The following is a 144,179-nucleotide window of genomic DNA, read 5'->3' as shown; positions in this document are numbered from 1 at the left end:
TATGTCCAAAACTAGTCGCTTTATAGTCTATCCCTATCAGCCATCAACAAAACTAGCCAGAAGTCAACCTGCTTTCCCCATATCTGTTATTGTTCAAGTTATCTTTCTAATTCAGCAAAATAAATAAGTACAATTACAGGATATATTGAAGAACAAATGAGTAATGCTATGTGACGATACAAGGGAAGGTTATATAATAGGAAAACTTCTTTCTTTCTTTTTTTTTTTTAACAGAGTTTCCCTCTGTCACCCAGGCTAGAGTGCAGTGGCGTGATCTCGACTTGCTGCAGCTTCCACTCCCCGGGTTCAAACGATTCTCCTGCCTCCCAAGTAGCTGAGATTACAGGCGCCCACGACTGCACCTGGCTAATTTTTGTGTTTTTGGTGGAGATAGGGTTTCACCATGTTGGCCAGGCTGGTCTCGAACTCCTGACCTCAAGTAATCCGCCTGCCTCGGCCCCCCAAAATGCTGGGATTACAGGTGTGAGCCACCACGCCGAGCCTATAATGGAATAACTTCTGATCTGGGTTTTGAAGAATAAGGAGGGTAGGACAGCCAGGAGAGCAAAAATATCAGACCAATGGCCAAAACCACAGGCTCTAGAGTCAGATTGCCTGGATTCAAATATCAGCTATACTGATATTACAAAAGTTTCTTAGCCTCTCATTGCCTCAATTTCATCATCTGTAAAAATGGTAATAATAATTCTTATGAGGACTAAATGAGTTAACGGAAGTAAAGCTTTCAGATCAACAGTTCCAGGCATATAATTACTAAGTAAGTCTTTGTTCTAATGATGACAATCAAAGACACATATGAAAATGAGAAAATGACTTATAGTTTCTGTCCCTAGTGATAAGCAGAAAAGGGAGATGAGGAAGGGACTTTACTGACCCAAGCAGAAATAGAAACTAAGAACCCATGACTGTATTGTCTACCTTGGACACTAAAATGGACAGTTCAGAGCATTTTCAAGAGTTCGCTATTGCTAATGTGAAAAGTGAGCAATGACAGTGACTGAGAGACAAGCAAGATTCAGTTCAAAAAGGGCTTTAAATGCAGGGTGGGGGCCTTGGTGATGAAGACCCATTTAGAAATTTGTAAAAGAAGTGAAAGTCAGTGAGAGCAGATTTTGACTTCCAGACAAAGGAAATATTCAATGTGAATTTTATAATTGTTTTTTCTAATTCTGTGAAAAATGACATTGGTAAAAAACAATAAATGTTGGTGAGGTACAGTGAAAAGGAAAGGCTTATACGTTGTGGGAACATAAATTAGTACAATTTATGTACTATTTATATACAATTTATGTTTCCTCTATGGAAAACAGTATGGGAGATTTCTCAAAGAACTAAAAGAGATCTAACATTCTATCTAGCAATCCCCCTACTGGGTGTCTACTTAAAGGAAAATAAGTTATTACATCCGAAAGACACCTACATTTGCAGGTTTATCACAGCCCAGTTCACAATTGCAAAGATATGGAATCTACATAAGTTTCCATCAACTGAAGAGTGGATAAAGAAAATCAGGGGTGTCCAAGGTAGACAATACAGTCATGGGTTCTTAGTTTCTGTTTCTGCTTGGGCCAGTAAAGCCCCTTCCTCATCTCCCTTTTCTACTTATCACTAGGGACAGAAACTAAAAGTCATGGCTTCAGGCTTCTAAAGTCTAAAACAAAACAAAACAGAACAAGAACAATAAAGTTAGGCAGGACAAGCTTGAAGACTAAATAGTAGTATTTATGGCAGGATACTACTCAGCCATAAAAATGAATGAAACATCTTTGGCAGCCAATAGGATGGAACTGGAGGTAATTATCCTAAGTGAAGTAACTCAGGAATAGAAAAACAGATACCACATGTTCTCCCTTACAAGTGGGAGCTAAGCCATGGGTATGCAAAGGCATAAAGAGTGCTATAATGGACACTGGAGATTCAGAAGTAGGGAGGGGGAGAGGGAGATGAGGAATAAAACATCACCTATTGGGTACAATGTACACCATTCATCACTACATCACTACACTAAAAGCTCAGACTTCATCACTATACAATTCACCCACGCATCGACAAAAAAAAACTTGTACCACTAAAGCAATGGAAATAATAAATAAATTAAATAAATAAATAAGAAGCAATTGCTGAAAACAAGAAGACAAAAGAAACAGAAATCAGGGACAAAGTTTAGGAAGCTACTGGGAAAACACAAGCAATGATGAGACATAAGCCTTGAATATCTTCTTTCTTTCTACCCCGTGAAAGCAAGTCCATTCTTCAGGATTCGGAGACAGCTTCTTTGTTTATTACTGGAAAAGAATTTTTTCTCCTATGAATCTCTGTGGGATTCATTCAAAAGTGCCAGGGTTTGGACATGTACCCAAATACTCAAACCCAAACACTTTTGAGAGTGAAAGAGGACAATATTAATAACTGTGCTAAAACAGGCACAATCCAGGACTCTTACAGGCACATCAGGACAGAGGGTTACCAATCCACCATTATGTGTATTTTGGAATGTAAATTTCTCCCTTTTATCACCCTTACTTCTACTCTGTCACAAGAAAATGCATACCATCTGCCTGATAGGCAGAAATGAACTTCTATAGTGCTTGGCATACATAAAATGATTAGTAAGTATTTAGTAAATGAGCAATTGAATTAAATTTTAGTAGTGCTTTAAATGATTATTTTAAAAAATTTTTACCCCTCTGAAATCTGTTTTCTTATGCAGAATATCAGAGGGCTTCCGTTATATATAAGATGCATAAAATCATAAGATATCACAAAACTTACAAATGAAAATTGACCTTGGTATATTACAGTAATATTGAATATATATGACTCATATTTCAAAGAGCATGTGTTACATGCATAAGAGTGCATATCATACCTCTTATCTATAAAGAGACATAGATATAGATAAGTATAGATATGTTTACATATAAATATTTTCAAGACATGAGTACATAAATTGATTTTAAACTCTTTAGAATTTAAGGGTTATATAGTACTCACCTCATTTTTTGTTAGGGTAAAATTATTGAGCTTGCCATTTTAAATTTGTTTATTCTTATCTTCTAAAAGGAAGTAGTGCTACTGGACCTTGTTTTCTCTTCAACATTACTTGGCCTGATTTCTATCTGCATTATTAATGTTCATCTTTCATCAAGGATGGTGAAGAAATGTCTTGTTCAGCAGTATTTCTTGCAGTCATGGAAAACAAAAATTTTTAAAGGCAAACAAATTGTGCCTTTGATCAGCCTTAGTCATAAGTGCAGCCATTTGCCCTACCTAAGGGAAACGTCTATTGAGTTATACTGATTGATAACCTGAGGCAGGTGAAATGCTAGAGCAAAATGTAGGAACCATAAGATTGTGAATGTATAAATATGTAAGAAGGTGGATAATAGGATTTATGGGGAATGGTTAAAGTATCTACGAATATTTCTCTCAAAGAAGAGAATGAGGAATGACATTATTACAGCAGAACTTCTTCTATTTATTATATGTTATGATTTTCTAAAATAAAATTCATTAGACATTAATAGTATTAAATTTAGTATGAAACTAGTCAGCTATGTCTTAGAATTTTATGGCATTCCCCTTTCACAGTAATGTAGACTTTTTTGTAGCATGCACCTTAAAACTCTTCCAGTCTCCTCCACCCCATTACCCAGTTCCAACACCGCTTCCACATTTTTAGGTATTTATTATACCAGCACTCCCACTTTTTGGTATCAATTTCTGCCTTAGTTCATGCAGATTGTTATGAAAAATACCATAGACTGGGTGGCTTAAAAACAACAGAAATTTATTTCTCAAAGTTCTGGAGGCTGGAAGTACGTGATCAAGGCCACAGAAGATTTGATGTCTCGTGAAGGACTATTTCCTTGTTCGAAGACAAGGGTCTTCTTACTGAGTCCGCACATGACAGAAGGAGAGAGGGAGATGTTTGGGCACTTTTATAAGGACACTAATCTTAATCATGAGGGCTCTGCTATCATACCTAAACACCTCCCTAAGATCCACCCTCAGATACCATCATGTGGGAGGTTAGGATTTCAATATATGAGTTTGGGGGAGATATAAACATTCAGTCTATAGAATATGGCAAATGCTATTAGCAATAAACATTCAGCCTATAGCATATGGCAAATACTATTAGCACATTTGATGTTACTCAATTCTTTCTTATCATTTGAATTAATAAAAAACATTAATTATCTGTGAACAATTATAGTTACAATAAGTTAATCTTAGCAGTAGAGGTTTTATTTTAAAACATTCAAAGAGATTGCAAAAGATACTTCTGAAACAGAAATTAGTCTTGATTGTTGTAACAAAACAAGACTATGATATTTACATAGTAGGAAATGAGAAGCCAAAACATAAACACTAGTAAAACTTAGTTCATATTTTTTCATGAGTTGTAAGTATATGTAAAAGTAGATCAAAAACATTTACTGGCCAGGCGCAGTGGCTCATGCCTGTAATCCCAGCACTTTGGGAGGCCGAGGTGGGTGGATCACGAGGTCAGGAGATCGAGACCATCCTGGCTAACACGGTGAAATCCCGTCTCTACTAAAAATACCAAAAAAAAAAAAAAAAAAAAAAAAAAATTAGCCGGGCGCCTGTAGTCCCAACTACTCGGGAGGCTGAGGCAGGAGAATGGCGTGAACCCAGGAGGCGGAGCTTGCAGTGAGCCGAAATCACGTCACTGCACTCCAGCCTGGGCGACTGAGCAAGACTCCGTCTCAGAAAAAAAAAAAAAAATTTACTTACTTTTTCAAACTTTCTAAGCTACTGTTTCTCAATCACTCTTTCAGAAAACCAGAAATACTGTTCATCTAGTAAAATTGCTAACACCTTGAGCTAATTATTTAACTTTGCTGAACATTGAATTCTCATTTACAAAATGAAGGATTTGAAAGATAAAATCTTTCAAGGTTCATTTTCGTTTCAAAACATTATTTTTCAGAGAGTAAAAACTATTTCTAGTAGCATAAAACAATTATCATAATTAACCTAGTGAATCAAGTAAACTTCACATTAATTTTATAGATTTTTAAGACAATATACAAAGGGTTTCTCCTGACAAGGTATAACTTCCGTCTATACAGTGATTTTGGTATAATAACTATGAGACGAAAAAGGATACCAATATTATAGAAGAGATCCAATTCTTAGGAATTTGTGGAAGATGATAGAAATCTGCGAAAGGTGATTTTCCTCTACTCTGCCCTTCAAGGCTGTGCGTTTGTCATCGGGAAGCTCACGTTTCAGCCTCTAATTAAACTCTAAAATAGGACCTAACTCTAGATTATCCTGACAAATATAGACTCTTTGATACTGTCTGAATAACAATTTGGAAATAAATTACTGAATTTTAAGGCCTGCCATATTCAGATGCACATCTTTTTTCTTTATACATAATAGCTGTAACTATTTTAGTCATATATGTAACAATTTGCTACACTTACATAACCAAATCAGGATAACTGAGATATCTATCATCTTAAATGTTTACCTTTCTTTATTCTAGGGCATTCAAATTATTTCTTTTTAGCTATTTTGAAATATGCATCCTATTAATGTTAACTATAGTCAACCTACTGATCTATCGAACACCAGGTCTTATTTCTTCTATCTAATTGTACATATGTACTCATGAATCAACCTCTCTTCATGCCCTACTTCCCCCTACCCTTCTAGCATCTGGTAACCACCAATCTACTCTCAACCCCCATGAGACCCACTTTTTCAGCTCCCACATATGAGTAAGAACATGCAATATTTCTTTCTGTTCTTTACTTATTTCACTTAATATGATGATCTCCAGATCCATTTTCTTTACCCATTCATCTGTTGATAGACAATTAGGTTGATTCCATATTTTGGCTATTGTAAATAGTGTTGAAATAAACAGGGTGGGAGACATTTTTTGATATATTTATTTCCTTTCTTTTGGATATATACTCAATGGCGGCATCACTGAATCATATGGTAGTTCCATTTGTAGTTTCTTCAAGAACTTCCATCCTGTTTTCCATAATAGGTATACTGATTTACATTCCCACCAATGGTATAAAAGGTTCTTTCTCCACATCTCGTTAGCATCTATTATTCCCTTTTTTATAAAAGCCATTCTAACAGGCATGTGCTGTGGTGGTTTGCTGCACCCATCGACCCGTCATCTAGGTTTTAAGCCCCGCATGCCTTAGGTATTTGTCCTAATGCTCTCCCTCCCCTTGTCCCCAACCTCCCAACAGGCCCAGGGTGTGACATTCCCCTCCCTGTGTCCACATGTTCTCATTGTTCAACTCCCACTTATCAGTGAGAACATGTAGTGTTTGGTCTTCTGTTCCTGTGTTGGTTTGCTGAGAATGATGGTTTCCAGCTTCATTCATGTCCCTGCAAAGGACATGAACTCATTCTTTTTTATGGCTGCATAGTATTTCATGGAGTATATTTGCTATATTTTCTTTATGCAGTCTATCATCAATGGACATTTGGGTTGGTTCCAAGTATTAGCTATTGTGAATAGTGCTGCAATAAACATGTGCGTGCATGTGTCTTTATAGTAGAATGATTTATAATCCTTTCGGTATACACCCAGTAATGGGATTTTTGGGTCAAATGCTATTTCTGGTTCTAGATCCTTGAGAAAACACCACACTGTCTTCCACGATGATTGAACCAATTTACACTCCCACTGACAGTGTAAAAACATTCCTATTTCTCCATATCCTCTCCAGCAACTGTTGTTTCCTGACTTTTTAATGATCACATTTCTAATTGGTGTGAGATGGCATCTCATTGTGGTTTTGATTTGCATTTCTCTAATGACCAGTGAGGATGAGATTTTTTTTACGTTTGTTGGCTGCACAAATGTCTTCTTTTGAAATGTGTCTATTCATATACTTTGCCCGCTTTTTGATGGGGTTATTTTTTTCTTGTAAATTTGTTTAAGTTCTTAGTAGATTCTGGATATCAGACCTTTGTCAGATGTATAGATTGCAAAAATTTTCTCCCATTCTGTAGGTTGCTTGTTCACTCTAATGACAGTTTCTTTTGCTGTGCAGAAGCTCTTTAGTTTAATTAGATCCCATTTGTTAATTTTGGCTTTTGTTGTCATTGCTTTTGGTGTTTTAGTCATGAAGTCTTTGCCCATGCTCATGTCCTGAATGGTATTGCCTAGGTTTTCTTCTAGGGTTTTTATGGTTTTAGGTTTTATGTTGAAGTCTCTAATCCATCTCTAGTTAATTTTTGTACAAGGTGTAAGGAAGGGGTCCAGTTTCAGTTTTCTGCATATGGCTAGCCAGTTTTCCCAGCATCATTTATTATATAGGGAATCCTTTTTCCATTGCTGGTTTTTGTCAGGTGTGTCAAAGATCATATGGTTGTAGATGTGTGGTGTTATTTCTGAGGCTTCTGTTCTGTTCCATTGGTCTATATATCTGTTTTGGTATCAGTACCATGCTGTATTGGTTACTGTAACCTTGTAGTATAGTTTGAAGTCAGGTAGCATGATGCCTCCAGCTTTGTTCTTTTTGCCTAGGATTGTCTTGGCTATACAGGCTCTTTTTTGGTTCCATGTGAAATTTAAAGTAGTTTTTTCTAGTTCTGTGAAGAAAGTCATTGGTAGCTTGATGGGAATAGCATTGAATCTATAAATTACTTGGGGCAGTATGGTCACTTCATATTGAGTCTTCCCATCCATAAGTATAAAATGTGTTTCCAACTTTTTGGTGTCCTCTCTTATTTCCTTGAGCAGTGGTTTGTAGTTCTCCTTGAAGAGGTTCTTCATGTCCCTCATAAGTTGTATTCCTAGGTATTTTATTTTCTTTGTAGCAATTGTGAATGGGAGTTCACTCATGATTTGGCTGTCTGTCTGTTATTGACGTATAGGAATGCTTGTGATTTTTGCACATTGATTTTGTGTCCCGAGACTTTGCTGAAGTTGTTTATCAGCTTAAGGAGTCCTTCAGCTGAGAAGATGGGGTTTTCTAAATATACAATCATGTCATCTGCAAACAGAGACAATTTGACTTCCTCTCTTCCTATTTGAATATCCTTTATTTCTTTCTCTTGCCTGATTGCTCTGGCCAGAAATTCAATACTATGGCGAATAGGAGTGGTAAGAGAGGGCATCCTTGTCTTGTGCTGGTTTTCAAAGGGAATGCTTTCAGCTTTTGCCCATTCAATATAATATTGGCTATGAAGGTTTTTCATAAATAGCTCTTATTATTTTGAGATATGTTCCATCAATACCTAGTTTATTGAGTGTTTTTAGCATGAAGTGGTGTTGAATTTTATCAAATACCTTTTCTGCATCTATTGAGATAATCATGTGGTTTCTGTCATTGATTCTGTTTATGTGATGGATTACGTTTATTGATTTGCCTATGTTGAACCAGCGTTGTACTCCAGAGATGAAGCCAACTTGACTGTGGCAGATAAGCTTTTTGATGTGCTGTTGGATTCGGTTTGCCAGTATTTTACCAAGGATTTTCACATTGATGTTCATCAGGGATATTGGCCTGAAAGTTTCTTTTTTTGTTGTGTCTTTGCCAGGTTGGTATCAGGATGATGCTGGCCTCATAATATAAGTTAGGGCTTTTTCTATTGTTTGGAATACTTTCAGAAGGAATGGTAACCAGCTTCTCTTTGTACCTCTGGTAGAATTTGGCTGGGAATCCATCTGGTCCTCGGCTTTGGGTTTTGTTTGTTTGTTTGTTTGGTTGGTTGGTTGGTTGGTTGGTAGGCTGTTAATTACTGCCTCAATTTCAGAACTTGTTATTGGTCTGTTCAGGGATTCGACATCTTCCTGGTTTAGTCTTGGGAGGGTGTATGTGTCCAGGAACTTATCCATTTCTTCCAGATTTTCTAGTTTATTTGCATAGAGGTGTTTATAGTATACTCCGATGGTAGTTTGTGTTTCTGTGGAATCAGTGGTGATATCCCCTTTATCATTTTTTATTGTGTCTATTCGATTCTTCTCTCTTTTATTCTTTATTAGTCTGACTAGTGGCCTATTTTGGTAATCTTTTCAAAAAACCACCTCCTGGATTCATTGATTTTTTGAAGTGTTTTTTGTGTCTCTATCTCCTTCAGTTATGCTCTGATCTTAGTTATTTCTTGTCTTCTGCTAGCTTTTTGATTTGTTTGGTCTTGCTTCTCTAGTTATTTTAATTGTGATGTTGGGGTGTCGATTTTAGATCTTTCCCACTTTCTGATACACTGTAAATTTAGTGCTCTCTCTATATATAATATTATATATATATATACACTTATATATTTAATGTGCTATAAATTTCACTCTTAACACTATTTTAGTTGTGTCCCAGAGATTCTGGTACATTGTGTCTTTGTTTTCATTGGTTACAAAGAATTTATTTCTGCTTTAATTTTGTGATTTACCCAGTAGTCATTCAGTAGCAAGTTGTTCAGTTTCCATGTAGTTGTGCGGTTTTGAGTGAGTTTCTTAATCCTGACGTCTAATTTGATTGCACTGTGGTCTGAAAGACAGTTTGTTATGATTTCTGTTTTTTGCGTTTGCTGAGGAGTGTTTTACTTCCAGTTATGTAGTCTATTTTAGAATAAGTGCCATGTGGTGCTGGGAAGAATGTATAATCCATTGATTTGGGGTGGAAAGTTTTGTATATGTCTATTAGGTCCACTTGCTCCAGAGCTGAGTTCAAGTCCTGAATACAGTTGTTAATTTCCTGTCTCGTTGATCTGTCTAATATTGATAGTGGGTTGTTAAAGTCTCTCACTATTATTGTTTGGGGTCTAAGTCTCTTTGTAGGTCTCTAAGAACTTGTTTTATGAATCTGGGTGCTTCTGTATTGGGTGAATATACATTTAGGATAGTTAGCTCTTTTTGTTGCATTGATCTCTTTACCATTATGTAATGCCCTTCTTTGTCTTTTTTGACCTTTGCTGATCTAAAGTCTGTTTTGTCAGAGCCTAAGATTGCAACCCCTGCTTTTCTTTTTCTTTCCATTTGTTTGGTAAATATTCCTCCATCCGTTTATTTTGAGCCTATGTGTGTCTTTGCACGTGAGATGGGTCTCCTGATTCACGTGAGATGGGTCAAGACAGATGGGTCTTGACTCTTTATCCAAATTGCCCATCTGTGTCATTTAATTGTGCCATTTAGCCCATTTATATTTAAGGTTAATACTGTTGTGTGTAATTTAATCCTGTCATCATGATGCTATGTTTATTTTGCATATTTTTTCGTGCAGTTTCTTCATAGTGTCATTGGTCTTTATATTTTGGTATGTTTTTGCAGTGGCTGGTACGGGTTTTCCCTTTCCATATTTAGTGCTTCCTTCAGGAGTTCTTGTAAGGTAGGCCTGGCGGTGACAAAATCTCTCAGCATTTGCTTGTCTGTCAGTGATTTTATTTCTCCTTCACTTATGAAGCTTAGTTTGGCTGGATATAAAATTATGGGTTGAAAATTCTTTAAGAATGTTGAATATTGGCCCCCACTCTCTTCTGGCTTATAGGGTTTCTGCAGAGAGATTTGCTGTTAGTCTGATGGGCTTCCCTTTGGAGGTAACCTGACCTTTTTCTCTGGCTGCCCTTAGCATTATTTCCTTTATTTCAATCTTGGAGAATCTGACAATTATGCATCTTGGGGTTTCTCTTCTTGAGGAGTATCTTAGTGGTGTTCTCTGTATTTCCTGAATTTGAATGTTGGCCTGTCTTGTTGGGTTGGGGACATTCTCCTGGATAATATCTTGAAGTGTGTTTTCCAACTTGGTTCCATTCTCCCCGTCACTTTCAGGTACACTAATCAATCATAGGTTTGGTCTTTTCACATAGTCCCATAGTCCTTGGAGGCTTCGTTCATTTCTTTTCATTGTTTTTTCTCTAATCTTGTCTTCATGCTTTATTTCACAAAGTTGATCTTCCATCTCTGATATCCTTTCTCCCACTTGATCAATTTGGCTATTGATACTTGTGAATGCTTCATGAAGTTCTTTGTGCTGTGTTTTTCAACTCCATCAGGTCAGTTGTGTTCTTCTCTAAATTGGTTATTCTAGTTAGCAGTTCCTGTAACCTTTTATCAAGGTTCTTAGCTTCCTTGCATTGGGTTAGAACATGCTCCTTTAGCTCCGAGTAGTTTCTTATTACCCATCTTCTGAAGCCTACTTCTGTCAATTTGTCAAATTCATTCTCCATCCAGTTTTGTGTCCTTGCTGGAGAAGAGGTGCGATCATTTGGAGAAGAAGAGGTGTTCTGGTTTTTGGAATTTCCAGCATTTGGAGGTTGGATTTTCCTCAACTTTGTGGATTTATCTACCTTTGATCTTTCATGCTGATGGCCTTTGGATGGAGTTTTTGTGTGAGCGTTTTTTTTTTTTTTTATGTTGATGTTATTGCTTTTGGATTGTTAGTTTTCCTTTTAACAGTCAGGCCCGTCCTCTACAGCTCTGCTAGAGTTTGCTGGAGGTCCACTCCAGACCCTGTTTACCTGGGTATCACTGGCAGAGGCTGTAGAACAGCAAAGATTGCTGCCTGCTCCTTCTTCTGGAAGCTTCGTCCCAGAGGGGCCCCTGCCTGATGCCAATAGGAGCTCTCCTGTATAAAGTGTCTGTCAACCCCTCCTGGGAGGTCTTTCCCAGTCAGGAGCCACAGGGATCAGGGACCCACTTGAGGAGGCAGTCTGTCCCTTAGAAGAGCTTGAGCACTGTGCTGAGAGATCCATTGTTCTCTTCAGAGCCAGCAGGCAGGAACGTTTAAGTCTGCTGAAGCTGTGCCTACAGCTGTTCCTTCCCCTGGGTGCCCTATCCCAGGGAGATAGGGGTTTTACCTATAAGCTCCTGACTGAGGCTGCTGCCTTTCTTTCAGAGATGCCCTGCCCAGTGAGGAGGAATCTAGAGAGGCAATCTGGCCCCAGGCACTTTGCCATGCTGTGCTGTTTCATACAATCTGAACTTCCCACAGTCTGAACTTCCCAGTGGCTTCCTTAACACTGTGAGGGGAAAACTGCCTACTCAAGCCTCAGGAATAACAGACGCCCCTGCCCCCACCAAGGTCTATCATCCCAGGTCAACTACAGACTGCTGTGCTGGCAGTGAAAGCTAGGCACTGTGGGAGTGGGACCTGCTGAGTGAGACCACGTGGCTCCCTAGCTTCAGTTCCCTTTCCAGGGGAGTGAACAGTCCGATCTCGCTGGGGTTCCAGGTGCCACTGGGGTATGAAAAAAAAAAAAAAAACTCCTACAGCTAGCTTGGTGTCTGCCCAAACAGCTGCCCAGTTTTGTGCTTGAAACTCCAGGCCCTGGTGGTATAGGCACACAAGGGAATGTCCTGGTCTGTGGGTTGCAAAAAACTATGGGAAAAGCATAGTATCTGGGCTGGATAGCACAGTCCCTCAGGGCTTCCCTTGGCTACTGGAAGGAGTTCCCCAGCCCCTTGCACTTCCCAGGTGAGGCGATGCCCCACCCTGCTTCTGCTCACCCTCCGTGGGCTGCACCCACTGTTTAACCAGTCCCAGTGAGATGAACTGGGTACCTCGGTTGTAAACGCAGAAATCACCCTCCTTCTGTGTTGGTCTCACTGGGAGCTGCAGACTGGAGCTGTTCCTATTCAGCCATCATGCCAGCTCCCCTGTGTAGTATTCTCTATCTTGCTTTTCATTCTTTTTTTCCTCTGTGATTTCATATAGCCTGTCTTTTAGTTCACTCATTCTTTTCTCTGCTTAATCCATTCAGTTGTCGAGAGCCTCCAATGAATTTTTCAACTCACAGATATATTTCTCAGTTCTAAGATTTTCTGTTAGCTTATTTTTTTTTCTATTTCAACCTCCGTGTTTCTCTGATAAATTTCTGAGTTCCTTTTCTGTGTTATCTTAGATATCAGTGAGTTTCCTTAAAACTATTATTTTTAAGTCTTGGTCAGGTATTTGATGTATTGCCATCTCATTAGGGTCAATCACTGGTTCTTTACATTGTCCATTTGTGTTTTTCATGTTTCCTGTTGTTTCTTGTGGATGTATATTTATGTCTTTGCATTAAAGAATTATTTCAGTCTTCTCTGTCTGGCTTGTTTTGGTTTTAATTGGGGATGGGATGTTAACTTAGCAATTCTTCTTAAATTACCTGTTCAGTATCTTATACTTTTTCTCACTTAGTCACTTCCTCCTTTCAGGACTAGATGGCACCTTAAGCTCAGGTTTGCCTTTGCAAACAATCAGAGCACTAGCAAACAATCAGAGCACCGCCCATCTATACTGGGAAATTTGAAAGTGGATACCCTGGTCGTATAAAAAGGCTGGCTGGGGATGTGTGCTCAGGGGACCTGTGACTCGTACCTCCTACAGCATGATGCTGGTGAACAGCCACTGTAATTTGGCATCTCCTTTGGCCTAAGTACAGAGTAGGGTTTCTAGCACTAAGAATGGTAGTTTCACCCTCTCCTCTTGTCTCTGGCTGTTCTCTCCTTCCAGACACTCACAATACTTACTGTGGATTGAGGCATGAATAGGTCTCCTGCCAGGGAACCCAAGATGGTAGGAAAGCTGTTGTTCATCTTGATCTCACCGTACCCAGTGCAGAAACTGTGAATCAGGTGACATTTTCTGCAAATTGGTGCTGGGCAGATATTAGGGAGGGGCATTTCACATATGGGAATTTGATTCTCTTACCATCTGCTCAGAATTTTTGTAACTTCTCTGTGTCCCCAGGATCTGATTTATTCTCATATTTGAATTTTTGGAATTTGCTGGTGAAATTTCAGGGCTGCATATTCATTTTGGTTTGTCGGGGAGGGGGAATGAAGAGTGAAGGAAACCTGTGTCTACACAAACATTTTGGAACAGGAAGTCTCCCAGGTACACACCTTGAGATGTTTTCCTATACCAATATATTGGGGACCAGGCTCTGTCTACACCTAAGCTAATTTAGTCTCAGAAGCGGTTCTATTTTTTGATCTTGCACATCATTGCTGTGCCCCATCCACTGTACACCTTCTCTTTAACTATATAGAAACTATAACCTTCTATAGGGCTCCATAGTACTATTGCCATCTAAAAATAGTATAATTGCACACATTTTTCTTATGCCAGATAAAGGTCACCTTTCAGTACATCCAGATTGTTTTTTGTGTTCATTATAATATTCTCATGGTGAAGTAAGTTTGATCAATACATAGTCTTAATACTATATTTTAAAATTTTTAGTAAAGTAGTGGCTTTCAAGTGTGGTCCCCAGACCAACAGCAACAGCATCACATGGGAACATGTTAAAAATTTATATTTTTGTCTCCTTCCCAGCATCTCCACTGAATCAGAACCTCTAGAGGTAGAGGTCCAGCAGTCTGTGTTTTAACAAGCCTTTCAAGTGATTTTTTTAAATGTTCATTATCTTTCTTATTTTATTTAATTTTTAACTTGACATATAAAATTATGTGTATTTGCCATGTATGACATCTTGTTTTCAAGTATATATACATTGTGGAATAAATCTAGTTATTAACATATGCATTACCTCACATACTTTTCATTTTGTGGTGAGAATAATTTATTGTACAACAAGGTGACTGTAGTTAACAATATATCATAGTCTTGAAAAATGCTAAGAGAGCAGATGAAATGTCCTCAGATGTATGCTCAAGTTTGAGAACCACTGCTTCAAAATCTTCTTTGTCTTTTGTATGAGGGAACAATGTCCCCCAGTGGTGACAAATATGTACATTATCTTTTTATGTAAATATGTTTGTACACTGTGTTTAAAATAATTTCCAAAGATAATTTTTTATTATGTTTTTAAGTGGGATTGAAACTCAGTTGTCAAATTTCTTCTCTTTATTCATAATTAAATCCCAAACTGACACTAGACTGGCTAGAAACTAATTCTTACTCAGTATCATGATATCTTTCTCTCTAGAAATCAACCATATCCACAGGCTTACTTGGTGTATTAGTTCATTTTCACACAGCTGATAAAGAAATACCTGTACCCGAAACTGGGAACAAAAAGAGGTTTGATTGGTCTTATAGTTTCACATGGTTGAGGCCTCAGAATCACGGTGGGAGGTGAAAGGCACATCTTACATGGTGGCAGAAAGAGAAAAATGAGGAAGAAGCAAAAGCAAAGCCCCCTGATAAACCCATCAGATCTTGTGAGACTTATTCACTATCATGAGAAAAGCACAGGAAATACTGGCCCCCATGATTCAATTACCTCCCCATGGGTCCCTCCCAAAACATGAGAGAATTCTGCAAGATACAATTCAAGTTGAGATTTGGGTGACACAGCCAAACCATATCTTTCCACCCCTCCCCCCTCTAAATCTCATGTCCTCACATTTCAAAACCAATCATGCCTTCCCAACAATCCCCCAAAGTCTTAACTCATTTCAGCATTAACTCAAAAGTCCATAATCAAAAAGTCTCATCTGAGACAAGGCAAATCCCTTCCGCCTATGAGCCTGTAAAATCAAAAGCAAGTTAGTTACCTCCTAGATATGATGGGAGTACAGGTATTGGGTAAATACAGCCATTCCAAATGGGAGAGATTGGTCAAAAGAAGGGGGTTACAGGGCCCAAGCAAGTCTGAAATCCAACAGGGCGTCAAATTTTAAAACTCCAAAATGATGTCCTTTGACTCCAGGTCTCACATCCAGGTCATGCTGATGCAAGAGGTGGGTTCCCATGGCCTTGGGTAGCTCTGTCCCTGTGGCTTTGCAGGGTACAGCCTCCCTCCCGGCTGCTTTCACGGGCTGGTGTTGAGTGTCTGTGGCTTTTCCAGGTGCTCGGTGCAAGCTGTCAGTGGATCTAACACTTCAGGGTCTGGAGGACAGTGGCCCTCTTCTCACACCTTCACTAGGCAGTGCCCCAGTAGGGACTCTTTGTGGGGCCTATGACCCCACATTTCCCTTCTGCATTGCTCTGGCAATGGTTCTCCATGAGAGCCCCGCCCCTGCAGCAAACTTTTGCCTGGGCATCCAGGCATTTCCATACATCTTCTGAAATCCAGCAGAGGTTCCCAAATCTCAATTCTTGAGTTCTGTGTACCCACAGACTCAACACCACATGGAAGCTGTAGCCACAGCCTGAGCTCTACATTGGCCCCTTTCAGACATGGCTGGAATAGTTGGGACACAGGCCTCCAAGTCCCTAGGCTGCACACTTATGGTGACCCTGGGCCCGGCCCACAAAACCTCCTGGGCCTCCAGGCCTCTGATGGGAGGGGCTGCTGTGAAGGTCTCTGCTATGGCCTGGAGATATGTTCCCCATGGTCTTGGGGATTAACATTAGGCTCCTGGCTACTAATGCAAATTTCTGCAGCTGGCTTGAATTTCTCCTCAGAAAATGGGTTTTTCTTTTCTATTGCATTCATCAGGCTGCAACTTTTATGCTCTGTTTCCCTTTTAAAATGAAATGCTTTTAACAGCACTCACGTCACCTTTTGAATGCTTTGCTGCTTAGAAGTTTCTTCTGCCAGATACCCGAAATCATCTCTCTCAAGTTCAAAGTTCCACAAATCTCTACGATAGGGGCAAAATGCCACCAATGTCTTTGCTGAAACATAACAAGAGTCACCTTTGCTTCAGTTCCCAAGAAGTTTCTCATCTCCATCTGAGACTACCCCTGGACCTTATTGTCCATGTTGCCATCAGGCTTTTGGTCAATGTCATTCAACAAGTCTCTAGGGAGTTCCAAACTTTCCCACATTTTCCTGTCTTCTTCTGAGCCCTCCAAACTGTTCCAACCTCTGCCTGTTACCCAGTTCCAAAGTCACTTCCACATTTTTCGGTGTCTTTTCAGCAGCACCCCACTCTACTGGTACCAGTTTACTGTCTTAGTCCATTTTCACACTGCTGATAAAGACATACCCAAAACTGGGAACAAAAAGAGATTTAATTGGACTTACAGTTCCACATGGCTGGGGAGGCCTCAGAATCATGGCAGGAGGTGAAAGGTACTTCTTCCACGGTGGCAGCAAGAGAAAAATGAGGAAGAAGCAGAAGCAGAAATCCCTGATGAATCCATCAGATCTTCTGAGACTTATTCACTATCACGAGAATAGTATGGGAAAGACTGGCCTCCGTGATTCAATTATCTCACCCTGGGTCCCTCTCACAATATAGGGGAATTCTGGGAGATACAATTTAAGTTGAGATTTGAGTGGGGACACAGCCAAACCATATCACTCGGTGCTCAGAAAATGGGATAAATTTCTTGACCTTTCCATCTATTAGAGCCTCTGGTGGACTCCCCACTGCCAAATTAAAGTGGACCCTTGAGGTTTGTGTCCTAGAATCAGCTCTCCTGGGCATACCATGCAACCATTTATCTGAAATTTTGTCTCCTCTGGGTGCACTGCTACAGATCAACAGCTGGATCCCTAAAAATTACAGAACCTATTGGCTTTTCTCCCTTTCCCAGTTCCTGGAAACTGCTCCTCCCTCTCTTGCTTCAGAGATACTTCTCTATCTCTTCCTGCCCTTCAAGAAAAGGAGATTTATTTCTTTAACAAATTGAGTCTTTTACAAAAGACCTAAATGTCTTTTAAAGTGGTGTCCAGTAGAACTTCCTAAGAGGATAAAAATGCTCCATACCTATATTGTCCAGTTCAGGAGCCACTAGCCACATGTACCCACTGAGCATTTAAAATGTGGGTAGTGCAACAAATCAGTTTTTAATTACATCTAATTTTAATGAAAATTTAAACAGCCTCATGTGGCCAGTGGCTACCTTATGAGGCAGCACAGTTTTAAAGCACAGCAGGCTTTTTCTTTTATCCTGCTGTAAAAATACAAATAGCCTCGCTATCTACTTGAAACAGAGAATGAAAAATATAGAAAGCAATACAAAATAGCGCTTCTAAAATGTTCTCCAGTGATGAGCTTCAGGCATTCATTATACTTTGCTTCAATTTTTCTGTATGTTTGAATATCCTCAAAATAAACATTTGGGGAAAGAAACATCCTGCCACAAATTAAAGCACAGTTATAAATAAGTTTCTGAAGAGGGATCCTGTGGCCTGAGCTCCAGCTGTTTTCATTTTGCTAATTCCGACAAGTGGATGGACTGATTAGGAAGACCCAGTGCATGAGAAAGCAAGAGTTGGATAAAAAGCAAGAGCCTGGGCCGGGCGTGGTGGCTCACACCTGTAATGCCAGCACTCTGGGAGGCCGAGGCGGGCATATCCCGAGGTCAGCAGATCAAGACCACCATGGCTAACACGCTGAAACTCCGTCTCTACTAAAAATACAAAAAATTAGCCGGGTGTGGTGGTGGGCGCCTGTGGTCCCAGCTACTTGGGAGGCTGAGGCAGGAAATGGTGTGAATCTGGGAGGCGGAGCTTGCAGTGAGCCCAGATCGCGCCACTGCACTCCAGCCTGGGTGACAAAACGAGACTCCATCTTACCAAAAAAAAAAAAAAAAAAAAAGCAAGAGCCTGGACACCATGGAGGTGGGCGGGGGGCAACAAAAACCTTCTCAGTGGTAGGGGGAAGCATAACCTCTGCTTCCAAGCATTACTCTGAACGGAAGGCACTCTCTTCCTGAGGGAGATCGAGTCTGGATGCTGTCATGAGGACAGAGGAATGCTGCGTCAGTGTGAAGTGATACGTGGATGAGCTTCTGGCCTCATACAGATAGATGTCTAACTGGCAGAAGAAGAAGTATCTAGGGCAAGCGAGTTGAAACAACAAGCTGATCAGAGGCAGGAAGGGTGGCACACTGTGCCACCCCAAAATATGCCACTTTGGCATAGTATTATTACTGAGCTAAAGACATTTGAAAAGCAGTAGATGCAAAAGGGCATGGTAGTCTCCAATTTTCTTCCTGAAAACAGGAGATTAAAAACTTTCATGTGAACGATGTCCTCGTTGTACGCAGAGAAAAGCAGCATTCTTCAACAGGGAGTGATAGCCAAGAGAATTCAGTATAAACAGACCTTTGAAAAATAGTTCTTATCTTCCATTTAGCCTCTCCACATAAGTTAATTACTCTTCTATAATTGTCTCTCTTTGTTAAACCTCATATAAAAGCATTTAGCTTTTGCTACTTCTTGGGGTCTTCATTTGCTTATGAAGGCTCCCATGTCACATAAAACTTATATTAAACAGTTTGCATGCTTCTCTCTTGTTAATGTTTTACACTAAATTCATTCTCAGGATCAGCCAAAGAACCTAAGAGGGTAGAGGTAAAGTTTTTACTCTCCTACAGTTAATTCAGTGAAGCAGCAGCATTATATATTGGCTACTAATACACATGCTGAAATGGATGCAGGGAAGAGAGAAACCAAAGAGAAAGTCAGGGAAAGGAAGATCAGTCAGAAAAATCAGATACAATGTACCCAAAGAAGATCACATTAGAGCATAACAGAAATCACAACCTCAGTTCTACTGAAGTCTCTATCTACTCCTTTATTTTTGCAGAGGAAACATTTGGCATCAGCATATGTTTCCTCTAAAGAGTTTGATGACTACTTGGAAACACTGCTATAAACAAAGTTACCAAGAATCAGGTATCAATGCCGCATTTTTTCTCAAACTTAAGACAAAAATGAGAATGGAGCACTGGTTTTCTCACAGTCAAAAGGAATATGTTGTGAATTTGACATTGGGTAAGATTTTTCAGATGTGAACTCGGACTTAAGACAGTAAAATCTAAAATATTGTACTGTGTATCTGAATGTCACTCCAGGCAGAGGGAGGAGTTATCACTATTTCTTATTCAATCAATTAGAAAAAATGATTATTTAAAGAAGTAGAAGGAAAAACAGATGGCATCTTGTCTGAAGACATCTTGTATATCACAGTTGTAAACACTTAAATAATTCATTATTCTATTTCAAAAGAACAAACTCTTAAATGTATCTTTCTGCGTCTTCCCTCTCCTACTTTTGCATAGACAAAATGTCAAGATCTAGCTAAGAAAATTAAGAAAGAAAATAACTCTCCTGGTAAGCTACTGTCATATTTGAGTAGAAACATTCCGAACATCTGATAATTCAGGTAAGGAGGAAATAAATGTATGGCTATCAGAAGTTCTTAGTCATCAGGTATGTGAGCTGCTGGAGTATTTTTAAAGACAAACAAAGTATCATACAATAGTCTAAAAGAAGTCAATTGAAGAAATTCAGTCAAAGAATTTCCTGGACTATAACAAGTGATGTGAATGTCACTTAAACCCTAAAGCTTGGCAGAGACCACACACTTTAGGCTCTTGATTGTAGCTCTGAAAACAGTTATTAAGGCTGTCATAACTTGTAATTTATAATAATTTACTCATTCCCTTTTGTGAAGATCTGTTTAATGCTTGTTTACCTTTATTAGACTTTAAGCTCCAGGAGGGTAGGTACAAAAAATTTGTTCTCTGCCATAGGAACTCATTATAATGTTTACTGAATAAATGAACAAATGATTTAACAATACATTGTTAGAACTCAGACTACATCCTCAACTTTCATCATAGTGAGTGCCATTTATCAAAGGAACTGTAAACAGCAAATGACTGACCATTATCTTCTTCTCCATAATCTAAATGAACAAATTTAAAGAATGTTAAAGTGATAGATTATGACAAATATCTTATTTTTTGCATTAGCAGCTACTATACTTCTATTACACTATTCAAAAGTGTAATACATCTGTACTATTTCATTTGGAAAAGAAAAGAGCCATAAACGGTATATGCTAGGATCCCAACCTCAGAGTGGTCAGATGGCTTGTCCCATACTTAAATAGCTGGTTAAGAAGCTTTCCTATGTCTGTGCTATGAAGCTTTCCTGTAAATGTGCTGTGAACTTTTACACAGGGCTTTTCAATGTTTGAAATACTTTCATATAATATCATTTAGTCTAAACATTGACAAAACACATATTAAAATTCCTATGTCCAATTATCCATTACACATATATAAACTAAAGCAGAGAAAAGTTAATGACTTGATTTCCAGTAATTAAATGGTGGCACAGAAGCAAGCTGGCTTTAGTCACCCTTCTATCACAGAAAATAAAAAACAAACATACAGTGCCCAGAATTCAAATATGAAGATGAGACAGTTCCTGGAGCCACCAAGAAGTGAAAAACATATAGAAGGTAACAAAATCAGACTTCCACATCTGTGATGCTCCTCCCTCCATTCTGCCCAGTACCAAACAGAAATATTTTCCCCAACTCAGTTTCTACACTAGAAAAAGTGAGATTGAGATACACAACCAGTTCTCCACCATATTGGGTTCACAGGCAAGAGACTTGTCCCTGCCTTAACCAATGGGAAGCATCCCAAGTGCCTGAAGGGAGAAATATCCCCAAGGATGGGTAGAGACAAAGGGGAGGCAGGACTACCATCTCAGCCCCGGAAACACTGCTCTGTAATGCAAAGGAAACACCAAATCAAAGTAGCCGCTCAGCAGGACCACAGTATAGGAGGTTTGTTCCACAGATCTCCTGGGCACAAAGCCCTATCCAGCCTACCCATACTGCTAGGATATCCTCTTTGGTGCCTCCTCTATTTGGAAAGGGAAGCACTGAGATTGTTTAGTTGAGTCAAGGCAAACCTGGGCTTAATGTGCCAAAGGCAGCTGAAAAGGAGGCAGCAGCCTAGTGGTAAAGAACCTTTAAGTAAATATATCCAATAAAAACCAAAATAGGCCAGACAAAGAGGACTGAAATAAACAATAAATCACTCAATGCAAAGAAGTAGATGTACATCCACAAAAAACAACAGCAAAGAGGGAACCTGATTTCCCCAAAGTAAGGACCCTAACAACATAGTGATATGTGAGCTCTCTAACCAGCAGTTTAAAATAGCAGCTTTAAGGAAGTTCAATGCTCTCCCAGTTAACACAGAAAAGGAGCTCAGAAATTTATCACATAAATTAAACACAGAGATTAAAATAATTTTTAAAAAATAAAACAGAAATATTGAAACTGCGAAATGTATTTGCTGAATATCAAATTTCATTAGAGGCTGTCCACAGCAGAATGGATCAAGTAGGGGAAAGAATCTGTAATCTTGAAGACAGTCTGCTGGATAATGCACAGTCAGAAGAATAAAAAGAAAAAAGAATGAGAAGCAATGAAGAACACTTACAAGCTATAGAATATTACCTTAAAAAACAAAATCTAAGAATTATTGGTGTTCAAGAGTGAATGGAGCAAGAGCAAGAAATAGAAAGCTTATTTAAAGAAATAACAGTTAACTTTCCAAAACTTCAAAAAGAAACATTCGGTTATAGGAATGTCAGAGAACACCAAACAGATCTAACACTACCCCAAGGAATATAATAATTAGATTCTCAAAGGTCAAGGACAAAGTGAAAATTCTAAAAGCAGCAAGAGAAAAGAAGTAAATAACATATAAAGAATCCCCAATTCCTTTGGCAACAATTTTTTTTTTCAATGGAAATTACACAGGAAAGGAAAGAGTGCATCAACATTTTCAGAATGTTGAAAGAAAAAAAACTGGCATTCGAGAACACTTTAATTAGCAAAGTTATCTTTCAAATATGAAGGAGAGGTAAAGTCTTCCCCAAACAAGAGCTGAGAGAATTGACCACCACCAGACCCATTTTTAAAGAAATGTTACAGGGAGTTCCTTAATCTGCAAGGAAAACAACAACAAGAAATTGAAGATATAAAAACTACCAGTAAAATGAAGTAAATAGACAAACCCAGATTACTGTAATACTGCATGGGGTGCAATTCACTGATTCCTCTAATACAAAACCCAAAAGAAAAATCTATCAAAAGCAGTAATAGCTACAGCTACTTGTTAAGAGAGAGATAATATAAAAATATGTAAATTGAGATGATTAAAAGTCAAAAAGTGTGGGAATAGGGTTAAAGTGCAGATTTTTTAGTTTTTTTTTCTTTCTTTCTATCCTATTCTTTGTGATATAAGTAAGGTAAGTTGTCATCTCTTTAAAATAACTTATATCTATGTTTTTTGCAAGTCTCATGATGACCACAGTGCAAAAACCAATAATTCACTAAATATGAAAAGCAATGAATTAAAGCATTCTACCAGAGAAAAATTACTTAACCACAAAGGAAGAAAGTAAGAAGGAAAGGAAGGACGTATGAAACAACCAGAAAACAAGCAACAAAATGGCAGTAGTCTTTACTTAATAGCATTCAATGTAAATGGACTCAATTCTCTAATTAAAAGGCATAAAGTGGCTGAAGAGCCGAACTATGTGCTGCCTATAGAAAAAAAACACTTCACCTATAAATATACAGCCTGAAAGTGAAGAGATGGAAAAAGATATTATATGCAATTGGAAACTAAAAAAAAAAAAAAAAAAAAGCAGGAGTAGCTACACTTATATGAGATAAATAGCCTACATATCAAAGACTGTAAAAGGAGACAAAAGGTCACTATATAACGATAAAGGAGTCAATTCAGAAAGAAAATATAACAATTATAAATATCTGTGCACCAAACACTGGAACATCCAAGTATATTCAGCAAACGTTAATATATCTAAAGGGAGAGATAGATTGTAATACAATAATAGTAGGGGACTTTATCACCCCACTCTTAAAATGAAGAGATCATTAAGAGAGAAAATAAAAAAGGAAATAATGGAGATAAACTACATACTGATAGGCCTAACTAACATTCACAGAACATTTCATCCAACTGCTACAGAATAACATTCTTTCTTTTCATTAATACTGGAACATTCACCAGAATAAATGATATCTTAAGTCACAAAACAGCTTCCAACCAATTCGAAATGTAGAAACAACTACGCGTGATATCTTGGGGGCTGTAGTCCTAGCTGCTTAGGAGGCCAAAGCAGAAGAAGGGAACTAGTTGAGCCCAGGAATTCGAGGTTACAGTGAACTATGATTGTACTCCATCATTGTACATCGTTATACTCCAGCGTGGGTGGCAGAGTGAGACCTTGTCTCCAAAATAAATAAATAAATAAAATAAAACAAAATGTAGAAATTCTATGAAGTATCTTTTCTGACCGCAGTAGAATAAACGTAGAAATCAATTAGAGAAACCTCAGAAGCTTCAATGTAATTACACAGCATGGAAATTAAACAGCATGCTCCAGAAAAAACAATGGGTAAATGTAGAAATTAAGAAGAAAATTAGAAAATTTATTGAAATAAATGAAAATGGAAATATAACATACCAAAATCTAGACAATACAGCAAAAGCAATTCTAAGAGGGAAATTTACAGCAATAAATGTCTACATCGGAAAAGGAGAGAGACTTCAAATAAAGAACCTAATGATGCATCACAAGAAACAAGGAAAGCAAGAACAAATCAAACCCAAAATTAGTTGACAAAGAAATAATAAGGACTAGAGCAGGAAAAAATACAATTCAGACTATAAAAACAAAAAAGAAGATCAACAAAATGAAAAGTTGTTTTTTTTTAAGATAAAAATCCAACAAACCTTTAGCTAGACCAGAAAAAAAAGAGAAAAGCCTAAATAAATAAAATAAAAAATGAAAAAAGGAACATAACAACCGAAACCACAGAAATACAAGGAATCATTACAGATTGTCATGAAGAACTATATGCCAAACTATTGGAAAATTTAAAAGAAACAGATAAATTCCCGGACACATACAGCCTAGTAAGATTAAACTATGAAGAAATACAAAACTTCAACAAACTAGTATCTAGTAAGAAAACGTCTCTCATCAAAGAAAAACCTAGGGCCTGATGGCTTCACTGCTGAATTCTACCAAACATTTAAAGAAAATGTAGTAACAATTTTACTAAAACTCTCCAAAAAAAAAAAAAATTGAGTAAGAGGGAATGCTGTTGAACTCATTCTACAAGGCCAGCATTATACTGCTACCAAAAGCAGAGAAGAATACAACAAAAGAAGAAAAACACAGGATAATATCACTGATGAACAAAGAGGCAAACATCCTCAGCAGTATACTAGTAAACTGAATTTAACCACACATTAAAAGTACCATTCACCATAATCAACTAGGATTTGCCCCAGGGATCCAAGTATGATTCAATATATGCAAACATGATACCTCCCATTAACTCCATCAACAACAAAATCCATATGATCACTTCAACAGATGAAAAAAAAAGGCATTGGAGTAAAAATAGAAAAAATTAGCTGGGCGTGGTGGCGGGCGCCTGTAATCCTAGCTACTCAGGAGGCTGAGACAGGAGAATCGCTTGAATCCAGGAAGCAGAGGTTGCAGTGAGCCAAGATTGCGCCAGTGCACTCCATCCTGGGTGACGGAGACTCTGCCTCAGAAAAACAAAACACACAAAAAAACCAAAAAACAAAAAAACCCCACTTCTCTTTATGATAAAAACCCTCAACAAATCGGGTATGGAAGGAACATTCCTCACCACATACGACAAATCCATGACTAACATTGCTCTGAAAAGGGAAAAATTGAGGGCCTTTCCTCTAAAATTTAAAATAAGACAAGGGTGTCCGGAATTGGTGGGTTCTTGGTCTCACTGACTTCAAGAATGCAGTCTCAGACCCTCGCAGTGAGTGTTACAGTTCTTAAAGATGTTGTGTCCAGAATTTGTTCTTTCAGATGTTCAGATATGTCCGGAGTTTTCGCCTTCTGGTGGGTTCGTGGTCTTGCTCTCAGGAGTGAAGCTACAGACCTTTGTGGTGAGTGTTACAGCTCATAAAGGCAGTGCGGCCCCAAAGAGTGAGCAGCAGCAAGATTTAGTGCAAGGAGCAAAAGAACAAAGCTCCCACAACGTGAAAAGAGACCTCAGCGGGTTGCTGCTGGCTGGCTCCTGGCAGCCTGCTTTTATTCCCTAATCTGGCCCCACCCACATCCTGCTAATTGGTCCATTTTACAGAGAACTGATTGGGCTACTTTACAGAGAGTTGATTGGTCCTTTTTGACAGTGTGCTGATTGGTGCATTTGCAATCCTCTAGCTAGACACAAAAGTTCTCCAAGTCCCCACTAGGGTAACTAGATACAGAGTACTGATTGCTGTATTCATAAACCTTGAGCTAGAGGCAGAGTACTGATTGGTGTATTTACAAACCCTGAGCTAGACACAGAGTGCTGACTGGTGCATTTACAATCCTTTAGCTAGACACACAGTACTAGACGGGAAAGTTCTCCAAGTCCCCACTAGGTTAGCTAGACACAGAGTGCTGATTGGTGTATCTACAATCCCTCAGCCAGACATGAAAGCTCTCCAAGTCCCAACCAGACTCAGGAGGCCAGCTGGCTTCACCCAGTGGATCCCGCACCAGGACTGCGGGTGGAGCTACCCGCCAGTTCCCTGCCCTGCACCCTCACTCCTCAGCCCTGGGCAGTCCATGGGACCCAGATCACAGAGCAGGGGGCGGCGCTCTTTGGGGAGGCCTGGGCGGCGCGGGAGTCCACCGCAGAGGGAGAGTTCCGGCATGGCGGGCTGCAGGTCCCAAGCCCTGCCCCGCGGGGAGGCAGCTTAGCGCGGAGGAGAACTCGAGCTCAGGGCAGGTGAGCTGATGGGGTTTCACCATGTTGGCCATGCTGGTCTTGAACTCGTGACCTCAAGTGATCTGCCCACCTCACCCTCCCAAAGTGCTGAGATTACAGGCATGAGTCACTGCATCCAGCCTAAAATAAATAATTTCTTTTTAAAAAGTTTATGACTTACCCAAAGTTGCAAACTTATTGAGGAATAAACTCAAACTTATTGCTGTATACCAAGTGCGGATTAATCCGCAGCTTTGAAAATCAGACAAACGGATATCAACAGTTGTTCATCACCACAGACATTTAGCTGGACTACGAATATTGGAAAGGAAAAAAAATGCTCATGAAAATATGTGGTGAATTCCTTTAAAAAGAAACCAGTGAGAAATAGTGCTTCACCTTAAAGCCTAGGATAGTAGCTACCTTTTTTTCTCAAGACTGTCCTTACATAACCTATTGGCATGGGGGAAAAGTCAGTTTATAAACTCCTTAAGAAACTTACAATCTGAAAAAGACAACTACGTATCATGTCAACTAAAGTAAGATAATTAACACTAGGATCAAAATTTGGAATCCACGTGAAAGATTCTGCGAAGATCACTTAAATCTCAGACCTTAAGCACTATTTTAAATATTTATTTAAGCAGAAATAGAAAATGTCTTAGTCTATTATATTTCCATTTAATTTTCTGGACTTAAGAAATCTATGTGTAACTGATCGAGTTGCCTACTGGGTGCAAACATAAAAAATTTGTATTGGGATTCATTTTATTCTCAGTTTAAAATCAACAGTATCATTTAAAACACAGACACTAATTTTCTGGAAGTTTAACTTATTTGTCCCTCTTATTATCGGGGCTGGTAAAAACGGGCTAACTGAACATGCATTCTAACAAAGATTGCAGCAACGCCTGCAAAGAGGGGCCCAAGCTCACCGCATTTCTGTTAAAAACGGGTATTTTTCTGCGCCACCTTGTGGCCATAAAACAACTTGCCCACGTGAAAGTTGACCGCTTTTTCCCGCGCCGGCAGAGCCTTGCCGAGAGCCGCACTGCGGGAATCGGCCTCCAGACAAACGTACAGAAAATGGTGTCTTCCTTTACAACCAGTGACACGAAACAGACTTCCCCTTCTTCCTACTCAGTTTCCTTTATTCCTTAATTCAATTTCCTCGGCCCGTCCACCCACTGTCCTCAGACAGCCGTTTCCCAGTGTGACCTCCTTTTCCAGCTGCACTACCCGACGGAGGCCCTTTTCCCAGCCCCAATCCTCCCGGGTCGCCCTCGCAGCTCTCCCTCCCGGTCCCCGCCCCGCCTTCTCCACTACAGCACGATCCCCACCACACAGGCCCGCCCCTCCCTCCGACAGCCAATGGCGGCGCGACCCCGCCCCTCCCGCCGTTCCCTGGGAGTTAGCTGGCTGCGGGAGGCGGGGGACACCGAATTCTTTGTGCATCTTCTTTTGGGCTGCGGCGATACAACGCCCCCCATCCCCGCGGCCCAGCCTCGGGGCAGCCATGGACTCGCAGGAATTGAAGGTGACCGGGCGGGCGGGCGGAGTTCCTTTGCGGCCTGTTGGCCCAGGGGCGCGGAGGGAGCTCGGGTGGCTTCCCTAGGCCGCTGTTTCTCTGCGATGCCCCGGCCGCTCGGGTTGCAGGGTGGGCCTGCAGCCTCTGCCTACGGCGGGTCTCCGCGGGCCCTGCTGGGGAAGCCCAGGTCTGGGCAGCCCGCCCACGCGCTGTTTCTGAATTGCTGCTAGTCCCCATGCTGTTGGTTGTGTTTACTTTTGCATCATATTTACTAGAAAAGCTTGGGTTACCTATGACACTGCGCCTCCAGGTACGATTTTTAAGGTCTTAAGGCAAACTAGTGTCAGCTCCCACACTGGACAGTAAAAAGAGCCCAGAAAGATATATTATAGGAAACCCATTAAAGACGTGAGACTTAAAAGTGGAGGAGTCGTTATTTTAGGGTGATGGTCTAATCTGTTTATCACTGACTCATCCATTCAGCAATGACGGTCAACTTAAGAAAGGCTGATATAAAACAGTTAAAGACACGAGGCTTGAAAATAAAATAACTTTTCGGATGTTGGTCTTCCCTATTCATTTGTTCACTGAATCACTCGTTCAGCAAATATTTATGAAGGGTTTACTGTATGTCCATTAGAAGCTGGAGATGGCAGTGAGCGAAACTGAACAGTTTCTGCCTTCTCAGATTTTACAGGCTAATTAATGCTGGGGAAAAACCCGAATTCAGTTGACTCAACAAGTATCTGTCGAATGCCTCCTATGTATCTAGCACTGTTCTACGCACTGAAATAATAAAACCAAGAAAAACTCTTCCAATCTTGGAGCTTACATTTGAGTAGGAGGAGTCAGACAACAAATAGGTAAATAAGATGTGTATCCTGTGAGATGGTGATAAGTGGATGGAGGACAATTTGGCGGTGCGGGAGGTTAGGGAATGCTGAAAGGTCTTGTTTTTCTGCCTGAAGTTTTACATTATCCTCTGTTCTAGCTATCCCCCTATATCCTTAAATTTTTTCATTCCCTTAAATGTATTCTTTGCACTGCCACCCAAATGAACTTTCTAATAAAAACACTTTAATGTAAAAATGGGGTTCCTCATTGCTTAGACTTGAGGATCAAGCCCAAGTACTTAATGTGAGGCTCTTCACCCCACCTTCCTCTCCAACCTCATCATCCAATACTCTCTGTCTGAAGCCTCAGAGCAGGGAATGGCAAACTTTCTCAACAAAGGACCAAATAGTACACATTTTAGACTTTATGTACCGTATGGTCTATCATATCTATTTGGGCATTGTCATTCAAAACAGCCATAGACAATACTTAAATGAGCATGGCTGTGTTTCAATAAAACTTTATTTATGAACACTGAAATTTGACTTTCATGAATTTTCACGTTATGAAATATTTTTCTTTTTTTTTTTTTCTTGACAGCTGGAAAATATAAAAACCATTCTTAGTTCACTGGCTGTACAACCAGCCAGCCAGATATGGCCCACAGACTGTGGTTTGCCAAACCCTGCTCTAGAGTATGGAGTGGCTTTTACTCATCTTCATCACCACTACCATCCCAATGTACCACTGATGATTTCTTATCTGTGTTATTGCAGTTCCTCTTCCTAACTCCTATACCTTCCTCAAGAATCATGAAAAGGAAATAGAGTGTGTATGTGTGTGGAGGGAGAGTGAGGGGTTTGCAATTCAAGAGTCAGCTCTGAAATCCTCCCCAATAATCTTTCCCTTGATTTTAGTCATCCATCCTCCCCTCACACCACATTCAGTTTTCAAAGCTGTCCAAATGTTACTATCCCACATGCTCAAAGCAGTTTATAAGCTCTTTTCTTACATTTACTACATTGTATTTCAGTTAGTCTTCAGATTACAGTCTCATCTGAAAAATATAAGTTTTTTGGGGGGACAGGAACCGTGTCTTACTCATCTTTCTATTCATAGTACCTAGCCCAGTGCCTGGGTACCAGTAGGCAGTCAGTAAATGTTTTGGATTGAACAATCTAACCTGAACCAAGGCAGTGGCACTAGGTATGTTTAGTGGGAGTTAGACTAGAGAAATAGAAGAACCTACTGAGTGGTTCGACTTAGAGAGACTGGGCAAATAGGAAGGGAGGATTCATGAGTAACAGAGTACCTGACTTGGGTAGCAGGTGGAAAATGGAAATACGAATCTAGAACATAGACAAGAGGTCTTGGCAGGACACTTTTTTTTTTATTCTATTAACATATGGGATCAGAGGAACTTATTTTTTTCAGAATAGAACTCTTATACTATGATATCTTAATTAATTCTCACAGTGACCCATATATTTGCATTACTAACAACATTTTATAAATGAGCAGACTGAGGCATTGTAAGAAGGACTAGAGATTTGAAGCCGGGTCTTTTTGCCTTTAAATTCCTGTCCTTTTTATGGTTCTATGCCACTGCCTTTCAGGAGGATTATAGATACTTAGTGATAGTGTGCAGAAGTCAAGTAACGTATTAAATGTGTCCTTAGTTGTGGCAAAGTAAGAGGTCATTTTGCAACTTTAGGGAATGGAGCATTGAAGGAAAACTGCGCTTCACTGAAGTGTGTTGTGGGGGTCTGGAGATGGGGTGTGGATCACACTTTTAAGAAACGTGGCTAAAAAGGAGAGTAGGGAGCAGTGATCACAAGGAGGGAGGCAGAGTAAAATTACAGAGAACAGTCGCCTAACTGATCTAGAGAAGTACATGGACTATAGCCCTCCAAAAGCAAGAGACGATATACAACAGAGCTGTCGGACCGGCGTGGTGGCTCACGCCTGTAATCTCAGCACTTTGGGAGGCCCAGGTGGGCGGATCACTTGTGGTCAGGAGTTCAAGACCAGTCTGGCCAACATGGGGAGCCCCATCTCTACTTAAAAATACAAAAATTAGCCAGGCGTGGTGGTGCGTGCCTGTAGTCCCAGCTCAGGAGGCTGAGGCAGGAGAATCGCTTAAACCTAGGAGGCAGAGATTGCAGTGAGCAGAGATTGCGCCACTCCAGCCTGAGTAACAGAATCTCAAACAAAACAAAACAAACAAACAAAAAAACCAGAGCTGTCTAGACACCCTTAGATTTTAGTCATGTCACTTAGTTACTGTATTTCTCACTGCTACTGAACAAGCTGTAGAGTACAGGTAGGTAGGAGGTATGGGGTGGCCCAAACTGCTTTCTGGTGAATCAGGTGTATCGTAGTGATGGCGGGAAAGTGTGGTTTCTGTCTTTGATTAGGTTAGCAACCAAGCCTTAGACATAATCCTAAGAAAAATGGTAGACAACACAGGCCCATTTTTATTCAGAAGTTAGTAGGTCCTGATGGTTTTGTCTTGTATATGGAAATAATATAATTTTGGAAAAAGCTTAAAGACAACCATTTTCATTGAAAAATAGTTTATTTATTTTTAACTGACAATTTATTTGTCACAGAACTCAAAGCCAAGTAAGATAACATTTGATGATACGTTGAAGAATTTAATTTGTCATTACTTTGTAATGCTGTAATAAAATACTGGATATTTTGAAAAGGAGGTTTTTTTTTTTTTTTTAAAGAAACCTATGGTCTGGCAATGGAAGCCTTTTGTCTTTTTTTTTAATTTTAATTTTAATTTTTATTTTTTTAGTTCCTGTTTATTGTCTGCCTTTCTGTTTTCTAAAACATTCAAGAAAATGTGGGCAAAGGAAAAATGGCGAAAGCAGCCTCATTTCGATGCTGTTAACAAAAACTTTAGGAAAAAGGATTTAAATTATTAGAAAACATTGAATTATTTCAGTAATTTTATGATCATTCAGTTCTGCAATTCTTAGCATTGAGTTCTAGCCATTAACAGTATTTTAAGAAACTTGGAAGAAAAAAGTCACATTGCCTAAATTTTACATTATTCTAGATGTTAGATTAATATCTGCTTCTTAAGAGTATTTCAGAGCACCAGAATTCCTTTATAACATTTTTTCATTATTTCCATTTAGACTTTGATTAATTACTATTGTCAAGAGAGATATTTCCATCACGTGTTACTGGTTGCCAGTGAAGGAATTAAGAGGTATGGAAGTGATCCAGTCTTCAGGTTTTATCATGCCTATGGCACATTAATGGAAGGTACGTGTTAATCATTAAACATGTTCCATCAGTTTTGAATTCTTGCTTTGTACTAAGAACAGTTTTTCATATCATAATCTTGATTTTCAGGTAAAACTCAAGAAGCTCTTCGAGAATTTGAGGCTATTAAAAATAAACAAGATGTATCACTTTGTTCTCTAATTGCACTGATATATGCCCATAAAATGAGTCCTAATCCAGGTATGGTATTTAAATACAATGCTTAGGACAATTTTTCCTATTCAGTTTATTTTGATTTTTCTCAGTTATCAAGTCATTCAGTCTGATCACACTATATTATGTATTTCCTATAGATACAATTTATACATATATTTATCTTCCTGATAAGGGTATAAATTCATCAGGCACAAGAAATGTGTCTTCTACTACTTTCGTGTTCTTTATATCCTATGGCAGAGATTTCATTAGTACATAGGGATTTTTTTTAGACAACTTAAAGGGGAATGTATATTAGTAATTGTTATACCAAAAAACAGGTACTGTATATGCATAAATTGCTCTGCAGCAGCCAAGTTTACAACTTATGTGCAAATATACAGCCAATGCAGTTTATTTCTGTATATTAAGCTTCTTGAGAGCCTTAAAACCCTTTATGAGGGCTATATCTTGAGAGATACTCAGCAAATTTTTATGCAATAGTAGGTTGACTAGATTAGAGAAGGAAATTTATACATAAACCAGCAATTAAAGTTGTGTAAACTGCCAGGCTAAGTGGCTCAAACCAGTAATCCCAGGAACTCGGAAGGCTGAGGTGAAGGATTACTTAAGCCCAGGAGTTCGAGGCCAGCCTGGGCAACATAGTTAGACCCCCATCTCTATAAAAACAGAAAATAAAAAATAAAGTTATGTGAACTGTCTTAATGTATAGTTAACTTAATGGCAAAGGCAGAAGAGTTTCCCAATTATATGTAATAAAGAAGAAGTAGTGTTATATTCTTCCATATATATCCAGTAACAGCTAATAGGATTGTAAATATAGATTGTGTTTCAAAAAATTAGATAATAAACAAAAGTCGTAGACTGGTTCCTTGAATATTAGATGAGACTTTTTTCTAAAGTCAAGTATGGCATACCTCCTTCACACATACGCAAATCAATACAAAGTTATTTAAAACATGTAAACATGTGCTTAATTTATCCAAGAAACTATGCCTAATACAGTGAGAAGCTACAAAAGAATTGTAATAATTGGTTCATGCCATCAAGTTGGTAATCTAGTGGAAAAAACAAAATGTAAAAACCACAAAGATTAAATTCCAGTGTTTCTATTAAATAATACAAAATGAAACAAATGAGTTTATAATTAATTGAAGTTGATATGCACTATTAATTTGGAAGAGTAGGCTGAGAAGGCTTTTGAAAGTTTGCACCTTAATCTGATCTTTGAAGGACTGGTAGAATTTGAATATGAAGAGTATTGGGCAGAGAGGAGAAATGGATGGGCAAATACGTGGAAGTGGTTCAGGTTTAGGCTCTTCTGTGGATCCCCTTTCTCCATACTCCAGTGGGAGTGTGTTTAGCTAGAGCAGAGAATTTTCATGGGAGAGCTGTAGTCAGTATAAATAAATTAGTAAAAAAATAATTTCTTTTTAGAATCAAGTTTTTATTTAATTGGTTATTCTTACCAGTGTTGATTCTGTTGGAAACTGATTTGCAGGACACTGAAACGATGGAATCAGAAATAACTGTTTAGAGGAACCTGAGTGCTAACTCTACTTTGCACCAAGGATGACACTGAATGGACTTGAAGTCTAGTAGGGGCCCAGATGTCTGTAAATACCACCTAGGAAAGTCCTAGATTGTTAGTATACATTGTTCCAGGATGCCTATGTAAACCCTGCTTATAAAAAAGCTGAGATGTGGCAACAGCTTTGTGCAGACAGTGTTAGAGCTAATTGATACCTCATTAAGGATGTGATGGAAAGCTGAGTAGGAAAGATTTCCTGTACAATGCCTGCTCCTGCCTGGTGAGGTTTTTTTGTTTTGTTTTGTTTTTGTTTTTGTTCTCTTTTTCCATTTCTGTATCATGGCTGTTTAATGAACGCTTCTGAAGGGGTTGTAGGGATGGGGAGTGGGGAGAGGAGAAAAGGGTCTTCTTGCTAAGCAATCTGTAGACTTACAGAAACAGTTTTGTTTCCTTAACTTGTTATATTGTACCTTGTTAATTTCACATTTAAATTTGTATCATTAGAGTTGAAAGGAAGAGTCACATACCTTTCTCCTTGGTAGCCATTCCTGGAAGATAGAACTGTTGGAATCACGGGCCTCAACTTACATTTCTTCTTCCTCATTGCATGGCTGATTCAGATTCTGATTCCATCCAGGGTTTGGGTATAATTGACTTCTGTGTCCTAAGCAGATACTTTTTTATATATATATATGTATGTGTGTGTGTGTGTGTGTGTGTATATATGTGTGTATATATATATGTATATATATAGAGAGAGAGAGAGAAAGCAGGAGAGAGAGAGAGTATATAGATTTAATGTAAGTGAATAGAGTTATCTATTTAAGGGAGCAGTCAGTATTAAACTACATCAGCAATTACGACATCTTTTTACTGACCCATAACAGTAACTGGCATGTTTATATGTTTTAGAATTGTATTTAAGAAGTATTAATACTTTGAGTACCAGTAGTGGACCTGTTCCTAATAATTGTGATTAGAACCATTATACATTTTTACAAGTCTTATTATTAAAAAATATTAGCCTATACAGCCTTTCTATTTTGGAAATGATGTAAACTCTATAGCTGTATTGTGCATTGCAGTGATCCTTGACCATATACCTCCTCTGTTGCCCAGACTGGAGTGCAGTGGTGCGATCTAGGCTCACTGCAACCTCCGCCCCCGAGGTTCAAGCAATTCTCCCTGTCTCAGCCTCCCAAGTAGCTGGGATTACAGGCACCCACCACCACACCCACCTATTTTTTTTTTTTCTTTTTTCAGTTGGGATTTCACCATGTTGGCCAGGCTGGTCTCAAACTTGTGACCTCAGGTGATCCACCCACCTCGGCCTCCCAAAGTGCTGGGATTACAGGTGTGAGCCACCATGCCCGGCCATATACAGCTTTTTTAGTAAGTTTGAGGAACTGAATTTAAAATTTGATTTAATTCTAATTAATTTACTTTTTAAATTTAAAAATGATACTTGATTCAGTTATTAGAAAACTTATTTCGCAATAACTTGAGTCTAAAAATCTGCTTTTCAGCCATAAGTTTTATGAAAACTACAAATCAAGTATTTTTGAATAAAATGTAGCCTTTTTTTTTTTTTTTTTTTGAGTCAGAGTCTTGCTCTGTCACCCAGGCTGGAGTGCAGTGGCGTGGTCTCGGCTCACTGCAAGCTCTCTGCCTCCCAGATTCATGCCATTCTCCTGCCTCAGCCTCCCCAGCAGCTGGGACTACAGGTGTATGCCACTGCACCTGGCTAATTTTTTTTTTTGCATTTTTAGTAGAGACAGGGTTTCACCGTGTTAGCCAGGATGGTCTCGATCTCCTGACCTCGTGATCCACTTGCCTCAGCCTCCCAAAGTGCTAGGATTACAGGCATGAGCCACCGCACCCAGCCAAAATTTAGCATCTTAATTGTGATGTGCTGTTAGTATGAAATACCACATTTCACAGGTAGTAAGAAAAAAGCATGCAAAATATCTCATTAATTTTTCTATCGATGATGCATTGAAATTATATCTTAGATATATTAGCTTAAATAAAACATTAAGATTAATTTTAATTGTTTCCTTCTATTTCTTTGATAGGGCTACTAGAAAATTTTAAGTTATATATATATGGCTTGCATTTTATTTCTATTAGACAGTACCACTATAGAGAGAAGTAAATTTTTTGCCTTGTTAATTATCTGACCTTTTATAAATACTTGATCCAGAATTTAATTTTTATTTAATATCATTTTCCCCTCCCAGATAGAGAAGCTATTCTGGAATCAGATGCCAGAGTGAAGGAACAACGTAAAGGAGCTGGAGAGAAAGCCTTATACCATGCAGGCTTATTTTTATGGCACATTGGTCGCCATGATAAAGCAAGAGAATATATTGACAGAATGATCAAAATGTCAGATGGTAGTAAACAGGTAGCTATTTTTCTGATTTTAAAATAATAACATTAAAAATCCTTACGTTATTGATCTATCCAGTAGTATCTGTGGTTTAGTTCTTTATTATTGTCCACTCTATTGCCACTTTGTAAATGACAGCTTTATTTTAACCCATTTATGGTTATCGATATGGTTAATAGTGTATTATAGAATAGGGATTCTCTAAGGTTAGTTTTATGCTACTAACTCTTAAATGATCCCTGCCTGGTTCCTTCCCTCTGTTTTTCTCTTTCTTTTTTTCTCCCTTTTTTTTCCTTCCCTCCATATTTTGTTCTTTCCTTTTCTCCCTCTCTCCTTATTGAACAGCTGTAGATACAAGGCACCATTATTTGTAGTGTTAATAATGTAAAGGAAAATAATACATAAACTTCACTTTCATGAATGAATAATCCAGTAGTGGCATAGAGCACATCCCCAGCTAATATTGTGAGAAAAATGATAGATGATATGAGAGATATGTGATTAAAGTATGCAAGAAAATAATAGCTAACATATATTGCTTGCTTAGTTTGTGCTAGGCACTGTTTTAAATTAAGGAGAGATCGCATGCATAAGTGTTAAGAGAATGTGAAAGAATTTTTTTGAAGGAACTAGCATTTGAACTAAAACCTGAAAGAAGGATACAATTTCAACAGGCAAAGATTATGGAAAAGGGAAGTAGATACTCCCAAGGTGAGAAATAATAGATGGAAATGAGACATGTTACTTCAGTGTACACTGAGATACTCATATTTGATGGAACATAGGATACGTTGGTAATGAGCAGGGAAGAAAAGCTTGGAGAAGTAGACTGAGACAAATTGAAGGATCTTGACTGCTAGTTAGAAATATTTGTGTCTGATTTGACATTCTTTGAGAGGCTACTGAAGACTTTTAATTATGGTAGTGATTTTATTAGAGTGCAAATCCAGAAGATTAATTTAGCAATGGTTTCTTGGATGAAGTGGCTTGAGGATAAACTGAAATGCAGCAAAAATAAAAAAGATAGTCTTTCTTGCAGAAGTTTTTGAGGCATGACACTAAAATATTGTACAGTGAGTACAAAGTTCAGAATTTTTAAATTACCCACAGGACCTGTGAACTGATGATAAATAGTTGGGAAAGATAACAAGTTGTCATGTATTAGGATGTCTTTGAGGCTTTCAGCCTAAATAAATTAGAGACCAGTTAGCATAAATAGAAAATACATTGGTGTAAGAAACTAATCTTAAAGGGAAGTGATCTGACTTAAGACATGCTGTATTTCTGGTTCTGGCAGAACAGTAAGATGGAGATAACAGATGAATTTCTGGAAAAATAAAAATTTAGAAGAGGTTTTGGGCTAGAAATATAGGTTGGGAATCATCTACACAGAGACAATAGTTAAAACCATTCAAATAATGGCACTGATTTAGTGCATAGCATTGGTTAAGGTTCTGATCTGTATTTTCAGGTGAAATACAGGGAGGTGAATATAGTCTTGGTTAAACATTTATAAATTTGTCAGTTAACCTAGATTTTTTAAATAGAAGAGCATATTTCACAGTTTTTTATTTGACCTTAAACAGAAAAATAACCAGTTTTTGTCTTCTTTTCAATCTTGTGTGTCTTACAACCCATTGGCCCACTGACTTGTGTAAAGATAAATATCCATGAGTTCTTCAGTTTCTAATGTTTCAGGCCGTTCACCTGTCATTTGAAATTCAATGGACTAATCAAAGAAGTTAAGAAGATAGTTGCCAGATCATCTGAATGTTTAGGATATGTGAAGCAAGACATCTTCTGTTATTTCATCTTAGTTCATTTAGACTCTTTGCTCAAAAAGAGACAACAAATTCTCATCTATATATTGAATTACATGTTTAAGTGTTATTATTCATCAATTACTAGCAAAGTCTCAGAGAAAATAATGGTTTTAACACTAATAGAATATTTGATAAGCTTCTTAATTTTAATATTGAGCTCAATAGTAATGTTAAAGGCTGAAATTTGTAATATAGTTCCCAAGACACTAGGCTGGCAAGGGTTCAAAAGTGATTTCACTAACAGAATTTTATTGTTCATAACATATTTGTTAGAGTCCTTTTTGTTATTAATTGCCAGAAAAATGACAGTAGGCTCTTTCATTAACATTTATTTCTTTTCATTTCTAAAGAAGTAAAAATAGAATTATTCATTTTACAGGGACACGTTTTGAAAGCATGGCTTGATATTACAAGAGGAAAAGACCCTTACACTAAAAAAGCACTGAAGTATTTTGAAGAGGGACTCCAAGATGGGAATGATACTTTTGCTCTGCTGGGTAAGGTGAGTTGGAGTTAGGGTAAATAAATCATGTTTCAAAATGTATTCATAATATATTTGAAACCTGACAAAACCAAGTAGCTCAAAAAAGTTGATAATTTTCATGATGCTGTTGTCAGCTCACAGCTGTAAGGTGGACTGGCATTTGTATAAGACGATGAGCAATACACTAGAGAAATGTATTCCCTGCCAAAGTTCCTGAATCCTGGATCAGCTGTAACTGTTATTGTTGTTGTTATTTTGGTTCAGACATTCTTTCCTCAGCATTTATCATGTGTCTTATGTATGTGAGGCGTCCCTTTAGATACTAGAAACCCTGAGCAAGAGAAAACCTGTTTTTATGGAGCTTGTATTCTACTGATGGAGGCAGACAATAAACAAAATAATTAAGTAAGTTATATAATATATTAGAAGGTGGTAAGTACAATGGAAAATACAGCTGGAAAAGCTGGGGCATGAACTTCCAATTTTACATGAAGTGGTCAGAGAAAGTGACATTTGAGCAAAGACATTTAAGGAGGTGAGGGTTAAAGCCCTCCAAGCATCTTGGGGAAAGTATTTCAAATAGAGGAGATGATGAGTTCAGGTACCTTAAGGCGTATTCAGGGTTAGCAAGGAGGCCAAAGTGGATTGAATAAAGAGAACAGAAGTGAAGGCCTGAGGAAGAAAGGTGGGATGGGGATGAGGAGGAGTGGTGGGCCTGTTCTGTGAGGCCTTTGGCTTCTACCTTCAATTAGAGAGACAGGCAGCCAATACAAAGTTTTGAACAGAGAAATAACATGATTGGACATACATTTTGAGGGATGAGTCGTTAGAACTCATTGATGGGTGGAAATATGTAATTAGGACCCTTTCTTCCATCCCCATTGATGCTTTCTAAATGCCTTAATTTTTTTTTTGACTCAGCAAAAAGAAATTATGAGTTGGGAACAACAGTCTGTTAGATAAGCAGTAATTTGGAGGGATAAAAAAGAAAGGGGAGAGGATTCATGTGTTGACTTTTGTTGATGTCTCTACATCACTTTTCCTGTCACTTTGTGTGGACAGTAAGCCCGTTGGACATCTTGTTCAGGCCTCAAGTTTTACCTAATGGCACTGCTGTAGAAATTGGCCATACACTTGTCTTGATCATTTTTCTTCTCTTAAAGAAAAGCTGTTGGATAAAAATTTGCCTCATCATCTCTTTTTAATGTACTAACTATATTTATAGCTTTATTTTTTCTGACTATGAAAGTAATAAATGAACATAGTAAAACTTTTTTTAGAAAATACAGTAACATCTGAATGACAAAATGAACATCACCATTGGAAATAACCAGTTAAACTATTATATATAATATCTCTTCATGTCAGTAAATATACATCTAAAAATTTAGGTCATCATTTTTAATGATTACTTAACATTTTATTAAATAGATATACTATAATTTTCTCCTCTAGGTACATTTGGGATTATTTTATACATAAACAATTCTGCCATAAATATCATCTATATACTTCCTTGTGATCTTTTCCAGTTATTTCCTTCAGATAATTCATAGAAGTGAAAATGTTGAAGTAGAGGGATTTATTTGAACTTTATTTTGCTTTTTCTTTAAAATCGTATGTTCTTTAACCTGAAAATAATTTCTTAAAAAGATGCAAAATTTCTAAAATTTCTTAAAATTTTAGATACTACTTGAACATTTCCTGGAAACATTTTAATCTAAAAAGACAATTTTCCTGTTCTAAATGGAAACATTATTTTATGGTATTTCCAAGAACATTTTTAAAAATTTTATCCTTTAATCATGTTTTTCAGCCATTTAAAAGTAAATTTTAAAACATAATAGTTTATATAATGTATTTGTATTATTCTGTGATGTTTTAAAATTTTGTTTTGACAAAAACTTACTGTTTCTCTCATTAAAAGTGATAACTGCTCCTCACAGAAAAGTCAGTAAGTATTAAATGCTCATACTCTGCCTGCTCTGCACCTTTTTTTCTCTTCCATTAGGCACAATGCCTTGAGATGCGCCAGAATTATTCAGGTGCCCTGGAGACTGTGAACCAGATAATCGTGAACTTTCCAAGCTTCCTTCCCTCTTTTGTTAAGAAAATGAAATTACAACTAGCCTTGCAGGATTGGGACCAAACGGTTGAGACAGCACAATGGTTAAGTAATAAAAGTTGACACAAGTCTCTTTGGATTTGGTTATAATTTTGAGAAAAAGCGAAATCTATGTGAATTTTTTTCATAAGAGTTTTTAAATTTGATTGTTTTCAAACAGTGTGGAACCAAGAAAATACTTAAAGTCACACTGCTTTTAAACATTGAATTTATTGATTTACATAAATATTTGATTCCTGTTTTAAGACAGATACTCTCTTTAGGCAAACAGACCAATATCCCTGTGGTCATGAAGCTTATATTCAAGCGAGAGGAACCATATACTAAGCGTACCAAATAAGTATATTCTGTAGTATGTGTTAGAAAGTATAAGTGCTACGGGGGAAGGATAAACCAAGAAAGAGATGGGGAGTGTTGAGGAGTTCGGTCTTATGGGATGGTCATGGACGGCTGAGACCTTTGAGCCATCTTCTAAAGAAGGTAAGGGAGTAAGCCATGCAGATGTTTGAGGGAAGACTTTGCAGAAAGAAGGAAAAGCAAATGCGGAGTCCCTGAGGTGGGAGCACATGTCATATGTTTGAGGAGTGGGAAGGAGTAAGAGAGGTGAGTATGGTGTGAGGTCTGAGACAAAGGGTGGGAGTGAGCCCGTGCTAGATGATGAAGGGTCTTGTCAGCCATATAAGGATTTGAGGTTTTCTTCTGAAGCATGAGGTTACTGGAGGGTTTTGAGTAGAGGAATGCCATCATCTAAATTCTGTTTTAAAAGAATCACTCTGCCATGTGCAAAACAGACTGGGCGAGCAGGCAAAGGCAGAAGCAGGGAGAACCTTTTGAAAGCTGTTGCCATCATTGAGAAATGGTGGGGGCTGGCCCAGTATAGTTGTGGAAGTGCTTTGAGAAGTGATTGGAATCTGGGCCTGTAGCAATTTTGTTTAGGAGTAAGAGAAAGAATAGTTTAAGGTGATTCCAAGGTTTGTGGCCTGAACTACCAGAATAACAACAACAATGATGATAATGAACTGTTGTAAAGTGTTCAGAGTGCCTGGCTCATAGGAAGTGCTATCTATTTATTCCCAGGGTAACCCTAAGAGGAAGGTACTATTAGTATTTCTGTTTTACAACTGAATAGACTAAGGTACAAAGAGGTTGAGAAGATTCTCCAAAGCCACACAGTTACTTAGTGGTGGAGTCAGGATTCAAATCCAGAGCACTCTAGTCCCAGACTCTGTGCTCTTACCCACTGCTTGTACTAGAGGATGCAGTTTGCTTCAGCTGCACAGGATGATTATGGAAAAAGAAGGTTTCAGGGCAGGGAAGGAGTTTAGCCTTCAACATTGTAATTTCGAAATGCCTATGAGAAGTCAAAGTAGAGATGGATGTATGGGCAGGCAGCTGTATGTCTGAATCTGGAGTTCTCGAGAGAGGCCTAGGCTATAGCTAATATTTTGGAGTCACTGACACATAGATGTGATTTAAAGGCATGAGATCAAGAATAAATGTATTTGAGGCACAAATCAATACTTTCTAATGGATGAATTCATGTCACTTAATACTGAAATCACAGAAAAGTAAATTTCATAGGTAATACAAATATACCTTTAAAATCAGAATGTCTTAATAGAACTTCTCATGCAAACAATAGGCAAGATCCTTTCAAGATACAAATGAAGTATAAATTGCATAGAAAGTCACCTTTACTTCAGTGTGGATCAAGGTTTATAGTCTTAGAATCTTCAGAATAAGTGACTTGCAAGCATGTCTAACTTTCATCCATATCTGACAAAATATTAATGGCTATCTCAGGACCGAACATCTTGGTAACATCTTTGCCAAGATCATCTATCATTTATTATGAAGAATTTCAGATTTATGTAAAAGCAGACAGAATAGCATCATGAGGTACTCTTATCTGTTTCCTGCCCCCAGCTACCATCACCACATGACTAAACCCCCGTTTGCTTCCTGGGTGTAATTTTCAGTTTGAAGCAAATTCAAAACTCTGCATCATTTCATTTGTAAATATCACAAGATGCATTGAAAAAATAGGATAATTCTTTTCCCTCTACAACATGACAATGTCATTATCACATATAAAAAATTAAAAATAGTTTTTTAATATCAAATATCCAGTGTTCAAATTACCAATAGTCTCAAATATTATGTTTTTTAAATAAATTACTTTTTAATCAGGATCCAAATAAGTCTACATATTGTGATTGGTTTATATCTTTAAAGTCTCTAGGCTCTCTCCCAGTCTCTGTAAGTTCTTTCTCACTCTTTCTTTCTCTCTCCCTTCCTATCTCTCTCCTTCCCCTCTTCCCTCTCCCTCCCTCCTTCTTCCTGCCTTCCTATTTCCCTGTTTCCCTTCTCTTTTTCTTCTTGCCTTCTTTTTAAGGTAAAGAAACCAGTGTTTTGTCCTGTAGCGTTTTCCATGATCTGGATTTTGTTGTTTGTCTGCCATGGTGTAGTACAACTTGTTGCTTTATCCTCTGTAGTTGGTGGTTGCATCTGGAGGTTTGGTTAAATTCACATTAAGTTTTGTTGTTTTGGCAATTACTTCATGAGTGGTACTGTTGTGTTTCATCACAGTGACAGAATGTCTGCTTGTCTCTCTCTTTTTGTGGTATCAGCAGTTATTCATGCTCAATACCTAAGTGCTTGATTCTTAGGGATTATAGTAGGATTACATTTGAATTCTATCATTCTTTCTTTGTTTCTTAGCTAGAATACCTATAAAGAAAAACTTCTCATCTCCTGGTTAGTTACTGAGTGGTGTAGTTCATATAAGAAAAATAGGATAAGGTGCTTAAGTCTTTTCCTTTATTTCCAGGTTTAAAAAAAAAAATGCCAAGAATTCCTTAGCATCCTTCATTGGTAATTGATTAGTGCCCTAGGTTTGTTTGTTTTACATGCCATGGATTTAGATGAGTGCTTCTGGACATTTCAGTCATTATAATTGTACAGTCTTATCTCTGACTATTAGGAGCTTCTTCAAATTGTTCTTAAGTCCTTTTGACGTGATCCTAGTAGTCTTTGATAGTTACTTTGCTATTTGGTATGACAAGCTGTCCAGGCTCATTTTGTGTATTACTTCCCCAAGTAGGTATCAGTCATTTGTCCAGGGCAATCTAATCTCTTTTAGTGTGAAATGATATTTGAAGGCCACAATTTGGGCACTAGTAATTTTTTGATGTATGTATCTGTCAAGATTTTTTTTTCTAGGCGCTGTGTGTGTGTGTGTGTGTGTGTGGTTTCTATATATTTTAAAAATATGTTTATATTTTGAGGGTGTTTTAAAAGTAAGAAATAGACTCATAATGTACTTTTAAACTTGTTTTTCTCTTTAAGAGAGTGTTCCATAGATATCATTTTATACCTATTCACATAGATACACCAAATTGTTTTTTAATAAACAGTATTTTTAGGGTACTTTTATACTCACAGCAAAATTAAACAGAAGGTACAGAGATTTCCCATACATTCCTGCCTCCACACATAGATAGTCTGCCTAATTATCAACATCTCCCACCAGAGTGGTACATTTGTTACAGTGGATGAACTTACATCATAGTCACCTAAAGTCCCATCATTTATATTACAGTTCACTTTTGGTGTTGTACATTCTAGTGGTTTGGACAAATGTGTAATCACATGTATCCACCATTATAGTATGATACAGAATATTTCTACTTCCCTAAAAATTATCTTTATTGTGTATCCACTGTATATCCCTCCATCTCCCCAACTCCTTGCAATCACTGCTCTTTTTACTGCCTTTATAGTTTTGCCTCTTCCAGAGTGTCTATAATATAGAATAATGCAATATGTAGCCTTTTCAGATTGGCTTCTTTCATTTAGTATTATGCATTTAACTTTCTTCCATGTCTTTTCATGACTTGATAACTCATTTCTTTTTAGTGCTGAATAATATTTCATTGTTTAGATGTACCATAGTTTATCCATTGAAGGACATCCTGATTGCTTCCAAATTGTGGCATTTATGAATAAAGCTACTATAACCTTGTGCAGGTTTTTGTATGGACATCAGTTTTCAACTCCTTTGGATCAAATACCAAGGAACATAATTGCTGAATCATATGGTAGGAGCATATTTAGTTTTGTAAGAAACTGCCAAACTATCTTCCAAAGATGTTATACCATATTATATTCCCACCAGCAATGAATGAGAGTTTCTCTTGCTTTAAAACATCTGCATCAGCATTTGATGTTGCCAGTGTTCTGGATTTTGGCCATTCTAATGGGTTTCTAGAGGTATCTCATTGTTATTTTAATTTTAATTTGCATTTCCCTGGTGATATGACGTGGAGCATTTTTAAATATGCTTATTTGCAGTCTGTATATCTTGTTTGGTTAGGTGTCTATTAAGGTCTTTGGCCCATCTTTTAATTGGTTGTTTGTTTTCTTATTCTTTGGATTGAAGAGTTCTCTGTATATTTTGGAAAACCATCCTTTATCAGGTATATCTTTATCTGATAAATATTTTCTCCCAGTCTGTGGCTTGTCTTTCACAGAGCAGAAATTTTTAATTTTAATGAAGTGCAGCTTATCACCTCTTTCTTTCATGAACTATGCCTTTTGTGTTGTATCTAAAATGCCATCATCAAACCATAGGCCATCAGATTTTCTCCTGTTTTATCTTCTAGGAATTTTATAGTTTTATGTTTTACATTTAGCTCTGTGATCTATTTCAGATGGATTTTTGTGAAGAAGGTGAGGTCTGTATCTATATTCCTTTTTTCCATGTGGATGTCCAGTTTTTCCAGTGCCATTTATTGAAAAGAGTGTCTTTTCTCCATTGCATTGTCCTTGCTCTTTTGTCAAAGATCAGTTTACTATCTATGTGGGTCTATTTCTGTGATTTCTACCCTGTTCCATTGACCTGTTTGTTCTTTCACCAATACCACACTACTGTCTTGATTACTGAAGCTTTATAGTAAGTTTTGAGGTCAACTAATGTCAGACTTCTAAATTTGCTCTTTTCTTTCAATAGTATGTTGTTGTTCTGGGTTTTTTCCCACTCTGTATAAACTTTAGGATCAGTTTGTCAATATCCACAAAATAACTTCCTGGGATTTTGATTGGGATTGCATTGAATGAGTTTATAGATCAAATTGGGAAGAACTAACATCTTATATTGTCTTTGCATCCATGACATGGAATATCTCTCTCTTTATTTGGTTTTTCTTTGATTTCTTTTGTCAGAATTTTAAAATTTTCCTCATAGACATCTTGCACATATTTTGTTAGATTTATATGTACCTAAGTATTTTACTTTAAGGAGTGCTAATGTAAATGTTACTGTGTTTTTAATTTCATATACCGTTTGTTCATTGCTAGCACATAGGAAAGCAGTTGATGTTATGTATTAACCTTATAGCCTACAATCTTGCTATAATCACTTGTTGATTCCAGGTGTTTTTTAAATTGATTCTTTTAGATTTTCTACATAGATGTTCCTGTCATCTGTGAACATCTATGTATTTCTTCCTTTCCCTAATCATTTTAAAACTGAGTAGCAATCTGTGAATTGAAAACACAAATAATTTATTTAATCTCTCCCCATTGGTATACACCTAAGCTGTTTCCAATTTTTCAGTGTTCAGTATAGTGCAGTGTGCACACACGCATACACACATACCTCTTTGAACACAGGTAGGACTATATATGCAGAGAAGTTTCCCAAAGGAGAGATTGTTGAATCCAAGATACTGTATTTGTTAGGGTGGGCTAAGCTGCTACAAAAGTAGATCTAAACATATAATGATTCAGTATAATAGAAGAATGTTTTCCCATATGTAACTGTTTTAGGTAAATGTTAGAAGTGATCAGGCAGCTTTGCTCCACACTGTTTTTAACAGACCTAGACTCTTTCCATCTTGCAATCCTGCCATCTCCTAAGACCTCATAACAGCTGGCAGAAAGGGAAAGATAATGTAGAGAAGTCATTCCACTTTTTATAAAAGCCCAGGCCCAAAAATTGAATGTATTATTTTATTTCACGTTGACCACCTCTAAATGCAAAGATGTCTGGGAAGTGTTGACTAGCCACATGCCCAAGCAAATAAGGAGAGAATGGATTTAAGGAGACAAATTGTAGTCTCTGCCTCAAGTATATAAATTTAAAATTTTGATAGGCACTGCCACATTGCTCTAAGAAATCATACTAATTTACACTCCTACCAGTAGTCGATTGAATGTTCCCTTACCTTATCCTCACCAATTCTGGCCATTTTCAGTGTGTGTGTGTGTGTTTGTTTGTTTTTTGTTTTTTTTTCTAAGCCATCTGAAACAGAGGTGTCTTATTTTTATTTTCATTTATTTTATTGTATTGAGATTGAGCAACTTTTCATATGCTAAAAGCTCTTTTCTTTGGTATATAACTGGTTCTAAATATGCTTTTTTTTTTTTTTTAAGTGAGCCTACTCTCTCCTTTTTGATGGACTCTGATAATTTTTATCGCAAGTTCTCCATCATGGTTTTTTGTTTTTTGTTTTTGTTTTTTTGAGACAGAATCTTGCTCTGTTGCCCAGACTGGAGTGCAATGGCATTATCTTGGCTCACTGCAAGCTCGGCCTTCTGGGTTCAAGTGATTCTTATGCCTCAGCCTCCCGAGTATCTGGGATTACAGCCATCCATCGCCACGCCCTGCTAATTTTTTTGTATTTTTAGTAGAGACAGAGTTTCGCCATGTTTCTCTTATAACAGTTTTGTTGGCTCTTTTTTTTTGTTCTTGACTGTTATAATCAATTTACAAAATAATAAAAAAGAAACTGTAGAAGATTTTGGTTTGAATTACATTAAATTTGTAGTCATTTGTGGGAAAAAAATTTTTCTTAACCAAAAATGAGCATTATTATATCAGGCCGCTATTGGTGTATAGCAAACAACCACAAATGTCAGGACATATAATAATAAGTATTCTTTCCTCACATTTTTGTGGGTCATCAAGGGTCTGCTGATCTCAGGCAGGGCTTGGCTGGGGCCCTGCTTCAGTTCAGATCCAGCTGGGTGAGTGTGGCACATCATTGCAGTTTGGACTCTTGTCACCTCCAAGAGTGTTTTCCCCTGGACTCACAACAAGTGGCAGCCGCTACTCAGAGGGAATTCTTCTTATACTGATAGCAGGTGCAAGAGAACAAGCAGAAGTATGCAGTGCCTCTACAATTTTGGCTGGTACACTGCTATTCCTGCCCACATTCAATTGGCCAATATAAGAAAAATGTCCAAGTCCCTAGTCAAGAAGCAGTAGGGTACACTCCAACTTTTGTAGTTAGTTACATGGCAGAAGGCACGTACTCAGGGAGGGTTAAAAAACTGGAACCAGTAATTGTGATATGTACCACATCATCCATGATAAGAGAAGTCTAGGGCGTTACCTTTTTGGTTCAGTTCTTTTGAAAAATGTCCCTGAGTACGGTTTCATAGGAATTTTATAGCTTTTGCATGTTTCTTAAGTTTATGCTTGTTATTTTTTTCTTTTTTCTTTTTGTTCCATTTATTAATAGGATTTTTAATGTAATATTTTCTCATTTGTTTTTATCACATAGGAATCTGTTGTTGTGAATAACAGTAGTTATTGTAATGTTTGACCCAGCTTTGCATTCCTGGAATTCCTGTAATAAATCAGCCTGGTTAAAGTGAATTATTCTTTTACTATGCTGTTGTATATAGTTAGCTAATACTTCATTTAGGATTGCCACAAGATTTAATGAGACTAGTATAATCTATTCATATCTCTTAAAAACATATTACAAATTAAATTCCAGAGACTTTTATTTGTTTAAATAATAAAGTTGATAAGTTTCACAAAGCAGATATCATTTTACTAATGAAAATTACTTATTTTGATCAGTGGAATAGTGAGGCAAGCAAACCAACTTTTCATGCCCTCAAATAAAAGAAAATATATAAATTTATTTTGACATTAACTAAATTGTTTTCCTGCAGGTTGCTGCTCCAAGATAGCCAAAATGTGGAAGCACTGAGAATGCAGGCACTCTACTATGTGTGTAGGGAGGGGGATATAGAGAAGGTAAGTGGCATTGTATTATTTTAGTTTCCTATATTAAAAAATATATTTCATTACACATACACACCCACATACACACACACACGTGTGTGCATGTGCATATACATTAAAGCCTTGAAGTTCTCTTTTAGACTATATGTCATGGTAGTTTTTAGTTGATTATGAGACTATACCTTAACAAAGAAGTCAGCTTCTAAAATCTATTAGTAAAGCAAAAATATTATACGATTAACATTACCCTTGAAAATCCCTTAAATCATTAATTATAGTATATATGGCTTTCTGTATGAAACTCCTGTGTATGATTAATGTAACCAGTGATACTAGATATGAAAAAATATGTATGCAAAATGTAATTTATAGTATATTTACAATTTAACTGAATTTGCAAAAATTAAATGGGCTTAGGATAAAATCCCATTGTACCTTATAATAAAGTATATCTGTTTCTGTAGTAGTGAACACATTGACTATAGATTGGATCATGGAGTGCCAAACTCTAATCTGAAGAAAATAGTATTAGTATAACATGTAGTAGATTTGCATTGTGTTTAGTGTGGTTAAATTGGTTAATGTGACAGTGCCTGATAGATACTTCAGTAAATACTAGGAGTATCTTAGTAGGGGTAAATTTTCCAGGCATTGAAATTACTTGTACTAAGTACCGTAATAATTTTTTCTATTCTAGAAAATATTTTGATTATAAACCAGTCTATAGAGGCAGTTGAAGGGCTGATCTCATATAATTTGTAAATACATTATCATTTGTATTTCATTTGTGTCATGAATTAACTGTTGGAGGGGGAGCTGGGCATGTACAGTTAATGAAATATTATGGGTGTCTTTGCCTATCCAAAGGTTTCCATTCAATAACAAGTATTAAAGAAACACATTCTAAAACACATTTATAATTACTGAGTTTGTTAGAACCTTAAATATGTTTTATAACATATAATCATCCATTGGAGGAGGAGGAATATATAAAAGCAAAGGTCTTTTAAAATACTAGTCGGGTTATGCTTTGTTAGCATATATGTGCATGTATTATGTTGTTTTTACTTAGTGTATTTTAAAGTTATTACCAGTTGCTTTTGTTTTAGGCTTCCACCAAGCTGGAAAACTTGGGAAATGCATTGGATGCCATGGAACCACAGAATGCTCAACTTTTCTATAACATTACACTCGCCTTCAGCAGAACTGTGAGAGTGCCTACCATGTACCAGAGCTCTGTTATCTATAGTAGAGGGCATAAAATAAGTGGAAAAGGTGGAAGCAGGGAAGAGCATATGGCCTAGAGTGCAAATATGTATTTAAATATATGACATACTCCTAAGAAAGGCAGTGTAGAGGAGATGTGGTTTCCAGCTATAAGAAGCCCTGATGGAGGCTTCGTGGAGGAAATGCCACTTATTGATCTTTTAAGCATAGCCAAGTGCCTTCCAGGCAAAGGAAATAGAAGGTGGTTTATTTTCATCAGAGCATAGATTTATGACCAGGATTGCTCTTAGCTTTTGTTTTTTAAAACTATTTTTAAAAGTTTTAAAGTGTATAAAAGACCATTTTGGTGGAGGAAATGGTTGGTAGCTTATTTTTTTAAAAACAATAGGAAAGAAATGTTTTTATTATAAGCTCCCAGTAAAAAGAAGGTAATCAAGAATGAAATAGAAATATACAGTAGAATCTCGAAATCAATACAAGGAATGACAATATTGAAAAGTTCATTAAACTAAGAAGGTTAAAATAATTAGCAAGCATAAAGTTGAAAGAAAAAAATAAAGGATATTAATTGTTAAATGACATGACTATACTTAATTTTCTTATTTAAAAACAAAGATATCAGATTGTGTAAACTTTAGAGGAAGAAAACTCCGTGCTATAACGAAACTTTGAATTAAGGAGGTATTTACCTTTTTCGCTTACCATAGTCCTAGACACATTATTTCAATTACTTTTTTACTAAGCTTATAAAAATTATATAAGTTGGTTCAAACATTTGAATAAGTATTTTACTATTAAAGATTGTTGTCTTGAAAAGTTATGTACTTATTCTAACAACACTGCTATTTCTTGAAATTTTTTTCAAGAAGATTCTAAGGCATGATCTTTTAAAATATTCTCACTGGTGGCATAGCTAGTGTTTAGGGGGAAAACAGATCCTAGTCCTAGTTTTTTATTCAATAAGAAAAAACATACGTATATTATACACATATACACACACACATATACACATGTAACCATAAAATAATGGTTTTCTTGTTTATAAAACAGTCATGAGACAGCTTGGAAAAGGAGTTCAAAAAAATATGTTTATGTAATGACATCATTAGAAGTGTACTTTTCATACTAGTTATTTTGTAAAAGCATTATGTTCATTAGGATGTATAAGTTCTGATAGAATATAAACTCTTGATGCATTGTGTAGATAATAGGAAAGTTTTATTTTTCCTTAATTATTATTTTTTTTCTTTTTCATCACTGCTGTGAAGTACAAATAATATATATATTTAGAAAAAATAATCCTTCAGTCTTGGTAGAAATGTTTGACTTTGAAATCTTACATAATCTTTTTTTCTTTTTAGTGTGGACGTAGTCAACTCATTCTTCAAAAAATTCAAACGTTACTTGAGAAAGCTTTTAGTTTAAACCCTCAGCAATCAGAATTTGCTACAGAACTTGGATACCAAATGATTTTACAAGGAAGAGTTAAAGAGGCACTGAAGTGGTATAAGACCGCCATGACACTTGATGAGACTAGTGTGTCTGCCCTAGTTGGTATGACAACTGTTTTCATAAATATTTATAATACAGATACAAGTAGCAATTGCTTTTAACTTGCCATTAGAGAAGAACACAAGTATTTTATGGTTTTCTAAACTTAAATTGTTCTCTACTGCCCAGATTCGAAAAAGTCATGTCTTTAAAAATAAAATTTTTAATTCACAAATAATATCTTGAGAGAACAGATTTATATAAGGTGGTTCCTATAAATTATGAATTCTTCAGTAAATGATTTTATAAGGTCCAAGGCTACCCATTTTATTTTTTTTTCACTGTTTTCATTTTCTTTCTTTCTGTTGTTTTTAATCTAAAATGTTAAAGTATTGTGATGGGGGAAAATGTGTTTTATTAATGTTGTCATGTTAGCTTGAAGAGTGCATGCCTGAATTGGTGTGGACTTTGACTGTCTTTCTCCTGTTTGATTTTAGGATTTATCCAATGTCAGCTGATAGAAGGGCAATTACAGGATGCAGATCAGCAGCTAGAATTTTTAAATGAAATTCAGCAGTCCATTGGAAAATCTGCGGTACAGTATTTTATTTTATCAGATGGTCGATGCTAGCTGTTTATAAAATATGAAATTATAAATCAGTCTTATTGTTTTGTAATGGCTGGAAAGCACTAGTGTACACTAATTTTAATATGTAATTGAATTTATTAATTTACCTCAATGCAAAATGAAACTTTATTCTTCTGAATGATTCTAAAAGTCTATTCAAGCTAATACTTGAGTTTGAACAAATAATTGCGTATCAGTAGCACATTATATGCATTTGAAATCTGAGTAGAAATAAATAGCTTTATAGCTAAATGGAATAATTTATGAAAACTACTTATTTTCTAGGAATTAATCTATTTACATGCAGTTCTTGCCATGAAGAAAAATAAACGACAAGAAGAAGTTATTAATTTGTTAAATGATGTCCTGGACACTCATTTTTCACAAATTGAAGGTTTGCCTCTTGGCATACAGTATTTTGAAAAGCTAAATCCTGATTTCTTGTTGGAAATTGTTACGGAATATCTGAGCTTCTGTCCAATGCAGGTAAGTAATTATGGGACTTACTTTCAAGGATGCATTTACATGATGTTTTATGAAAGAACTTAAAAGTTTTCTTTAATGCATTAGACTATATCGGCATCTTAAAATGGTAGTATTTGTATCTATGTTAGTTGAAATTGCTTTTAATCAGACTGTTTTTAGTAATGACTGCTGTCAACTACTGAAAGTATTGGTTTGCAGATATTCATTTGTATTTCATAAAATCTTAAAATCTTCAGTTTAAAGAAATATTAAAAGTCATCTAATTCAGACACCTACATTATATTTGCATCCAGTCTGTAACATCACTGTCAAGTGCCTATCCCACATCTGGACATACTTAGAAATGAAGTTCTTATCATATAACTATGATTGTTAGCCTGTATTTCCTGTGTTAAGTCAAACTCTGCTTTTGGTTTAAAAAAAAAAAAAAAAAAAGGACCATTTACTGGTCCTCCTTCTGCTCCTTGGATTGACATAGAGCAAGTCCAGTTGCTTAGAGCAAGGATCATTCCTCATTCATACACAGACCTTCAGATATTGGCAATTAGTTTTCATGTTCCACTAAACAACTCCAGGTTTCCAGCCATTTATTTTTTATATGAAATAGTTTTGAGAATTCTGTTTGTGAATCTGATGATATTCTTTATTTTGTCTGTTCCTCTCATTAAGCTCACTATTCCAGATGTGGATTTGACCTGCAAGAACTAGAATAGACCTTTTCCTCCCTTATTCCGGAAGTCCATCCAACTTTCTTTTTATAAATCACATTACATTAATTACCTCTATTGAATCAACAGTTAATTAAAAACTTTCAGTCTCTTGTTGTACCTTTGGACTCAAATGTAGGACTCTACATTTATTCTATGAAATTTTATCTTTTCAGATTCATCTCATGAAATGAATTCAGATTCATTCCATGTTATCATATCCATTCCATGTTATCATATCCATTCCATGTTATCATATTCCTTGTGGATCATGATTGTCACCTATTTTAAATGGATCTTTATTGTCATCTGTCATCTGCTTTATCCAGCTCTGCGATAACTGTTACTATAATGTTCTCTTCCAAGTTTTGAGTAGACCTGAAGATAAAACCCTATGTTGTACTACCAGAGAGTTCTTTCCAAATTGATGTGGATTTATTAGTCAGCACTCTTATTACAGATAGTAAGCAGATACAGACGTCCTAACTTTACTGTATTCAGCTCACATTCAACACAGGGATATCAGGGCAGGCACTATCAAGCATTCTATTGCTGAAAGCAAACTTCTTAGCATTCTCCCTGATCTACAGCTTTGGTAACTGTGTTAACATGGGGAATAAGGAAAATGACCTTCCCTTAGGGAACCCATACAGCCTTTTCGATTATCGTGTCCTTTTCTAGGCTTTCATTGCTATTTATTTTTTAAACTTAAACCCTCAGAGAATTGTACCTGGGATTGACCTCAGACTCCCCAGTCATAATCCATTTCACTTGCTTGGAAGTTGGAATACGTTTTTTTCGGTATTAATCTAGTATTCAGGATTCATTCTATGAATGTTTATAGAGTACCTAGCACTCTACTTGGAGCTGGGGAAATACCCATGTAAAACAAACTACATTCCTTTCCCCTGAGGCATGTATTCCAGCGGGAGGAGACAGATAATATAATGAAGTCAATTGTATACTATGTTTAGAAAATGACAGGAGAAAATAATAGAGCATGGTGGGGTGATGGTGATTTTAGATACAGTGGTCAGGATAGGCCTCATGAAGAGGGTAAGATCTGAACAAAGACTTAAAAATAGGGTGTGTGTGTGTGTGTGTATATATATATATAAAACTAATATATATATATAAAATGAATAGTGTATATAACTAATAGTATGTGTGTGTATATATATGGGAGTTTATATATATACTCCTTATATACATATGGGAGTTTATTAAGGAGTATTAACTCACACGATCACATTGTCCCACAGTAGGCTGTCTGTAAGCTGGGGAGCAAAGAAGCCAGTCCTAGTCCCAAAGCTGAAGAACCTGGAGTCTGATGTTCAAGGGCAGGAAGCATCCAGCATGAGAGAAAGATGTAGACTTGGAGGCTAAGCCTGTCTAGTCTTTTCATGTTTTTCTCCCTGCTTTATATTCTGGCCATGCTGGCAGCTGATTAGACAGTGCCCACCCAAATGAGGGTGGGTCTGCCTTTCTCAGCCTATTGGCTCAAATGTTAATCTCCTTTGGCAACATCCTCACAGACACACCCAGAATCAACACTTTGCGTCCTGCAGTAAAATCAAGTTGACAGTATTAACCATCACAGAACATGTGAAAATATGGTAGAGTGTTTCGGACAATGGGAGCAGCTGGTACAGAAGCCCAAAGGGACTCGAGGAGACAAATGTGGCTAGGGCAGGGTGAGGAGGAGGAGAGTAGTCAGAGATGAGGTTATCCCAAGGAGACGAGCCCAGGTAGGGCCATAGCAGTTCTTATAACTCCTTTGGCTTTAATTCTGAGTACAATGGGATACAATGGGGAGTCACCAAAAGGCTTCCAGCATGATGCAAGTCAACACTTTAACCCAGTGTTTTAATGGATTTCTCTATCAGATGTGCTGAGAATAAACTGTAATAGAACAAGAAATAATGCATTAAGTGGTAGTTGGGTCTCTAGTTCAACTAGACATCCTATTTTCCTTTACCAGGAAATTCTGTTTTCCTTTACCAGCATGATAGAAAGTAATCAGCGTATGTGATTCTATTTTCATAGGGAAATATGAGAAAGGCAGAATTGTCTCTTTAGCTCTGTTCCTACTTCTTTGACCCTTTTATAGACATAGTTTTGTTTAGAATTTTAGTTGAACAAATGATATCTTAAAGATTGTCTGCATAACTATTTTTTCTATGATTGCACATTGAAATTGTTTGCAGTAAAATGATGGTTCTCAATAACTCATTCTTAGCAGGTGACAAAGAACATTATCAGAACCTCACCATCACTTACACTTTCACTATTTTTACTTAGGCTGAAAAAAATACATATTTTTAAACTATTTGCTGTGTATCTATTATTGTGCAAAGAAGCATAAAAATCTTATCTTCAAGACACATAAAAACCCTTAGGCCTATAAAAGAAGCAAAACTAAATAAGAAACTACCAGTAGAACTGTATAGGTATTATAGAGTGTTAAATTTTATTATATAGATTATATGTGAAGAATTTAAAGAAATTGAAGTATTCTAGGCAATAGTAGTCATATTCTGATTATCTTTTTGAGCGATACATTGTGTGTGTGTAAGTTGTAGCACTTTCTTGTTAGTAATAATGGCTCGTTATAGGAGTGATTTTCCATAAGAAGGCACAGTCCAGTTAAAGATCTTTATGTGTCAGGGGGCGTGGGGTGGAGAGGATCAGCCTCATATAAAGAAACAGCCGTAGTAAGGCAAAGCAGGAGGGATGAACATTTTATATTTAAATTCTGATATCACAGTACTAAACTTGTGATTGGATGACCATTGGATAAAGGTTGGTTGGGTAGACAGCCATTATAAGAATAAGAAACAGTGAAAAGAATTAAGCAGTGTTCTAGTATCACTTTAATTATCATACTCATTATTAATTGAAAGGAAAACTTTGAGGGTCTAAAACATGCCAGGCTGAAGAGCGGGGAATGTAAAGGTATGAGACATTTAGTTTAATATAGTGAGCGTTCTACCTTCTGTTTACCAGTGGGGGAAATCTGAATTCTTTAAAAACTGGCTTCACAGTACTCTAGGGGATAATGAGAGTAATTGAATTGAGCAAATCACAAGGCATATCTAGAATTTGAACACTTACTGCCTTGACTGTGTCAATTCTAGCAAGAAACTCTACCTCTCAGTTATCTTTCCTTTAACAGATATATTTATCTGATAAAAGTTTTGAACAGATATACTCACTTGATATGTTATCCATTTAGTAATTGTATAATAGTTTCATAATTATTTTGCTGAATAAGAGCCATTATTTGTATTGTGTGTTCATAGATCCCAGGGAAATAAATTAGTATTAGTTAAGTCATAGTAAAGATATTAGGAAATAAGTGAAATCAAAGAAATTTTAGAAAAATATGTATAGTTTGGTTAGTTATACTAAAATTAATATATGTTTATTTTTAGCTAAATATTATTTTACACTTATAAAATGATCTGCTGATTTGTTTTGTTTAGCCTGCAAGTCCTGGGCAACCTCTTTGTCCACTTCTCAGGCGTTGTGTCTCAGTCCTGGAGACCGTAGTAAGAACTGTTCCAGGTCTTCTACAAACTGTCTTCCTAATAGCAAAAGTGAAATATTTGTCAGGTAGAGTATACCTTAAAAACTTTTAACCTTTTTATTCTGATGTTGATAAAAACAAGTGTGATTAAATTAAGCACTCTGTATATAAGAGAATAGTCACATAACATGTACATTTTGTATATGCATAGATAAGTAATTTTAATCCAAAATAGAATTGCATAACTTACTATTTAATCCTTTAAAAATTACTATAAACTTGTGTGGCTTAAGTGAATTGCTGGGAAAATGCAGTTGTACCACTTTAAAAAAAGTCTGTCAGAAATTACTGGAAACTAGCAATAAGATTTTACAGTCGTTAATCCATGGTTGTGTTTTTACTGGTATAACCAAATGCAACATTTGCCAGATTTCAGGCCCTAATGAAAAGTACTGAGTAATTCTTGTTTAGTTTCTGTGAATAGTTATGGATAGCTTAAAATAAAAATGACTCAGTTACACCTTAGTTTTCTAAGGCACAGACAAATACATGACTTTACACATAGAAATAGACCATCATGGCAGGGCACGGTGGCTCACACCTGTAATCCCAGCACTTTGGGAGGCCAAAGCGAGCAGATTACTTGAGCCTGGGAGTTCAAGACCAGCCTGGGCAACATGGTGACACCTCATCTCTACAAAAAAATACAAAAATTAGCTGGGCTTGGCAGCACGTGCCTGTAGTCCCAGCTACTCAGAAGGCTGAAGTGGGAGGATCACCTGAGCCCAGAGAGGTTGAGGCTGCAGTGAGCCAGGATCACGCCACTGCACTTCAGTGTGGGTGAGGGGAGTGAGACCCTGTCTCCAAAAAAAAAAAAGACTGAGCCTGGCGCCGTGGCTCACGCCTGTAATCCCAGCACTTTGGGAGGCAGAGGTGGGCAAATCACGAGGACGAGGTCAGGAGATCGAGACCATCTGGCTAACATGGTGAAACCCCGTCTCTACTGAAAATACAAAAAATTAGCGAGGCATACTGGCGGGCGCCTGTAGTTCCAGCTGCTCGGGAGGCTGAGGCAGGAGAATGGCGTGAACCCGGGAGGCGGAGCTTGCAGTGAGCCGAGATCGCGCCACTGCACTCCAGCCTGGGCGACAGAACAAGACTCCGTCTCAAAAAAATAAAAATAAAATAAAAATTTAAAAAGGCCATCATATCATGCTTGTCTATATGTACCTTTGCCAACCGAATGCTATAAAAGTAAATAAAGTTTGTAAAACTGTAAGAGCAGAAACCAGCTTAAAAGGTTTTTTCATAAAGTTATTTCCTGTTATATAATGGAGTGATGAGATTGCCTTTACTGTTTCTTTGGACCTCTGTTTTCTTTATTTTTTAATTTTTTATTTCAATTTTTTATTTGTGTTGGGTACAAATAGTTTTTGGTTACATGGATGAATTGTATAGTGCTGAAGTCTGGAATTTTAGTGCACCCATCACGTGAGTACTGTACATTGTACCCAATATGAAGCTTTCTATCTCACACCCTCTTCCCATCCTGCCTCTTCTAAGTCTCCAGCGTCCACTATATCATTCTGTTTGCCTTTATACCCATAGCTTAGCTACTACTTATAAGTGAGAACATAACAGTATTTGGTTTTCCATTCCTCAGTTACTTTATTTAGAGTAATGGCCTCCAGTTCCATCCAGGTTGCTATAAAACACATTTTTTTTTTTTTTTTTTTTTTTTTAACGCAGCTAAGTAGTATTCTATGGTGTATATATACCACATTTTCTTTATCCACTCATCGGTTGATGGGCACTTATGTTGGTTCTATATCTTTGCAGTTATGAATTGTACTGCAATAAACATACACGTGCAGGTGACTTTTTGATATGATGACTTCTTTTCCTTTGGATAGATATCCAGTAGTGGGATTGCTGGATTGAATGGTAAATCTACTTTCTACTACTTTGAGAAATCTTCATACTATTCTCCAAAGAGGTTGTACTAATTTACATTCCCACCAGCAATGTATAAGTGTTCCCTTTGACCACATCCATGCCGTCTTTTTTTTTTTTTTGCCTTTGTAATAGTGGCTGTTCTGGCTGTGGTAAGGTGGTCCCTAACTATAGTTTTAATTTACATTTCCCTGATGATCAGCAATGTTGAGCATTTTTTTAAATGTTTGTTGGCCATCTGTGTATCTTCTTTTGGGAAATGTCTATTCATGTCATTTGCCCACTTTTTAATGGGATTATTTTTTTCTTGATGATTTGTTTGGATTCCTTATAGATTGTGGAAATTACAGACTTCTGTTTTAGCTATTAAAAACATTTAGATGATGTCAGAGGGTGGTTTTACCTCTAAAATATTTCAGTTGTAAGAAGTAATACTAATACCTTCTGATTGAATTGTACCATTAAACCACAGGATATTTCAGCTTTTCTCCTAATTGGAAGGGGTATCACCCACTATATAATTAGACTGGGACTTTGATTCCTATAATTTATTAAGTGTTTATTTTATATTGTGAAAATTTATATGAGTAAGTCACAATCTAGTAATACTTAATCGTTAAAGTCTCTAGTCATGAAAATTTCTTATATTAATCCCATTTTTAAGAAGAACAGTCTTACATAAGAATGATACAATGGACTTTGGGGACTTAGGGGAAAGGGCAGGAAGAGAGGGAGGGAGGGATAAAAGACTGTATACATTGAATACAGTGACTGGGTGATGAGTGCACCAGAATTTCAGAAATCACCACCAAATAACTTATTCATGTAACCAAATACCGCCTGTTCCCCAAAAACCTATTGAAATGAAAAATACAATTTCTAGTAACCAAAAGTTAAAAAAAGGAAGAGCACCCTTAAATCATGTGAAATACTGCTAGCATGTGTCTAAATAGTAGCATTTTTGCTAAATTGCCAACTGAAATGACTTCTGACACCAACTAGTTGGAGTTGGGCCAAACATCACAGGTTAAGGGCACAGTCTTCCATAAAATTGCCCTCACTTCAGACACCAGCCACAGATTTGGGCATTCCTAGAGCCTCCTGTGCTTTTGACTAGCTGCAAATGTGGAGGTCCCTCAGTTTCATTCATTTACTAGAATGAATTACAGAACTCAAGAAAGCACTAGGCTTAAAATTACAGTTTTATTATAGCAACAGGATACTAACCCAAATCAGCAACAGGAAAAGATGCACAGGGTGAGGTCTGATAGGTTCCCAAATGTAAAGCTTCTGTTGTCCTCTCCCCATGGAGTCAGGAGATACCACTTCCTGACATGTCGATGTGTGATAATCAGAGTATTAGCATCCAGGGAAGCTCACCAAGGTTTGGTGTCCATAGCTTTTATTGGGATTTCATTAAGTAGACATGGATTAAATCATTGGCCATATGATTGAATTCAATCTCCAGTCCCCACCGACTGATAATGTGGCTCTAAGCTCCAACCCACTAATCACAGGGTTGGTCTTTCTGGCACAGCCAGCCCCCATTTCAAGTCTTATCTTTGGCATAAACTATCTAGGGGCGTACCATAAGTCTCCTCATTAGGATAAACTATCAGGGTCCATAAAGAGTAATACAGACATCCCTAACATGAGGGAAATTCCAAGAGTTAGAGACTCCTTCCGGGAACCCAAGACAAATGCCAGCCAAATGCTTTATTACACAGAACTCTGACAAAGACAGATACACAGGACTGAAATGTCTTTCAGTTTCACTCAAGGGAAATTGCACTGCTCTTAGAAAGAGTTGGTGTTGATCTCTGGTGACGTGGTCTATTTTCCTCAACAGTAATGACCCACTTCTCATTTTTAAATATTTAGTATCCTTCTAAATATTTTAAATATTTCAAAATATTTTAAATATTTAGTTTCCTACCCTACATATCCATCTCCTCACCCTTAAAAGAAACAAAGATTCTCATTTCTGTTACTCATACAGTACTCATTTTCTTCAGTCTCTTACTTGCAAATCTTAATTCTCTATGCACTTTGTCCTGTTAGTACAACCTCTTTCTTCAAATTATCGCCTTAAGCCTTCTCCTTCCTAAGATAATTTTCACACAAATTTATTATGCCTAACTTTTCCTTTTTTTACCTGTGCAGTTTTGAGTGTTGGATTGTATCACAATAAATCAAGAATCTAGCATCGTTAATTATGCTTGACGTTTGATTGCTAAACTTTGATGCTATGTTTAGTAAGTTATTATGCTCTCTCAGCCAGTTAGTTTTCTGTTAATCCTCCGTCTCTGAGAAGAACATTTTCAGTCTCAGTGCATTTCTATTACCAGTAAGTTCAGCCTTATTTTGCTGACATCAGGTGAGGTTGAGGGGCATAATTCAACAGAAAATCATTTAGGCTGTCTTCTTCCCCCATTCTCCTAGCAAGGTTGAATGGGGAGTTGTTCTACTTACATCTTCTTAAGGCCCATTTATGAGGTGACTAAGTGCAGATCAGTGTGGGTTACATCATGAGAAACTTCTAAGACTTAGAATCAATGCAATGTTTTCCTCTGAAGAGCCTCTTCTTACCACATCTATCAGCCCAAGGTCAATTCCTCGATTCCTGTCACTTTAATCTTGATTATTTCCTTCTATTTTAAGACTCCCAGATATATAACTGGCATTATTTCAGTTGGTATTTAAAGGTATTTTAAATCTATAACTCATATTTCTGAATCTCTGAAGTATATCCATAGGCCTTTTTTGTTATTTTATGTGTAGTAGTAATAGAATTTTTGACCAAGAATGATTACTAGACTAATATGCTCTTTGTTAACGTGACACTACAAAATTCTAGCTATTTAAATGAAATGTCTTTGTTATGCATTATTTATTTTAATGAAATTATAAATAAAACCTTTTTTTTTTGGACAAGGAAAATAAAGGTCGGTTTATTGGCCTCTCAGTAACGCCAGTGCTTGGCTCTCATCCTTTCCTGCTTTCCCTGGCTTGCTCATTAGGATCAAGGGCTTGCCTGACTTGCAGGTGTATTCATTCATGTGGACTAGAAGGAAGCTAACTAGTGCAGATGGAATTAAACCATGGCCTATGAACAGCAAACTTTAAGTTTACAAACACTAGGGCTCTCCGTAAACTAAACAGTCTTCTTCCTCTTGCCTCTCAGATCTCCATTTCTTAATCATTTGAATTATAACAATGCATTGTTTTTCTTATTAGGTGATATTGAAGCAGCTTTTAATAACCTTCAGCATTGCTTAGAACACAATCCCTCTTATGCCGATGCTCATCTGCTGCTAGCTCAGGTTTACTTGTCTCAAGAAAAAGTCAAATTGTGTTCTCAGTCTCTTGAACTTTGTCTGAGCTATGATTTTAAGGTAAGTATTCCAGACTGAAGTGGATAAGACATGTCACCCTCCTTGAAAGCTTACATATTCAAGTATTTTGTGTTTTAGCCTGTAGTATTTTGCTAACAGTTGCATGCTTAATGGAAAAAAAAATTGAGCTCACAAGCAGTAGGAGGAAAAATTGAGGCAACACAGGTATGAATAAAAAACTATGTGGACTTGGTGACAAACATCCTGAGGTTAATATCTGGTCTTTCACTTCTCTCTGAGCCTCAGTTTTCTTTTCTGTAAAACTCACTTACTAATACTTTGCTGTTACAATGAGAATTAAATGCAATAATGAAGGTATATAAAAATAATGATAAACTCTAGATCCTTATGTCAAATATTTTTATGTATAAAGATAATAATTGTTTATTTCTTGGGCCTTAGTTTTTAATAACTTCTTTTTGGATTCATTGTGAAAGAACATCTTGTCATTTTGAAAGTAATCTTGTGGTTTGAGGATATAAACACAGTACATTTCTATCCAAGATATTATGTGTTACATCCAGTATCCCCTCAACGTTAGGGAAAATCCTAGGTTCAGTTGCTTCCTGTATTACCTCGAGTCATGGAGGAGCTCTTATCACTTTTGCTTTGCTTCACAGGGTCATGAACCCTGTTAAGGGAGAACCCTTCAGTGAATTAGAGAATCCTAATTAAGATTTGCAGAAAATATCACTTGCTTCTTAGGATAGTGGTTTTCAAGACTAGTGGTATGTCAGAGACCCAGTGCTGGTGCCACACCTCTACTGAGTCAAATGAGTGTGAGTCTCACATGAAGCTCTGTAAGCAAATGTCCAGGCTGCCTAAGGTTGAGAACTTCAGCATCAGAAGGACTATAGACTTCCTAATCGCTAGGTGACTGCCATGTCACCTCATTCTGGGTCCTGTCCTTCCCTTTTACTTCTTTTTCCTAACTCATTTTATCATTGTCTTATGTTTTCTGTATATACTGTTTATAGCCGACGTAAAGATGGAAGCTTTAGAACTGCATATTTAGGAGTAGTGTCAAAGGGGAAGGTCAATGCTTCATTAAAATGTCCTGAAACTTTTAATCTTCAAATTTAAAAAAGGGGAAAAACAGTGTTTCTAGAAATCTAGTAACTTTGTATCAGTCCTAGAAGTGCCAGATAAAGAAATTCCTTTCCTGAAAATTCAAATAATCTCTTAGAATGTAGTTGCTAGCCTTATAAACCTTGTTTACACTTTCTCTTCTGTCACAGGAGAAATATGTAATCAACCTCTTTGTCATCTCAAAGGATGCAGGGAGAAGCAATTTTCCTAAATCCAATTTAATATGATAAATAATCAGAGGGTTAATAAGAGGGCAGAGATAGACTTCATGCATACAATCAAAGATGGATTGTTCTCAGTGATCTCATTATTTTAATGTTTGATGGATTGTAAATTATGTGTTGATGTTGTAGGCACTCCAAGGAAATGTTATTAAATATTATTTTTCAGGTGAGAGAATATCCTTTATATCATTTGATAAAAGCTCAGTCACAAAAGAAAATGGGAGAAATAGCAGATGCAATTAAAACACTGCATATGGCAATGAGTTTACCAGGAATGAAAAGAATTGGAGCCTCCACAAAATCAAAAGACAGAAAAACTGAAGTTGATACAAGCCATCGTTTATCGATCTTTCTTGAATTGATAGAGCTTCACCGCTTAAATGGAGAGCAGGTAGGTCAAGTTTTAATTTAAGGGCTCAGATGTGAACTTTCTTATTCTAACATATATATTAGTAGAAAATGAAAAGCTGGCTGGGCACGGTGGCTCACACCTGTAGTCCCAGCACTTTGGAAGGCCGAGTCGGATGGATCATCTGAGGTCAGGAGTTTGAGACCAGCCTGGCCAATATGGTGAAACCCTGTCTCTACTAAAAATACACAAAAATTAGCTGGACATGGTAGTACGTGCCTGTAGTTCTAGCTGCTCAGGAGGCTGAGTGAGGCAGGAGAATCGCTTGAACCTAGGAGGTGGAGGTTGCAGTGAGCCGAGATCACGCTATTGCACTCCAGCCTGGGTGACAGAATGAGACTCCATCTCAAAAAAAAAAAAAAAAAAAAAAGAAATAAAAAGCTAAATGTATTTCCTTGACCAAGTGGTAAACTTTAGAAAAATTTATTTCTCATTGCCTTGTACTAAAACATAAACTTCCTGTAAGCTCCTGAAAGTTAAACATAATTTGCTCCTGGGTGACCTAAAGTATCAGTGTGCTCATGTTGACTACAATGGAACATAATAACATGATGTACAACTCTCTTGGTTACTGTGAATGTAATAATATAATGCAGTTATAATCCTATGAATCCCTAAAAAGACTTACACACATATACACAAACACACATTTATGCACACTCTAGAACTACTGAAATAAAAAGAAAGTACCAACCTGAAATTCTAGTAGATGAGGAAACAAAATAAATGAATGAATACTCATAGGAATATTATAAAGTCAGATATTTTAAAAAATAATAATATATACAGATAAGATAGAAAGTAATTCTGGGAGAATTAAACTTTGTAGAAAATGAGGAACTCAAAGTCATTTGTATCAGTTGTTTTAGGTTGCAGCACTTGCTAATCACTTATTTTTCATATTTTAATGAAAATTAAGAAGGCTGTATTTCTAAATATTTGCCAAATCACAAAGAATTTCCATTTATTTATTGTATTTTTTAGTGATAAGGTCTCACTCTGTCTCCTCGCTGGCATGCAGTGATACAATCATAGCTCACTGCAACCTCCTGGGCCCAAGGGATTTTCCCATCTCAGCCTTTCAAGTAGCTGGGCCATGCCCAGCTAGTTTTTAAAATATTTTGTAGAGGGTCTCCCTACGTTATGCAGGATGGTCTCAAACTCCTGGGCTCAAGTGATCCACCCAGCTCGGCCTCCCAAAGTGCTGGAATTACAGGTGTGAGAGAATTTCTGTTTTACTAATTAACTTAAAGTACATTTAACAAGAAAGGCCAATTATACCCTATATAGTTGATTCTAAGATACACTTAAATTACATTTTAACATTTCTGGAATTCTTGTAATCTATGAAGTTGAGACGACTCTTAAATGACATTTTCGATTCATCAAGGTACACATTTGGAAATAAGGTAGAATATTCACCTAAAGTGTAGCAACAATGTTGTTCTGGTGGAGGGAATAAAGTAATCTGCCACTTAATGAAGACCCAGTGTGTACAGCTCTTCATTATACAATGCTGGGTGCTAAGTAAGTGCTCATTAATATAGTAGCAGTGACCCTCTGTAGCAGCTGCTGTTGTCCTAGATGTGAAAACATTTATCTAGCTAACAGTATTTACAGCCTCATCTGATTTTGGTCATGGGTTTAGTTTTAAATTTTTGAAGTTTCAGAAAATTCTATTAATTTATTTCATAAATATTATAAATGTACTAGCATTTATTCTGCGTTATGAGAAAATCTCTCTTTCTAGTGTTATTTGTTCACTATTTTGGAAGAATGATATTTTAATTTCATCTTTACAGCATGAGGCAGCCAAAGTTTTACAAGATGCTATCCATGAATTTTCTGGAACATCTGAAGAAGTGCGGGTTGCCATTGCTAATGCAGACCTAGCTGTAGCCCAAGGAGATATTGAACGGGCTTTAAGCATCCTTCAGAATGTTACAGCCGAACAGCCTTATTTTATAGAGGCCAGAGAAAAAATGGCAAATATTTATCTGAAGCACAGAAAAGATAAAATGTTATATATCACTTGTTTTAGGTAAGTAATTGTCTCAACCCATTATATTTTGACACATTTAGCCACTAATATTGATTCCCCATTTTTTTTTTTTTTTACTTTCTTCAACTGCTTTGCAAATACTTTACAGATCGTTTTCTGAATGTGGTCTTGATTCCTTCTACCACCAACCACAATCACTGTAACCAAGTTGTTTGCTCTCCCTAAAACATAATTATGATTCCTTCAAATTGGCTTACTGTAGTTTCTCAGCTCTCCTTATCAAATATTATTTTCGGACCCTAGATCTTCCTGTTTGAGAAGGGAAAGTGTACCCTGTATTCTAATAACTTAACAGCATCATGTAATGTAACAGTAATCCAGGGGACAGGCAGGCATATTTATTATAGTAGTTATAGAAAAAAAATTATTTTAGTATGTACCATGCTAAGATGTGGGTTACAGATATTTCTTGGTGAAAGAACATGATCTTAAAAGTATGTCACACTGATGCCCTTGTGAGTTATAGGGATACACAACACACACACACATACACACACACACACACACGGAGAAAGAGAGAGATTGCTCTTCCTCTTCTCCCCAAACAGAAGGGTAAACATAGAAGCATACACTCTATGTAAGGGAAAATTAACGTTTTTAGCTCTTGAGATCATAGTAAACTGTTGATGAAGTAATTCAGTATTGGTTCACCTATATTATATCAAACTCAAAAAGTTGCTCAGATTCTTTTAAGTGCTGAGTGATTCAAAGAAACTGAGCAGCACTGCATGTTTAGATGGATGGACCGGAGTTCCTAGATTGTATTTTCTAAGGTATTTCCAAAAGATCATCACTGTCATCTCTAATGATATGAAAATAATTCGAAATAGGGTTGACTTATTTTTGATGTAGCATAATGTAATAGTTAAAAGCACAGATTTTGTTTCAGGAAGATCTGACACATCAGCTGCAACTCTTAACATCATCTATAAAACCGAGATAATTCTCAAGAATTTTTGGACCAATTAGATGAAATAGTCTATGTTAAAGACTTAACACCACATTGTTATTTCAATAACTTTGGTAATATGACCTTTAGTAGTCTGCGTTTTCAGGTCAAATGTAAGCAACAAATACTGAAATAAAAGACTTTGTATTTTCTTAAGGTAACTTATTTCAGTATATAATTTATGCCATGAGTATCAGCACTCAAGATGCATAGGAGGACAGTAAAATTTTATTCTCCCATCGTTTTTTTGGTACCTTCACTCCCACATCATTTCAGAAGTAAACATAGCAAAATGTATAGGTCCAGACAAGGAGAACTTAGATATTTACTATCTACCTGTACTCGGTTACCTGCATTTCAGAAAATGGAAAGATTCAGTGACAGAAATAACTGATTTAGCATATACAATTTGGTTGTGGGTATGCATGAGGTTTTTATAATATTACACTGTTGGATATATAGAGATATTCTGAAGGCTACTGGCTAACTGAAATAAATGAGCTTATTTTTTATTTTATTTTATTTTACTTTATTTTTGGAAGAAGATACCTGTATTCAATATACTAAGTAGTGTTGGTCTGATTTCCAGAGAAATTGCTGAAAGAATGGCTAACCCTCGGTCTTTTCTTCTCCTTGGTGATGCATACATGAATATTCTAGAGGTAAAATTTCTGATGTTACTGAACTGCAATTTTTAAAAAATTATTTGTGATGAGTACAACTTCCTATTAAAAGGATGTTTTTTAAAATAATATTTAATATTTGAAGATCCAGTCATTACAATAAAAGGGAAATATCCATTACAATTTTAAAAAATTGATTTTTCTCTTTTGAGTTGATGCAGAAATTCAGCACTATTGTTATTTGAAATAGAGATGAGACTGGGTGCGGTGGCTCATGCCTGTAATCCCAGCACTTTGGGAGGCCAAGGCGGGCGTATCACTTGAGGTCAGGAGTTCAAGACCAGCTGGCCAACATGGTGAAACCCCATCTCTACTAAAAATACAAAAAATTAGCCGTGCCTGTAGTCCCAGCTATTGAGAAGGCTGAGGCAGGAGAATTGCTTGAACCTGGGAAGTGGAGGTTGCCGTGAGCCAAGATTGCGCCATGCACTCCATCCTGGGCGACAGAGCAAAACTCCATCTCAAAAAAAAAAAAAGTAGAGGTGATACCAGAAGTATGTTAGGAATCTTCTTCTTTTTACCAAAGGATAAAGGGAGCTACAGACTAAGATGGTGTTTTCTTCAAAGGGAACCAATCCTCCAGACCTCTATAACTGGCAGTTATAATGACTTCTGGAAATGAAAAGTCAACATGGTGTCTCTTAGTTCACATACTGTTATTTATATAGACAAGAGCACAATTAATATGGGTAGAATTATACTAATAAATTATACCTACCCATACCTGCTCTTCTCATTTATCACCTTTTTGAAATTGTTAAAGTTCCTGTGCTTTAATATATGCTTAGTCCTAGGTAATCTTCCAAATGTAGAGCTTAATTATAGAAATGTTGCCCTTTAATGGGACCCAGTTATGCTATTTTTTATTGCTTATTTTTTGTGTCTGGCAATATTAGCCTGAAGAAGCCATAGTAGCATACGAGCAAGCATTAAATCAGAACCCGAAAGATGGGACATTGGCAAGTAAAATGGGCAAAGCACTTATCAAAACTCATAACTACTCAATGGTAAGTACTTTACTGTTTGAAATGTGTCTGTTGCATCAAATTTATCAAACCCTATTCTCGAGAAGCTTCAGCAAGCACCATTTGCATCTTTAATGGTTGTGAACTCCAAATTTGTATTTATGAACTGGGATTTGTGTTAAAGTATCTCAGATTCTTCATTGCTTCATTTTGTGATGATTATTTGGACCCTAGAGCTTGCTTCATCTTGCAGCTAGAATCCTTGCTATCAAATCAATTACTGTAAAGTTGCTATTCTTCTATCTCTTTTATTATGTAACAAAACATGATAAATGTTCTTTCTGTTGCACCAGTTTTTGCAAGCTATGTGTTTTGAGTTCATTTTTTTTTTCCAGTAGGGGAAACAGATTTTTCTTTAACTGTTATATTCTTGCCCTATTCCTGGTAATTGTTGACCATATGTACAATAGCTAGCAAAATGTATGCCTTTGATAAGGTTCCCTGGCCTCATAAAACCTGTAACAAAATTATTTGCCAAGTACCGTTCTTTAGTTACTTATCGTAAGAAATGTTAGTTGTTGGCCAGGTGTGGTGGCTCACGCCTATAATCCTAACACTTTGGAAGGTCAAGACGGGTGGATCACTTGAGTTCAGGCACTTGAAGCCAGCCTTGCCAACATGGTGAAACCCCATCTCTACAAAAAAAAAATACAAAAAAAAAAAACAAAAAACAAAAAACTGGGCATGGTGGTGAGCTCCTGTAATCCCAGCTACTTGGGAGGCTGAGGGGAGAATTGCTTGAACTTGGGAGGCAGAGGTTGCAGTGAGCTGAGATTGCGCCACTGCACTCTAGCCTGGGTGACAGAGTGAGACTCTGTCTCAAAAAAAAAAAAAAAAAAAAGTAAAAGAAAAAGAAATGTTAGTTGTTTCATGTGATGATCTATTCTCTGAGAAGAATGGCATACTTAATTGACAGGCAGGCATATGCCTACAATTCTTCCTGGTTATTTCTAGTTATACCTATGCTTTAAGTCTGTAATGTGTTAAATAGCTGTGCTTGAATGCCATTCTCATTGTCTTGTTCCCTTAAATGAAATGAATTTTGTTTAGGCAATCACTTACTATGAAACTGCTCTGAAAAGTGGACAAAAGAATTATCTTTGCTATGACCTGGCTGAGCTCTTATTAAAATTGAAATGGTATGACAAAGCAGAAAAAGTTCTTCAACATGCTCTGGCTCATGAACCTGGTATGAAAGTCTTTCTGGTTTGAAAAAAGTCTGATAAGTCTGATCCATTTTATTTTTATATTGCATAAATATGTATTTGTATTCTCAATATTTTATATGTGGTTGGTTATATAAATACATGCGTATTTTTTCTTTTATCAGAATGCCACTCTACTAAAATGTGATATTTTAAAACCTAGTAGCAGATTTATGAAACAGTTAATTGTGTTATAGAAATATAGCTTACTTCCCAAAATAATATAAAGTAAGTTATCTTTAAATTACAACTACCTCATATTTAACCACATTAACATTTTTGTAATCTTTACTTTTTACAAAAGTAGCATGTTTCTTTTTTAAAATTCAAGCTCTATAAAAGAATATAATGCATAAGTCATCTGTTTCTCCTATGAATTCCATTTGCCTTGTTCTCAAATTACCTCCCTAGTAGCTTATAATTTAATATTCTATATATGTTTGTGTATATATAAATGTAATGTGATTTTCCTGCGCAAAACTTATTCTTGCTTTTCTGCAATTTTTTCCACATACATGTCCCAGATAGTTTGATGTCAGTACATCATGCATTTAATTTGCATTTCTTTGATGGGTGATAAAGTTAGGTATTATTTTGTTTATGTGTCTTATTTTCTTCTAGGAATTTTTATTCATATTATTCTATCTACAGGCATCATAATGTTCCATAATGCCAATAAATTACTTAATTTTCTTGAAATTATTGGATGTTTAGTTTGTTTTCCATTATTTTGATATTATAATCTGTGTTACAACAAATATCATTGTATCATTCCTTAGTGTACATTTGCATGTATTTTTTAGAGTAGGGTGCTGAGTTGAAGATTTTGTACATTTAAAATTTGTTTGGATACTATCAAGTTACCTTCTTTCAAGTTTGTGAAAATTTGCTTTTTAAAGATCTTTATTTTTCAATAAAAGTGATTACCCATTGCGAGAATTTAAAGATTACAGAAGTGAGTAAAAGTTGTGTCCTCTCCCACTCTCCAGAGAAAACCATATTTAACAACTTGTATATCATGATAATCAGTCTCCCTGCCCCCATCTTTACCTGTCTCATATATACACAATTATTATACCTACCACTTTTTTCTTTCTAAATAGATTACAGTGCACCTATAATTCTGCAGTATGCATTTTTCATTTAATAACTCCTTTCCTTGTTAGAAATATAGTTCTTCTTTATTTTTTAGCATATGTAGAGTATTCCACTGTATGTTAATATCATAATTGACTTGATGAGTCTCATATTGGAATACACATTTAGCTTGGGGAATAGTTGGAAGCAGTACTGAGATAAAATCCTTCTTTATATACATATACCTCTCTGTACTTTCTAGAATTGAATCTGGCCCCATTGTTCTTTCTTAAGGCTAAAAACTTCCTGACACTATGTCATATTAGTCATGAAAAATAAACTTATTTTAATTTGCATTTCTTTGATGAGTGATAAGGTTAGGTATTTTATGTATCTTATTTTCTTCTAGGAATTTTTAATTATATTCTTTGTCTTTAATCTTTTACCTAATATTCATGTTGTAGATACTTCCTCCCAGGCTGTCTTTTCTTTATCAGATTTGTTTATTGTATCTTTGATCAAGTAGAATATTTAATGATCATATATCTGCTTTTCATGTCTTTTTTTTGTTTCTGAATTTCTTGTCATTCTCTAAAATTTCTTGTCGTTCTTCCCTAATCCTAACATTATGAAAGTACTTCCATATATTTTTGTCATTTATATTGTTTTAATTTTTATATTGAGAACTTTAATCCATGTACTTTATTCCATATACAAGTTTTAGTATATAGTTTCCAAAGTGTATAGCCAATTTTATTTTCATGCCATTTATGGAACTGCCACCTTTATTTTATAATAAACTCCTTCATATACATTACTCTGATGATAGGAATCTTTATTTTATTCCATTGTGTATGTTCCTTTTCTTTTGCCAACAACATGTTTAGTGTAGCTTTAAAATACATTTGAATACATGATGAGAGAAGCCGATTGTAAGTTTTCTGATACTTTCAAAATGATCTTTTAGTTTAGCTTTGATGACATTGGTGCTTAAATTCTTCTAATTATAAACGTATTTATTGTATGAAGTATTATTAGTTCCATAAAAATATATGCATGGATTTATCAGATCTTCTTTTGAAACACTTGAAAGGCCTAAATGTGGATATACATTTTGAAAAGTTTGTACGGGGAGAGAGATTCAAGTATCATCTGTTTTAGTTACAGTGGGTATATTATATTCATGTAACATAAAATCTTTCATTTAATATTTGCTGAGCATGCCCATGACATACGCAGATGCCTTCATATACATTTCATACATTATCTCCTCAGGACTCGTATTCATCTTTGAGGCAGATATAATCATACCCATTTTAAATTTAGCAATCTGAAACTCAGTTTTATTGATACGTTCAAAACTACCTAGTTGGCAAAATGGCATGGCGTGTCATGAACTGTGCACTTGACAGATGGTGGAGGAAACATTTTTGTTAATTATCTAGGGTTTTTTTTTATATAACCCTATTTTTTATAAAATTTTTTATAAAGTATTTGGCATTAACCAAATATTTAAAAAGCACTTACCATGTACCAGAGTTTGTTTTCATTACTTTGCATATTTTAACTTATTTAGTAACTTATTAGCTTTTAAAATCTTACATCCACCCTGTGAGGTAAGTGCTATCATTTTTCCTATTTTACAGATGAGAGGGAATTACAGAATGGTTAAGTACCATGCTCAAAATTAAAGGGCTAGTAAGTGGTAAAGCCTAGATTTGAAACCAGACTGTTCAACATCAAAGTCAGTGCTCTTAATAACTGTACTTTATTGCTTATCAAGTATCTTTGATTTTTAAAAGAGCAGTAATCTTCTTAACTGCATATAGCAACTACCGTATCTTCTTTTAATGACTTCTGTAAACAAATTTTTATACACTTAAGGGTAAAACTGGAAATTATTGTGGTGTTAAATTGTTATCTCTTAATATATGTCTAAGAAAAGCCTCTAGTTGTTAACCAGTTCTTTAACTTTTCATCCAGCCAGTTTTTATCTTAAATCTTTTCTTTTCTTTTTTTTTTTTTAATTTAACCATTCTTCAGGTAACTGAGAAAATTTTAACTGTATTCAGTATTTTTCAAAATCATTTTTTCTAGAGCCCAGTTTTTAAAATTCTGGAAAAATGTAAATATTTATTTAAGATGAATAATTTTTTCCATTACATTCCATTCTTTCATAGTAAATGAACTATCAGCTCTCATGGAGGATGGACGTTGTCAAGTTCTTCTAGCAAAAGTTTATAGTAAAATGGAAAGACCTGGTGATGCGATCACTGCATTACAACAGGTAAACGCATTTGTCTGTGAGTGTGGTCATGAGGTAGGAGGAGATGGATGCAGAAGGAAATATGCCATGTATAAGAGGAAAGCAATCTCTTTTGGCCAAACAGCTGCAGAAAATATGTCAAAATCAAAATACCTATTGAATACTTATGGATTATACATTTTAAATATATTATTACTACTATTATAGCAATTAGGAAAGATTGGAATTTTTAAATCCTGTTTTATAGCTGAGGAGACTTGGTTGAATAACTTGTGTGAAGTCATATGACTAGTGTCATCATCAGGATTTGCACTTAGTGCTTTCTTCCTCCATTTATTTAATTGTTCTTTTTTCTCTTAATATTTTGTGGTTCTCAACATAGAGGTTTTACACAGATTTCCTTAGGTATGTTCCCAAGTGGTTGATTTTTTTTTTGTGATGATTCAGTTTCTGGTTTGCTAACAACTTCTTTATAAGTCACTTAAATTATTATCAAATATACTCTCTGCATCTGTCAAGATGATCATATGTCTTTCCTCCCATTTTTCTTTTCAAATGTGGTATATTAAATTGATTTATTTTCAAATGTTAAACCACACTTATATCACTGAAATAAATGTTACTTTGATACAATTTTTAAAAAGATTTGCTGGAATGTAAAGATGTTTTACAGTATTTTGTTCAGGATTTCTACATCTGTGTGTTCAACAAATTGATGCTAATTCTTTTTTTCTTTTTTCTTTTTTTGTTTTGTTTTGTTTTTGAGACGGAGTTTCACTCTTGTTGCCCAGGCTGGAGTATAATGGCGTGATCTCAGCTCACTGCAACCTCTGCCTCCCAGGTTGAAGCAATTCTATTGCCTCAGCCTCCCGAGTTGCTGGGATTATAGACGCTTACCACCATGCCCAACTAATTTTTGTAGTTTTCGTATTTTTAGCAGAGACGGGGTTTCACCATGTTGGTTGGGCTGGTCTCAAACTCCTGACCTCAGGTGATCCACCTGCCTTGGCCTTCCAAAGTGCTGGGATTACAGGTGTGAGCCACCGCACCTGGCTGCTAATTCTTTGATGTTTGGAACAATTCAGTGTTCCAGACCTTGAGACCCAACTCTTTGAAGGAAAGGTTTTAATAGACTTCAGACTGATCATTTTCAAATTGCTTCTTATATCAATTTGGATTTTTTTAAGTAGTCAGTTTATCGTTAAATGTATTAACATAAATTTATTTATTGTATCTTTTCTTTTGAATGTCTACAAATGCAATGAAAAAGATCCCCTTTTACAAACCTGATATTAGTAATTTTATTTTTCTTCTTTGATAATCAATTATGCTAGGGGTTCATTATCTTATTAATATTTTCGAAGGGTCAACGTTTGCCTTTTCTGGCTTCATGAAATGTTTTCTTTCAACCTCATAATTTCTTCTACACTCTTTGGGTTTGGTTTACTAATTTTTATTTTATTTTAGTTTTTAGCCTCTTGAAATAGTATGTTAGGTAATGGATTTCAAGCTTTTGTTCTTTTCTTATTCATTTTAAGCAATAAATTTCTCCCTCAACACTGGTTTATCAGCATTCCACAAGTTTATTATTATTTTATTATTATTATTATATTTATTATTATAATTATTATAAAACATTTCCTTATTTTCACTTTGACTGGTTCTTTGACCAGTGGGTTATTTAAAAGTGTAGCATTCAATTTTTATGGAGGTCTGATTTGCTTGTTATCTTTTTGATACTGATTTCTAGTACACTTCTGCTGTGCCAAGGCATACTTTGAATGATTCAATCCTTTGCAATTTGTTGAAGCTTGCTTTACATCCCACGTTATAATCAATTTTGGTAAAGGTTCTTTGTGAACTTGAAATAATGTGTTTCTAGCATTGCTGTAACCATAATTATTTTTGCACCAACCTAATAAATACTTAGTTCAACCGTATGTCAATTAGGTCAGATTTATTGATTGATTTCTCTACATCTTCCCTGTTCTTAGGGTTTGGTTGTTATTTGTTTGCTTGGTTTTGGTCTGTTTGTATGAGAGGGATGTTAAAGTCTTTCAGTATGATTGTGGATTTCTCTTTTTCCATTTAGTTGTATGTATTTTTGCTTCATTTATTTAGAAGATACATCATTGAATGATCCAGATTTAGAATTACAATATCTTCCTGGTGAATTAAGTTCTTTAAAATAATAAAATGGCCTTCTTCATTTCTAGTAATGCTTCTTGCTTTAAAATCTCCTTTGTTTTGTGTTTATATGGCTAAGTCCAGCTTCCTTTTAGCATGGTATATCTCCTGCATTCTTTTACTTTCAATTTTCCGTGTCCTTTTATTGAAGATCTGTCAGCATATAATTTTTTTCTTGACAATCTTAATCTATTATAATTTTTTAACATTTAATATAATTATGAATTATATTTGGATTTGGATTTGCCATCTTATAATTTATTTTTTTCTGAATTTTCTTGACTTTTATGAGTTAAATTATTCTTATTCCACTTTCCCCTCTATTATTGTGTTATTTATACCTCCTTTTATTATTTTTCAGTGTTAGCTACATTACAACACATATTTCTTCTTATTCAAATTCTGTTATTCTACTTTTGCCTTTTCCATTATTGTTGTCAGGCATTTTAAATTAGTTGTTTGAAACTTTGTTTATAGGGAACACAATGTGATATATTTTATTTCAGTATCAGATACTGGAAGATTTTTAAGTAAATCTTCTAGGTTCTCCATCTCATTTAAGCGATTTTGCCTATCTGCTCTATCTATTATGTCTTGATTTTGCAGCTTACTTCTGAGAGGGATAATCTTACTTCCCAAGTTCCCTGAGGGCACTTTACCGTTCCCCAGATAGGATCCATAATATTGGTTTGTTTTGCAGTTGTCTAGTTGTGAAATCATCACTTGCCTTCTTCATACTTGATTTTTTTTAAAAAGACCATTTTAATCTCATTCTATTTATCCTGTGTCTGTGAGCTCCCGTGATATGTTGGAAGCAACAGGTCTCTGAGGTAAGCAAGCAGTTTATGTATTACTCTGCTCATTTTCCCACAGAGAGTATCTGTCCAAGATTATACAGCTGGTTACTAGAAGAGTTTGAAGTGGAATGCAGATGCCTCAGTCCTAACCCTTTGTGCTTTCCAGGATACTGTACTAGTCACCTTTTGACTTGATTCCCGTGTACCCAGAAGAGTTCTGCATTCTGCAAATAATTTATAGTGTTTTGGTTTTGAGATTTAACCGATGGGGCGTGTATATGTGTGTGTGCACGTGTGTGTGCATGAGTGTGGGTGCTTACCCAAGTTTCAGTAGAAAGTCCCAAAATTTTTTTGTCCTAGCTGTGAATGAATTGAGCTAGGATTATTAGATTCTGTGATATCCATCTAAGTTTATGATATCATTAAAGTATGTAATCTTAAACAATGTTAATGTCTTATCCTTAATGGTTGGTACATTTTAGCTCTTATTTTCTGAATCACATGATAGAGAAATGCACCCAGCAATAGGTTAGCTATCAGAAGCTAGAAGGAAAGTGTAATATTTGGTAAATGTAGACTTTTAAAACATTTTAGAAATAAATTTAGCTCAGTTCACTCCTTTATTAATATCATTAGTCCCAGTCACCATAGTTGTATGAGGCCCTGTGTTATAAAAGCAGACATATGAAGCAATATCAAAAAACAGCATGCCATGGCTAGGCAATACCAGCACCCCAAACTGTTGAGTTTATATGTTAGAGCCCAGGGATTATTCATCTTTGATAAGGTTTGAGGAACTGTAACATTCTTCCCAATGATGACAATGCTGTATATTCTGAATGACAAAGAGACAAATCTGAAGATGCAATTCAAACAGAAACCTGTAAGTGGAGTCAAAGTTTTTGATATTTTCTGTTCATTTATTCAGCGACCATTTATTGAGCTTAATTTTTCACATGATGTAACTTAGGGGTTCTGTCATAGTGTTTTTGCAAAGTTGCTAAACATTTTTGGCAGTGACAGAAATGGTAAATTTAGGGAAATCTCAAGTCTTTGGAATTTTGCTTCCTAAACATTTCAGACTTTTCCAATAACTCTGCATTTCTGTAGCCCTCTCTGTCATCTTTTAGCCGACTCCATCGTTATTTCTTGCTTACAGTCCTGAAGTATCCTCCTGATTGATCCCATCCTCTTCCAGTCTCGTTTCCCTCTAGTCAGTTCTTCACAGTGCCACCAGGGTGATGGTTCCCAAAGGCAACCTGATCCTGTCATGCCAATGCTTATAAACATGGCGTAGTAGCTTCCCATGGCCTCTAGGATAAAATGTAGATTATTTAACAGGCTTACCTGTTGTATATTCTGTGTATCTTTTCAGCCATTTTTTCTTCTAATTATTTTATCAAACAGTGTATCCCTTATTCTCTTTCCTTCACATGTGATTCCTAATGCCTATGAACCATTCCATCTCTTCATGCCATCTCTTTTTCCCCAACTCACCAGGGTGTAACTACTAGCCATTCTTTTAATTCTCACCTGACTTCCAAGACTGAGTTAGGTTTTCTATTATGTACTCCCATGACAACAGCATTTTCCGCTTATCTTGTTGGAAAAGGGACAACTGTCCTCTGGGGGCAGTTTGCCAGGGGCCTCTGTCACCAATATTTGTTCCACTTTCTCTTTAATTTTCACTTTCTTTCTTACACTTGCAATTCAGAGTCCAGATGTAAAACAGTAGAGGGCCATAAGTGATGGGACATCTCTAACAAAATTCTTGGAGGCTGCTACCTGGAAACTTGTGTCCTTGGGATGGTACCCTTACCCCTGAGGTGCTAGGAATGGGCCCCGGGGTCTTTCCCTGCTTTCTGCTTTCCTATTGGCTAAGTGATGTCAGAGGAGGACATCTTGATATGTAGAGGTACAAGAATTCAGGGATGCAAGGATGCCTTCCTGCAAGACAGAGATCGTCCTATCTAAACCAATTGTTTTCAGGTTTTTTACTAGGAGCACATGCATGAGTGTGTGTATATGTGTGTAGCTATGTAAAAACATGAACAGATGTATGCATATGTATAATCCAAAACACACGAAGGTACATATACTGACATACTTAAACACATATTAATATAACCAAAATAAAAATTTCATGAAACAGTTGTAATGTTAACCACATGCTATATACACTTATATTTTTATTTCATTTGCAAAAGAATGCTGTTATGACTCTCTAAACCTCTGGCTTGAGAGGATAAAAAAAAAGAAAACCTGTTTCAAAGCAATTGTTTGCTAACATTTTGACAAGACTCCCAAGAAGGGTGCCCTGTGTGTAGCATAATATATTGCATGTGGTAGGCATTTACTATTTGTTAAATGAATGCATTCATTAGTGAATCATTATGTATAGCTGAAACGTGAATTTTATTTTTGAAGACCTAAAACATGGGAGTTCTTACCATTTATCGAAGGAACATCTCAATGTTCCAGAAACCAGATGGATGGGTGGAAAGGCTGATATTCTTCCAATTTAACAATCTACTCTACATTCTTACCCTGAGGAAGGCCCCACGTCTTTGTATTTGTTTCAAGGTTGTATTTCCTCCTTAGTGAACTTCCTATACACATGCTTGTAACAGTGGGAAAAGACTCGGTAATTCCGTAAGTGTTTTGTTGGAAAGATACATGCATGCTGGCTCATTTGCAAAGAAGTACATGCTTGAGATCTCAAGAATACATTTTCTTTGGATCAGGATTTGTTAGATCAAGGGTTCATAATGTTTAAATATATCTGTAAAATTATGCTGTGTGTGAGTTATAGAGAATTTAATTTCCTTTCTTTATTTTTTTATTCCTTTTATCCTGATTTTTTCTAGGCTCGAGAATTACAAGCTCGGGTACTAAAACGTGTTCAGATGGAACAGCCAGATGCAGTTCCTGCACAGAAACATTTAGCAGCTGAAATTTGTGCAGAGATTGCAAAACATTCTGTTGCTCAGCGAGACTATGAAAAAGCAATTAAGTTTTATAGAGAGGCTCTGGTTCACTATGAAACAGATAATAAGGTCAGTACCTTTATAAAATTTTAAGTACCTTTTATTCCAGATGTCCTCTAATTTCCTCAGATGTAAAATTTTTACCAGCTTGTTTTAAAAGAAGATGTAGGCAGGGTGCAGTGGCTCTTGCCTGTAATCCTAGCACTTTGGGAGTCCGAGGCGTGTGGATCATCTGAGGTTAGGAGTTTGAGACCAGCCTGACCAACATAGGGAAACCTTGTCTGTACTGAAAATACAAAAATTAGCCAGCATGGTTGGCGGGGGGGGGTGGCTCCTGTAATCCCAGCTACTTGGGAGGCTGAGGCAGAAGAATCACTTGAACCTGGGAGGTGGAGGTTGCAGTGACCCAAGATCACACCACTGCACTCCAGCCTGGGCAATAGAGCGAGACTCTATCTGAAAAAATAAAATAGAGAAAAAGAAGAAGATTTACAAAGAAATAACAAAAATTCAAGTTAAAAGATTAATATTATTCCTCAAAAACTTTCAAAATCTTATATGATGCCTTACATTAAGAATATTAAAGTTTAAGGCCGGATGCAGTGGCTCATGCCTATAATCCCAGCACTTTGAGAGGCCAAGGCAGGCGGATCACTTGAGTCCAGGAGTTCAAGACCAGCCTAGGCAGCATGGCTAAACCCCCATCTACTAAAAAGTACAAAAATTATCCAGACGTGGTGGCATGTACCTGTAGTCCCAGCTCCTCAGGGTGCTGAGGCAGGAGGATCACCTGAGCCCAGAAGGTCAAGGCTGCAGTTAACTATGATAATGCCACTGTACTACAGCCTGGGTAACAAAGCAATACCCTGTAAAAAAAAAAAAAAAAGCAGAACATTACAGTTTAAAAACTGTAATGGAACAAGTAATATAAAGCAACTTGCAAATTGTTTTAATATTTGTGTTTTTAATTATCAAAATAACTTAAATAATTTTCAAATTAATTTATTTTATCAATTTAATTTATCAAAATAATTGAAATAATTTTAAAATAATTTAAATAATTTCTCAATCACAAATATCTGGATTTAGATAATTCAGTTCCTTTTACTAAACAGCTGTTGTACACTCTGTATTTCAATTGGTGTTTAGTACTAAGGATGCAAAAATGGCTAGGCTGAATCTATGGCCTCATATGGCACAGTGGGAGAATAAATGTAAAGATAATTTTGGTGTAGTACACTTACATACATGACTGGTTATATAAAAACTAAAATGTTTTAACTCTGTCAAGATCTGAGAAGATCTGGAGAGATTATTAATTTTTGAAAATAATTAATGGCTAAACACTTAAGTAAGTGATCATGTACAAAAGACAACTATCCTCTAGAATTTAATGACTAGTTTGGACATTTTTATTAATATAGTTTTTTCAGATAAAGGGCAAAAACAACCTTTAGCAAGGCATAACCAAACAGATACCTTTTTCAGTGGTGGCTAAAGGAGTTGGAATCCTACTTTTAAATCTGAGGCATACCTTAGAGATTATCTCTTGAAGCTTTTTATTTTACAAATGAGAAAGCAGATTAAGAGAGGTAGAAGGGACCTGACTTGGCCCTGTCATGGAGGACCTGGGACTAGAATCCAATCTCCTGGTTTTAAGACCAGTGTTCTTTTCACAATGCATTATGTCACTCTACTTTTGAAGCGAGTTACTACCTATTTCTCTGTTTTTTGTTTGTTTGCTTTGTTTTTTTCTCTAGTGTAAGAGAAAATAGAGATGGTATACATACAGTTTTTTGTGGGTTTTTTTTTTGTCTATTATACTTGGCATTTTTATTGCAATGACTTTTGGTCAACTAAAGTTTAATCTGTGTCCACATATTTTCCTCATTCACTTTTTATTCTGTACAGTGTCTGATGAATCTAGCCCTTTGCTTTACAGATGATGTTGGAACTGGCACGATTATACCTGGCACAAGATGACCCTGATTCCTGCCTGCGGCAGTGTGCTTTACTGCTTCAGAGTGACCAGGATAATGAAGCTGCTACCATGGTCAGTCCAAGGAACTTTGGTACAATAAAAGCAGTTGTGTTTTATAAGTTTTAAATTTTACCCCATGGAACTACTACTAGATGATGAGACATGGCTCATGTTGGCTTTTGGAAGAAATAACATTTTTCTTACTTTACTACATTTTACCAATAAAGACCCAGAATCATTAGGATTTTATTTATAAGAAAGATAAACCTAGGTCAGGTTTTTACATGCCCTTTTGGGTCTAGTTACTTTTTTATTTATGCCTAAGGGGATGCTTGGTTAGGTGGAGTTCATGTGGTAACACTAATTTGCTAAGAACTAACTTTTAAGTACTTAGGAATGGTGGACACATTTAAGAGTTTGGGTGGAATTTTTGGAGTTACAGGGGAAAAAAACAACTTCATGTATCAGTCTAAGATGTTCTATTTTGAATAGAATTTTGGTTGTTTTTTTTTCTTATTTTTATGTGGACTAAAATATTTGTTAGCTGTGCAGACAGCTACGTGGATGACATTTTGTGAGGTTTATTTAAAGTTATTGTGGTTAAAAAGAAATATATGAAATCTGCATTTTAAAGCACATAATAAGAAAAATCTCAGTAGGTCTTGCTCATTTTTAATTTTTCAAAATAGTTATGATTTAAATTTTGTTTTGTTTTTGAATCTTCTCATTGTTATTTTAGTCAGGTTCAGTGAGTTATCTTTTCTACAATAGCACATACAGTGTGCAATTCCTTTCAAATTTCTGTTTTTAAAACAACTGCTAGGAACATATTTTTTGCTAAAAATACAATTTTGCAAGCAGAGCAATCTGTTTCACGTCCTTGATTATCTTCTGTTACACTGATCTCCAAGTTATTCTGCTCAAGGTGGGCTTGAACCTTAAATTCCTCCTTTTTATAAAATGCTACCCCCTCCTCATGTTTATCATCTATATTTTTCTAGTGTTAAATCTTGATTGGAAGAAGATGTTGTGTAAAATACATGGCAATATTTTTAGAACCAACTTTTATCTTTATAGATGATGGCTGATCTCATGTTCAGAAAACAAGACTATGAACAAGCGGTGTTTCATTTACAGCAGCTTTTAGAACGTAAGCCAGGTAAATACCCACTGATAGTATTTTTTGAGTTCAGTCACCCCTCCCTTACTCCTTTTTCTTCTGTTTAGTGGTTTTGCCCTTGGGCAAACTCCATCCCTAGTTGAATCAGACTGTCTACTTGTTCCACACATGGGCTTGAATAGCTGAAATGGCCATAAGGAAAATGCAACACTGTTGACTGGTCTCACTTTAAATTATGAGCACAAACCTGGCAATCCTACTGTATTCCAAGAATGAATTCATTGATTCTAACTATTTTTTCCCACTTTCTCTTGTCTCCTGAAAACTATAGGGGGAACCAGCCCCCGATATTTCAACATACATTCTTTTCTATTTTCCCTACGTGTCAGCTGGTCTAAGAAATAAAGAGAAAGAGTACAAAAGAGAGCAATTTTACAACTGGGCCTCCGGGGGTGACATCACCTGTTGGTAGGTTCCATGATGCTCATTGAGTCGCAAAACCAGCAAGTTTTTATTAGGGATTTCAAAAGGGGAGAGGGATATGAACAGGGAGTAAGTCACAAAGATCACATGCTTCAAAGGGCAATAAAAGATCACAAGGGCAGAGAGGCAGAGCAAGATCAGAAGGCCAGGGTGAAATTAGAATTACTGATGAGGTTCCATGTCCTGCTGGGCACGCATTGTTGTTGATAAACATCTTAACAGGAAACAGCGTTTGAGAGCAGACAACTAGTCTGACTAGGATTCACCAGGCTGGAATTTCCTAATCCTAGCAAGCCTGAGGGCACTGCCGGAGACCAGAGCGTATTTCATCCCTTATCTTTAATCGCATAAGACAGACACTCCCAGAGCAGCCGTCCATAGACCCACCCCTGGGAATGCATTCCTTTCCCAGGGTTATTCCTTACTGGGAAAAGAATTCAGCGATATTTCTCCTATTTGCTTTCTGCAAGAAGAGAAATATGACTCTGTTCTGCCCGGCCCTGCAGGCAGTCAGACCTTATGGTATCTCCCTTGTTCCCTGAAAATCACTGTTATCCTGTTCCTTTTCAGGGTGCCCAGATTTCATATTGTTCAAACACACGTGTTTTACAAACAATTTATACAGATAATGCAATCATCACAGGGTCCTGAGGTGACCTACATCCTCAGCTTATGAAGATGACCGGATTAAGAGATTAAAGACAGGCATAGGAAATTATAAGAGTATTGATTGAGGAAGTGATAAATGTCCATGAAATCTTCACAGTTTATGTTCAGAGATTGCAGTAAAGACAGGCATAAGAAATTATAAAAGTGTTAATTTGGGGAACTAATAAAAGGCCATGAAATCTTCGCAGTTTATGTTTTTCTGCCGTGGCTTCAGCCAGTCCCTGTGTTTGGGATCCCTGACTTCCTGCAACACAAACCTCCAATACCCTTGCCCCATTTCTTGCCCACAGTTAAAAGCCTTGCCACCTACTTCACTAAGAGAATACTTGCACCTGGAAGAGAACTTCTCCATTCTTTGTCACTAAATTTACCCACTCCTCAGCCTTTGTCCTCCCCAGGCCTGTGATCCCGCCTGTGTCCAGCTTCTCACCTACCAAAGGGCTTTACTCTTACAGTTCTCTCTCTTGAATTATCAATTTTTGCTAATCAACATATAACTGTGCTGTGACATCTTCCTGCTCTAAATAAATCAGTCAATAAAAATCAACTCTTAACTCTTATCCCCTCCCAATTACTGTGCCCTTCTTCAGTTCTTCTTGACAACAAATTTTTCTCTGAAGGATTTTCAAACATGCTGTGTTCACTTTGTCTCATCCACTGCTGCACTCCAGGGAAGTCGCTTCTGCAATGTGGTTGGTGACCCCCATACTGCCAGATCAGATTCAGTTCTCAGTTCTCTGCTGACTTGACCTGTCATCGTATTTGGCACAGTTTATCCCCCTCCACAATGAAAGACTTTCTTCATTTGTCTCTGAGATCCTAAACTCACTTGGTTCTTCTTTTGCCCCATTGCCCGCTGTTTCATTCTCCTTTGTTGGAGTTCTCTTCTCTGTATGACCTTTAAATATCAGAACACTCTTAGCTTCAGTTCCTGAACCTCCTTTCTTTTTATATATTCACCCCCTAGGTGACTTTGTCCAGCTGCATGGCTTTATATCCCATGTATGTACTGATGTGTCCTAAACATTTATCTGCAGCCCTTACTTATATACACCTCTGCCTCTTTGCATTCCCACTCAGATGTCTAGGAGTATCTCAAGCTTAACATGTCCGAAATAGAACACCTGATCTTTCCCTCCCCTCTAAGTTTGCTCCACCCCCACCTCTCACCTCAGTGAGTGGCATCACTGCTCCCTGTTATGCCAGCCCAGACCTCACAGTTAATCTTTGTCTCATCTTTCTCTCATATATCACCTCCAGTCTATCAGCAAATCCTTGTTAGTGCTATATTCAAAGTATACCTAGAATGCCATCCCTTTTTACTACCTCTGTTACTGCCACCCTGGTCTAAACCATTGCCATCTTCCACATAGATTATTGCAACATCGTCATAACTCATCTCTATTTCCATCCCTAGCCTATGAAGACTTTAGAAATGCTTTCATCGAAAATGGCAGAGATGCCCCTGAAAATTCTAGGCTAAAAAAGCACGGCTTTTAATTTTCTGTCTGTAAAAGAAATCTAAAAGTACACTGTGTAGGGGTTGGTATGGCAGTTCCACGGTGTCTTCAGGAAACCAGAGCCTTCTCCCTTTTTGTTCTACATTGTTACTCTGACTTGCCTGAGCATCACCTCATGGTTCAAGATGACCACTGCAGTACTGGGCATTGATGTTCCAGGGCCCAGATGGGGAAGGTGGGTGCAGAGCTGGACAAAAGGGCTTCCCAACCAGCAAAAAAATAAAACCCAACCCTTAGTAGTGTCAACTCCATGGCTGCAAAAGAAGGTGGGAAACGTTATCTTTTAGCTGCATCTAATACCCTGTAGAATAAAATCAGAATTCTGATAGTAAAGAAGAAAGGGATAACAGAAACTAGGTAGGCAAAAGCCCAAGCCAGTTACAGCCTTGAGCCTTTTTGTTTGCTGTTTCTGCTTCCCAGAATGTGCTCCTCCCAAAGGTCCATCTGGCTGCTGCCTCATTTTCTTTTGGGCCTTTGCTCTGGTGCTGCTTCTTCCTTAGAATGCCTTTCCCTCACTGGCCTACATCAAGTAGCACCACTTCTTGCTCTCCATCCCTTTATCCTGTTTTCTGTTCAGTTGGGTTTTTGGGGTTTGGCTTTTTTTTTTGTTTTTTTTTTTTTAAGGATTTTTGGGTTTTGTGTAGCTCTTGTGAAACAAAACCAAAAAAACTATAAATCATAGAACAGAAGCATCAAGTGACCAGAAACGTTGCCCTTCACTGCTGTGTTTCCAGAATTGAGAAGGATACCTGGCCTAGTTAGTACTCGACAAATACTGGATGGGAAGAAGAGTGAGGGAGAAAAGGAGGAAAGGGAAGCAGGAACGGAGGGAGGAGAGGAAAGAGGAAAAGAAGAAAGAGAGGTGGGAACTGTTTGACTAATAGATGACTGTGTGTTACTACCTGTGTTACTAAAAAGAGTTTGAAATGGCAGAGAAAGTCCTACAGCTGTGTTTCAGTTCTTCTAAACCCCGGTCAGAGCTGCCTGGTTAGAGCCGCAGAGACACAGAGGTGGCAATCCTTCAAGCAGGGCAACTCAAAGAACTAGATATGCTCTACAGGCTACCTCTACTAATGCTTTTAATAAAAAGACGTTTGAATTTAGAGAACATCAGTTCATACTTAGAAATAAAATATCCCCAGTTGGCACAAAAATTGAAAGGAAAAAATATGGTCTATTTTTTACAGTAGTATCAACACTTTCTCTTTATTATTTTTACTATTTAATTTTTTTTCCACCTTGGGACTACCAGAGGCCATTTCATTTGTTTTTTGCCTTGTCTTTTCCAGAGTATACTTAGATGTTACTTAAAAGAATGCTGTGAATTACTTGACCACTTCACCTCTTCCACTCACCCTGGGTCCAAAATATGGGCTCATCTTGCCACCCACATTGCCCAAACCTACTTTTATTTTCTTCAGGCTTGTGTCGTTTTTTTTCCCTGCCATTTCTACCTTGTGTTCCACACTGTTTTCTCTTATTCCTCTTCTCTAAACTACCATTTGAAAGTAATATACATAATATTTTCATTCTATCTCAAGCGGTTCCCATTTCACAGTCTTTCCCTTTGAGACAATGATCTAACTTTATTTCTTAAAAAAGCAGACTTCTTCTGTTGTGAATATTTTTAAGGCATTAAAAGTATTACCGTTTTCTAAGATTTGAAGAATCTCACACATTATAGTTTTCTAAGATTTGAAGAAGCCTTCATGTGTCTTGTGGGTTTTGTTTCACTTAAGTTTCTGTTAGTTGGCAGCAGCCTTTTCCCCCAAAAAATTGGCTGAATAGACTGACTGCTTTGGACTGTTGGTAAACAATATAAAAGCAATTTTTTATAAATGCAATATAAGGATCTTGTATTCCAGCAACACCAAATGACATGCAACCACGCTTCCAAGTCTTTGCTTGGGTTTTTTCCTTTTGCCTAAAATGAACTTTAGCTTCCTTATCTCTTTTCTCTTTCCAAACACATAATCTAAAATATATCCCTCTTGGGAGAAAATACAAAAGTAAATCTGCATCCCACTACCACCACGTACATTAAAAAAATGTCTTAGGTGATGCTGGGTAGCATGAGCCGCCATCCTAGATTTGCCTCAGAGTGAAGGGTTTTCCTGAATGCGGGGCTTCCCATGCTAACAGAAAGTCCCAGGCAAACTGGGATGAGTTGCTAACCCTAATCCTCAGTTACTTTGTCCATGCATATTTATTACTTAAAGTATTTTACTAAAAATATTTATGTGCATATTTGTGTTGTTTATTAGACTGTAGACTCCTCAAGTTCAGGGAACTCACCATATTTATCTTATATTCCCAATATCAGACAAAATGCCACGCACATGGATGTGGCAACATAGATGTTTATTGGTTGAATGGATCAGTGAATGACTGTAAAACACCAAGTCAATTAAAAATACAGCAGGAGAATCGCTTGAACCTGGGAGGCGGAGGTTGCAGTGAGCCAAGATCACGCCACTGCACTCCAGCCTTGATGACAGAGTGAGATCTCAAAAACAACCACAAAATTTTCAGTACATTTTTATTGTCTATGTGATATTTTTAATCATAAGAGTTTTTAATCTTGTGTTGTATGCCTTGTTCTTACTAGTACCTTACACACTTATCCACAGATCTATTTTGTTGGAATTACTCTAAAACATATGTATCTACATTCATTTTATGTGTACATTATTGTTTATCCTCAGTAACTCATCTTGTACTTTAGATTAAGGCTATATTTTAGCTTATTTCAGAAATGTACCATACAAATTTGACTTAATTTAAGTAGTTGAAAAATTCCTCTTCTAGATCTAATTACTGCTGTCATGACAGATTGCCCCTTTTCTCTGTCAGAATCTCCAGATCGCCTTGAGCTTTCCCCTTCCTTCATAGTAATCGGTTAAGGTGTCTCCTCAGTTCTGTTTGCTTGATAGCTAGCCAACACATCCAGTCTGTCTAGTAAGATCTTCCTCCTATCCTTGAGGCTGCTCAAAGGTCAACTCCTATGTAAAATTTCCCAACTCCTCCAGGCAAAGTTCGGAATCCTGTGCTTTGTAATACCATACCATAGCATTGTATGCTTGCCACATCTCATCACCCTATAACTATTTTGATATCTTCTTACTATCCATCAATAAAGATGGACCAGCTAAGTTTTTTAGAGGGTAATACACATTTTAGTTTTTAATGGATTTCTTAAGTGCAGAAATTTGCAAATGTCATGGTTAACCAAAAGACAAGTGAATGTAATTTAATCTGTCACTGGTAATTATAACTTGAACTAATAATGAATACATTTCAATAGTATATAAGAAATATTCTAGAAATTGCCTTCCCAATGTTGACAATACTAGCAGTATCATGCAAAAAAAATTTCACCAGAAATTTTAACCTTTAGTTCTTGCTTAATCCAGTACAGCTTCCAGATGCTGTGGCTTTATTATGGGGTATTCTATTTCTTATCAAAATTTTTGAAGTATAAATATTATTAATAACATTTGTAATTTATAAATATTTTTCGTGGCTTTATTTATATAGCAGCACTCCTACAGTCAATATTATGATGCTATTTTAAGAAAATAAGTGGATTGGACTCAAAGAATTTGAGAAATTTGTTTGAATTCACATAGCTAAACGACAAGACCAGTATTTGAGTTGTCTTTTTCTGAAACCATATTCTTATTGTGCCCTTTTTAGTGATGCTAAAAAGTGTGATGAACAAAATCTCTGGACTCAAGATTGTGTGTCAAGGGGACAAACGATACTATCAACCTGCATTAGTTTAACATCCTGTAATTGAGTAGATACAGTGTTTCCAGAAGTTCTTTTTTTAAAGAATATTTTGTATTGTGGTGAAACATATATAACACGAAATTCATCATCTTAACCATTTTTAAGTGTATCGTTCAGTGGCATGAAATGCATTCACATTGTTTTGTAAGTCATCACCGTTACCCATCTCCAAAACTTTTTTACCATTCCAAACTAAGTCGGTACACCAGTTCCTCATTCTTCTTCCCGGAGCCCCTAGCAACCATCATTATACTTTCTGTGTTTATGAATTTAACTATTCTAGGCACCTCATGTAAGCTGTATCACACAGCATTTGTCCTTTTGTGTCTGGCTTATTTCACTTGGTATAATGTCTTCACAATTCATCCATGTTGAAGTGTATGTCAAAATTTTCTTATTTTTTATGGCTGACATACAATATACAATATTCCTTTATATATACGTGCTACATTTTGATTATCTATTCAACTGCAAAGGACATTTGGGCTCTTTCCACTTTTTCTGTCTATTATGAAGGTTGTTGCTGTGAACATTGGTGTACAAATACCTGTTTGAGTCTCTGCTTTTAATCTTTTGGATATATACTCAGGAAAATTGCTGGATTTACATGATGTCATCTCTTTTCAAATAGCAAAATAGAGTCAAGGATAAATAGCTTTAAAACAAGCTTTTTTGTTTTTGTGTTTTAATTCTAGAAATTCAACCTAAGAACATGTTGAGAATAGCCTAAGGGTTTTTGCAATTCCCCTACGTATCCCTAGTCCTGTGCTAACTGAAACTTGAGCACCCAAACATCTAAAAGATACCACTATAAAGAAATAAATAATGTGAATCATCAGTAAGTAGGCCCTTATGCAACCATTAAAAATCATGTTTTGGAAGATTCTTTAATGACAATTGGGAAATGTTTACTGTTGAATGTTCATCAAAATCAACATTAAAACTAATCAAAACCAATCAAAATCAAAACCCCAAATGTGACTCCAGTTTTGTATATATGTAAATAAACATCGATTTTGTATGAATGTAAACAAAGAAATAACGTATCTTTGCTTACATTTATATATCGGTTGGTTTTCAAATATATGAAAGAAAGCACACCAAAATGTGCTAATCTCTAGCTGGAAATATGTTGATTTTTTTTCTTTGTACTTTTTATATTTTTTCCTTATTTTCTGTAGTGTCTATACATTATTTTTACAATCCTAAAAAAGATTTATTAAATTATTCTGTAACTTAGTTTGTTAGTGATAAGAGAGAATTAGATAGAATTGGGAGAAGGCTTTCTAGGAACCTGCCAGGAAATTATACCTGAGATCAAAGGAATGAATGAATGAATTAATTTTTTTAGAAGAAGGTGAAACAGGATTAAAATATGGGAACTAATATGCTAAGGTTCTAGTATGGTAAGTTAGCATATGGTATGTTAGCTATATGTACATATCAAAGAGAGACTGGAGAAAAATTTCTTATTGCCCACCCCATACATTATTTGTCAATTGTACTGTTCCCACGTCCTTCCTAGCAAGAGTAAGTAGGAGAGGGGTTCTCAGAGACCTACAGTGAACTTGCCCTGTCCAATTAAATCGGTATCCCTGAACTACACAGTTGAAAGTCTAGATTACCTAGGTAGAGGCTGTTTCTCTAAGGTTGTCGTCCCCCAAACAGTAGAAAAGTTACAAGAAATATTCATTTTTCCAGATTTGCCTATGTAGATGTGACCAACTCAGCCCAAACTATGTCATTTAGTAGATCATCTAGTTGGCCATACAGCATCTTTAGGGACTTATTCCCTGAGGCATTTTTTACTTATATTTAAAATGTACATTTTATAAGTAAATTATACACTAATGAAGTAGAATTATAACCAACAAAAGAAACAATATAAAATGTTGCCCATATCTGAAGTATTATTTGTTTCCAGATAATTATATGACATTATCTCGTTTGATTGATCTCCTAAGAAGATGTGGAAAACTCGAGGATGTCCCAAGATTTTTCTCAATGGCTGAGAAACGTAACTCCAGAGCAAAGTTGGAGCCAGGATTTCAGTATTGTAAAGGACTATATCTTTGGTAAATCTATTGACAAATAAATGCTACATAATTTTTTTTTTTCTCATTGTAAATCAAGTAGAATAAGCTTTTCTTTGTAGTAAAAAAAATGTACGTTTCAAAATAGTTCATCAGTTTTATTTACCAGACAGATTATAAACTAATATAAGTTTTGTAGTCAGTGATTGAAATAAATAATTCTTTTAAACATCTAACAAGGTACACTGGAGAACCAAATGATGCCCTTCGACATTTTAATAAAGCTCGGAAAGATCGTGACTGGGGCCAAAATGCCCTTTATAATATGATAGAAATCTGTTTGAATCCAGATAATGAAACTATTGGAGGTGAAGTATTTGAAAACCTGGATGGAGACCTGGGGTGAGTTATTTGACATATTATCCTTTTTTAAAAAACATTTGTTGGAGATAATAAACAGGATACTATACAAAAGAACTAAATTCTAGGATAGCAATAATGAAAGGGCAGATGAATAAAATAAATAGGCATTTCATTGCCTGTTTCAGAGAATAGTTATTTTAGCAAATTGAATAGTTATTCAATAGATTAGTTATTGCTAACATAACTATTCTCTGAAACAGGCATAAAATGTTTTTAGGTTTCCTAAATAATAATAGACATGTTATGAAGGCACTCCCCTAATTGTAGAATTTGACAACTATAGCAAAAATTATCCACACAATAATAGTAACTACTTAACAAATGGTAGGTATTTTCCAGACCCTGTCCTCTATATTTTCTATGCACTATCTCATTTGTTTTCTACAATAGTATTGCAAAATAAGCTGAGTCAACTTGTTTAATGTGATAGTAATGATAGAGGCAAGATTAAGACTGAGTCCTGACTGCTGCTAGTGTGGTATACTGCTAGTCAATGGTTATTTATCAACCTGCATTAGTAGCCTGTCCTCTCTTTAGACTCGGGCAAGGCATGTGGGGAATGTATTAGGACATAAAGAGAATATGAGGTAGTTCCTGCCTTCAGGAGTGTGTAATTTACTTAAGAGGCAAGACAATACCTGAAACCTTTCAATCTGCAACTAAACATAAATGGATTTACATGGATATTAAGTATTGTCAGAGTTCATAGGAATCATAGCAGTGCATGAGGTATTCAGGGGAAGATGCATGGAGGAGCAGGAAAAAATTAATACTAGATTGCCAAGAGATTTCAATGACAGATTTTAATGCTTGGATTACAGAGATCAATTAGAGCTAGGAAGTGGCATGTTTATGGTTGTTATAGGAAGGTTGAGGTAACATTGCTGTTACGGAACTATAAGCTATCCAAGTGGAAATCTTCTGCAGGCAATTCAAAATACAAAACTAAAACTCTGAAGAGAGGTCACAGCTAGGGATAGAGATTTGGGAGACATCTGCAGAGTGCATAGTTGGAACTCCATGAATGGCCTCTTTGAAAGTGGTAGAATGAAGTAACAAAAATCTGAGAACTAAATGTTAAGTTTGTTAACATTTAAGGGATCTGGAGGAGGAAGGAAGGTCAGAAAAGGGCAATCAACATGGTAGAAAGAGAACTAAAGCCATGTAGTGTTACAGAAGCCAAGGAAGAAGAACTTTGAAAATGGTAGTCAACAGCGTGACATGTTTTAGGTAAGATAAGCCTAAGGTCTGAGAAGAAGACCAGTGGCTTTAGTGATTGGACTTTGAGTGTTTAATTTCCTTTTATTAATTGATTTGTGTATATGTGTGTGTGTGTGTGTGTATAAAACAAGAAAATTGCTATTAAATATTCAACTTGCACTTGAAATTACCTTTTGACACACATAATTTCTGAGAGTCTGATAGGCAATGTGGTGAGGAGAACAGAGTAGATTTTATATGTCTGATAAACTTAGATTCAGGTCCTAGGTTTACCACTTATTAGCTGCATGACCTTTAGCAAATTACCTGTTTGAGCCTCAGTTTTCCTGTGTGTAAAATGGATTAAACATAGAATGAAATAATACAGTATTTGTCACTTTTTCCTCCTCCTTTTCTTTCCTTTCACTTTTTGAATAGATATATGTTAATTTTATTGTTCTACTTATAGTTTTATATTTGCTGGAATGCACACATTTACAACATGTAGATATTGTCCAACTTTTGTCTTCATTCTAGAGGAAATTAATGCTTAATGGTGTTTTATTGAGTCCCTATTAATTTTGTTTAAAATGCATTGTAACTGTGCTTCAGTTTGTATTAGAAGAGAATGAGTGACATTCTTCACAAAAGATTACTTTTAAATGAATGACAAAAAGTATAAAAGAATGCCCAGAGCTTTTTTGTACAAAAGCCAATTCTAATCTCAATGAATTGTATCATGAGTAAGAGACATAAGTGATTTATTTTTAATTATATACAGTAATTCAACTGAGAAGCAAGAATCTGTGCAATTGGCAGTAAGAACAGCAGAAAAACTTCTTAAGGAACTAAAACCTCAGACTGTTCAGGGTCACGTACAGCTTCGCATAATGGAAAACTATTGCTTAATGGCTACCAAACAGAAATCTAACGTTGAACAAGCATTAAATACCTTCACTGAAATAGCAGCATCTGAGGTTAGTGGATTTTCTTTTTCAGCTTCATATGTTATCTTTATTTGGTAGTATAGAAACATGTATTTTGATTAGTTGTTTATTTTCTGAAGAAACATTGACTTAATTTCCTGTTTTGTTTTGTTTTGCTTTGTTTTGTTTGTTTGTTTGAGACAGAGTCTTGCTCTGTCGCCCAGGCTGGAGTGCAGTGGTGTGATCTTGGCTCACTGCAAGCTCTGCCTCCCAGGTTCATGCCATTCTCCTGCCTCAGCCTCCCGAGTAGCTGGGACTACAGGCGCCCACCACCACACCTGGCTAATTTTTTGTATTTTTTAGTAGAGACGTGGTTACACTGTGTTAGCCAGGATGGTCTTGATCTCCTGACCTCATGATCCACCCACCTTGGCCTCCCAAAGGGCTGGGATTACATGAGCCACCGTGCCCGGCTTAACTTTTATTAAAAATTAGGTATATAGTTGGGCATATACAATGTCCCCTTCTTTGCAGAAGAGACGATGTTACTGTTTTGATGTGTTGTTGATGTATTTCTCTCTACTGGAATGTTAAATTCCAGACAAAGGGAATTCTTCAAAAGTACATAAGTTAATTCTCAAGGGAGCCGCTTTATCCTCTGGAGAATTTCTGTGTTGTAGATGTAGCCAAGATTAACTTACTAAGTGGAAGTAAACACCTGGCTGCCCTGATGTCTTACCTCTTCACTTACATGAACTTGGAATTTTTCCAGCTATATAGCTACATGAGAGCAATACTGGCAGCTTCTAACTTAGTCATACAAATAATTATATAATTTTTTATTTTTTTTATTTTTTTGACACGGAGTCTCACTCTGTCGCCCAGGCTGGAGTGCAGTGGCGCAATCTCAGCTCACTGCAAGCTCCGCCTCCCGGGTTCACGCCATTCTTCTGCCTCAGCCTCCTGAGTAGCTGGGACTACACGCACCCACCACCACGTCCGGCTGATCTTTTGTATTTTTAGTAGAGATGGGGTTTCACCGTGTTAGCCAGGATGGTCTTGATCTCCTGACCTCGTGATCCACCCGCCTCAGCCTCCCAAAGTGCTAGGATTACAGGCGTGAGCCACCGCGCCCGGCCACAAATAATGATATTCTTTGGCAACACTGAAATAACCTCCTGCAATCTTTTCAGATTTGTTATTTTCATAGTATTATTCTTACAAAATCAGAGGCTTTCTTCTCTTCGCTGTGCTTGAATCCACCTTTTTTCCTTTTCTTTGAAACGGAGTTTTGCTGTTGTCGCCCAGGCTGGAGTGCAATGGCGCGGTCTCAGCTCACTGCAACCTCCGCCTCCCAGGTTCAGGCAATTCTCCTGTCTCAGCCTCCCAAGTAACTGGGATTATAGGTGCCTGCCACCATGCCCGGCTGTTTTTTGTATTTTTAGTAGAGAGGGGTTTCGCCATGTTGGCCTGGCTGGTCTGGAACTCCTGACCTCAGGTGATCCACCTACCTCGGCCTCCTCCACCTTTTTTCTTACTCTGTAGATACTGTTTTTCCTTCCCTCACACAGCACTTTATTTCTTCAATTACTTGATATTAAGAAAGGAATTCTAGATACCCTCCCATCAGCAGTTGGTAAGTTACTTTTAAGCATATTCATTGGATTTCATGTTTATTCTTCCATTCAGTGATGCTGTAGGCCACTGGAAGCTCATTTTGTGTCTCTCAGAGGACACACAGAATTTTGCTGTGATTTCTTATGGTTCAGTGGTCACAGTGGCAACAATAAACTACCCAAAGCCCTGTACAGTGATCTCTTTCCCCTCACCTTCCAGGGCCCTGGAGGAGATTGAGATGTCAGGGGTTTGGGAGACCTGCAACTCATGTTGTGGCTTGGGTACAAGTATCCTAGATGGCAGCTTTATTACCACACTTGGAACAAAAGAGCAGGGCAGCACGTCAGCAGCAACCCTCCAAAGCAAGGCCCTTCTGCACACATTGAAGTAATGTGCTCAGGGGTCATGCTCTGTTGAATTGGCTTTGTGGAACAGATGGATGACAGCTGCTGAATGAAGACAGAGCAGAAGTAGAGCAATCATGTACATCTAAGAGAATCTCTAGGAACATGAGGAAGCACAGTCTCATGTCAAGTGCCATAGCTACTGAATGCTGTGATGTGCTATTCTATCTCATAACAATGAGAAAGTTTATTTTGACTAAATCCATTATCCCTACTGTGAAGTTTAAGAGAGGAAAAAAAGCCAAAAGCAGTGAATGATATTACAGCTATTTCCTAGAAAGACTATGCCTGCTTTCTGTTGATGAGACTGCGTTATTTTTTTAATCATCCTTACGTATGTGGTTAGTAAAATGCTATCTTCAGATATGTTTACTAACCATATTATTCAAAAGATAATGATACATGAGCTGAAGTTTCATAAGCATCAAATTTTATCTCACATTTTTTTCTTTTAACTCATAGGCTGCATATATTCAATATAATGAATATTCATTAAGCAGCCAGCAAGTGCTAAGCATAGTGGGAAACACAAAGATAAATAATGTATGGTCCCTTTTTTCAAGTTTCTCATAGTCTATGGAAGACAAGGCAAGCATACTGACTATGATGACTTAATACAAAGCAAAATGTGTTACATTCCTTACTAGAATTGCAAATAAAAATGTTGTAGGAGACAGTATAAGGAGAGTTGGGGGACCCTTTTGTAAAGAAGGTATGATTTAAGAAAAAATAGGATTTAAGAAGCAGGTATGATTGAAGAACCAGGATAAATTGCATTTTAACAGGCAGAAATGAAGACAGTGTGTTCCAGAGGAAGAGGAAAATGTGAACGAAGTCAGGGAGGCAGAAAAACATAGGGTATGTTCACAATCCTGTGTGTCATTCAGAGGGACTGAAAAAGAGGTATGTGACAGGAAATCATGGAGGACATGCTGGAAGATACATTAAACCCAAGCTAAAGTGTTTCCACTTGCTTTCATTGCATCACCTCACACCATAAAGATGAGGTGTTTGTAATACAGCTGTATTGTCCACATCCGAGTCTTGTCCTTGGCAATCTAAAATTACTGCAATTTAGAGTTATTGAGAGACAGAGAGAGAAGCTGGCTCTAGGTCTTAGGATGTCTGCACCAGAAAGAAATACCTAATGCAGGGATTAGAATTCAGGTTTGCTTTTAGAAACTGTTCTTCAGTTCACTCAGGAGTGATCAAGTTGTGAAGAACTGGTAGATTCTAATCAAACTCAAAGTGTAAGTCAGAGAGGTTATTTTTAATTGTGTAGTATAGGGGGAATGTGGGACCTTTTAATAGGACCCTCTTCCTCTTAGGCTGTCCTAGGACCTTGCTGACAAATACATAGCAGGCCTCTATTTTCTCTCCTCTTCTGGCCCACCTGAGGTGGGCTGGGTTGGGGAGAGGGTGAGGCTCTGTTATTGGTAACATCCTACACGTCTTTGTAATCTACAACCAATTGGTTGGATTTAACACTCAAGCCATTTTGCCACCCCTTACCTAGAGGAACAGATTACATCTTGGAAGTTTATTGATAGACATAGAATTTGAGGTAAGGAAGTTTTTATATTTCTAAAAGCTGTTTTTATAAAACCCTAATGTACTGCCCTTCTCTATTCCAGAGTTATTTCTTACTTCCAACCATAATCAGTTGGACATTGAACATTTTACCACTCTCCTTTTACAGTATTCCTTATCAGTTACCCAAATTTGCTATCTTATAGTATACTTCTATTATAGTAATGATATCATCAGTCCTCAGTCACAATTTCTTACCCTTTGTTTTTGTTTTTATTTTGAGACAGAGTCTCATTCTGTCTTCCATGCTGGAGTGCACTGGCATGATCCTAACTCACTGTGGCCTTGAACTCCGAGGCTCAAGAGATCCTCCCACTCCAGCCTCCTGAGTAGCTGGGACTACAGGGGCCAGCCACCACACTCAGCTAGTTTTTCTTTGTTATTTTTAGTAGAGGTGAGGTCTCGTTATGTACTAGCCTCAGCCTCCCAAAGTGCTTCGATTACAGATGTGAGCTGTCCACCTGGCCCCTTTATTTGTATGTCAAGCTGAGGCTTCTTTCTTTATAAATGCATCGTAATCCCTCTGCTGAAATTTAAGAAGCATCCTACCTTAATCAAGAACATACACATTATTGCTTATGAAAGTTAGTTGTCTGGATAGATCACTAATGGCCTCCATTTTATGTGAATTCTCATTAACCTATTGGTTTCATAGAGTGGCATTCTCTGACTGAATTCAAACTCTATCCAAAAGAATATCATATAGATTGTTTTAGGAAGCTGCAGACTCCAAATCTAAAAGCATAATTTAAGGCATTAGTTTATTTCATGTACTTTCTAAGTGGTGAATTAATTATGTGCCTTATTTTTAACATTTCGTTGTTCAAACTTTATTGGGAGAAGAAGTTTTTGGATAAAAGGAGAAGGGAGGGGAATAAAGCAATAGAAGTCATAATGGGTAAGGACCATCATCAGGTAAATTATTGTTACTCGTCTTTGACAGGTGAAAGAAGTAAGGAGCCTAAATGTTAAATCTGAAATACAAACTGCTCAATAAGGATTTTACTGAAACAGTTTTATTTTTTCTGTTTCTATACAAAACTAAAACATGACTATTTGAACCCCATTAAAGATAAAGTCTCACTAATTATTGTAATTGTGTGCATGTGGCATCTGAATAGTTGTCATTATCTTGAATTATCTTGACCACACAGTGCTTGACCAAGTTTCTTCATAGCAGCTTGAGGGTACTTGATGTGTTAAATAATGATCTGTAATCACAGTTATCTGTAATGGAGCTAGAAATGGAATCCACAAACTAGTTCTCATGTAGCATTTTCTGCTTTCTGTATGTTTTTGAGACATTTATGTGTGTGCATCTTGTGGTCTAAAAGTTTATTTTCTTATAGAAGGATCATATCCCAGCACTCTTGGGAATGGCAACGGCTTATATGATCTTGAAACAGACTCCACGAGCCAGAAACCAGCTGAAACGTATTGCGAAAATGAATTGGAATGCTATTGATGCCGAAGAGTTTGAGAAGAGTTGGCTGCTACTTGCTGATATTTACATTCAATCAGCAAAATATGACATGGCAGAAGAACTATTAAAACGGTGCCTGCGTCATAATAGAGTAGGTGATTGAAGAGTAGAAAATAATTATTGACCTTTGCTGCATAAGCTTTCCATATAGATATCATTGAGTGTTAGTCCATTTCCAAGGATTCCTGTGTGATTTTTGAAAATTAAATGTTTATTCTTACCACAATCAGAAAACAAGCATTAATAATAAGAAAAAAGCCATTTGTCCTTTAAAGTTAAAAAAAAAAAAAAAGATTTGTGCAATTTCAAGTTTCAGCTCTAGTGATGCCCTACTTAACGGAAAGTGTTTTTGGAATGTCAAACATTTGCCTGTGATTATCCATCTCATCCCAGAACTAATGAAAATTGCAGAAGAACATTAATTGCGGACGTCTGTCCCTCCCATTAAGAAATACTCTTGAATTTACTGCAGCTGCATGTCATTTTCTCATTATTAGAATCTATTATGCATAATATATTTTGTGGGAGAAAGTCTTCAGCTTTTAATTTCATTTGTTTAATAAAAATTCCTTATCTTTAGGTATAAAATTGAATATTATAAAGTCCTTAGAATTTAAGACTTTTTACTAACATTTTGATGTTTAATTACAAAAGATGTCATTATAGCAGTTCTTTAAAGTTAAGATTTATTTTTTTGTTGAGAAATAATTGCACACAACTTAGAAATGATACTTATCTTCATATATTCATATGAATTACTTCAAAACCTTAATCACAGTAAATCTGTTTTATTCTCCTTGAGTGAATTAGATTACAAATGGACCATTTATTTTTTAAAGAGGAATTGTGATTATCTAGTACTATTAAGATTCTTTCCTAGGAACTTAACCTGAATGATCCAAGCATTTATCAATTTATAAACTATTCTAGATGATTAGTTACATAAATTTTATATTAAATTGGCTTTGAAAAGCAGAATGCTCGTTAATAGGCTTTGAAAATCTAAATTGCTGAATAGTTTACCCTTTCATATCTAGTCTAGGATTAACCAAGATTGCATGGGAATTTCAGTGCACACAGAATTTCAGTTTGCCAGAACGCTGATAACAATACATTGCATGGTTGAACATGATGGCTGCTTTAGAAGCTTCATTCAGCCCTGCTGGTTGAATATGTTGATATTGAAAGCATGACATTTAAGAACTAAAGCTTAGGAACCTTGAATTACATAATTTAAAAAATGGAAGTCATCCATATCTGGGGCAGGAAATGTACAAGATGACACTAGACTGTCTTGCTGTACCAGATGATGAAGGAAGCTATCCATGATGATTAGAGTTTGTGTCAGAGATCTAGAGGCCAACTTGAAGACACCTCCAGCACGCGAAGTTGGGATATTTTAAGTATCGATAAGAATGCTAACTGCAATATATTGAAACACATAAAATATGTTTAAATCCATGACTTCTCAAAGATCCAAAATAGAAAAAACAAAACAAACAAAAAACCTAATTGGCGACCACTACAGTATGCTAGTGAACTGACTGCTATTTCTAAAGCTTGCAAATAAATATCCTGCCTTTTCTATACAGAATTGGTTAACCAAATAGTCAATGAGACGTTTCTCATCATAGACATTTTCCAGCTAACAAATGAAGAAAGACTGATAGACTATCCCCATTTTTCAACCCTGATAAATTTATATATGGATATAACATCACAAAAAGATGGAGAATCAGACATTTTGTGCTTCCCAATAGAAGAACATACATCAATGGCAGGGCTAGGGTTGGGATGAGACAAGGGAAACACTCAGTAATCAAGATAAATAATAATTTAATGCAGCTGTGCTGAACTTTATTGGAGCCTGAGTCAAAAGGGAATATGTGCATTCCTATATTCATATTTTTATGTTTTTTAAAAAATAGGTAATTGGTAATGGTTTTAATGAAAATATTGCTGGTGAGATTTCTTCCATTAAAGTGAGAAAAGTAAAATGATAAGAAATTAAGTTTAGGTATAAATAAAATGTTCAGTCTTAAATGTAGTGATTTTTAATATATACTTTCAGATTCTTCAGTATTTTTAAACTCATATTCTGGAAAAAAAATACAATTAAGAAATATACAAAAACACACATCCATGTTTTTATGCCTCAGGCTCCAGTGTGGCTTATCATGGCACTGATGTTAGAAGTAGATTCACCCCTCCCCTCCAGAATCAAAATGGAATCCCAACCTCTAATTACAGTTTTCAGAAAATGTCAGTGACATAGGAATATGTTACATAAACACCACAAAGATGTAGTCAACTAAACTTGCGTTGTGAGAAATTTGGGGATAAATATTCATTTCTATTGCATTTCATTTCAAGAAAAGAGACACAGAGAGACAGACAGACATACTAAAGGGAAACCTCTAGATCAAAAAAGACTAGATCAAAACATTGACCACTTACAATGTTTGATCCTTATTCAGTCCTCATTCTAACAAAAACAAATTATATTGAGACAATAAAAATTTGGACAGTACTGGATATTTGGTGCTATTAAGGAGTTGTAAACATTTTAGGTGTGATAAAATTGTTTCTGTTTAAATAACATCTTTAGAGATGCACACTAACACATTTAGACTTAGTTGATATGATATCTGAGGATTTTTTTCTGTTAATACAGAAGGGTAGGTTTGTGAGATAGAGGTGAAACAGTATTAGTCACGAAATAATTGTTGAAGATAAGGGTTCATGGAGTTCATTATGCTCTTATCTCCATTTTTGTATGTGTTGAAATTACTCATAATAGTGTACATGTGCTTGTGTAAAATACAAATGCCCTGTTGTGTATTTCTGATTCTGTAAAGAAAACCCTGATTCTGCAGATTTGTAATGGAGACTTGCCATCAGAATCATTTATTAAGTTCAGTAAAAAATTTGATTGCCTAGCCAAGGTTGAAAACCATTATTTGATTTGTCATTTAAATGGGTTAATATGATTGACCTCTATAGTCACGAACATCCCATAAAATCTTAGTGATATCAGGTTTAATCTATTGATGTCGCCCATTTTTCTTCAGTCTTGCTGCAAAGCTTATGAATACATGGGATACATTATGGAAAAAGAGCAAGCGTATACAGATGCTGCCTTGAACTATGAGATGGCATGGAAATACAGCAATCGGACAAATCCAGCAGTAGGTGAGTTTGGCAATCACCTAGATTTTTCACAGAAAAATTATGTTTTATTTATTACTTTTCATTTAAATGCATTTGATTGTTTTCAAAACAATAAACATTGAGTCAATTTTCATCGTCAACCTTTCTGAAAGGAGAATACATTTTATATTTATAATATATTATTAGCTACTAATAGTTCAATTTCCTGAGTTCCAAACTTGTCCTCAGTCACCTCAGTGTACATCTAGTCTAATTCTGCCCCCTTCTCTTCCTTCTAAAAGGAGGTGCTATTTTGAAATTAGGAATGCCATGGAAAAAGATGTTTCCATTGCCAAGTAGGTTAGGAAAATATTGCATTAAATTTAATTACACAGGTTTCTTTACTTCTCAAAGCTGTTAAACACTAATGTATATTGCGATGGATATCACAGAGGGGCCATGTTTCCCACAATTATTTGACCATGGGCCATTTTTTTTTCTCCTGATCATCTAGAAACATCATCCACTGCCAGTGTTTTATAGGCTGTTTGTTTGAGTAATGCTAGTCTACAGTGTCCCTAACAGAGGTGGCATCAGAATATATGTCATGACTAACCTCTCCCCTCATGCCAGGGAGCTCATCCTCATGTTTGTGTACCCTTTCTTTGTGTTGGGTTGAAATATGCCTCCTTGAAACTGCCCAAGTCTGTTTTCCAGAGCAACCTACAGAATGCCTCCCTCTTACAGATCATGACCCTTTAAACTGCAATCTTCTGTCCTGTGTCCTAGGGCTTCTTTTCAAGCCATCTGCAGTTACTTGTCCATTCTTCCTAAGATTGAATTCTGTCTGAGTCTCTCATCTTCCTTGTTGCTGTCTCCTGGAAGCTCTAAAATAGTGTTTCCTAAACTGTGCTTTGGAGCACTTGGGGAGATTTTAATAATTATTATTATTTTTAACTAAAAAGAATGGAGTATGAAGGTGGTAGATGCCATGGCCATGTAAGTTTGGAAAGTGCTGCTTTATTTTTCCATGCCCCTCTGACCTGTTGTACCATAAATGAAAAACCTCTTAACTATGGTTTGGCTAGTTATAATTAAGCTATTTTTTTCTTTTGATTAGGCATTTTGTCATCGTTAATTCAGCCTAAGATGGCATCAGTCTTTTCAGCAGCCATGTCACAGTGTGAATTCAATTTTGATTTGCAGTCAAATGAGTCACCCTCACACTAACTGCTGTCAGCTTAGGTCTTCCCTCATCTTTTAGTTTCCTGGAATCTGTTCTTATACTATACTAGACTTGTACAAAGCACAAGAACTAATGATTTTATAGTATTTTTTATTCTAAGGTGTGACATATCTTTCAGAATAAAGTCACCTCATAAAATAAAAAGTCCTTAAATGTCCTTAAAATATTAATTTTGACACTTTATTCCACAGAAGGAATGTACATAGAAGTTAAATTATTTATATATTCCATTCCTTGGAAGACCTCAACAAATAAAGAGATTCCAAATGACTAGTTCTTTCATTGTGTCATCATTGTATTTCATAGATTATTTTATCAGTTCCTCCAACTTTGCTTTGGTAAACATTTCTTTCTAAGGCTCTCCATTAATTCCTCAATTTCATCCTTAAGATTGTCATTGCATCTCACTTCCTCAACCTGCCTGCCAAATAAACAATGCATTTCACTTTTTCAGTTGTCAGAAAACCCTTAAAATCATGCTCATGGCCAGGCGCGGTGGCTCACGCCTGTAATTCGAACACTTTGGGAGGCCAAGGTGGGCGAATCACGTGAGGTCAGGAGTTCGAGACCAGCCTGGCCAATATGGTGAAACACCGTCTCTACTAAAAATACAAAAATTAACGGGGCATGGTGGTGGCCACCTGTAATCCCAGCAACTCGGGAGGCTGAGGCAGGAGAATTGCTTGAACCCGGGAGGCAGAGTTCGCAGTGAACCGAGATCACACCACTGCACTGCAGCTTGGTTGACAGAGTGAAACTCTGTCTCAAAAAAAAAAAAAAAAAAATCATGCTCATGCTCTTTCCATAGATTTCAGGATTGAATATTATTATGAGAGGCACCAAGATGAATGATGAATGGATAATTTGCTTGACTGCAGTAAACTGCAAAAATTTATTTATAAATAAATATATATACACACACATATGTATATATACACACACCCACATCATTTTGTACACCTTAAATATATACGAGGAAAGAAAGAAACACACTAGGAACAACTGAGATCCAATGAGAGAAGAAACTGTTCATGTTGCCCCCTCCATACCCATTCTCAGGTTACGTGACAGTCATTAGACTGTGTACAATGTTTGCGTTCTCTCTGTCTCTCCTGGTTGCATGTGGTTGAGTTCTAGTAAGTGTGGCAGGTACAGTGCAGCTGCAGTGCACATTTTCTTTCCCCTTTTGAGCTCTTTATTTCCTCTGAAATTTTTGTACTAGGTCATGTATCAAGTTTCTTCCAGTGTTAAAATTCTGTGATGATAATATATTGAATGTTTACATATAAAAAAATGCTAATATTTTGTGGTATTCTAAGGTTTTAAAAACCATTTCACAAGTATTTTATGTGATTTTTAAAATTATACTAAGAGTTAGAGGGAGGAGTTGTTATTCCTGGTTTAGCAATGAGGAAACCTGAAAATGACAGCTCAAGCCACTTGCGTAACATCCCAAAGCTAGTCAGGAAGCCACAAACCAAAACTGACATCTTGACTAGTTTCCATGTAAGTATGTTTGGCATGACATCTTAAAAATTGCTTTTCTTTTTGAATGTCACAAACCATTTTAGTTCATTTTAGAATTTGTTGGTAATGACATCAAATTTACCTCTCTGGAACATTGTATTTTTGTCTAAAATCTGAGCTGTGAGTTTCTGTCATAGGCCCTGCGCACGTGTGCCTGTGTGCGTGTGTGTGTGTGTAGATATGTATATATACAGTCATGTGTTGCTTAACAGTGGAAATATTCTGAGATATGCATCGTTAAACAATTTCATTATTGTGTGAACATCTTAAGAGTATACTTACACAAACCTGGGTGCTAGATCCTACTACACACCTGGGCTATCTGGTATAGCCTATTGCTCCTAGGCTGCACGCCTGTACAGCATGTTACTATCCTGAATGCTATAAGCAGTGTGTGTATGTAAACGTATAAAAGGTACAGCAAAAATACAGTATTAAAATCTTTGGGACCACCATGATGTATGTGATCTGTTGTTAATGAAACATCATCATGCAGTGCCCGACTATATAAAATAGTATGAATTTTAGATCATTTCTGTTTCTTTCTTTTTACTACCATCTGATAATGTTCTTTTCAAACACTTAAAATTTTAAACATTTGTTTTGGTACTTTTATTAGAGCCCAAGAGCACTATTCACATTTCTTATTTCATATTTTGAAGAGGTAGAGTGAGATATTTATTATTACACATTATTTTACATTGCATTATATCGTGTTTACTGAGTGCACAGCTGCTGTTACCTTTCTTGTCTTCTTTTCTCATTTTTATAGCATGTTACAGGAGAACAACATCCATTAAAAGGAATGTCTTAAACATTCTTCTAATTGTTGGTAGTAGAAATGTGGCATTTCACTATCAGTAATTGTGATAATTCTTACGAGTCATTGATGACTAATCTGCCTTCCTCTGTGTCGCCCTCCTACGTGCTTTGTCTTTTCGCCATACTCCAAGTTCATCAACTCCCTATGTGTCCTACCACTGGCCTTAATCCACACAGTTTCCTCTGTCTGAGAGTGTCCTTGATTCCCACCTTAGGCTAGTTTATGCCTCATTCTTCAGATTTTGGACATCTCTTGATACTCTCTTCTTCCCCGATTCAGGTTCTTTATGGTAACTCACTTGGCCTGGATCTTTCTTTCATAGCATTTATCTCAGTTTTGAAATTATTCATTTACTCAAGAAACTATTTTAAAATGTATTTTTTCTCCTAATAGAATGCAAACCTCATAACTGTAGGCATCAGTTTGCCTGTGTAAGTGCTAAATAAATCTGTACTGTATAAACGAATGGCTGTGTTGTCATTTACTGCCTTATGATGAGTTTTTACTATAACCTGAAATAAATGAGACTTTTCTAGTAAGTTATAGAAACCACAGTTGTGGGATGGCAGCTTTCTGACTGATCAGTGTACTCACCGTGATCCTTTTTTCCAACTCCACTTTCTTTTCTTCTTACACTTCCTTTGTGTCACTCTGCCTTCTGTTATCACACAACTTCTCTGTATAGTGTAGTTTAGTTGTTCATTCACCAGCCTCCCTTACAGATTCTCTAGTGAGTAAGCAAAAAGAGGAGGAGGCAAGGAAAAGTAATAGTAGCAGTGTACTCCATCATTCTGTTTTATGGTTTTTGTCTTAACAGGATACAAACTGGCATTTAATTACTTAAAAGCAAAAAGATATGTGGATTCAATTGACATATGTCACCAGGTAAACACTTAAATTTAGATTCCTTAAAATTTTTCAGATGCACAATTTCCTACTTTTTAAAATCTCCAGATGTATATGAATAGAAGTAGAGGATATATAATTTTAGTTAAATAATTTATCAAATATGTTTAGGAAGATTATCCATGTTCAAAATTTAGAAAGTGATGTTCACCTAAATAAAAAACATGTTTTTACTTTGAGATCAAATAATAAAATGTTTATGTCAATTTAAAGACAAAGACCACTGAAGGGTACATATTAAACAATAAACCATAGAATATTTACATGTATGGAAAGGAGTAGGATTAAAGAAGTGGAGTAAAAGAGACTTTTACTTTAAAAATAAATAAATAAATAAAAAGGATCAGTGGCAGAAACATGTTAAATAAAATTTAGTCTTTAAGTTAGCAGATATTTGAAGATAATATAGATTCTCCAGATCATTGTTCTGATTAGAAGTTCTTATGAATGTGTCTGAATCTGGTTATTAGAGAATTCAGATTGATCAATTAGAGATAAAAAGGAATTCTATTAGAAGTCATTCAATTACATTCTGTAATTCATCCCCTACGAAATGATCACCTACTTAAATGACAAATATTTAAATTATGGTTTTAGAATTTACAGTCTCTTTATATATACATTGTCTCATTGATGTTCCATGTAAGACATTCTATTAAACATTGTGAGGACCTCCAAGAGAAGTTCCTTAGAAAAGAATTTTGTAATGCCCCTTATCTAACCACAGAGCTATCTGTTAGCATCATTACAGTAAATACTTGGCCTTAGTAATTGCGGTTAGTTACTGAGTCTCTGTAAAGCAGTATTTCAGTCAGGTTAGGGTTGTATGCTAATGTAAGGCTATATATTAGGATCATTTTTGGAGTTATTTAAAAAAAAACAAGTATCTCCCCACTCTTAGACTCAGTAGATCTAGAAATATGTATATCTCAAGATCATTTCAGGTAAAGCTAATGTGTGCTGCTGTATAAAAGTCACTTTCTAAGGGTTTATCAAATATTATGAATGAAAAGCTAAATTATAAAACTATTCTAAATCATTGATACATAATTGTTTTATACAACTAATCTATTAGCTAAGCAATTATATTTGTTATATTTTCTACATTTGATATTCACATTCTATTGTTCTCATCTAACTACCGTTAATAGAAAGGAATCATCATGTTACATTTAAAATGCCACCATTAAAAAGTGTTATAGCCGTTGTAGTATTAGTACAAGGAAATCTTAACTGTAATGCTCATTTCTAGTAAGTTTTTTAGCTCCGTAGTTTTTGATCATTAGTTACAAGTTTTTGTGGGTTCTTTATTTGTTTTGCAGGTTCTTGAAGCACATCCAACTTATCCAAAAATCAGAAAGGATATACTTGATAAGGCCCGTGCATCTTTAAGACCTTGAAAATAATTTTAACTTAGGTGTTGGTTTAACAGGAATTGAAAGAAATCTGACTTTCAGTTCTTCCTGTTCCAAACAGGTTTGAGCTCAGTGCTTTGTTAATAGAAGTAGCCCCTTTTTTGTCCAGCAGAGGTTGCTGCTGTACATCAAGAAAAGTACTGTGGTACTATGTGAAACTGGTGTTTCCTAATGGAGTTGAATGAGAGCTGCTCTATTTGACTCTGTTTTGATTAGGTACAGATTTGGTGACTCTGTGGTAAAGACTATAATTATTTCTATAAAAAATATTTTGTTAAAATCTAGGCAATTAAATACCCTGTATCTTTTCTAAGGAATATTGTTTATTTCAGGAAATATATTTAAAATGCATTGTTCTCTTTTAAAGTGGTTTTGTTATATTCTTTTTTTTTTTTTTTTTTTTTTTTTTTTTTTTTTTTTTTTTTTTTAAAGACGGAGTCTTGATCTGCTACCCAGGCTGGAGTGCAGTGGCACGATCTTGGCTCGCTGCAACCTCTGCCTCCTGGGTTCACGCGATTCTCCTGCCTCAGCCTCGCGAGTAGCTGGAACTAAAGGCATGTGCCATCACGCCCAGCTAATTTTTTGTATTTTTAGTAGAGACGGGATTTCACCATGTTAACCAGGATGGTCTTGATCTCCTGACCTCGTGATCTGCCTGCCTCGGCCTCCCAAAGTGCTGGGATTATAGGCGCGAGCCCATGCTCCCAGCCTGTTTTTGTTGTATTCTGTGTTGTTTCAAAGATTGGAATAAATCTGCCTGCAAATAACTCATGAAAAAGACAATACATATATTTTAAAGATATATTTTAATAAAGGTTTTATAAATGTATGGTTTATATTCCTCTTGGAACTCAAAAGACGTGGTAAGTTTTGCAAAATCAGGGTAAGCTCCCCCTGCATTCTGTAATGTTAATGGGTGGTGCTGTATTGCAGAAAATGTAACTTTCATTAAAAAATCTTTTTTGGAAGAGGATAAAGAGTGTGTGTTTCCCTTTCCTTTCTTGAGCTCATTCTTCCTGCTTTCAAGGCTGCTGTGGTCTTAAGAAATAACCAGGACCTGAAATCTCAATTTAAATAGGTCCCTTATTAGGGATATTTAACCCTAGCCTAGAAAACTTAGTCTGCAGGTGTAATTTCAGACACTGTAACATTTGATGGTAAAGGCTGACCAAATACTTTTGGTCAGCAGGGAGTCACAAAGCACACCATGTGAAAGCAACAGTTTCCCCAGCTCTGTCTAATAGCACCCTGGCATAGAAGCTTTCACTCTTACACTAAATTTAACCTAATCTAGACTTAATCCTTAGCATTATTTTTAATTTCTCATCTACATCTTTTCAATTTTCCTTAAAATTGTAGTAAACACAGTCCTCAATTTTTTTTGCATTTACAATAAACAGTATTTATAAGTCATTTGCTGCTTTTTATTAAATGTCCTGTGTTTGTTTTGAACGACATTCTCTTGTTTCTGATCATTTCTCCCATTTTTCAAAATCCTTTTCATTTCAATTATGTTATAAAATTCCAAATATTCCTCTTTTCACTTAGCAAAACAGTTGTGTGTGTGTGTGTGTGTGTGTGTTTTGTTTATTTTGTTTTTTTGTTTTTTTTTGAGAAAGAGTCTCACTGTCACCCAGGCTGGAGTGCAGTGGTGCTATCTTCCCCACTGCAACCTCTACCTCCTGGATGCAAGCAATTCTTCTGCCTCAGCTTCCTGAGTAGCTGGGACCACAGGTGCACGCCTGACTAATTTTTGTATTTTTAGTAAAGATGGGGTTTCACCATATTGGCCAGGCTGGTCTCGAACTTCTGGCCTCAAGTGATCTGGCCGCCTTGTCACCTAGCTTTTGTTTATGGCATTTCATAGAAATGTTTAATAACAAGAGCATTTATGAGGCACTTCATATATGTTAAAATGCTTTTATATTTCTTACATTTGATCTTCGCAAACCTATAATGCCAGAATTATTATCCCTGTTTTACAAATCTGGAATCATGAAACATTACCTCTTTTTCTTAATTCAGGTGGAGGAATATCTTTCGGCCTGAGTGGACTTTTTTTTTTTTTTGAGACGGAGTCTTGCTCTGTCCCCCAGGCTGGAGTGCAGTGGCGCTATCTCACTGCACTGTCTCCCAGGCTGGAGTGCAGTGAGTGGCACTCACTGCAACCTCCGTCTCCTGGGTTCACACCATTCTCCTGCCTCTGCCTCCCAAGTAGCTGGAATTACAGGTGCCCGCCACCATGCCTGGCTAATTTTTGTATTTGTAGTAGAGACGGGGTTTCACCGTGTTAGCCAGGATGGTCTCAATCTCCTGACCTTGTGATCCGCCCACCTCGGCCTCCCAAAGTGCTGGGATTACAGGCGTGAGCCACCACGCCCGGCCTCTGAGTGGACATTTTTAAGGACAATGCTATGGACTGAATGTTTGTGTCCCCGCAAACTTCATATGTTGACATCCTAATCTTTAATGTGATAGTATTGGGAGGTGAAGCTTTAGGAAATAATTATGTCATAAGGCTGAAGCCCTTGTGAGTGGGATTAGTGCCCTTATAAAGGGGACCCCAGAGAGTACTCTAGCTATCTTTCTACCATGTGAGGACACAATAAGAAGTCAACTATTTGCAACCAAAAGAGGGTCCTCACGAGAACCTGGTGGTGCTGGAACCGTGATCTCAGACTTCCAGCCTCCAGAACTGTGAGAAATAGATTTGTTTTCTTGATAAGCCCACCGGTTTGTGATATTATTGCAGCCGGAGCTGACTTGGGCAGAAATCACATAACAGAATGCCTTTAGTAGTTCCAATGAACTTGCATCATGGGATGCTAGAATCATGGAAATTGGATAGAGAAATAGAGCATCTGTTCTCTCAGCAAGACATTTCCAAATCAGTTTTCCTATCTGTAAGAGGAGAGGAAGGTTTTGTTTGTTTTTTAAGCAGCCATTTATTTTGCACCTGCCATTTGTTAGATGCTGTTTTAGGGACTTTCCTTACTTTATGTCTTTTAATTTTCAGTCAGCTATTAAGAGAAATAATATTCCTACTTTTCAGATAAGAAAGATAAGACCTGGACTAAATGATTTGCCCGGGGTCACAGAGAAAAGTATCAGAGCCTGAATTCCATACTGGCCCAGTCAACTTCAAAGCCTCTGCCTTATTTATTATATTAAGATGCCTTCTATAACTAAGAGATAATGTTTCTATAAGAAAAAGTGATCTTGTCTACCTCTGGCTAGCAGAAGAAACTGACTGGTGTATCACAGAGATAGCTAAGTAATGAAGAACAAGATGAACTGAGTGGAATGAACAGCTGTTACAAATGGAGAAACTATCAAAGAGCAGTCTAATTGAGGAGCAGTGTAGTGTAGCAGTCAAGAGCACGGATCTGAAATCAGACCAGCCTGGATTTAAGTTTTGGCTCTACCATTACCCAGATGTTTCATCTTTCTCCAAGTTACACACTCTCAGCCTCAGTTTTTTCACCCATAAACAAGCATATAAGGATAATAACCTGCCTCAGGTTGTAAGGATTAAAGGGAACTTATATAAAACCTATAATGAATCTGACTCACTAGGCTCTTAATAAATAGTAGCTCCTCTTATAAGCAGAACAGGGCCAAGTAGTAATTACAACTGAGAAGAGAAAATGCTGTTCAAAGCAAGATGAAAAAGGTGAGTAAAGTCCCTTAGAGAGCTCAGCCCTACAGGATTTGAGATTCTCATTCATACCCTCTGTCCTTCCCTCCTCATTTTTCTTCTTCAACTACTTCCCTCTTTTCCTCTCTCTCTCCCCACCAAATATTATGCTAGACTCCACATGCAGCATGTCATTTTATCCACCTTGAGCTTGCTGTTGCCCTGCTTTCCTCGCTGTGGAATTCTCTTCCTCCTGTCCCTCCCTTCACCCCCGCTTCCTACTCTGAGCTTCCTTCTCCAGGTTTGCTCCTTCTTTCCATCAGCTATCACTTTATCACCACCTCCTCAAAGAGGCCATGTTCATGTCCAGGCCCACAATCTCAAGTAGCCATCCTGTGATTCTGTATCATATTATCCTTTTTAAACTCTATGCAGCACTTACTACCTCTGATGTTTGTCTTCTTTAAGGATTTGATTGCCTCATGTGACAAGCCCAAGATCTGTGACAGTTGGAGCTCAAACTAGGCAGTCTTGATTCCAGACTCCTCTAAACTAGTATTTCAAGGAACTAATGCCCATGACATGTTAAATGGAAGTTTGGGGACTTACACTCAGGATGGAAGCAGGGGGACACAGCAGAAATGAAAGAATTTTCTGTGGATCTGAGATCTGCACACCTGCCCCCCTCATGGTAAGTACGCAGTTGTAAATTTAATGTACTTTTGACCTTAATTCAGCTAGTATGGTGAACTGGGTCCCAAGAGGAAATAGCTTTCTTCCCCAGAAGTCAAGAACCTAGAGCAAATCTGGAATCTGGAAGGCTTTTATGCATGGACAGCTGAGGAAGCGGGTTGAACTTTGCACTAGAGTAGAAGTAGATAATGGAATCACTATGGAAACCAAAAGACCAATTAAGAATCTGACAGGAGCAATCCTAGTTTGTGACTGGAGATGACAAGTGAATAGCTTTAAAATAGGATCATATAACAGCATTCATGCTGATAGATTTTTTTAAATGCAAGGTTGGCAAAGGTGCAAGGAAACCACCACATTCGGACGCTGCTCGTCGCAGTGTAGCACAGCCTTCCTGAAGGGAATTTGGCAGCACAAAATAAGAGTCTGTCGTTTAACCAAGTGATCCCATGTAGAGAAATTTATCACAGGAAATATTCCGAAGTTTTCTCAAAGGTTTCCAATTTTAAAAATTGTAACAGTGAATTTTTTGCTGCTTTTGGTTATCAAAACATCCAACATGAGGTTGTCAAATATGTAAGATTTGACCAATAATATAGTACTAGGTAGTTATTGAAAACTATTTCAAGGGTTTATTTATGTATTTAATTTTTTTGGTTCATGCCTGTAATTTCAACACTTTGGGAGGCCGAGGCGGGTGGTTTGCCTGAGCTCAGGAGTTTGCAACCAGCCTGGGCGACACGGTGAAACCTCGTCTCTACTAAAATACAAAAAATTAGCTGGGCATGGTGGTGTGCACCTGTAATGCCAGCTACTTGGGAGGCTGGGGCAGGAGAATTGCTTGAACCTGGGAGGTGGAGGTTGCAGTGAACCGAGACTGCGCCACTGCACTCCAGCCTGAGCAACAGCGAGACTCCTTCTCAAAAAAAAATTTTTTTTGAAAGATTTTAACTGCTAAAATGCTCACAAAATAAGTGAAAAAAGAGGAAAATGTAACTATTCAAATAATAATATATCCATTTGCCAAAAATATAGATGCATATAAGAATATATGAAACTAGATGAAACTAACCCAATTGTTAACATAGTTATATCTGAGTGATGAAATATTTATTTACCATTGTAAAAGTTAACTGGAATTAACATATTATTCTACACTAAAAAAAAAGTTTTTGTTGTTTTTTAGAGAACAGCCTTCTCAAACTTGCTTTTTGCTGTTTAAAGTTATTTTTCTGAACACAGACGAAGAGAAAAAGCTAAACAAACGCTGACATTTCAACTCTCAATACCACACTTTACTATTAATTGTTAATGCAAAATGTAATCTATATTACTTCAATGGCCAGCGGTAGAGATTCAGAAAGTGGAAGATAGAAAAAAAGACAGCGAGAAAGTAGTAGTAGGAGTGGTAACAGAAGTGGTACTAGAACTTAAGAGTTCCAGAGGGGATGTGTAAGAGCACAGTCCTGCAATTACATAAAGAATTGAGAGCAAACCCAGTACTCTGTAATTTTAGTCCATTATTCCAGTAACAGAGTTTTAATGATGATTCTACCAAATATAATAAATTAGAAGCCAGTGGAAATATCTGAAATCCTGCCGAGCCTCCACGTGTGGTCATGCGGTGTGTGCACTGCAGAGGGTGACCCAGCCAAGGGCGCAGGAGATGGAGGCAGAAATCCTCCAAGTCTTACCACTCTGCAACTGCATCCGCATGCAGGAGGACTCCCTTTTCTAATTTGAATACAACTTTCTCATAGGCTAGTGGAAGCCCTGCAAATGGAAGGCAAGGAACTCGAGTCAGTATAGAAAAGTTTTTAGAAATAAGGCTGAGGGTGAAGAGTGATGTGTCCATAAGAGTGTGAGAAGTCTGTCTTTTAAGATAAGAGCTAATTGGGCATCTATGGAGAAAAAAAAAGAAAAAAAGCCAGTAAATATTGAAGGTACGAGAAAGAGAGGAGGGGAAAACCTGAGTAGAAAAATGGTGGCATCCAGGGGGTGCACAATTTTTGCAAGGGGAGTGAAGGAACAAATGAACTGCAGAAAGAGTCACTGATATAAAGGTGACTTCAGGAGCCCTTATGCTAATTGGCTCCAGTAGTTTTATAATGAATAAAATAGTCTTTGAGCTAAGGGCAGTACCACTCCTTCATATGCATAGGATCTTGGACCTCTGTTTTCTTTGAACTCTTAAGGTATTTTTCACTTATATCTAGGTTCCTGGTTGTGGTTGTTGGAAGTCTGCCTGCCAGATTAGAGGGGAGTTACTGTAACATGATAAGTCCCAGTTATGAGCAAAAATGTGCTACCCCCTTCTAATACTTTTCTTAAGAACCAGATGTTTTCTAGAAAAATGTTTCACTCTGCAATCTGCCTTACAGTGCACATCAGTGAATCTGGCACAATGCCCATAAAAGCAATCTGATCCCATAAATGAAGGATGCGGAGTAATGAGCAGGTTCTAAATGTCTTACTTCTGAGTGGTATAACATGAGACTCGATGGCAATCCTTAAACCAGGCTGCTTTCAAATAGTATGTATGTTATTTTTATCTTCCTTCAAACAAATTCTTTTGGCAATGTAAAAGAAACCCTGTTTTTTTTTTTTAAGGGTGTATTTTAAGAAGGTAATTACTATTTCCATTTTCACCAAAAGCAGCCTAGTTTTATTTTTAATGGGTAAGTGATGTAAGAACTTTAAAAAACCACTTGCAACACAGAGGACAGAGCTGCAAAGTGTTCAGTAGTGTCCTTACTTATTTTGGGTCAGGGCAATAGGTCCTTTTTCATAGTTACAGATTCAACTTTCTTTGAAAAACACACTTAAGAACTTTGAGGAAAAAGAATGCACTAAAATGGTAAGCAGTTACAAAAATGTTCTTCATATAGTTTAAGTTTAATATATGAAGTTGCTCTAGTAAATAAATAAAAACTCCTCCCTTACATAGTTTCCTGAAGAATTTTTTGTCCAATTTTTCACATTGACTTAAGTTACAAATTGCAGAGGATAGATTAAGGGGGACTCTGGGTGGGGGCAAGCGCAGGACGTTGAGAAATCGCAAGTGCAAAGTTAAAATGATTGAATACATACCATGTGAAGAATCAAGGTGAGGAAATGGGACAAACGACGTGTCTAGATCCTGATGTCACTTACTTGTGTTAAACACATAAATCTACTGCCTCTTATAAAATGTATGTGCTGGGTGGTTGTTTTTGTAGATTTTTAAAAATGCCTAATGTGCACTATTAAAGTTTCAATAAAAATGATTTTGTTTCTACAAAAAGGAAACACTTTTTTAATTTTTTATTTGGAAAAAAATTAAACTTACAGAAAATTGCATGAATAAGATTGCAAAGACCATATATACTAAGGTAAACATTACAATATTGCTAATATTTTAGACCATCTGCTTTATCATTTGTGCTATGTGAGTATACGAATTTTATATATACATTTACAGTCACACAGATGTATACACACATATATACATATGATTTTTTTTCTGAAGATTCTGAAAGTAAGTCGCAAGCATCATACACATCCCTGTACCCCTAAGTACTTCAGTGATGTGTCCTAAGAATATGGATACACTCCTATATAATCAAACTGTGGTTATCAACTTCAGTAAATTTAACACGGATACCATACTTTAATCTATATCATTTACCACCAATTGATCCAATAAAGTCCTTTTCTTCCTCCAGTCAAAGATCCACTCTGGAATCAGATATTGTATTTACTTGTCATGTCTCTTTATTGTTGCTTAATCTGGAGCATATCCACAGCCTTTCTGTCTTCTACAATGTAGACTTTTTTTTAAGAAAATGTCCCTCACCCTCTTTTTTTGTAGTAGAATGTTTTTCATTTAGGGTTCGTCTGATATTTCATCATGATTCAATTTGAGCTAAACATCCCTGGCCATAATGCTATGTAAATAATGTGTCCTCAGGGTATCACATATGGATACACACATACTTATCTGCCCTCACTTGTGAATTAATTTTGATTACTCCTTCAAATGTCTCCACTACATAGTTTTTTTTTTCTTGCAACTAATAAGCAATCTGTGAGGAGACACTTGTAAATCAAATATCCTGCTCCTCTTCAAAACTTTCCACTAGATTGATCATGAGTCTTACCTAGTCCCATCTTTACTGTGATGGTAATAAAGGCTCCACATGTACCCAGCAGTCAGTACTCAGGGTTTTACCGTAAGCAGTAAGGAGCCCCACCTTTGCTTATTTATTATTGTTTTTGCTTTTAATTTTTATCCATTATTTAATATAGAAGGACAGTAGGGGACTCTGGAGCTTAAACAAACTATCACATAGTGAGGACTTAGAGTTGAGCTTTTTTTTTTTCCCTCCTGGAGAAAATAATTTTATTGTATATTATTCTATTCTATTCTACTCCTATTCTATTCTATTCTATTCTATTCTATTCTATTCTATTCTATTCTATATTATTTGTTTAATATGGAAGGAGAATAGGGGACTATGGAGCTTAAACAAACTAGCACATGGCAAGGATTCAGATTTGAGCTTTTTGTTGTTGTTAAAAATATTTAACATCATACAGTCTTGTGAAATTCTATTTTTTCAATATTTCATCATCCATTAATGTCTTTAATTATTTTGGTGTTTAAATTGTTTCAGATTTGTCCAGCAGGAGCCTCTTCAGGCTTATTCCTGTGTCCTTGTGACATGCTCTCATTGTTCATTTTTCTTTTTTTGAGCAATTTCTTACTTTCTGTCCTAACAAGGTATCTCAGGCCCAACTTCTGATTTGCCTGCCTCAATCTTGGAATCAGCCGTTTCTCTGAGGAGCCCTGGTTCCTTTTATTGAGAATGGTGTTAGAGATGAAGATCCGAGTGCTAAGTCTGTTCACTGCTGATAGGGTGTAATTGCTTCTAGATCCTTTCAGCAGATGGAAAACATATGCGTGCATACATACATATGCATATACAGAAATATACTCGTAGACACACAGGTGTTTGCATGCATACTGTGCATACACACAGTCTCACACACACTGACCTCTAGTTCTTATTTGTATAACCCTTTTCCAGAGTGTGATCCTGGATCCTAACAACCTCAACCTATTTGTCCATTTCTTCAGCCTTATAATCTACCTAAAATGGTTTCAGAATTGCTTCACCCAAACACTTATAACAAAAGCAAGTCTACAAAATCTACAAAAACGAGTTCAGAGTTTGTTTTCAGTCTCCCACCTCCCACAATGCCACCAACTTTGGTCGATTTTTAATTTATTGTTGATAAATTTAACAATCTCTCTTAAAATGTTACCAGAACCATTTCCCAATAGTATGATGTATTCTAAAAATCAAACTAGGCCAGGCACAATGGCTCACACCTGTAATCCCACAATGCCACCAACTTTGGTCGATTTTTAATTTATTGTTGATAAATTTAACAATGCCACCAACTTTGGTCGATTTTTAATTTATTGTTGATAAATTTAACAATCTCTCTTAAAATGTTACCAGAACCATTTCCCAATAGTATGATGTATTCTAAAAATCAAACTAGGCCAGGCACAATGGCTCACACCTGTAATCCCAGCATTTTGGGAGGCCGAGGCAGGTGGATCACCTGAGGTCAGGAGTTTGAGACCAGACTGGCCAACATGGCAAAACTCATCTCTACTAAAAATACAAAAATTAGCTGGGCATCATGGTGGGTGCCTATAATCCCAGCTACTCAGGAGGCTGAGGCAGGAGAATCATTGCTTGAAACCAGGAGGTGGAGGTTGCAGTGAGCCGAGATTGTGCCACTGCACCCCAGCCTGGTCAAAAAAAAAAAAAAAAAAACTAAATTAGTTATTGCTGATAGAGTGTGTGCTCTGTCTCATGGACCAGCTTTGCAATTTCCTTCCAAATATTCGTCTACTTGCAAAATAAATGCCATCCCTTCCCACGCCAACCATATTGATGATGTAGTGGCAGGAAGGAGAGTAGGGGGCTCTGGAGCTTAAACAAACCATCACATGGTAAGGATTGAGAATTGAGCTTTTTGTTAAAAATATGTTGTAGATCTACATTATTATAAACTGATTTTTCTGTTTGACCTTAAATATTTTCAGCACTTTTACTGTGATAGGTTAACTGTCAGCCATAAACATTTCTAAAGAAATAGGAAAATTTTCTTCCTATATTATTCAAAATACAAGTTTCTGGTTTATAGCAACTAATACTATTTTTTCCCCTCAACCTGCCATTTCCAACTGCTTCCTCTTCTTATTGAGTGAATCCTGGTCTTTGCTTGAAAAAGTTAGATTTATATCCTCTATTCTTTATTTTTGTATTTACATTTTGTATCTGTTTTCTTGAGTCCTACAGCCTCACAAAATCGTTTTGAATAGCAGAGCTGCAGAGCTGATGGGGAGGTCAGCTATGTTAATTCCACAGTGCCCCAGTCTTCGGTGTGAGGTTGCCTAGCAACCCATCTCTCAGGCTTCCTTTGTGGATGAGAGAAGAGAAAGCGATTCTTCTATACACTCTCAAGCCGAGATGATTTTTATAAAGTGAAAAACCTTTCGCAAAGGGTCTAACACAACCCCTGCTTCCCTCCTCTGCCCACTTTATACACTTCACATATGATGAGAGAAATATTACATCCTTTTATGCTTTAGATCTGATACAGATATAAAGCAGAGCTAGACACTGTATGGTCAAACAGTGGAAGTGACCTGTATCTTCATGTTAAATTGAGACACATTAATTAAACCACTCGTCTTCCCTTTTCCCTTCTATGAAAGCATAGTTACCCCTCAAGTTCTAAAAGCCAGTTACATTAAATGAAACCGCAACTGCCTGCTGAGCATCAGTTACCATAGCGACGAGAGCCAGGAGTGGTGTTTTTCTCCTTAGGCACAGGATGACTGAAATGTGTTCAACCAGGGGATTCAAGCAGCCTGCTGACTAGAAATCAGGCATCCGGGAAGAGCCTGCTCAGTTGCTTTTTCCTCCACACTCATTTGAAAAAATAACCCCTCTGCTATTCCCTTAAAGCTGTTACCTTTTTAGAACCAAACTTCAGTGGGTGGTAGAAGTGCCCTACCTTAGGCATATAGGAGAAAGGGGAGCAATGATGCATGCCAGTGAAACCCACACGAACAGCTGAGAGAGCTGGCAAACAGTGCAGAGAAGATGCACTGCCCTTTCAGATGTCTCTGAGAATACAGAGTACCACATGTATTTTCCAGATTGTTAAAATACTTAGGTACATTTTTTGAAACATTTATAATCCTATCACATTATTTTCCAGGCAGATGATGTTATTCAGAAGAATATTGTGGTTCCAATGGATAATGCTTTATGGAGGGTTATTGTAAGTTAAAACAAGTATAAGGAAAAATGCTTTGTGCTATTCTCATTTGCCTCTAATTTTGGCTGAGAATAGAGAGGAGGTTGACCTCCTCTGCCACTTAACAGTGTGACTTGGGGCAAGTTCCATAAGCTATCTAGGTCTCACTTTTCTAATTTTTACAAAGAAACTAAAAAGAGTATTGTTGCCAGTGTGAAGTGAGAAAATATACATAAAGTACCTGACTGAAACACTGATGACTGTTATAATCAGTTTTGCTTAACTGACCACTCAGTACTGATTGAACACCTGGGTACATGCCCATGCTTGATGTGAGAAGAGTACTGAGGTCCCAGCCAAAAAGAGGGCAGCCAAGTTTGGGGACTGCAGCTGCAGGTTGTCTACCTTTCTGATGCTTCAGAAAGGTTTGGTATGTCATCCTCACCAATGTTCTATCCATAGTGACAATGACATGATACTCCTTGTGGGTCTACCTCCATGGCCAGTTCGTAGGGAAAACTCTTACTGCTGTTTCATAACTAAATTTTGCTTTTCTACCTGAACTGTCATTACCAGGTGGCACCCTCAGTCGTCACAATCATTAGACTGGACATCTGTCTCCGTGGAGAATATGTGAATACCTCCGAATATACTTCCTGAAGGAGCTGCCAAACTATTTCCAGCAATGGCAAAACATAGAACGTAAGTGAATTCCCAAAGTGCCTTCCATGGGCATTCTTTTCTAGCAACAGTATACCTTCTGGTGACTTTCTAACAAAGCAATTACATAATTCCTGGAAAGCATATACTTTTAAAATTTTAGATCATTGAATCTAAACCTTTTATTTTAGAGATTAAAAGGGAGCTCAGCACATTGATTAAATTGCCCAATTCATTTTTTTATATGCATTATATATATATGTATACATCCCAAAATAATACCATATAAATATATACATTTACCTACACACACATTCATGTATAAATATACACATATGTAAATAGAAGGAATCAGTTATACAAATACATAATTTTTTTTCAAATTGTCTAAAAGTATACTCCAAGTTCCCCCAAACTAGAGACCATTATTATCATTGATTGCTCTATAATTTGCAAGTCGCAGAAACCAGCTTAGGTTGGCCTGAGTTCTATGTAAGTCTTCAAGTTGGCACTGGAGCTGAAAGGTGGGAAGCAACTGGAATCAGGGACTGGAATGTGGGCAGGACTCTATGCCTTTCCTCTGATACTTTCTGCATGTTGGTGTTCACTCACCTATCCATCTGTTTAGGAATCCAAGCCATTTGACAGATACTCACTGAAGACCTATTCTATGCCAAGCACTGTGCCAGGCAGAGGGAAAGCCCTCATATCGGGCAGAGCTGGTCTTCTCCAGTAGATCTTGTGAGACTTATTGGCTCTTATTCTCTCTTGCCACTGCCATGTAAGTAGTAGCTTTTGCCTTCCACTATGATTATGAGGCCTCCCCAACCATGTGGAACTATGAATTTATTAAACCTCTTGTATTAGTCTATTTTCATGCTGGTGATAAAAGACATATACCTGAGACTGGATAATTTACAGAAAAAATAAGCTTAATGGGACTTACAGTTCCACATGCCTGGGAAGGCCTCACAATCATGGTGAAAGCCAAGGAGAAGCAAGTCAACTCTTACGTGGATGGCAGTAGGCAAAAAGAGAGAGCTTGTGCAGGTAATTCCTCCTTATAATACCGTCAGATATTATGAGACCTATTTGCTATCACAAGAACAGCACAGATATTATGAGACTTATTCTCTATCACAAGAACAGCACCTGCCCCCTTGATTCAATTACCTCCTACTGAGTTCCTCCTATAACATGGGAATTCAAGATGAGATTTGGGTGGGAACACAGCCAAACCATATTACCTCTTTTTCTTCCCAGTCTCAGGTATGTCTTTATCAGCAGCAGGAATACAGCCTAATATAGTAAATTGGAACCAATAGAGTGGGACGCTGCCGAAAAGATACGTAAAAACATGGAAACAACTTTGGAACTGAGTAACAGGCAGAGGTTGGAACAGTTTAGAGGGCTCAAAAGAAGCCAGATCAATGTGGGAAAGTTTGGAACTCCCTAGAGACTTGTTGAATGGCTTTGCCCAAAATGCTGATAGCAATATGGACAATAAAGTCCAGGCTGAGGTGGTCTCAAATGGAGATGAGGAACTTGTTGGGAACTGGAACAAAGGTGACTCTTGTTATATTCTAGCAAAGTGGCTGGCAATAATTTGCCCTTGCCCTAGAGATTTGTGGAACTTTGAACTTGAGAGAGATGATTTAGGGTATCTGGTGGAAGAAATTTCTAAGCAGCAAAGCATTCAAGAGGTGACTTGGGTGCTGTTAAAGGCATTCAGTTTTATAAAGAAAGCAGAGTATAAAAGTTCAGAAATTTGGAGCCTGACAATGTGATAGAAAAGAAAATCCCATTTTCTGAGGAGAAATTTAAGCTGGCTGCAGAAGTTTACATAAGTAACGAGGAGCTGAATGTGAATCATCACCAAGACAATGGGGAAAATGTCTCTAGTGCATGTCAGAAGTCTTCAAGGTAGCCCTTCCCATCACAGGCCTGGAGGCCTAGGAGGGAAAAATGGTTTCACTGGCGGGGCCCAGTGTCCCTCTGCTGTGTGCAGTCTAAGGACTTAGTGCTCTGTATCCCAGCCGCTTCAGCCATGACTGGAAGGGGCCAAGGTAGAGCTCAGGCTCTTGATTCAGAGGATGCAAGCCCCAAGCCTTGGCAGCTTTCATGTGGTGTTGAGCCTGTGAGTGCACAGAGTCAAGAACTGGGATTTGGGAACCTCCACCATGAAAATTGAGGATGTATGGAAATGCCTGGATGTCTAGGAACAAGCTTTGCTTCAGGGGCAGACCTCATGGAGAACCTCTGCTGGGGTAGTATGGAAGGCAAATGTGGGGTGGAAGCCCCCACACAGAGTTCCCATTAGGGTGCTGTCTAGTGGAGCTGTGAGAAAAGGGTCTCTATCCTCCAGACCCTTGCACTGACAGCTTGCACCGTGCACCTGGAAAACTCACAGACACTCCATCGCCAGCCCATGAAAGCAGCCACACTGGCAGAGCTGCCCAAGACCATGGGAACCCACTTCTTGCATCAGCATAACCGGGATGTGAGATAAGGAGTCAAAGCAGATCATTTTGAAGCTTTACAATTTAACTGGCCTGCTGGATTTTGGACTTGCATGGGGCATGTAGCCCCTTCGTTTTGCCCAATTTCTCCTATTTGGAATTGCTATATTTACCCAATGCCTGTACCTCCATTGTATCTAGGAAGTAACTAACTTGCTCTTGGTTTTATAGGCTCATAGGCAGAAGGAACTTGCTTTGTCTCTGATGAGACTTTGGACTATAGACATTTAAAAGAGTTAGTGCTGAAATGAGTTAAGACTTTGGGAGACTGTTGGGAAGGCATGATTGTTTTTGACATGAGATTTGGGGGGGGCAAGGGAGAGATTGATATGATTTGGCTGTGTCTCCACTCACATATCATCTTGAATTCCCACTGCTCTGGAAGGGACCTCATGGGAGATAATTGAATCATGGGGGCAGGTGTTTCCCATGATGTTCTCATGATAGTGAATACATCTCACAAGATCTGATGGTTTTATAAGGGGGAGTTTCTCTGTGCAAGCTCTGTTTGCCTGCTGCCATCCATGTAAGACATTACTTGCTCCTCCTTGGCTTCCAACATGATTGTGAGGCCTCCCCAGCCATGTGAAACTGTGAGTCCATTAAACCTCTTTTTCTTTATAACTTAGCTAATCTTGGGTATCTTTATTAGCAGCATGAAAATGGACTAATACACTAGTTCTCACAGACGTTTCACTACTCCCATGTTGTAAGTTTGGCCACGTGCAGAGAATGATGTGTGGTTTCTTAGTCCCTAACCCCACCACCACTCTGGCAAGGAGGAAGGCCAGGAGGTGACACAGGTTACCCAGGCCCACATCTATGGATCAGAAGGTTGCTGGGCAGACACCCTGGAGGCTCCACTGCAGTGTGTTATCCGATCCTTTTGCACTTCTCCCTCCACAGTATTTAGTCCATTTCTTTAAATTCACTCAAGTGCTAGCTTAAACACCTACATTTAAAAACCCACAACTTTTAGTTAAACAATGTAGAAAATTACTGAACTTTCATTGATAAAGAAATTTGCAACATGGTAAGTTATTTGTTCAAAATCATAATTCTCCCATCTGTTTTATTTCTCCAAATGTCCAAGAAACCCAAACCAGGACAGTACCAAGGGCTGCACCACCGTAATGGTACCACCACAGGGTACTACCACAACTAAACTAGGAGTTTAGTTGGATCTATGCTGCTGAGAGTATCAGTGAGTTGCCCAGGCTTGCACTTTTCCAAAACACAGAAGCAGCAGCCATAAAGAGCTGGGCTCATCAAAATTGAGTATAAGCAATTCTCAAAGACCATGTTGATATATAACAAGACCTTTGACCTTTATATTCTTTCTTTATGTTCTAGGTGGCCCTTATATTGACACGTTTTTAAATTATTCTCTAAAAGGAGCCATTAGCCATTGTCCAAGCTCATGTAAAAGATGAAGAGATGCTGGGAAGATATCAAATCAGTTTGGGTCCAGTTAACTCCAAGGATTCTTTGTTAGGCCACGCTACTAAGTCTCTCAGACTTTAATCCCGTTTTTGGGGGGCTCACATATATCCTGGGGCATTGTGAGGTAAGAATAAGTCAGTCAGGAACCAAACAAAATTCAAAGAAATGGATAGGCATCACGATATTGTTTGGCTCTGTGTCCCCACCCAAATCTCATCTCAAATTGTAATCCCCACATATGGAGAGAGGGACCTGTTGGGAGGTGATTGAATCATGGGGATGGTTTCCTCCAGACTGTTCTTGTGATAGTGAGGGAGTTCTCACAATATCTGGTTGTTTGACAAGTGTCTGGCATTTCCCCTGCTTGCTTGCTCTCTCTCCTGCCGCTTTGTGAAGGAGGTAGCTTGCTTCTCCTTTGCCTTCCACCATGATTGTACATTTTGAAAGCCCCCGGCCATGCAGAACTTTCAGTGAATTAAACCTCTTTTCACTGTATCTTTATAGCAACATTATAACAGACTAATATTAATACATAACGCTTCTTTAGGGAAGTCAGCAAACAAGATGCTAACTGATGGAGTGAAATCCCCAGGAGATGCAGAAGGCAAGTGCAGCTAACTGAGGCCTCAGAGGCAGGAGATGCCCATCGGGATGAGAGCTATGGCTTTCTCCAGCGATGACTCTGCTTCTATGAGGTCACTAGTAGTAGAACCATGTATTGCTGGCATACACTTGGGGTAAAAATATCATTGGCAAAGTTGCTTAAGATCCAATCCACTTAACTGTGACTACCTCCCCCTTCCCTATTTCCTACATCTTCCTGTTCATATACACATAGTACTTTCCTCTCCCTTTTTCTAGTTCATCCTCCTGGGAGAACCGCTTTCTTGCTTAGAGTGAAACCCTATTCTCTTGTTTATGTTCAACATATTTTGTTGATGCTCCAAATTCTCTTGTTCTGGCTTCTAGCCAAGGCATTTTGTCCTCCTTTTTACAACTAATGTAAAAAAAAGAAAAATCCTTGAACTTCAACCCTTTTTATAATAAACCTTAGTGATCCATCAGACTCAAATGTCTAATCAACAAAAAGAATTTGAAAACATTAACTGTTGCTCAAATACAAGAAGAACTTAAACTCCAGACTCTTCTAGCACAGCAAGGAAAGAGAAACAACAATACAGCTGGTTCCATATTAAAATAATAGGAAAGTTCATCTCCTTCCATAATTCAAAAAATACTACTGAAGAATCAGAAAAGTAAAAATTCTGCTTGTATAAAGAGTTCCTGGATTGTGCTGGCTTCTTATATCAATCATTTCTCTCCTGCTTTCCTGTAGATGGCCCCGCCTCTCCTGGACTTCCATCTGTCATCAGGAGAACATGACCATCTGGAGTCAGTACAGATCATCAATCCTTCCACATATACAAGTTCATTTTAAATTTTTAAAAATATAATACAACTGAGAAGTCTTCATTAAATTGCTCTGGTAGTCCTGTTTTCTGTTAGGGATCCATTACATCTCAGAGTCACATGGGTGATCCCAGATTGCAGGATTGAAACACGGCTTTAGGGGTCTGTTACTTTCCTATTGCTGCTATTAAAAATTACCACAAACTGTGTGGCTTCAAACATCACAAATTTATTTTCTTACACTTCTGGAGGTCAGATGTCCAAAATGGGTCTTAGAACTAAGACAAGGGGCAACAGAGCTCCCTTCCTTCTGCAAGCTCTAGGGAAGGCTCTGTTCCTTGACTTTTCCGGCTTCTAAGGCCAGCTGCATTCTTTGTCTCATGATCACATCACTGTGACCTCTACTTCTGTCATCATGTTTCCTTCTCTAACTTTCCTGCCTCCCTCTCTCCCTAAAAAGGACCTTTGTGATTATATTTGGGTCTACCTGGATAATGCAGCATATGCTCAAGATCCCTAACTTAATCACATCTGCAAAGTTGCTTTTGCCATGTAAGTTAACACATTCACAGGTTTTAGGGATTAGGATGTGGACATCTTCAGTGGGGGTTGGGGCATTATTCTGCTGACCACAGGGTCTGATATAATCAGAGGCCCACTTCCTAGAAATCAGTGAACCTGAATTCTAGTCCGCAATTAGGACATTCAATTAGGAGAGTGCGTAGGGATTGTTGGTATCCCTGTTTTACCTTTGACTTATTAGACTGTAGCCACGAATTCTGGCCCCAGCCTATAGAATGTTACGATGAGAAGCACTGGCTTTAAAATCATACTAACTTGACTGGGATTTTTTTGTTTGTTTGTTTGTTTATTTGTTTTAGACAGTGTCTTGCTCTGTCACCCAGGGTGGGGTGCAGATCATGACTCACTGCAGCCTCAACCTCCCAGGCTCAAGTGATCTCCACACCTCAGCCTCACAGGTAGCTGGGACTACAGGCGTGCACCCACCCCACCCAGCTAATTTTTTTATTGTTTGAAGAGATAGGGTCTCAGCTATGTTGCCCTGGCTGGTCTTGAACTCCTGGGCTCCAACAATCATCCCACTCCAGCCTCCCAGTGCTGGGATTACCCTCATGAGCCACCATGCCTAGTCTCACCTGGATTTTCATCTCATAGGAACCCTGAGAGCTTGGGCAATTTCCTCAACTTCTGTGAACTTCAGTTTTCACCTCTCTTCTCTGGGGAGGTCTTAGAGGAAACAGACTCAGAGACTTACCTGCAGGATACTCTTGGGAATAACACTGGTAAGGGAGTGAGAAAAGCAGGATTGGACTGCAATAAAGTCACAAGGAAGGCTTCAGATGATCCCAAAGGGACTATGTTGATGGGATGGCCTCCCATGGCCTCCCTTTAAGGCAAAGGAGACAGACATTGGTTTCCCCTGAGTCAATCTGCCAGGGTTGGGACTACATAAGAAGAGTGAGACACGCCTTGAGAACAAAATTTAGAGGGTGTCAAAAAGCTCAGTAGCCAAGATAAATAACATTTTAATACATTACTGTTATTTGAAACGAAATCAATGCAAAAGTCAGTCTTTATTTTAAAATTTCAGTATTCAGGGTGAACTTTTGCATTGGTTTGTATTTTTTAAATAATGCTTTAATATAGACTGTTTTGGGGAGCCATACTGGAGCCTCAAGCAAAGAGAAAAATCAGTCATATTGATTATATCTTTATTTAAAATTGTGATATTTTGATAATTACAGAATCTTTACATTTTTTATTTTTAAAATATTACATTAAAATATTGTTTGTTTTGATTACTGAGTTTTTGGCATCTGTTTAAATTTAGCACTCAAGGCCAGTTTTTCACCCTATTCCTGGACTGCATTGTATACAGGCTGCCCCACTCTCTCTTCAGAGGGAAATATAGTCTTAATCCAAGGCCAGTGCTTGGAGAGGGGTTTAACTATGAGCCATTAGCAGTCAATACTCCTGGCATCTGGGAAAATGAGTGTCTTGATTTTGAACAGGGTCATGGTGCCTACCATAGTACCCACTGTGACACTATGATGTCTACCTATAATGAGATTATTTTGTCATATAGTCATTCACTCATTGGGATAGTAAGATTCTCATGAAGGACATAAAGACTTATGTGAGAGGAACTTCAAGAAGGCTGACTGGAGGCATCTGCCACTTACCTTTTCCACAGACAAGAACCAAAATAGCAAGTACATAATCAAACTTCAAATAGAGCATCTTAGAGAGAATACTGGAATTCAACGGAGAAGGAACAGGAAGCACCTGAGGCGTGGAAGGAGCAGGAAGGGAGGGAGTCAGCTCATCTGGGATCAGCGGGGAGCTCATAGAGCCTCCCTAGTTCAGGGAAGCGGTAAGGAGGAGATTCCCACCTGTCCATATTCCCACCATGGACTCCTGAGACCTTAGCCATGGGGGACCCCATCACAGGCTCTGAGAATAACATAGGGACCTGCCTGGAGGTTACACAAAGGCATTGCTCTAGAGAAGGAGTTCATAATGGTCCAACACACCACCAAGTCCTAAGCAGATTCACCATTTTGAGAGCCTAGACCCCACTGGGGGGCTGCATCCTGCCCTGGGGCCCGATAGCCCCTGCACCTTCACATCCCTGGAGCCCCACTGACACCCTTCTGTGTCCACCCACAGAGCTGTAGCAGCAATAACACCAGTCAGATCCAGCAGAGTGGCAGGGTCTCCAGCACTCCAGCACACAGTACCCTGTATGCCAGGTAAAGGGTGGTGCAGCACCCTAGGGAGGCTCTCCCAGGACAAAGCCAAAGCACATACTCTCTATGGCCAGAGAAACACCTACCTGGGACAGCTACTACATATAATGACCCTGGCCCCAGCAGCAGGGCTGCTGCAATCACACTCTGAGGACGGACTCTCTTATCACCAGCCACAGCCACTATTGCTGCCACCAGAAGCCAAAACACATGCAGCTGGTCACGACTCCATCTACCAAGCAGCAGGGCTGCCATCACACATTTGCACATTTCCTGAGAATTAGTTTTCCCTGCTGCTACTACTGCTGATATACCACTGCCACTGCCACTGGAGACTAAAGCATCCCTCCTCCCGCACAGCCTAAGAACTGCCTGCCTGTGGCTACAGTTACTGTCAGAACCTCTGCCTCTACCCCAACAGCAGGACTGCAGCATACTTGGACATGCCCTAATGGCAGGCTTTCCCTGCACATCACCCCTGTTGTTGCAGCCTCCCAAGCTCTCCACTGGAACCTGAGGGTCACTCCACTCTGCCCACCATAGCCAGGACATGATTACATTCCTGGGGTCCCTGGAAACAAGCCTACCTGGCCTGGCACTCCCCCGACTCCAGTGCCCTAGAACACTGTCTAGGGGCTTGCCTCACCCTGTCCACAATCACTGGCATCTGTGCAGTCCTCCTGGGGCTTCCACCACCACAGCAGCACCCACTGCACATGCTACCTGGGGAATGAGGGAATAACCTACCCAGCTCATTGTAGATATGACTAAAACCAATGTGTGTCACTTCAGAGCCCAAGGATTGTCTTGCCATTATTACTGCCATTACTCTGGCTATCCAGGGACCAAGGATCCACTCACCTGACTGACCCACCACTACCACTGCAGCACCAGAGCCACCTGGAGGCCCAAGTATTGGCCTGTTTCAACCCACTAACACTGGTGACTGCGTAAACCAACTGGGAGCCCAAGACCAGGCATGTTCGGTCTACTGCTGCCATGACTGGGATATGATGACTGGCCTACCTGTAATCCTCATCCTCAACAAAACCTCACTGTAGCCTCCACTAACAACAATAGCCTAAGCCACTGAGGAAATCACAGACACAACCGATGCTGTTTACAACTGAATAAATCATATGGAGACTACACTACTGCATGCACCCAGAATCAAAGCTAGTGTCCTACCCAATGAACAGCATTGATGTATCTTCAGGAAAAATTCCTTCCCTTGTAAGAGCCAATCCGAAAAAAAAAAAAACTGGAAGAAGTGACTGTTATACCAGAGGTACAGTTATCAACATAAAAACACAAGAAACCAATCCAGACAACATAGCAAAGGCTTGTCTGTGCTAAAAATAAAAATAAAATGTTAGCCAGGAATGGCAGCACACTGCAGGCTGTAGCCCTAAATGCTTAGCAGGTTGAGACAGGCTTGAGAGTAGGAACTTGAGTTCATAGTGAGCTATGATTGCAAACACAGAAAAATAATTGAAAGAAATCAGAAAAACAATTCAGGATGTGAGTGAGAAATTCACCAGAGATAGATATAATAAAAAAGAACAAACCAGAAGTCCTGGAAAGAAAGAATTCAATGAATGAAATTTTAAAAATTCATCCAAGAGCTTCAACAACAGAGCAAGCAAAAGCAAGAATCTTAGAACTTGAAGACAAGTCTTTTGAAATTGCCCAGTCAGATTTTTTAAAAAGAAGAAAATACAATAAAAAAGAATGAACAAATCCTGTGACATAAGAACACCATAACACAACTAAATACATGAATTTTGGATGTTCCAGAAGGTGAAGAGACCAAATACATGGAAAACCTATTTAACAAAATAATAGCTGAAAACTTCCCAAGTCTAGGAAGAGATTTAGACATATAGATATGGGATGTTTATAATCCCTAAATAGATATAACTCAAAAAAGTTGTTCTCCAAGGCATATTAAAGTAAAACTCAAAACCAAAGAGAATTCTAAAAACAGCAGAGAAAAGTGTTTAGTCACACATAAGGGAACCTCTGTTAGACTACCTGGGGATTTTAAAAAATATATATAGCAAAAACATTACAGGCTAGGAGACAATAGGATGATATATTCAAAGTGATTTAAAAAAAAACCTGTCAGCCCAGAATACAATATCCAGCAAAGTTGTCCTTCATAAATGAAAGAAAAATAAAATATTTCCCAGACAAACAAAAACTGAGAGAATTCATCTCTCCTAGACCAGAGCTACAAGAAATGCTCAAAGGCATTCTATACCTGGAAACAAAAGAATGATGTCTACCATCATGAAAACACATGAAAGTACAAAACTCACTGGTACTGCAAACACACAAATAAGGAAGAAAAATAACCCAAATGTTACCCCTACAGAAAAACACCAAACCACAATGATAAACAACAAAAGAGAAAGAAAGAAAAACAGGAAAAAGATAGAAAATAACCAGAAGGTAATTAACAAAATGACAAGGATAAATCCATACTTATTAATAATAACCTTGAATGTGAACAAATTAAATTTTCCACTTAAAATATATAAACTAGCTAAATATAATAGATTTTTTAAAACATGACTCAACTATATGCTACCTATAAGAAACTCATTTTGCCTGTAAAAACACATATAGACTAAAAGTAAAGGGATGGAAAAAGACATTTCATACAAATGGAAAACAAAAAAATAAGCAGAAGTATCTATATTTATATCAATATCATATAAAACAGAATTTAAGTCAAAAACAGTAAAAATAGACAAAGAAGGTCATTAAGACACAATAAAGAGATCAATTCAGCAAGAAGATTTAAAAATTCTAAATATATATGCACCCAACATTGGTATATATAAATTAAATATTATTAGACCTACCGGCAGAGATAGACTCCAATATAATAATAGTTTTAGACTTCAACACCCCATTATCAGCATTAGACAAATGATCTAGAAAGGAATCAACCAAGAAACATTGAATTTAAATCACAATTTAGACCAAATGGACCTAATCAACATCAACAGAACATTTTATTCAACAACAGTAGATACACGTTCTTCTCGTCAGCACATGAGACATTCTCCAAAAAAGCCCATATATTAGGCTACAAAACAAGTCCCAATAAATTCTTAAAAATTTAAATCATACCCAGCATCTTCTCAGACCATGGCGGAATAAAACTAGAAATCAATAACAAGAGGAACTTTGGAAACTGTACAAATATGTGAAAATTAATATGCTCTGAGCAGCCATTGGGTGAATGAAAAAATTAAGAAGGAAATTTAAAAAAATTCTTAAACCAAAAATGAAAACACAACCTACCAAAACCTGTGGGATATAGCAAAAGCAGTGCTAAGAGGGAACTTTATAGCAATAAATGCCTATATCAATAAGGTTAAAAAATAACAAACTAACAAACCAATAATATACCTAGAGGAACTAGAAAAGTGAGAACAAACCAAACTCAAAATTAGCAGAGGAAAATAAATAATAAAGATAGGGGCAAAACTAAATGAAATAAAGACAAAAAAGTTAAGACAAAGGATCAGCAAAATGATAAGCTGATTTTTCTAAAAGATAAATAAAATGGATAAACTAACCAAGAAACGAGTTCCCAAATAAACACAATCAGAAATGAAAAAGGAGACATTACAACTGATACCACAAGAACACAAAATACCACCAGATACTATTATGAAAATCTATACAACACAGTGAAAAACATAGAGGAAATGGATGAATTCCTGGACATATATAACCTACCAAGAATGAATCAGGAAGAAATAGAAAACCTGAAAAGGCTAATAACAAATAACAAGATTGAATCAGTAACAAAAAGTCTCCTAACAAAAATAAAAGCCCAGAACCAGGTGGCTTCACTGCCAAATTCTACCAAACTTACACAGAAGAATTAACACTAATTGTTATCAAAATATTCCAAGAAATTGAAGAGGAGGGAATTCTTTCCAACTCATTTTACAAGGTTAGCATTACTGTGATACTCAAACCAGACAAGAGCACAACAAAAAAAGAAAACTACACATCACTATACATGGTGAACATAGATGCAAAAATCTTCAACAAAATACTAGCAAACCAAATGCAATAGCACATCAAAAATATAATACAAGTGGGATTTATCCCAGAGATGCAATGGTGGTTCAACATATGCAAATCAATAAATGTGACACAGCACACCAACAGAATGAAGGACAAAAACCATGTGATAACCTCAATAAATGCAAAAAAAAAGCATTTGATAAAGTCCAACAATCCTTCATAGTGAAAACTCTCAACAAACTAGGCATACCAGAAGCATACCTGAACATAATAAAGTTCATAAATAACAACCCCTCAATAAGCATCATAATGAATGGGGAAAGACTGCAAGCATTTTCTCAAAGAATTGGAACAAAACAAGGATTCCCACTTTCATCACTCGTATTCAGCATAGTACTGGAAGTCTTAGAGCAATCAGGCAAAGAAGAGAAAGAAAAGGCTTCCAAATTTGAAAGGAGGAAATCAAATTCATCCTCTTTGCTGATGACATTAAACTGTTAGATCTGATAAGTAAATTTAGTAAAGTTGCAAGATACAAAGTCAACATAAAAAAAATTAGTAGTGTCTTTACATATCAATAATGATATAGCCGAAAAAGAAATCAAGTAGGCAATCCTATTTCCAATGAATCCCATTTACAATAAACTAAATCCAGGAATAAATTTAATCAAAGATGTGAAAGATCTCTATAAGAAAAACTACAAAATATTGATGAAAGAAATTAGAGAGGACACAAAACAAATGGAAAGTCACCCCATGCTCATGGATTGGAAGAATTAATATTGTTAAAATGACCATACAACCCAAATCAATTTACAGATTCAATGCAATCCCTATTAAGATATCAATGTTATTTTTTCACCAGAATAGAAGAAGCAACTCTAAAATTGTTACAGAACAACAACAACAACAAAAAACCAGCTCTAATGGCCAAAGCAATACTGAGAAAAAAGAACAAAGCTGGACGTATTACACTACCTGACTTCAAAATATATTACAAGGCTATAGTTATCAACACATTGCTGTGTTGGTACAAAAACAGACACAGTCCAATGGAACAAATACAGAACCCAAGGCTAGGCATGGTAGCTCACACCTGTAATCTCAGCATTTTGAGAGGCCAAGGTGGGAGGATCACTTGAGGCCAGGAGTTCAAAAACAGTCTGGGCAACATTGCAAGACCCCATGTCTAAAAAACAAAACAAAAAAAAATAGCCAGGTATGTGGTCGGCTTCTGTAATCTCAGCTGCTTGGGAGATTGAGGCAGGAGGATCGCTTGGGCCCAGGAGGTTGAGGCTGCAGTGAAACATGATTGTGTGATGGAGCAAAACTGTCTCAAAAACCGAAAACAAACAAAAAAACGAAAAGTAGAGAACCCAGAAATAAACCCACATTTTTATAGCCAACTGATTTTCAACAAAGGCTCCAAGAACACACATTGGGGAAAGGATATCCACTCCAGTACGTGGCGAAGGTAAAACTGGATATTCATATGCAGAAGAATAAAACTAGATAGCTATCTCTCATCATATAAAAATATCAATTCCAAATGGATTAAAGTCCTAAAAATAAGACCCAAAACTATAAAACTACTAGGAGAAAACATAAGGGAAACACCACAGGATATTGGACTAGGCAAAGATTTTATGGCTAAGATCTCAAAAGTGCAGGCAACAAAAACAAGAATAGACTATGTTAAACTAAAAATCTTCTGCACAGCACAGCAAAGGAGATAATCAATAGAGTGAAGAGACAACCTGTTGAATGGGAGAAAATATTTGCAAATTATTCATCTGATAGAGACTAATATCCATAATATGCAAGGAACTCAAACAACTCAGTCAAAAAACACTAATAATCCTATTAAAATATGGGCAAAGTACATAAATAGACATTTCTCTAAAGAAGACATACAAATGGCCAACAGTCATATTTTTAAAATGCTCAGTATTTCTAAGCATCAGTGAAATGCAAATCAAAACCACAATGAGATATCATCTTACCTCAGTTAGAAGGACTATTAATAATAATAATTTAAAAAACAGATGTTGAGGATGCAGAGAAAAAGGAGCTCTTATACACTGTTGATGGGAATGTAAATTAGTACAGCCACTATGAAAAATAGCATTTAGATTTCTCAAAAATCATACTATCCAGCAATCCCATTGCTGTGTATTTATCCATAAGAAAGGAAATCGTATCACAAGGATACCTGCACTCACATGTTTATTGCAGCACTGTTCACAAAAGCAAAGCTATAGAATCAACCTGAGTGTCTACTATTGGATGATTGGATAAAGAAAATTTGTATATATACACAATGTAATACTATTCACCTTTCGTTAAGAAAGAATGAAATCTGGTCATTTGCAGCAACATGGATGGAACTGGAGGTCACCATATTAAGTGAAATAAGCCAAGCACAGAAAGACACATATTGCATGTTCTCACTTGTATGTGGGAGCTAAAAAAGTGGATCTTATAGGGGTACAGAGTGAAATATTAGATTGGTACAAAAGTAATTGCAGTTTTTGACATTTAAAAGTGACATTAAAAGTAGTAGCTACCAATTGGCAAGAATGTGTGTAGGTGGGTGGGTAGAGGAATGGATGGGCATAAATTGGTACAAACATACAGTTAAGTAGAAGGAATAAGTTCTGATGTTTGATAGCAGAGTAGGATGTCTATGGTTAGCAACAATGTATTGTATATATTTCAAAATAACTGGAAGAGAGGACTAGAAATGTTCTCAACACATTGAAATGACAAATACTCAAGGTGCTGGACACCCTAAATACCCTGACTTGATCTTACACATTCTATGCATGTAACAAACTACCACATGTACTGCATAAAAATGTACAAATAGTATGTATCAATTATATATATATATATATAACACTATGGCTACCAAAACTCATTATTTCAGGTGCTAGCGAATGTAGTCACAACCAAGACTAGGCTTGAACTCTTCCTTTCAGCTTCCCGAGGGCCAAGTAACAGAGTGAAAGGTCAGATAATTTACTTAGACCTCAGGCTGTCATTAATATTGTCAACGAATTGCTTTGATCTATGGCTCATTAGCTTTGGTTAGAATTGCTAAGCAAATAAGCCGAAGTGAAATTTTATTCTATCCCATGGCCTATCTAGTACCTTAACCCCAGACAACCTTTTTACATGATGATCACAACCAAGCTGGTGGATGGGCATGAACCTTTTATTGCTATCAGAAAAAAAAATCAAAGTGCAAGCTCTATCGAATGTGAGTGAGTGAATGCCCATGGTGTATCTAGCATCTATATACTGTGTTCTAGAAGTGTGTTAGTTTGGCTTAAAGAAAAACTATAAATTCTTTGTCTTCATTCGGAAATCAGTAATTCTCAAAAGAGAAGGTAGTTTATAACCCCTAGGAAGATCAGTGATTCTCAAAAGTGGGTACGGTTTATAACCTCTAGGGGGACACATCAGAATCTCCTGAGGAAAATACTGAACTATGCAATCCCTTCTCAACTTTCCCCTAGAGAGAGATTCTGACAACATTGTCTCCTATCTAAGATTTCCTGATGACTGTCATGAATCCCCATTATTGATGGGAGAAAAAGTTTACATCAGGTGTACTGAGATGCAAAAGGAAAAGAATCGTTGTTATAAGCTGAAATTGTTAATAGAAGTGCACACAAAACAAAACAGCAGCAAGATACTATGCAATTAGCTGACATGCATAGTGACATGTTTGCCACATTATACAGAAAAAAAATAACTAGTTTTTTCATGAGCCAAATTTCAATAACAACTATTAAGTGGTATTTAAAATGCACCATTTATAGAAAGAACCTTTTTCAGAAGCACTGGAAAATTTTAACTCATATATACTAGTTGAAAGAAAAAAAGGTACTTGCTTATATTTCAATAAGCCCTCTCTGCACTGAGAAAACAACGTTGTTGACTACCTTTTGTTTCTTGCCTCGATACTGGTTCTCTAGCTTTCTCTTTTTTGTGTGTGGTTTTCTTTTGGGTTTTTTTTTTTGTTAGTACACAATTCTTACTAATGCAAACCTCACATTGACTCAGATGAAGGAGGCAACAGAATTTCTGGACACCGTGTACCCTTTAGATAATGTACCTCAACAATGATTCAGTTTCTTTTTCTAATTTTGCAGATCATTTAACAAAGTGTACAGCTGAAAATGGTTTGTGTAAGTGGTTTTTCATCTGTGAGCTTATTATATTTCCTTTGAAAATTGTTCTTTGTGATTTCAACATCTTCTGGGGGTAGGGTGGTGACATTTTTATATATATATATATGTATTTTTTTTCTCTGTCTCTCTCTGTATGCTTTTTAAATCCAACAGTCACTTCCCTTTCCTCGTGATAATCACTTCTTTTATGGACTGAAAGCACTTTGTGCTTTTTCCTCTGTAATCCTAGTTGATTATACAGTATCTTCATTGTTGCTCGGTGTATAAGTCTTCGAGGTTTCAGCTGCACTCTCCAAATCATGATGAGCTTCAACCATGGCCACTGACGAAACCTCAGGCATTTCAGCTGGTATTTTGAACAAATTTATTTACTGCCTTTATTATAATGTTGTCGGACAGTTGTGCATCTAGATGATCTGATGGAGTTTACACTTCAGAGTCACTGGGAATGCCAAAGATTTATTTGTCTCTCATTCATTAAGAAGGAAAAAAGAAAGAAAATGTAACTAATTGAAGAGTCTGGATGACAATTATCTTTTTGTGAGTATTTTCTCCTCGATCTTCTCCTAATTTAAACCAATATAATGCTCAACCAATGCTCATTCACATTTCACAGGTATTTGTTCTGTTTTTTTAAGACAACTAACTCCTCCTATACATAAAGGGGAAGAAAATAGAAATATTTTTTAAAACCCAGGAAGAACTTTTAAGTCCTAGAATATTAAAGGAAAGTTGCAGATAAGTTAACCTCGCAAGTATACTACTAAAAGGAATTATTATAACATGGATTCACTTCTGACCTTTAAGGTGGAAAGTATAAGAATGATATTCTTAAGTTTCATGAATTGTACATGTTTTAATTATTGTTGTATTATGCTTTAAAAGTATCTTTCCACTGGACATTCTTAAATCAAGGTAAAAATTACATTAAAATTGTAGTTGCCATTATATTTCTTCTAATTTATATGTATATGTATATCAGAAAAAATTGTATGTATGCATATATTTCTTTTTACATTTGCCGTCATTGACAAGAAAAGTTTTTAAAATGTCACAGAATACATCAAGAGTAGACTATTTTATTTTCACCACTAATGGTAAACTTGATTATTTTCAATAATTTTCTACATTGAATATTGCCACCTATCACTTGTTGGTGATCTTTCTCTGAATGTTACTGCTCAGAAATATAGCTACAGCTGTGTCACTTTTTAAGGAATGAAATTATTTTGGGGGAAACTATTACATGTAAATTTGTGATATAATGTTATTTGTGGCTTGAGAGTATATTGAAGATGTTAGATTTACACAGAAATATTTTCTTAGTATGACATCAGGGTTGATAGTACATTATTACTTAATAATATTAAAGAAATACAGGCACAAATTACAAGATAATTTTCTCATTTTAAAAATTCTTCTCATGAAAATAACCTGTGAACCCTTGAAAAAAAATTTGTTTTAATGTTGATTTAAGACATTATTGGATTATGTGTGATTATAGAAGCCCAGCATATTGCAATTCATGCTTTTTCGAGCTTTTAAGTGTTGCTATCCTTGTGTGCCCTCTGTGCTTACATGTTGAAAATTTTTCATGTGACATTCAGGCTGTTCTGAGGGTCATTTGATGAAACTGTTTGTGCATCCATGGTGCAGGGCCCAGACCACCCAATGTTTCTTTAACAGTTGCACTTCTGCAAAGAGGCATGATGGTCGATGCTGGGAGGCTCTTAAATTGAGAAAATACAGACCAATTCAGAAATAGTTTTGCCACTGAGCTTGTGTAACCAGCTTGGATGGCCAGATACATCTTCTTTTATAGTGACCAAATGGGACCAAGAGGTTATTTATTTATTTATTTATCTTAAAAATGAGATAACAATATTTACTAGTTAAGGTTATTTTAAGGATTAAGGGAAGGGAAACAGTGATCTGCTATTTATAGAGTATCGACTATGAATAGGGCATTGTGTTTGGTGTTTGAAAGGCTTTGTTTGCAGGTCACACTTTAGGTACTGTTGGTTATGTTAATAGCTCAACTTCAGAGAACTTCTAACAAAAAGGTGGTTACTGTAATTTTATTACAATTCCACTGCTAAGTGTGGAGACATAGCCCCATTCACAAGGTTTACTCTTTGCAGCTGGAGAGTAGCATTCTAATGAGAAAAAAGGCTGAGAAGTAATTCATACCTCTTCAGATGAAGAAATGTTTGTACCTTCCAATGCTAAATTTTGCTGTTGCTATAACAAGAACTAATAAGATTTAGATTTTGTTAGCCTCTGAATATTCTGGAGTTAGCCGAAGAGGAAAAAAAAATAAACACCTTTTTTTAACTCATTGGTAAAATTCAGGAGCTGCAAAATAAAATAGGTACTACTAAATTCTATCTGTTCCTTTTGGTTGATCACCTTATAGAAAGAAATGAACTACGAACCCTAAATGGAACACATATATCTATTAGTAGGCAGAGAAATCCAAATAAAAACCTTGACAATTTATTTAAAATAATTTTGAACAGAAAGGATTCCCTACTCTGGGTACCACAAAGTTTTTATAACTTCCCCTGGATAATTGAGGTTGGTACATATACCCTAAAGTAAATAGCAAGTAACTTCTCTACATGGTTGTCACAAAACCCATGGACCTTTATATATATATATATATATATGTATTCATATTATATATATATAAGCATACATTTTAGATAGATTAGATAGATACATAGATAGAGAGATAGATAGACAGACAGATAGATAGATAGATAGATAGATAGATAGATAGATAGATAGATAGACAGACAGACAGATGCACACACACACACACACACACAGAGGAAAGGATATGACGATGATAGGCATAAGGATAGCCAAGGGAGGATGTAACATCTGAAAAAAATCATGGTAAAAAGAAGTAAAAGAAAACAGAAAACAGAGAGAAAATGTACCAAGAAAAGGCAAATTGAATTTGTAAACACGTGGAAGTTCAAGACTATTCGCATCAGGCCAAGTCCTAACATTCCAGTGACACTTGCAGACATTACTGTTATAGGACATTAATTGTTATGGGTACTTGGATATTCTATGCCAAAAGTCTATAGTTAATTTCTAATCACTGCAAACAATCAATAATTCTACTGAAAACATTTAGATTTTTTTAAAAAGGGAAGTGAACTAACAAAAAGTAGTCATTAGGTTAAGTGATGAATCACATAAAATAAACCGTAATTCTCAAAAAGTGTAGATAAATGAAGTTATTTCTTATTTACCCTATATTTATCCTTCATCTATCTTATCAAAATGGATAAAATCACTTTCAGCCAAATTATAACATTTATTGTAGGGCATATTACCTCAAATTTGTAGCCAAGGGTAAATACTGTATTTAAGGTAAGGACTTGTATCTTAGGTTTTCTGTTTTGTTTCACTTGTTTTCATTTTTTGGTTTACTTATTCACTCATTTATTAATGTATCATTTCCAACTTCCTGAAACACTGGATTGAAAATATATTCTTGACCCTATGTCTAAAAATGTTAAAGTTGTGTGATTATTTGGAGAAGGATTATGTTAGCTTTTCCTAGTATTTCCTTCCTTATGAAATCAGGTTGACCAGGACAAAAGAACAATTCCATTGGCGCATTCTGCCTTGCAGAGCAAGTTGTCCACAGGAACCTGTGTGTGCAGGTTCCATAGCCCTTGATTGGTGAGTGAATGAGAGGGACTGACAGTGGAACTCAGGCTGAAAGGCTCTTTTTGCTATTTATACGTAGAGTAACGATCTACCACGAGACTGTTCTGCTCAAAGGCAATGATTTTGTTGAACAGATTCTCTTCCATTAAGATAAGACTAATGAACAAATTCTAACAATGGCCAAAATATTTGCTATCGTGTTTTCTCCAAGTACAAATCTAAGAAATTAATTATTTTATCTTTAGAAAAAATTTTCCTCTGCTCCCCACAGCATTTCAAACCACATTTTCCTGATGTGGCTTCCTTTCCCAATAAAATGTTGGGTACATAGTTTTGTAAATTCAAATATCCAAGGTCAGCATAAGCTCTTAGCCAATAACAATAGAGCTTCATTCCACAGCAGTTTTAGTTGTCTTTGGGGATACCTCAACTGCTGAGAGATGAGTTAGTCACACTCTGTAATTAATAATGTTCAATCATTAGCTGTCTGGTCAGGCCTGTCTCTTTTTTCCCTCCATATGTTTTCAGTTCATTCTTGACTTCATTTCCATTTTCCCTTCCCCCACAAGCAGCCATTCCAATGAGTTTGATATATGTCATTGAGTATATAAATATATTTGAAAAATACATAAACTCATTATATGCATGCATGTTTTAATTTAAGTGGTATTGTGCAATAGATTTCATTCTCTGCCATATTTTTTATTCACTCAAACATGCTATTTTTGAGATGATGCTATAAGTACTCATTCATTGCTACCAACCACTGCATGTTATTCCATAGTGTGCATTGAATATATTTTATTTATCTGTTCCCTAATAATAGAACTTGTTTGACACCAGCTCCTAGCTCCCACAAAATACGTGGGAGACCCTATCATTGGATCTAGGGTACACCCACAAATTTCTCCAAACATTGCTAACTGACCTCATCAGTCCTAGATTCCCACTAACCTTGTACAAAGGCTGCAAGTCTCACTGTTCCCTCAACACCTACTATTATGGAAAATTATAATTTTTACAAACCTGATGGGTATAAAGGGATATCTCATTTTAATTTGTGTTTTTCTGGTTATTAGTGAGGGTGACCATTTTACCAAACATTGTTAGCCATTTGAAGTTCTCTTCTATTAATTGTGTTTTCAAATCTTTTCCAAATATTTAAATTTGTCTTACCTTATAGCATATTCACAGTTTTTTTAATGTAAAATGATTGAAAAAAATTAGGATGGCTACCTATCTAGCATCTTTTGGCTTAGAAGATGGCATAGAAGTTGGAAATTAGATTACTTGGGAAATTTTTCAGATCGTGAGGACTATTAAACATGTGTTTGAATCACAGTTTTACAATTAAATTGCTGGGTGAATTAGAGCAAGTTACTTTGTGTGTTTCTGGCTGGCTGTGCATGTGTAAAATGGGGGAAATAATTGTGACTTATTGTATGGGTTTGCTATTTTCTGTAAGATGACATATAAAGTTTGCAGTATAGCGCATGGACAACTGCAGGTGTTTCATAAAAATTAGTTTCTTCCTATTCTATATGATATATATATATGAGGAACTCAGTAAATAAAAGCTCAAAGTACTGATGTCATCATCATCATTATCATTGTTTGGAAGTATTTAGGAAAAGCCTAACCTGAAGATGAGTATAGACCATCTGTCTTCTTAAGATCTTGTCCAGTCCTGTGTATTCATAGAATTCACTCACACAAATTTGCCTTAGTGGTGATAAGTTATCAGATTTCTTATGTTCCCTTGCAGGCCTGGTAAATTGCTGATGTTTGTCATTTTCTTAAAATCTTGTAATTTCTTCAGATGTTTTCTATACTGATTTGAAAATCACCAAATTAAATCTAAAAAAATACATACAATTTAACTAAGGCCATATTCCTTCCATCTTTTCTTTCTCCTTCCTTCTTTCTTTGTCTCCCTTTCTTCTTTTCTTTTCTTTTCTTTTCTTTTCCTTTCTTTTCTTTCTTTCCTTCTTTCTTTCTTTCTTTCTTTCTTTCTTTCTTTCTTTCTTTCCTTTCTTTCCTTTCTTTCTTTCTTTCTCTTTCTTTCTTTCTTTCTTTCTTTCTTTCTTTCTTTCTTTCTTTCTTTCTTTTCTCTCTTTCTCTTTCTTTTGGCTATTTTTATAGCTTATTTGTAACCAAACACCTTATATTACTTACTTTTGCTGTTTAATAAATTACCCCCAAACTTATTATCTTAAAACCAAACACTTTTATTATCTCACACTTTCTGTGAGTCAGGAGACTGGGCATGGCTTAGTTGAGTCCTTTACTTACTGTCTCACCAGTCTTTAAGCAAGGTGTCAGCTGGGCTGTATTCTCATCTGGAGGCTTTTCTAAGGAGGAATCTGCTTCTAAGCTCATTCACATTGTTGGAAGAATTCACTTCCTTGCAATTGTAGGACTGAGGGCTCTGGCTTCTTGCTGGGTGTTGACTGGAGGTTACCCTCAGCTCCTAGAGGCCACCCTCAGTGCCCAAAGGCCACCTGCAGTTCCTCATCACCCACGCTTTCCTAACATGGCTGCTATTGTAACTTCATCAAGCCAGGAAGGAGAGTCTCTAGAAGAGTCTGCTAGCAAGACAGAATCTTATATAAATGTAACATAATCACAGCTGATGACCTTTGCCATATTTCATTGGTTAGAAGCAAGTCACAGTAGCTTCTGGCCACATTAAATGGGAAGGAATTATCCAAAGATGTGAACACTAGGAGGCAGAAATCTTGGAGCATTTCTGCCACATGACTCAAACACCACCATCTGCGGGTAGACAGACAAAGACAAAGACCAGAGACTCTGCTGAATAGTGTTATGCTCTGTCCTACTTATTTAGAAATCTTAAAATCTGTGAATTAGGTAACTCTTCAATTCTTTACATTTAGTTCTGCTTCTATCTCTTATTCCTTAACGTTCGTTTGCTATTCCATTTTTCATATCAATTTCTGTATGAGTCCCTCCCTCCATCTCTGCTTCCTTCCTTCTTCCTTTTCCTGCAAATGCTTATTTATCCCCCTTTATATTTGCAAACACTATTTTAAGTACTGCGGATACAATGATGAAAAAAATGCCCAGTCAGTCTTAATCTTCACAGAGCTTATAAGTAACTAGGGAATCAAAATTATATAGACAATCCCAAGATACTGTCACAAACAGGATCACAGAGAAAGCCCAAAGTGATGATCGGGCTACCCCACCTGGGAGGGAACCCAACCCATTCTGGAGGGGAAAAAAGACTTCTCAGCAGATGTGACCTCACAAATCTAATTAAAAACGTAGTACAGTAGTGAAGTGGTAGAATGTGGAAATCTATATTGAGGACTAAACATTTATGATCTAAAGAGCAAGAAGAATTGCCTTTATTTCACATGCTTGAAATTGTAGCTTATACTTCAATCGGTAAGTACATATAGTTCTACTGATGCATTAGTAAAAAGAATCTATAAACAAACCCAATGAACATTATATTTTAATATCATTTAATAAAAATTACGATTATCTAAACTTGGGCAAACTCTTTACTTTTTGTATTACACCATTCTTGTGCTGTTATGAAGAAATATCTGAGAGTGGGTAATTTATAAAATAAGAAGTTTGGCTCACAGTTCTGCAAACTGTGCAAGAAGAGTAGCAGCATCTGCTTCTGGGGTGGCCTCAGGAAGCTTCCAATCATGGCAGAAGGCAAGGCCAGGTGTGGTGGTAGCTCATGCCTGTAATCCCAGCACATCGAGAGGCCAAGTGGGGGCAGATCGCTTGGCACAAAATATAGAGACCAGCCTGGGAAACATGGCAAAACCCCATCTCTACAAAAAAATACAAAAATCACCTGGGCATGGCGGTGCATGCCTATGGTCTCATCTATTTGGGAGGCTAAGGTGAGAGAATTGCTTGAGCCTGGAAGCTTGAGGCTACAGTGAGCTATGATTGCACTATTGCATAAAAACCTGAGTGACAGAGTGAGACCCTTTCTCGAAAGAAGTTAAGGGGAGTACGCACATCATGAGGCAAAAACAGGAGCAAAAGAAAGGAAGTTGAGGTGGGAGGGAGGTGCCACACACTTTTAAACCACGTGATCTCAGTGTTGACTCAGAGCTCACTTATCACCAAGGGGATGGCCCAAGCCATTCATGAGGAATCTGTCCCCATGATCCAAACACCTCCCACCAGGCTTCACCTCTAACACTGGGGATTACAGTTCAACATGAGATTTGGGTAGGGACAAATATTCAAACTACCTCACTTCTCTATGCTTCAGGTCCCTTATCAACAAAATGGGTGGGTACTGGTCATTTCTAAAGCATTTTACTAGTTCAAAACTCTATAAATCTATAAGTGTGTAGGGGGTGAGAATGGCATGTTATGTCAACAAGAATGTTGCTCTTGGAAGACACTTTAGTCGAGATCCAAACTTAGGTCTCTCATCCAGTCAAGGTAAGACCTCCCTCTACTAGC

The 144,179-nt window shown here is 36.9% G+C and overlaps 1 protein-coding gene across 13 annotated transcripts; it reads left to right on the top strand.

Moving 5' to 3' along the window:
- Positions 1-27,812: 27,812 nt before the first annotated feature.
- Positions 27,813-125,074, top strand: TTC21B (tetratricopeptide repeat domain 21B). 13 transcript variants are annotated; one of them, XR_012421175.1, is made up of 31 exons: positions 27,813-27,950; positions 31,928-32,057; positions 32,148-32,258; positions 36,006-36,172; positions 38,360-38,482; positions 40,476-40,633; positions 48,558-48,642; positions 49,740-49,838; positions 51,219-51,411; positions 51,846-51,943; positions 52,262-52,462; positions 56,655-56,784; positions 61,889-62,046; positions 63,526-63,750; positions 65,571-65,809; positions 67,369-67,441; positions 68,359-68,469; positions 69,538-69,676; positions 72,950-73,056; positions 78,887-79,075; positions 80,949-81,059; positions 82,065-82,146; positions 90,496-90,646; positions 90,845-91,006; positions 93,009-93,204; positions 98,117-98,338; positions 101,319-101,439; positions 111,420-111,642; positions 114,026-114,177; positions 119,547-119,672; positions 124,929-125,074. XR_012421175.1 is itself a non-coding variant. In XM_065525599.1 (29 exons), the coding sequence occupies exons 1-29, from the start codon at positions 27,930-27,932 to the stop codon at positions 107,297-107,299; spliced, it is 3,948 nt and encodes a 1,315-aa protein (XP_065381671.1). In that variant the 5' UTR covers positions 27,813-27,929; the 3' UTR covers positions 107,300-108,291. The 13 variants fall into 13 exon arrangements, 7 of the variants coding, with proteins under 7 accessions (XP_065381671.1, XP_065381673.1, XP_005573420.3 ...); XR_010579899.2 differs by lacking the exon at positions 114,026-114,177 and adding an exon at positions 120,259-120,411 and having other exon boundaries at positions 98,114-98,338; XR_010579900.2 differs by having other exon boundaries at positions 98,114-98,338.
- The last annotated feature ends 19,105 nt before the right edge of the window (positions 125,075-144,179 follow it).

This window comes from Macaca fascicularis, chromosome 12 (assembly GCF_037993035.2).
Source record: "Macaca fascicularis isolate 582-1 chromosome 12, T2T-MFA8v1.1".
Classification (NCBI taxonomy): domain Eukaryota; kingdom Metazoa; phylum Chordata; class Mammalia; order Primates; family Cercopithecidae; genus Macaca; species Macaca fascicularis.
Note: the sequence above shows the minus strand (reverse complement) of the source record. Positions and strands in the feature narration are given on the sequence as shown.

Bases quoted from the DNA above. Each gene is read 5' to 3' on its own strand.
- TTC21B (XM_005573363.3), top strand. From the start codon at position 27,930: ATGGACTCGCAGGAATTGAAG. The intron at 49,839-51,218 runs GTGAGAGTGCCT...TTTTCTTTTTAG, and splicing joins CACTCGCCTTCAGCAGAACT to TGTGGACGTAGTCAACTCAT. The intron at 51,412-51,845 runs GTATGACAACTG...GTTTGATTTTAG, and splicing joins TAGTGTGTCTGCCCTAGTTG to GATTTATCCAATGTCAGCTG.